Source organism: Odocoileus virginianus, chromosome 20 (genome assembly GCF_023699985.2).
Source record: "Odocoileus virginianus isolate 20LAN1187 ecotype Illinois chromosome 20, Ovbor_1.2, whole genome shotgun sequence".
Classification (NCBI taxonomy): domain Eukaryota; kingdom Metazoa; phylum Chordata; class Mammalia; order Artiodactyla; family Cervidae; genus Odocoileus; species Odocoileus virginianus.
Window position 1 is genome coordinate 46,938,900 of NC_069693.1, and position 140,595 is coordinate 47,079,494.

At 48.9% G+C, this 140,595-nt stretch overlaps 4 protein-coding genes across 7 annotated transcripts; 3 read left to right on the top strand and 1 right to left on the bottom strand.

Moving 5' to 3' along the window:
• Positions 1-2,984: 2,984 nt before the first annotated feature.
• On the top strand, positions 2,985-49,284 carry ZCCHC14 (zinc finger CCHC-type containing 14). Its single transcript, XM_020890173.2, has 13 exons — positions 2,985-3,601; positions 20,326-20,449; positions 27,332-27,405; positions 36,771-36,842; positions 39,169-39,278; positions 39,981-40,075; positions 40,157-40,211; positions 41,200-41,479; positions 42,976-43,067; positions 43,519-43,646; positions 44,472-44,612; positions 44,702-46,165; positions 47,185-49,284. The coding sequence occupies exons 1-13, from the start codon at positions 3,050-3,052 to the stop codon at positions 47,238-47,240; spliced, it is 3,243 nt and encodes a 1,080-aa protein (XP_020745832.2). The 5' UTR covers positions 2,985-3,049; the 3' UTR covers positions 47,241-49,284.
• Positions 49,285-52,354: 3,070 nt separating this feature from the next.
• Positions 52,355-67,072, bottom strand: MAP1LC3B (microtubule associated protein 1 light chain 3 beta). Its single transcript, XM_070451424.1, has 4 exons — positions 66,906-67,072; positions 57,186-57,241; positions 54,732-54,838; positions 52,355-54,145 (listed from the first exon to the last, which is right to left on the bottom strand). The coding sequence occupies exons 1-4, from the start codon at positions 66,943-66,945 to the stop codon at positions 53,971-53,973; spliced, it is 378 nt and encodes a 125-aa protein (XP_070307525.1). The 5' UTR covers positions 66,946-67,072; the 3' UTR covers positions 52,355-53,970.
• Positions 67,073-77,248: 10,176 nt separating this feature from the next.
• FBXO31 (F-box protein 31) lies at positions 77,249-111,640 on the top strand. Of its 3 annotated transcripts, none has more exons than XM_070451426.1 (10): positions 77,249-77,642; positions 88,121-88,192; positions 91,134-91,220; positions 98,251-98,327; positions 100,860-101,027; positions 101,601-101,675; positions 106,030-106,139; positions 106,917-107,031; positions 107,905-108,266; positions 109,534-111,640. In XM_070451426.1, the coding sequence occupies exons 1-10, from the start codon at positions 77,294-77,296 to the stop codon at positions 109,754-109,756; spliced, it is 1,638 nt and encodes a 545-aa protein (XP_070307527.1). In that variant the 5' UTR covers positions 77,249-77,293; the 3' UTR covers positions 109,757-111,640. The 3 variants fall into 3 exon arrangements, with proteins under 3 accessions (XP_070307527.1, XP_070307526.1, XP_070307528.1); XM_070451425.1 differs by having other exon boundaries at positions 77,250-77,642; positions 106,878-107,031; XM_070451427.1 differs by lacking the exon at positions 91,134-91,220 and having other exon boundaries at positions 77,251-77,642; positions 106,878-107,031.
• A 3,712-nt stretch (positions 111,641-115,352) lies between these two features.
• Positions 115,353-131,523, top strand: C20H16orf95 (chromosome 20 C16orf95 homolog). Of its 2 annotated transcripts, none has more exons than XM_020890167.2 (9): positions 115,353-115,487; positions 115,661-115,787; positions 117,540-117,597; positions 120,180-120,234; positions 120,960-121,100; positions 125,026-125,172; positions 126,018-126,054; positions 129,022-129,232; positions 131,277-131,523. In XM_020890167.2, exons 1-9 carry the CDS (start codon positions 115,368-115,370, stop codon positions 131,293-131,295), a joined length of 915 nt encoding a protein of 304 aa, XP_020745826.2. In that variant the 5' UTR covers positions 115,353-115,367; the 3' UTR covers positions 131,296-131,523. The 2 variants fall into 2 exon arrangements, with proteins under 2 accessions (XP_020745826.2, XP_020745825.2); XM_020890166.2 differs by having other exon boundaries at positions 129,025-129,232.
• The last annotated feature ends 9,072 nt before the right edge of the window (positions 131,524-140,595 follow it).

Below are 140,595 nucleotides of genomic sequence, written 5' to 3' on the forward strand. Positions count from 1 at the left end.
GGGGTGGGGGGTGGGGGCTGGATTCCATTCTCCTTAGAAGCCCCAAACCCTTAATGAGGTCTGGTCTTGCAGGGAAGAGATTTAACTTGAGCTAGACTGAAGCTGACAAGGAAATAATACTGTAGGAGTCTCCTGGGGCTGCGGTGACAAGCAACCACAAACCTGGTGGCTTAACACAACAGAAACGTGTTCTCTTATGTTCTTGAGGCCAGAAGTTCAAAGTCAAGGTGTGGGCAGGGCTGTGTTCCCGCTGAAGGCTTCAGGGGAGAATCCTTCCTGCCTATTCCAGCTCCTGGTGACTCCAGGTGACCCTTGGCTCCAATCTGCCTCTGTCTTCATAGGGCCTTTTTCTTACCCAGTCTCTGTTGTTGTTGTTGGTTTTTTCCCCCCTGTCTCTTATAAGGCCGCTGTCCTTCAGGGCTGACTCTAGTCCCCAATCTCATCTTGATTCTTAACTGAATTATATCTACAAAGACCCTTTTTCCAAATAAAGCCACATTATGAGCTTCTGGGTGAACAGGACCTTTGGGGGGGGGACACGCTTCATCTTAGTGCATACTTTGAGTAGCAAACAGCACAGGCTGAAGTGACAAGAAGGTGGCTGGGAGCTGGGAGCCCTCGATCTAGTTGCTTGTGGCTCAGTTGCCCCAGTTGCCAAGGAGCTCCACTAGCATCTCCAGCCTCCATGTCAGCTGGGAGGTGGGGTTCCTGATTCCTTTTACAGATGAAGAAACTGAGGCTCAGAGGGATCAAATGAATGGCCAAGGTCACATGGCCAGCTAGAGCTGGGCCTGGAATCCAGATTGACTGGCACCAGAGCTTAAGGGTTTCACAGTCAGGTCTGGCTGGATTTGAGGAAGCCCTCAGCACCCATTAGGTCCCAAGATCTTTCCACTCCAAGGAACTTAATTTGTCAACAGAAAGCAAACGTGAACTGTTTTGGTTTTCATGTTCCTTCACTTCCTCATATTGTAGATTTGGGAATGTGGCTACTTCCCTGGAATCACTTGATAAAGTGCAGTTGGGGAGAACAAGGATTAACTCAATTACTCATAGGAGTCAGTCTGTACTGGGGAAGGAAGTGGGCACCCAGCTGGGCCCAGCCTTGCCCCTGCTGCCTGTGAGGATGTGATACACTTGGGAAGCTGTGCTGACCTTCACCTGGATGCCTGCTCCTTCCCAAGAACAGTAGGCAGTTCCAGGAAAAGTTGCCCAAAGAGTGGAGGGGGTGGAAGACTGGGAAGCAACTGTGTCCCCCAACCCCTCACCCCTCAACTATGGCTCTGCAATGTCTGAGCAACTTTGAAGTCCCCAGGCTGGAGAACGTCTTGTTAGGAGGTTTCTAGTATCTTGGACCATGTCCTGAAGAAATGCATTCATTTATTCAATCAATCTCTATTGCCTAGTACCCGGCACCAGACTGTTGGCTCCACAGGCGCGGAGGCAGGCTTGGCTCGCAAGCCCCCCCACCCGCCCCCCACCCCGGAGAGCTGCTGAACGAATGCAAAAGCGGGCCAGATGGAGGGATCGACAGGAAGGGCCGGGAAGAATGACTTTCTTGCTCCCATGGCCTAGGTTTCCTTATTGGAGATGGCAGACCGCTGCCTGCAGTTATGGCTGGGCCACCACCTTCTCCCCCGCCTGTCCCCAACCCGCACTCCGGGCCAGTGGAAATGCTTTCTGACCCTGGCCGGTGTGCTTACATCCTCTGGGCTCTCGGAGCTGAGGAAGTGACTCGTGAAAGGAGGCCGGCCTAACGGCTCCATTTGGGCGAGGTTTTCTCCAAAGCTTGTTCCCGTCACATCCCAGGGCAGGCCGGCAGCCTGAGGGATGCGGGCGCAGGGCCTTTGGGAGCTCACGACCTTCTCATGGGCCCCCGGAGGCGGCCTGTGGTCACCCTCACTTTCGGGGGAAGCACCCGGGGCTCAGAGAGGCCAAGCCACTCGCCCAAGGTCACGAAGCTTCGCAGAAGCAGAGCAGGAATGGCGATGCGGGGGGGCGGGGGGGGTCCTCCGTAGGCCCTCTCCCAGCGGCTTTTCGAAGACACCCGCTACCTCCCTATTGTGACGCTCAGGAATAAAACAGGAAGGCCGGACGCCCGGCTTTCACCTAAGACAATGCTCCACGCAAATCTGCGCGAACAAAAGCAACCATAAATCCGCCTCTGGTTTTCGGCCCACCCGGCCCTCGCCGGCCAATTGACTCCACAGGCCTCCGCGGGGCGGGCCAGGGAGGTTTCACTGTGATCGACAGCCCCGGGGAGGCGTGGCCTCGGCAAGGGCGAATAGGATTGGGGATCCGGAACAATCGCAGGCCGAGAAGGCGCAGCACGGACCAATCAGAGAGAGGGGCGGGCTCGGCCGCCCGGCTTTCGTGAGAGGCCCCCTCCCCGCCCACTTGCGCCTAGTCTCGGCGCCCGTCAGCTGCGAACGCGGCGCTCGGCCCGGATTCGTCCGCGGCGCTGGAAGCACAGGCGCGAGGCCGTGGCGAGTGCCGGCACAGATCCCTCCGCCGCCCGCTCCCGAGCCCTCTCTCAGCGCCGCTCCCGAGCTGCCGCGGCCTCTGTCCCGGGTAACGGCTGTCGGCCCAGCGCGGCGGCATGGCCCGGGCGGCTCCGTCGGGGGGCGGCCCGCAGTGACAGACCCTGCGGCGCGGGGGGAGATGGGGGCGGCCGCCTCCCGGGCGACGACGACGACGACGACGACGAGGAGCAGCCGCCGCCGCCGCCGCGCACCGGCCGCCGCCGGGGACGGGCGCGGGCCAGGAGCCCGCCCGTGAGCGGGGGGCCCGAGGCCGATCGCCGCCCCCGGCCGCCCCGGCCACCCCGGGCCCCCCCGGCGCCCCGCGCGCGCCCGCCCGCCGGCCCCTGGCGGGGGTCTCGCCCGCGCCGCGCGCCCCCGGCCCCAGCGCAGCCCGCGACTCCCGGCCGCCTTCGCCCTCGCCCGGCCCCGGCCGCACCCGCGCCCGCGCCCGCGCCCGCCCGCGCCCCCGGCCCCGGCCCCGGGCGGCGGCCCCCGGCCCCGCGTGGCGGCGCGGCGCGGGCGGCAGCATGGTGGAGAAGCGCTGCCCGCTGCAGAGGGACGGCGTGTACCGCTGGTTCTCGGAGCTGCCGTCGCCGCAGCGCGTGGAGTTCCTGTGCGGCCTGCTGGACCTGTGCATCCCGCTGGAGCTGCGCTTCCTCGGCTCTTGCCTGGAGGACCTGGCCCGCAAGGACTACCACTCGCTGCGCGACTCGGAGATCAAGGCCAACAACCCGGCCGACTTGGGCAGCCTCACCAACCTGACGGACGAGGTGGTGCGCAGCAAGCTGCTGGTGTCGCTGGCGCTGCTGGGCTCGGAGCAGCGCGAGGCGGCTGGCGTGTTGTACCGCACGCTCACGCACATTGACTCCATCATCCACAACTACGGGCTTCAGCTCAACGAGGGCCGCACGGGCGATGAGTTTCTGCTGCTCTTCACCATGGCCTCCAACCACCCGGCCTTCAGCTTCCACCAGAAGCAGGTGCTGCGCCAGGAGCTCACGCAGATCCAGAGCAGCCTGAGCGGCGGCGGCGGCCCCGGGAGCAAGAGCGCGCTGCCCACCTGCCCGGCCTGCCACAAGGTGCGTACCCGCGGCCCAGGCCCCCACCCCAAACCCCCACCGGAACCCCAGACCTCAAGCCTTCCTCCCCAAGCTGCCACATTAACCGCAAACCCCTACCTGCGCCTGCAGCTTCAGCCCTAACCGTGTCCTCACCGATCCCCCACCCCAACCTCCCACTCGCACCCCAGACGTCCGCTCCGCACTTCACTCGTGTCCCACGCCTCTCCACCCGGCACCTCCAACCCTACCCTCTCCTCAACTTGCCATCCCCACCTCGCACTCCGAACCCGCACCCCAGGACCCCCACCCCACCCCCCCGGCCCCGCATGCCCTTTGGGGGCCCGGGGGAGGGGGCTCCGGGATTGGGAAGAGCGCTCTGAGCTGAGTTTGCGCCGGCCAGGCCTTCGGTCCATGTCTTCCGCTGGAAGCGTGATAAGGCCTTTGTCCCCTTAATCAGGCTCTTGGAAGACAGATAACCGCTACACATTGTGTCCTCTTGGTTCCTCCAAATCTGGTGTTTATTATCAGAAAAGGAAGCCGCTAGTGAGGTGGGAGTTGGAGATTAGAAGGTGCTGGAAGGGTAGAAGACGTTCGCGGGGTGCCGTGCGGGGCCCGAGGCCTAGGTGCCGGTATCCCCGGAGCGGCGGGGCCCGAGTCGCCCCGAGGTTAGGGTCGGCACGGGCCGCAGGCCGCCGTGGGCACGTGTCCGTGTGTGCGTGTACGTGAGTACACACGTGAGTGTGTGCATGTATGCGTGTGTATGGAGTGCATATGTGTATTTCTGAATGTGTTCCTATGTCTGTGTTTATATTGCTTGTAAGAATCAGGCTACCATAACAGAAGGAAAAACAGGTTTGGAGCCTTGAACACCCGTGAAACAATTGCTTCTCGGTGACCCGCCTTCCTTTGTAGGAACGGATCCCAGACTGATGGGGAGCCGGCTAGGACTAGTTAAAAGATCTGGTGTCTTCAAATTAAACAGGAAGGGCAGAGTGGTCCTTCACTTAGAAATGTGAACTTTTGTCTAAATGTTTCAAAACTATGTAAACACAAAGTGTTTGGAGCTCAAACTTATTTTTAGCAGCCCCCTGGGACCCTATGCTAAGATTGTGCTCCAAGCAAAAGGATTTATCTGTGACCATGTGTGGTGTGTGTTTTTGTATTGAAACTGACTTTATTTTGGAAGTGGAAGATTGCAGTCACACCAGTAGTCCTAAGTGCTTTTTGATCAAGGCTGTGTCCTAAACTAAAACTTTGATTCTCTGGTTTGCTAGTGGTGGCTTTTAAGCTGTCTTTCACTGGTGAATTGTGGCTTTTAATGACTTCCTTTGAGACGTGGTTGTGGTACCTACATTGGTTTTTAATCTGTCATATCTCTTTTGAGATAGGTACCACCTCTGAGACTGTAGTCTCCTTTTTAAAGTGTGTGCTCAAATCCCACCCTAAAAATGTTCTTGCAGTTACAACAAAGGGAGCGCAGGGTCCTGTGAAATGTGGTTGTCCCCAGGGAGCTCAGTAGGCTTTGGGGTGCTGCTGCTCATGGGGGTTCAGTCCCCAGTGGCCAGTTTCACCAGTCAGTCCTCTGCTCCTGTTCCTCAGCACTGCCGATGTCCGTGGCTGTTACACCATTCGTAGTCAGCTCTTGAAGGGGATTCTTTAGTGTGTACAGATGCATTGCCTTATAAAAGCAGAAGATGGTGATGATTTTAATGGGGCAGTGAGCTAAAGCTAGAAAAAAATATCTTTGATAAGAGAGACTTTTTGTAAAACCAGAACTACCTCTTGGATGAGTTTCGGGGGCTGATTCCCCTCCGCAATCCCTCCTTCCTCCCTCCTCTGCCTTTCTGGCATGGGTTCAGAATTGACCAGCTGTGTGACCTTGACCAGACTCCCCTTTTCCTGGTGTTTTGGAGTGGATGGCCTTGTGGGCTTGTTTGGGGATTCCATGAGGTCCCCTGTGAAGTGTCTAGTAGATATGCTGTGAGCTTCCTTTGCTGCCTTGTCATCTTTGACTTTCTTTAGAGGAGCACTGAATTTTATTTATTTATTTTTAATGTTTTTGGCTGCAACACAGGGCTTGCAGGATCTTATTTTCCTGGCCAGGGATTGAACCCAGACCCCTGGCCATGAGAATGCCCAGTCCTAACTACTGGACTGCCAGGGAATTCTCTAGGAGCACTAGCTTAAGTAAGGTATGTTGTTAGGGAGTGAAATATTTATGTTTCAGAGTGTTGGTGTTTTCTAAGTTGAGTTTTGAATATGTAGTTACTTGGAGTTGGCATTTTTCTTGTTCATCTGTGGGAAATTGGAGAGATCTGGCTGACCCTTAATAATGAGGTTATAGTGAGTAACTTTGGGGGCTCTTGCTTCCATGTTTCAGAAACAGTCATGGTGTCTAGTTTTATCTGGACAAACTAAGCTCACTCACATTCATTTAACTTTCTGTTCCTTTGCTGATGTCAAGTGTATGCCTGACACTGATGCAAAACTTACGTGAAATCTACCATGTAGACCTTTGCCTTCTTGGTTAAGTCTGACATTTAGGGCAGTCCTGAAAGAGCAGCCTGGTTAAATCTCTGTTTGCATTTCTTTTTTAAGATGTTGTGTTTTGTTTTGAGCTCTCTGAGTTTAGAGACTTTGTTTCTTTTGGAGATAAAGATGTTGGTGGTTTTTTAAATTCTTTATCCTGTTTAAAGAGAGACTTCTAGTAATTAAATTTTCTGATACAGTGGTTATTTCCAGCTGCTTCTCCAAAGTCTCACTGTGTTATTTTAAAATTCTTTTTTCTCTTGTATGGCAAAAAACACTACAATATTGTAAAGTAATTAGCCTCCAACTAATAAAAATAAATGAAAAAAAAATAAAATTCTTCCTTCTCCAGGGACTTGTAGAAGAAGTTTAAAAGTGTGAAGAATGTAAACCAGACATTTTAACTTTCAGAAAGGAAGGTGTTCATAGCAGAAAACCTGGAGGGAGAGTAGGGTGGCTTTATGGTGCTCCATAGCTGATGGCACTATGGATGTGTAGTGCAAACTGGTGATGGAGGCTGGTTTCCACTTGACCCTACCTCTGTCTCTCATTTTATTTAATTATAAAGTCATTGTTTGGGAAAGCGTTTACAGTTATCCTTTGCTGTCTTTTCTCTGTATAAGTGATAAGGTGCTGTGGTGTATGCTTATTTTTTTAAATAACAGCTTCATTGAGATTTAATTCCTGTATTATGAAATTCACCCCTTGAAGGTATGTCATGCAGTGTTTTGTCGTATATTCATAGAGTTGTGTAACCATCACTGCTGTCTGATTCCAGAACATTTTCTTCACCCGTAAAAGAAACCTGTGCCAATTTGTGTCGCTTCCCATCCCCCCTCCCCTGGTCCTGAGAACGGCACTACATTGTGTCTGTGGGCTTGCCTGTTGTGGACACTTCGTGTCAGCGGGACTATGGTGTGTGGTCTCTGGCTGACTGCCTTCCCTCAGTGCACTGTTCTCAAGGTTCACTCATGTTGTGTTAGCACTTCTTTTAGGTTGAGTGCTGTCCATTATGTGGATGGATATACCCTGTTTTGTTTATCCATCAGTTGGTGGATAGGTGGATTGTTTCTGATGCTTGTTTCTAGACTTTTTTTCCTTCGTGGCTAGTAGACTCTTGTCTTAATCCCTTACGCCTAAAACTCACCTGGTCATCTTTGGAGTGTTGCCAACATCTGGCTGTACTGAGGGACCTGACCCTCAAGACCGGAGTCCACCTGGCGGATGGCTATGTAGCGTTCAGCGCAGTGCCCTGCAGGTCTGACTCTGGGCTCCCAGAGGGGCTGCGTTGAAAGTGGCAGAGGCCACTCTGCTCTTGGGGCTGATGGTCAGCTCCAGGGGCACACTGTGAGCCCCTCCTGCGCTTGTGTCTGGAATCCTTGGGTCAGGAGCCTCACGGACCTATTAGAAGAGGGTGTAGAAACTGTTTTTAATTTTTATTTACTTATTTTTTTTAGAAACTGTTTTTAAAGTGTTCAGTGCAGGAGTGTGGCGGGTGGTGATGGTCTTCTGGCCGTGTGCCCTGGTCCAGCTCTGGAGCCCTCTGCTGTGGGATGAGCATCAGAGAGGATCGGGGTCCACACAGGTGCGGTGAACACACCTGCTAACAATCCCTCACCCAAGGCGAGCAAGAGCTTACTTTGTGTCATTGATTTTCCAAAAGTTTTTGGAAGTCATTGCAGTTCCAAAAGGGAGATACCAGGTAGTTTGTCATGTGAGCTAGAAGTAGCTTCCTCTGGTTTCTCCTTTAACCCTAAACCCTGGCCTGTTGGAGCTGGAAGTCGTCTGAAACCACTAGGAGGGACTTTGCTTGGAGCCGCTGCGCTTCCTGCTCAGGTTAAAGGAAGCACTGTGTCTAGGAGGCCACTGCGGCTCCTCAGTCACGCTTGTTCCGGGCAGCCCACGTCCAAGGCCACCCGTCAAGGCCACTCCCAGCAAGTCTAACTTCCTTCAGTGCGCTGCAGGAGAGGGTGTCCTGAGATAGATTGATTGGATTTTTTTTTTTTTTTTGGCCAGCTTTTGTAGGTCCTAAAGACTGTCCTCTTTTTATAGTGAAGTACATGGTATAGGAATTGAGACATCCTGGGGTGCAGTTTTAACTGCTTTCTTGCTGCTGGTGTATTCATTGCAGATGAAAACCCCTCACCTCTTCTGTAGCTGCCGTCCTGCTGCTTTCCTGCTGTACAATGGCTCAGACTATGACACTTGAATTACTGTCCTTTGCCCTCAGGTTAAATTCAGGCCACTTGCTTTGATATGAGCTAGTTTACATGTGCGTTGTTCAACTCAACAAACGTTTGTTTCCTATTCCACATGTGTTCTGGGGTGTAGTTGTGGAAGCTGGAAGTTTCCTATCCTGTTAGGACGTGATGAGCAATGGGGTGGCATCACTGAAGCAAGTTAGGACGTAAGTGTAGATAAACATCAACGTTAGCCTTGTTTCTGCAGTTTTTGAAGTTCATTATTTTTATTTAGGCTTTATTTTACCCATTTTCTCCTCAGTCCTATAGACTTTATTTCCCTTCTTTTGGATTGAGGACGTTTTGGATGAATGTATTTTCCTAACAAATTCATGTGTGCATTTTACAGCTTCAGAGGAAGTGAGAAGGGACCTGTGCTGGTCCAGCTTCTGTTTGTTGGTGGAATTAGTGACTGTAAAAGAAAATTTTTGTTACATCTAGGAAAAGCAGTTTCTACTTAAGTATCCTTTTTCCCTACCTTCAATGGATTAAATTTTAGAAGAGATCCCTTGAGTATCCTTTTTTTTTTTTTGAGAAACCCCCACTCAGAATACTATTTCTCTCTAGTTTAAGTAAGAGCTGTTGCTGCAGGTTCACTATTACTGATAGTCCACAGATTATTGAGGGGTTTCTGATTTTTTACTTTTACCCTTGACATATACATGGTTTAGAAATTAGTTTCCACAAGAGAGTTTCATCCAGTCTCCATAGCTGTTTTGTATGTGCCTCACTCTGTGTAGCAGCCTCTCTGTTTTACAGCTGCCCTGTAAGACCCAAACATTATAGAAACACTTCTATCAAAGGCAAAAGCAGTTATTGAGAAGTAATAAAATATTTGATTAGTTCTGAAGCAGCTTGTTTTGTTCTGGGTCAGAAGGCCTGAAGTCATTTCGAGTGAAGAGAAGACAGAGGCAGGACAGGCCCTCTTTCCAGTAATTGCTGCCCTGACGGCTCTTGCTGGTGCCGAGTGTTGTGTGTGGGAGGCAAGGCTGGCATCGGGACCCGCAGACTTGCCTGTGAGGGGTCAGGGCTTGGGGTGGATGTTGTGCAGGTTTGTAGAAAAATCACCAGCCCTCAAAATGTCTTCCCTGTCCCCATCCTGTCCTTAATTGCTCCTTTCAGGGGCAGAGCTTTCCTTTCTGTCCCAGGAAGCCCCTCTGCCTCCATCCTGGTCACATCTTTCTGTTTCTTCAGGGACACTCTTGGGTCACGTGCTGCACTTTGCCACTTCCTGTCCTCGCCACCTCCCCACACCAACCTTTGACCTCCGCTGTTTTCCCACTTGCCGCATCAGCACTTTGCTGGAGGCAGCAGAACCCTTCCTTGCCCGTGAACCCTCGGCCATCCACTGTGGTCTTGTTCTTCCGTGGCCAGGTCTTGCTTTCCAGGGGGAGCCCATTTTTAACAGTCTGGTGTGAAGTCTTCCAAGGTTCTAATGCCTATCTAAATATATACTTAGGTATTCTTTGAAAACATTGTGTATACATAATTCAGTACAAATGGATCTCCCATCTACGCCATTCTTCATGAGTGTGACTGAGTGCGCGTGCACACACACACACGGTGATACAGGACACAGCAGCCTCCTTGGAATCAGTACTGCTGCTCTGGGCCTGACTGTCAGCTATTCCTCAGTCTCCTGGAACCTGCCTTCTGCCTCCAGCCTCTTCAACGAAAACAGTTTTAATTAAAGGGTACCAGTAATCTTTTAAATTAAAAATATTTTAATAATGAGAGGTAAAAATAAATTGAAAAGCTACAAAAGAATAGTCAGTGAACTTCTTGATCCCTTGTGAACTTGATCCCTTGTCCCCCATGCACTCGGGGAAGGATACACAGGACATTTCAAGCTTCCGTTCCCTTACCTGGGTGTAGATACTTTTTATTTCACATTTTAAAAACAGGTTTATTTTTACCCAGGAACCCATGCAGTTCTGTTCCCCTCTTTGTTTCTTGTAGAACCTTCCAGAAAAACTATTAATAGATAGATGACTGGTGCCTTACCGCATGCACAGGTCAGTCCGTCGCTTGTGCCTCTTGGCGTCTTTCTTGATGAGCATCGTTCGCCTGCAGAGCTGCTGCCCTGTGTCTCTGTTGATGGGCTCTGTTCCCATCTCACTACTACAGACCACGCCGTCACTTCCCTATCGTGTGCGCACCACCTGCATGTGGCAGACAGCATGTGTAGCCTTTTATGTGTTGTAAGCGTGTCTGAGGAGGAGAAGCCTGGACGTGGGGTTGGCTGTGGGTCACATGGCCTGTGCTCCTGTGATTACTGGGATGTTGCCGAGTTTGTTTGTGGTATCCCCACAGAATGTGAGGAGGTGAGGAATACTGCTCAGTGTGGGGGCACATGTTCAGGTGATCCATTTTATTTATTTTTGTTGAGCTCTCTATATCCTTTACCCCCTCTCTGTTGGGTTATTGATCTTGTCTTTATTCTTTTTAAGGCACTCTGTAAGTTTCAAGGAAATTGTCCTTTTGTCTCTAGTGAAAGTTTCAGGAATTTATTTTCCAGGTTTGGGTTTTTTTCCAGAAGACTCTGCCATACAGTTTGGGCTTTTCTTTTTAATGTTGTCTTGGTCAGTCTCTCCTGGCTTCAGGGTGTTGTGTCGTAATTAGAAATGCAGTGTACACTGTGCATTGTACACATTACATGTGCATAGATTGTGCTCATATAAACGTAATGCATTGTACACAACAACCACTCCCTGTGGTGTGCTTATATAGAACTTGTGTGGTTTCTCATTTTGCATTTAACCAATCCATCTGGAATTTATTTGGTCTAAGGTACAAAGCTAGTTTTATATTTTCCAGATGATAGCCTAGCTGTCCCGGTGCCATTTGTTGAAAAACGCACCCTCCCTCTCAGATTTGAAATGTGGCGTATTTCCGGGTATGTTTCAGTTTTCTTCTGGACTATCTGTTGGGTCTCACTGATGTCTCTGTCCTGATGACCTGTGATTTGCCAGATTCACCCCTTATCTTTCTCATCTCTCATTTGTTCTGTGGGCTCTCTGCACTGTGAAATTCTTTGGGGGATGGTGTTTTGTTTTGTTTTTTAAACAACTGTGGCTGCTGAGACACCCAGTTAAAGGGTCTGGGCGGAGCTTGGTTGGACCAGCCTGGGAGCCCTGCCCCCCCCCTTATTTTCTGGCAACCCCCCCCCCCAACTTCCTCCACTTGTATGAGCATTCGTTTCTGTTTCTCCTGCTTTCCTGCCCTTTTGATGATGGTATTTCTCAGACTTCTCTCCTCCTCTCTGGTTACTTGATAATTCATGACATTTCAGCTGTGGTCTGCCCTCTCTCTTACACCCTCAACTCTAACCAGCTGCGACTGAGCTGTGGCCGGATGTTCCAGGGAGCTCGGGGTGTCCAGAGGCAAGGTCCTGTCTTTGTCTCTGACCGCTGAGCCCCTGTCCTGACCTGCCGGCCAGATCCCACGCCGTTGGCAAGTCTGCCTGCTTTCTCATCTCCACAGTCATTGATCTCCACTGACACTGCCGCGGCGGCTGAGTTGTGTTCTTCCTTTCTGTCTGTCTGTCCCTTGCTCCCCGCCTCTCCCTGACACACTTGGCATGATGGTTACATATGCGGGATGCTTCTTTGTAAGTGGATTTGGATGATTTATGAGGGAGTCAGGGCACAGATCGCAGTAGTCTTCTGGGAACAAGCACAGCCCTAGCCACGGACAGCTCCACTTCATCCCGAGTCAGGAAGCAAGCGAGTCACGGCCTCCTGTTAGAACTAACTGCTGTCCTTAAGTCCGCAAGAGACAACTAGGGCTTCTCTCCCTTGTTTTGTGATTAAATTTAAAACAGAAACTTTGGTGCCTTATCTCTTTTTAGAAATAACAGTGACATGTTCGGGTGCTGCCCTTAAGCGGGCTCTGGTCTAGGATCCCCAACCTGGGTCTAGTGTGCGATGGTGCCCCGCCGCCTCCCCGGTCCACTCTTAGCTGCTGACCACAGCCCCCAGGTGTCGCAGCAGTGGTCCTGGGAAGATGCCCGTAGGGCTGGTCTCCGGCCTGAGTTCCTAGCGTGGTGCACTGTGCCCCAGCGTGGCCATCTGCCCTTGGCCTTGCTGTGTGTCTTCAGCTCTGTCTGTACTCAGTTTCTCGTGTTCATGTGCCCCTTTTCCCCCGAGCCCCTCCCAGATGCTCTTCTCTCAGAGGGGGCACCTGGCCCCACTTCTTAGCTCACACAATCTGTAAAGCCTTCTTTGGCTCTTTCTGTCCTAGCCCTTACCACAATGGGTTGTAATAGGTTTCTTCACATGTTCATTCCCAAACTTTGGTTATTGCAGGCAGAGACTGTGTCATCGTCTGTCAGTCCCAGAGGCTGGCGGTCCCTGCCTCCTGGCAGGGGGGCTGTGTCCTGAGCAGTGGAGGGACATGCCGGGTGTTTTCGAAAGGCCACCCAAGTGAAGACATTGTCTTCCTCAGTGCTTTTCTTTCCTGTGGGCCTATTAGTAACATCCAACGGCTGTTTCTCTTATGTACTATATAGCTGCAGAGTCTAGCGGATTTTAACTTCTGTATCCTGCTTTTTTATTTTTCAAAGGCTGGCATGCGAAAGCTTCTGTTGGGAAAAACTCTCTGAATTTGATGGTTTGGCTTTGTATACGCCATGACAAAACCGAGTTTATGGACAGGTATGCTGAGAGCTGGGAGCAGAGTGTATTCTTCCAGTACTCTGATGGGCTTGTCACCTGTAGGACTATGCACGTGGGTCACGTTGTCGGCTTGTCACCTGTAGGACTATGCACGTGGGTCACGTTGTCTCAGAGAGGAGTCTGTAGCTCTGAAAGTAAGACTGTTTGATTGTATTCCTTTAATATTTGAAAAGTTGTAAATTGTGGTAAGCCTAGATATTTTAGTGTGCTGCAGAATGGCAGTAAACCAAACGACTGTTACCATCCCAGTTGTTAGTTTATATTTGTTATACTTTAAACATTGACATTGAATTCATTATGAGAAAGGAGCATTGTAGCATCACTTCTGATTATTTAGGACTTTTACATAAGAACCTCAATAGAATTCCTAGAAAGAAATTGTATCCTCAGTTTTCTTACTGATTCACAGTGAATCTAATTAAAACATGTATTATGTAGGAACTACTTCTAGAAATATTATAGTCTAGACTAGAAAAAAGAATAACTGAAAAGGAAAGAATTAATTTGTGGGGAAGAAAAACAGCCCCTCCTCCCATCACATTTGGGCATTTTAATAAAAATTAAAAGCTTGGGAATAATGGTAACAACCTATACCTGTAACAGTTAATTAAGTGAATGGGATACTTTGATGTGGGTTGTTGGGGCCATGTGGGAAAATGTGTGGTAAAAATAACCTACAGTGGATGCCCCGTCTGTGTCTTGGGTGGTGACCCCACTGGACACAGCGCTCTCTGGGCCCCTGCTTCCCCGGGGAGGACCGCACTTCTCCTGTCACCAGCTTCCTGGCCTCTGCTGCGGCGTGCTGACTGTGCAGGTGGGAATTTTCTGAAAAGTCTTGTTTGTGTGGGTCTTTTCCTTGACTAGTTACGAAGCTCAGGAGCCATGTGCTGTTAACACTCGTATTAGGGAGGCTGGGTTACCAATTGCAGTGATTTTTTTCCTTTCAGAATAGGCGTCTGCTCCCAGGGCTCCTACCGACACACACCCCCGGGGCCTGCTTCACTGGTGCTTCTGAGCCTTTGATATACCCTCACGTCCTCTTTTCCAGCTGGGATCCGGCTCACCCCCAGTGTCTTTGGTTGCCTGTTCTGCCCGTCACAGATGCCCCAGTGTTCTGAGCTGTGTCGTGGCTCGCGCCCCGGGGCATTGTGGAGCACCCCCGGGAATGCGCGCTGCTCTGTGAGGTTCGTGTCAGGTGCTGGAATGATACATCAAGGGCCAAGTTGGGCGTTAGAGCCCACTTCACTTATTATGACTAAACACTGAGCCAGGTTCTCAGAGAATACCCCAATACTGATGCATCCTTCTGGCCAGGATGTGCACCATACCAGTGTTGTGCGTACTGTGCCCTTCTTGTCGAAAGTGCTGAGGGTGAAAATGGTCTGCAGCGGATACCCTGTCTGTGTCTTTGGCTGTGACATTCTGGAAAGAAACTATTGGAATGGACCTTGCATGCCGGGAACGGACCTTGCAGGCTGAGGGGAGCAGCTTCCACCAGGACACCGGTCATGTGACTTAGGTTTTTCCTGAAGGGAGAGGGCTGTCTTCCTGAATGTATTTTACATTTCAAACAGAGTCGATTTCAGAGTTTATAGAGATGGGGGTTTGTTCCCACCTGGCTGTGCCTTTTGAACTTGTGCATTTAATAACTTTTCTCTGTGACCCCGTGTATCACTGTGCTCCTCACCACTAACATTGTGCCTTTCTCTCCAAAACACTTGTTTTGAATACTCCCCAGCCCCACCTTAAATTTCCTGCCTATTACCTGCTCAGTTCCAGGAGAATACACCTGAGCTGTTCGGTCGTTTAAAATAAAGCTCTGAGTGAGAGCTGGTAGTGCGCTGTTCAGACGAAGCCTTGCCTGCTCTGCACCTCAGCCTTGTCGCCAGCCTGGACTGCGGTGGCTTCCTCTGAGCTGACAGGCCCCGGGTGCTCCCCCACTGCCCTCCCCTCCCGCCGGACTCTGGTGTAATCACTGGCTGTGGGGTGGCCTGAGCTGAAGTTCTGGGCTTCCTGGGGCACACAGTGAGGCTGGGCGCGCCGTGGGACTGTGCCTCCCAGGCTGCCCGTGAAGAACCTGGCTCTAGATGTGCTTTGCTAGAACTCATCTAGTTATGTACTTGGTACCTCGTGCTGAGATTTTTGAGCAGTAATCATTTTTTTCTCCCATCTTTTCTCTCTTTTTAATGAGCAGAGCTCTAGGGTAAGGAATATTAAAAGGAATGTTTTTATGTGGAAAACGGTTTTTGGTTAGCTCTGGCTTTCACTTGTCCTAAGTCAGCAAATAGCTTTCACTATTAAACTATCTATTTTCTTGTTCTGGTTTCTTCAAGACACGTAATCACTGCTTTAGTAAAATGCTTACAAATCACTTTTTGTTCTGATTTTATGTGTTTTTCCCCATTGACTTACAAGTATCAACATTCAGCACGTTGTTCTTCCCACTATAGAGGCGGCACTTGGAGAACAAGTTGGAAATCAGGGACTCTGTTGGTAGATGGTGGAGTTGAGGGTCCATTGTGGCTCCTGGAAGCCCCTCCCACAGGTGTTTGCTTGACTGGCTCCTCTCCCACCAGGCTTCAGCTCCACCGGTCTGCCCCCAGTGGCGGGGTTTCCTGTCCGGGCTTCTCAGCACCTCTGACAGCTCCGTGACAGCGCTGGCCGGCCAGGAAGACAGGGCAGCTGCCGAGATGAGCAGCTGCCGTTTTTTAGAAGTTGCTTTTGTTTGACCTTTTCATGTTGTTTACATCTTGTAGGAAGGTGCTCTCATTTACACTTGGTATCTTTACCTTTATTCCGAATCCTAATAATAAAGCTGAGCTCTGAAGAATTGATGCTTTTGAACTGTGGTGTTGGAGAAGACTGTTGAGAGTCCCTTGGACTGCAGGGAGATCCAGCCAGTCCATCCTAAAGGAGATCAGTCCTGGGTGTTCATTGGAAGGACTGATGCTGAAGCTGAAACTCCAATACTTTGGTCACCTCATGCAAAGAGTTGACTCATTGGAAAAGACCCTGATGCTGGGAGGGATTGGGGGCAGGGGGAGAAGGGGACGACAGAGAATGAGATGGCTGACTGGCATCACTGACTCAATGGACATGAGTTTGAGTAAACTCCGGGAGTTGGTGATGGACAGGGAGGCCTGGCGTGCTGTGCTTCATGGGGTCGCAAAGAGTCGGACACGACTGAGCGACTGAACTGAACTGAATAGTGATTATTCCTTTCTAAAAAATTAGAAAACAAAAAAATACATGTTAATCACTCAGATAAAAATACTATTAAAATTATGGCATATTTTCTTTTTCCAATGCCTATAATTTATGTGTCTATAGAATTTATATGTTACAGATTCACATACCTAAATGTCAGTGTTCCCCATGCCTTTCATTTTCTGAAGTTTTTTAAAGGCTGCATAATATTTAATCATATGGATGTACATTTACATATTTAAGTATTAATTTTGCTGGATATTTGTTTCTTTTTTTCTCTTTTTGGCCACACTGCATGGCTTGTGGCCATTCCCTGATCAGAGATCAAACCCGTGCCCTCAGTGGTGAAAGCTCAGAGTCCCAACCACTAGACCACCAGGGATTTGCTTGTTTTTCTTCTTTTGAAACTTAGATGATCCTTGTTGCTGGATCATCATCATCAAACCCTTGTATCACTGATTATCTTCTTAGGACAGATTCCTCCCAGAGCATGAGTGGGCCCAGGGGTCTAGAGGCAGTGAAATTTGTTAGACACACAGCTGGAGCAGTTTGTGCTTGCTGGCTGAGGACGAGCTTGCTCCCCTGTGACATCACGAGCACTGACTCTGGGGGCATTTGTTAGCCTGTGGTCCAGATAATCAGGTCACCATCCACGCTGTTGCAGGGTGGCGTTTGCTCGTCACAGGAGAGTTGCCTGTGGGTGGAGTGTCTATTTAGAGGAGATGGCAGCCCCCAGGTTCCCAGGATGGGGATGCGGAATCCGGGCGGCTGCCTGGTCTGCGTCCCTGGTGAGGTTAGCTTTGCGTGCTCCGCTCAGGGTGCAGTTGACCAGCTGCCCGGGGAGCTTCTCTGCAGGACCCTGTGAGTGTGCGTCCCCTCCAGGTGTCCCCGCTGCGCCGTGTGTCAGCACGTGAACCTGTGTAATTGCCTTCCCGGCTGGCCTGCACGTGCCCTGGTTGTCGCAGCAACTGCCATTTCACTGAGTCCTGACTGTCTTTCCAGCACGCTGCTTCAAATGCTTTCCATTTAATTCTCACAAAAACCCTGTGAGGTGGGTGCAGTGGAGGAAGCTGAACGTGTGCCGGACGAGGTCTTGGCCTTGGTGGCTCGGTCGGCAGGGCCACAGCTGCAGAGCCCGAGCTGTGTATGAGACGGGGTCGAGGGGGCCCTGGCCGAGGGCACAGCCCGGACAGAGGCCTCCAGTTTATCCTGACCATCTTCCTGCCCCAGAGGCCCAGTGGACGGAGCGGAGGGCCGTGGGAGATGTCAGGAGCCAGACCCTGTGGGTCGTAGGAGGGGCGGCTGTGAAGATGGAAAAGGAGCTGACTGGCCCAGAGGGCGTCAGTTGGTGGGCACTGGCAGGAAGCGGGACTGTGAGCCTAATGGAAAACATCCGTCAGGGCTGCGCTGGGCTGGCGGCTGGAGCGCGTCTTCCCAGAGCCTCCCGGCAGCAGCAGAAGCGACCCCGGCACTGAGCAGAGCTCCGTTCCGAGTCTATCAGGCTGCTGACGGCTCTGCTTGTGAGCGTGAGTCAGACAGCGCTCGGCTGAGCTGCGTGGGTCACATGGGGCAAATTAGCTTCACCAAAAATAACCCCAAAAACAGCATTTCTGGGAAGCACAAGTGAAGACAGCTTTCAATGTAAACAAAGGACCAGAGAGAAGATAGAGGCTGGGTTGAAAGAAGTGAACGTTTGGAAAACTAGGAAGAAATGCTTCAGAAGTGCCAAGGAAAACAACTGGTTTTTTTTTTTTTTTTTCTTGTTTCAGTTTTAGTTTTCTTTCCTGTATTTATGTAGGATGCAGTGCATCCATCCTGCTGGGTAACTCCAGGGTTCCACGTGCAGTCAGGGCTGAGAACCAGAGTCATTTCCATGCCCCCACCCCCCCCGCCCCAGGCTTGACTGGCTGAGTTCTCCACCCCAGCGTTCACCAGAGATGCTGAGGACACTGCGGTCCATTTTTGCAGCCCCCTCCCCAAAGACTGTGAGTCTGGAGGATGGCGTCCTGAGGACTCAGGCCAGTTGGGCTGTTGGAGGCTGGGCAGGGGTATGTGTGTCTGCTCCATGCGGAGAGGTTCATCATGGGCCAGCAGGGCCTGCACTTCTGTTAGCGGTTGCTGAGACCCTCCGTCTCCCTCTCCTTAGGACCAGGACTTAGAATTACCCGCCAGGGCAATTCTTGTCAGCCTTGTTCCCTAAAGTTGTTCCCTAAAGTCGTATTTACTGTTTGATATTTAAAATCTTGCTCTTTGAGTAACTTTGTTGTGGCTCAGTCGCTAAGTTGTGTCTGACTCTTTGTGCTGGACTGCAGCACGCCAGACTCCACTATCCCCTGGAGTTTGCTCAAATTCATATACTTTGTGTTGTACCTGTCCCTGCTTGTATCTTATTTAATAAAGGAGAAGTTCATTTCTGGAATATTCTGATCATTGGATGATAAAAGAAAACTTTGCTCTACCTAAAGGAAATAATGCAAATTAAACTACAAATATAAGTAATTGGAAAATGTAACTGTCTTACAGCGTTTCGGTAAATGTTATCAAATGAATGGACTTTAGAGGAGTGCTGGAGGGGGAGGGTTTTCTTCCTTGAGTTCTGTAAACTTGCAGATTAGCCAGACCTGCGGAGTTACTGAGCTTGTGTGGGTCCTCGCATGTGGGGAGGGGACCCCTGCACAGCTGGGGCCTTCCTGGGTCAGAGGCTGGCCCCTGGGAGCAGGCGGGGTCGTGCCTGCCGTGGCCTCCCTGAGCTCTGTCTGTGGGGGGCTGGGTGTCCTGTCTTCCGAGATGGCTGGTGCGATCTGCCCACCTCCACCTGCCCCAGGCCCTCCACCTCTGCCGGGTGCCCTGGCCAGGCCTGCAAACAGCAGGGTTTGTGCCACTGCGCGCGCTCCCCCCCCCCCCCCCCACCGCCCCGCTAGCCAGGTAACAAGGTGAACCGAGGACAGTGGCGGCCTGAGAGCTTCCTGTATGCATCTCTCGTCCCCTCCGGGTCAGGTTTGGGACCAGAAGTCATGCCCCTTTTTCCCAAACCTTCTCTTTGGCTGTGTGTGAGGCACCGTGTTTCTCCATCTTTTAAAACTTGCTGCTTTTGGTAAACTTGAAAATCGTAACTTTTCTGTACTGTCCTTTTAAATTGTGAGTAGGAAGACATTAAAGCATTGGTCATTTTCATTCCTCTAAATCCTAAAAGTAATAAATACACTTAGCTATAAAAATTTTCAAATACTGGTCGTCATTGGGGGAAAAGTAAAGGTGCTGCCCTCCCCCACCAGCTCCCAAGGACCCCTGTCCCCTCCTCTCTCCCCCTGAGGTCCCTGTAGAGTCCGAGGTAGCCTTCGGGGGTCCTGGCTGTCTGTAAACCTAAGACAAGGGAGCGGAGACGGGGCAGCCCTCCTGGCTCCTGTCGGGAACTTGGTGTAGGCTGAACCCGCACAGCCAGCATAGAGCGGGGGGCTGTGGGCGTCGGTCCTTTTTTCCCGGGTCTCTATCAGTAGCTGTTCAAGGTGTTTTCAGTGTTTCACTGTTACAGTGAGCATGTCCGCCTTCCCCCTGCTGACACACATCGTTCTCACATGTGAGTACTTTGTATGACAACTATCCAGAGATGGGATTGTAATGTATTTCTAGAATATTCTTTTTAAAAATGCACCCCCAAATAGATCCAGGTCTATCCTGTTCTCTCCTGTTTTTGTTAGAGCATTTTATTACTTTTCAAGATTTATAGGACAGTGTTAAGTCCTGCTTTGTAATTAATAAGAAACTGTGATTTGAAGAACTAAAGAATCAGGTTTTGGCTCAGATAGGATTTGTGATGGCTTAGTTAACAGTTTACCCGGCGAGTGAACCGCTGGCACAAGACATTAGCCCGCATGTTTGCTCAGACTGGGATGGCTTTACGTTTCAGTGGTGAGTGGTGGACTGCTCACAGTTTTGTCTTCCACCAGAAGTGCTCACGCTAATGATGACTGTTTTACAGAAAAATTGGAAGTTACAATAAACATAAGTGACTTTCAAATAAAAATGAAAATCCTTGCACGTGAACTAAATTTTGGAAGAAAATAAATTGATTCTGACTTTGTCCCCGCAGGTCACACCCAGGACGGAGCCCCCCGTCAGCAGCGTGGGCAACAGCCTGGAGAACGCCCTGCACACATCCACACATTCCACTGAGGGGTCGCTGCCCAAGAGGCCTGGAGGGAAACTGTCCAGAGGTGGGCCACGGGGCCGCAGGGAGGATGGGTTGTGGGGAGGAGCTGAGGGTCATGATATTTGGCTGGATGCTTCCAGATGGTTTGAAAACGCTAGTCTTAGATGTATTGTTTTTTCTGAATTCCGCAAGTTATACACGGATGTGTCTCGACTGTAGAAATCTCACGTCTGGATGTTTATTAAGAGGAAATCAGTGAACGTTATCATGCGCCGCCCCGCCAGGGCTCCTGAATTGAGAACAGTGCTCTGTGCAGTGACGCACTGTTGTCTCCACACTGACGTGGTTGCCACCAGCCCCACGCGGGGCCCCCAGGACTGAGGGCCTGAACTTGTAGTCTTATTTCATCGAGTTGCAGTTGCGCTGGCTCAGCGTGGACAAAGCAGCTCTCCCTCCCACAGTGGGAGGCTGGTCTCCCTGGTTCTCGGCCGTCTGGCTTTGTGCGGCCACAGTGGACAGCGTCAGGCTGGTGGCCCCCTGGTGGCCTTGGGGGGCTCACAGGGACAGGATGGGGCACAGCCCGCAGGGCCCCTGGCTGCTCTCACTTCCCAGTTTGGAGCTGGGTGAGGATGCCAGCGGTGCTGAGTCCTCACACCTGTGGCTGTGGGCCTGGATGGCTGCCCTCCTCATGGCCCTGGGAGCAGCAATCAGCTCGTTTACTGGGTTCTGCTGGAGGCTCAGTCGTCCTGAAGGCAACAGGGCCTCTGTTTCTGGGTGGGTAGTTGTCACTCACTGAGCAGAGGGTCTTCCTTCGGCATGTTGTTATGGGGGAGGTGCCTCCCGGTGGGCATTGCTTCCTTGGTCCCCAGCCTGTCCAAGTGGAGCCTGTATCCTTGTACCCTCGCAGTCCTAAGGGGAACGGCCACTTCTTCACCATCATGCTTTTCTCCTGTCAGCACAATTATCAAGACCCCTCGTTCCTGTGTTTTAATGTAATTGCTGGTTGAATAGCAGTGTCTGTCTCTTGCCGGGGTGCCTGGTGCAGGAAGGCAGGACTGTGGTAGGACCGGACCTGACTGCTGTCATGACCCTTAGAAGATGCAGTAAGCCAGACCTTGCTGATTATCCGCAGTGGTCTCCATTCAGTGGTCACAGGTAACCATATTTCCTCTACCGTGAAACTGACCCAGCAGGTCAGTCATTGGTTTATTGTTCATGCTTTCCCCAGTACCCTGTTACTGCTCTTCGGAAAGCCTGAAGCCACTCCCAGCGTTACTAGTTTTCTTATTGTTTTTTTCTGTACCCCACTTCAGTTTTGGATTGTCTGTGCTTTTTAAAAGTCGTCAGAGACACAGTTCACCTTATAAAGAGGTCAAACTTCTGTGTTTCTTCAGATTATAGCTCAGGGGACATCAGTAAGGACAGTCTGAAACCCTGACTAGTCTTAGAAGGTGGTCCTAGCTTGTTACATACATAACCCACCCGATCTTCCTAAGACCCTGTGGGACTCAGGTATAAATACCTGGTTCATTATAACCACAGTCCCCATTTCAGACAGGAGAACTGAGTTGTGGTTAAGCAGCGTTCCTAAGATAACGCTGGGATTCCAACCCTGAGATCCCAACACTTTGTTAAACAGAAGAGACTAGAAAAGGAAAGCCATGCACGCATTAGGCAGAAGCCTTACCTTTTTCTCTGTACTGTTGACAGAAGGTTTTCAGACTTCCTCGGGAAGCCACCTGGCAGTTCACGGGAGCCTGCCAGGTGATGCCGCAGCCCCACGGAGCAAGCTGGTGCTTGTTCTGTTCGGGGATTAAATAATGGTGCCCAAGGTCATGCAGCTGGGGTGTCACAATTCACACAGATGGAGACTGCAGAGCCCCTGGTCTCCCCCTGCCCTGATGCATGGGTCCTGGGCCAGCCGCCTGCCTGGCCTCCTGTTCCCCGTCTCCGCCACCACTTTAACTTCCTCCCAACACAGGTGCTGTCACCCCTGGGCCTTGACTGCGTGTGGCTCTGCTCAGCAGACCCTTCCCTTCCCTTTTAAAGTCTTGGCCCACAGTATTGCTGTGGCCTGAGTCATTCTTCCACCACTCAACGGCCACTGCGGGGCCTCATGCATACGAAGGCTGAACAAACGCTTGCCTTAACACACATAACAAACGTACATAAGTGAATTCATCAGGTCCCTAAGTTCAAGTACAGTATCGCTAACCATCCAAATGGAATATGCATTCATTTCCTAATTTTCTACTTCAGATGTATCTTTTATCAGCTTTATGTTTTCTGGATCATGTTCAACTTTTGTTTATATCTTTCTGGAGAACTAACAAATCAAAATCAAATTAATGCAAGGGAGCTAGATGATAAAAAAAATCAAAGAAAAGTAAATTTATAGAGTTCTTAAATTCATATAACATGACCTAAAAAGATGTAGAAAAGAGGATCAGTTTAATCAGCATAGTAGTTCAAATTTTAACAATAGTTAAAAGAAAGTGTTTAAAAAAATTATTCCCATTAACACAGATGACTGAATGCTAAATGAAAGTGAGAAAGTAAATTGATATTTAGGAACATTATTCAGCTGAGACTTTTAAGAATACAGCTTTTAAATTCTTAGATGAAAATTAGGTTTCAGTAATAAAATTGTAAAGCTGGAGGCATCTTAAATATTATTCTAGTTCCATTTCTTTAAGTATGAGGACACTGAGTTCTGTTGTAGGGAGCTTGAGAGAAGGTGTTGTGCTAGAAAATGATCATTTTTCATCTTTTCCCTCATTAATAAAACCCTTTTTACTGTGCTTTCTTTTAGCTTTGGGTTTGGCATAAAATTGGTTTCTTGTTATTGACTGTACCAAATTAAGCTATTTAATAAAGATACACTGAAATCAAGTAAAACATATAATTAGCAGAAAACTGACGACAACTCGGCTTTTTCCAGAAGTCTTTAGGGTAGAAAGGGAAGTATTTCAGAGGAGAGCCTCCTTCTTGGGACATATTAAAGTCATTATCTTGGGCTGTCCTGTTCTCTCCTGCGACGTGGCCCTCAGCTCCTGGGGATTGTGTGACAGCACTTGGCAGCAAAAGGTGGCTGTAGGCCGTGGAGGTTTTAGCAGGCACTCCCAAGCTGGAGTTGGGAGCGTGTTCCTGGACCTGGCGGTGTGGCTGCTGGAGGGGGTCATTGACCCCGCCGGACCCCGCTTGGGCCTTCCAGGGCGCCTGCCTGCACTCTTACCACGGTGCATTTTATGGTCTTATCCATGCAGCTCGGCCTCCCTCCTTTCTTAGTGACAGTAGTGCTCTGGTTTTTTAATTAGGCATGGATCCAATTATAAAAATGGGAGTTCAGTGCAATTACACATCTTATTGAAGGCTATGTGCTCTGACTTGTAAGATTTGAGGAGAACTGCTGGTGTACAACTTGAATAAGAAAAGAAGAAAATTTGAACCCAGGAAATGTTGAAAGGAAACAGCACACTATCATATACTGTTTCTCCACGTGGGAGCAGGCTGGTGGCCACAAGCTGGAGTCCCACTGCGTGCCCTGCCCAAACCCCTTCACAGTCTGGGCCCCGGGGAGGTGCGTTCGTCCTGGGTGCTCTTCCTGCCCAGTCCTGGGGGTCTAGGGGGTCTTCCCAGTTGGCACTAATGCTGTCTTGGGCTGTGTTCTCTTCCTCAGATGATGGTTAGGTATCCAGCCACTCAAACTGACACAAGCTTTTTGCTTACACGTTTCAGAAAGGAGTGGGGCTTCGTGTGTGACATGACCCAGTCTGCAGGCTCACAAGGGTGGCAGGAGGGAAGGAGGGCCTTGTCTACCAGTGGGCTTTCAGTGGGCCATCAGCAAACATGCGTGCACACAGGTAAACACTCTAAAACCATGAAACCACACTGCAGGGATGTGGCAGGAAAACTACCCATAACTCCACCACCAGGCACAGTTAAGTTAACCCTGTAACTTTTGATCATTTATTTTCAGTCTCTCTTTAACATTTTAAACAACTATAATCATGTTATACATGCAATTTATAATATTTCAGGTAACAGGATAAGCACTTGTTCATGTTTTTATTGTTATAAACGTGGTCTTTAATAGTTCTGGAGTTGAGAGTGTCTTACACATCTTTGAAGCCCAGCTGAACACACCCAGCCCGGCTCTCGTGCTGGCCGCCGTTGCTGCCCTCACCTGCTGCAAAGCATCCCCCTGCCCCAACCCTCTGCCCCCAGCGGGCCATCCTCCCGCCCTCAGAGCCCTGTGCGGCCACAGGTGTTGCTTCCAGGGCAGGCGGTACCAAGAGAAGACAGCAGGTCTTGTCCGTGTGTTTGGTCCAGAGGCATCCTGGCGGAACCGGGGCTGGTGATGCAGACACAGAACGCTGTCCGGTGGGCTGGGGGCTCCAGAGAGGTCTCGCTAACATTTCAGACCTCTGGTCCGAAATGCCTCTTTGATTTGAAAACAGCTGAGTAACATTCATCTGCTTTTCACATTTTCCTGTCTAGATATGAGTCACTTCCCGCCTTCAGTCCAGTTAGGGTTTTTTCTTTCTGCTTTTTCTCGTAAATCCTAATATTCAGCCCTGGAACTTGTAGGTACACGTTGGTGTCCTGTGGCCCAGGAAAACGCCAAATAGGCTTTTCTGGGTTCGTTGACTTTGTATATTCTATTGTCTAAAGAAGTGAAGGGTCTGGATTAGAATGAGATCATTGTGCGTAAGTTTTTAAAAACAGTGATTGGGAGAGTGTAAGAGCTGTTTATTTGCTGACAGTCTGCCTGGGGAAGTCAGACAGGAATAGCGGGCAGTTTCACTGAGCGAGGTCGGGCAGTGCACAGCTGCTAAACGTAGCGTTTTGTTTTGCCAGAAAGGAAGCAAACGTTCTTGTTTTTTTTTAAAGAGTAATTCCTTCCTGTGAGATGCTATTTTAAGCTTAAAATACTCTAAACCAAATGGGTTCTAGTGTCTCCCACGATCTGTATCAACCCTGATACAACTTGATAAATTTATAGAGGCTCAAAAATTCAGGCAGTGGTTTGTGAAGGCAAGGACTCTGGTCAGTGCCGGCCGCCTTGTGCCCAGCCCCGGAGTACGGCCCAGCACACAGTAGGCGCTTCATAAGACAAGTTGGTAAATGAACAAGTTGTTGGTTTAGGGCAGGGGTTGACATGTTGTTTTCTGCGAAGCTCCAGGTGGTTTGTGTTTCTGGATTGGGGAGGAGGTGTGTGGAGTCTGGCACCACTGCTGGGCTGTGCTGTCGGCAGGTGGTGAGCACCTTTGGCGGTGCATCAGCCCACAGTGTGGCTCTGCACCCTGGAGGCGGTCACACCAACGGGCCGAGGGCTGCCTGCAGCCCACCCGCCCCTGACTTTATAATGCTGCCCAGTAGAACTCCCTGTGATGACCAGGGTTCTGGGTCTGCTCAGCGTGGCAGCTACTGGCCATGCGTGACTGCCGAGTGCTTAAAATGTGGTTAATTCAACTGAGGAATGAGATTTTTAACTTTATTCAATTGTAATTAATACCAATGTAAGTGGTCCCATGGGGTCAGTGGCTGCAGTAGTGGGAAGTACAGGGTTAGAACCTTCCCGAAGCCTGGTGCCCAGAGTTGCTCATATTATGGGAGGAGAGAGTTCTGTGGCCAGAAAAAAAGGGGGGGGGGAATGTGGTTAATAAAAGTAGATTTATTTGTCACAGGACTTCTCAGAGTCTTTAATATAATCACGTTCATGGGCAGTCTACGAAAAAGAGTTTCTTAGATCTTTCCCCCCAAACTTTTGACCACGAAACCTTCTGGGGGTTGGCCCTGAACATCTTACAGAGTGGTGTTTGCTGGAGAAGACTCAGGATGTGTGGCCAACCAGGAGATTGGGCGTCTGCAGAAAGTGTGACGTGATAGTTTTGTGGGTTACACTGAATGTGTCAGGTTAGACAGGTGTTGAGGATCTGCAGATATGCCCATAGTACACAGCCAAGCGACCTCCAGGAACATGGGTGAAAAATTAGGAAGGTGTGTATGCTGTTCATGCAGGAAACCCTCTGTCATTCGCTGGGGTCTTTCCGGAAGAGGTGGATTGTCTGACCTGCCTGGTGCACCTGTTGCACCTGCCAGAAGTTCATAAGCTTAAAGAAGCAAGCAGTTAAATGAGTATTTGAGATGCATTCTTTGTTTGAATCAGCAACAGGACGTACATACCTGAGTGTGATTTGTGGGTTTGGAAACTAGATCATGTTTATTAAGTGCTGTTTTATTTTCAAAAATATTTGTGCTTGAATATTTGCATTTTACAAACTTAATTTGCATCTTAAAACTTAAGTGCTTACAAGCTAATTGTATCATTTTCTTAGGAGAGAAAAAAAAGCACCCGTGCGAGGGAACGGGGAGGCCTGAGGAGGTGATCGCTTTGGGGCTGTCTGACAGGACTGTCTTCTCCGGTCCTGCCCACCCGTGCAGCCGTGGCCCCTGCTCTGTAGGACCGGTGCTAGGGGTCCGGGAGCCTGCTCCACAGGCGCGGTCCTCGCACCTACAGCCTGGCCCGACGAAGGCTCTGGGCAGCTGCGTCTCTAAACAACCAGAGTGGGAGACGTTGCGCTTTAGTTTTTTAGGGATAACAGAGCATAACTAACCTTCAGTTACAGTTATCATCTGTTGCCCTCTAGCAGGCAAAGAAACGTATGTTCTTTTCAAGCACCGATCCCTTTTTATTGATGTGTTTTTATATTTTCCCGGTATTTTCTGTCTCACGAGCAACTTTGCCCTCATTCTGAGCTCGGCCTCCAGCCTCCCTCGTTCCTGACGAGCTCTCTGTGGAGGAGACGGCGTGGGGCGCTGGGAACTTTCCTGTGAAAGCCGCTAACATACCGATCAATGCAAACTAATCATGTGTACTTCAAGCTTTTATTTCATTTTTATAATTCTGTTTGTTGTTTTTTTGTTTTGTTTACTTTTACAGTGAATGTTGAAAAGATAGACCTGAAGGGATTATCACACAAAAAAAATGAAAGAAATGTTGAATGTTCCTTTGAGGTAAGATACTAAGTTTTTTTCCCCTTTTCTCCTCTAAGGGATAGGAACGGAATATTTACTACGAAGCAGTACTTTTATTTATCTAAATAAAAGACAGGTCTTTTTGCAAAGCTCGGTACCAATGCTATGGGAGATAGAAGTGGGGCGGCTGGGCCCCAGGATGAGCTTGTTGGGGCTGCTTGCTCTCCGTTGACGGGGAGGGTCTGGGCTCGGGCGCAGCCTGGAACTCACAGCCCAGTTGTGTCCCTGTTAGCTGTGTGACCACAGACAGTGCTGAACCTGTCTGTGTCCCGGCACCTCCGTTCAGTGAGAGGCTGGAGTCTGGGGGAGTCAGTGCCTGCAGAGATGAGCCGTGATCCTCTGTACCTCCTGTATTTCAGAACCTCCTTGGTGGGCTTGGGGGGAATGTGCTCTGGAGACATACTTGGCTCCTGGTAGTTAGTTGGTCACCTGATCTGGCTACAGTGGAGAATTGTGAAAATTGAGGCATACTGTTTATCAGGCCCTTGGAACCCCACTCATAGCCAGTCTGCTCAAACTGGGTTTAGATTCAGCCCCCATCCTCAGCCTCTCTATAAAGCAGTGAGCTTGGGCAGGGTGGACCCTTGGCCTCTCCCCAGATGAGCGGCTTGTGACCAGGATTGGGGCAGCAGGCTGGCAGACAGGGACATCCCGAGTCTTCTGGAGGCCCAGCAGACAATTCCAGAAGGCTCCTTGGAGGCCTGTCTCAGCTCTGAGCTTACTGTCTCGTGTGGTTATTGTTGAGTTTTGGACGTTTCTACCCAGATGCGTGAGCTGAATGAAGTGTTTTAGTGTTTAAAAAAAACCTTTGGTTATCTGGAAGGTTACTTCTCCTGATGAGATAACTGATAAGCACACTCTTGTGTTTAGGACAGTGATAACCCTTCACCAGCCAACAGTTCAGCTAGTTTTTTTGGGGGTGGGCGGGGGGTGGGGGTTACTAACCTGATGTGCCTTCGGGGATTTACAGCCTGTTTGTCGGATTGTGATTTGAGGTACTAAGGAAAGATGAAATGAGCATTTAAAAGCACACAGCGCTCTCATTTATGAGGCGTGCTGCTCCTTTGTGCAGCCTCAGCCAAGTGTGCTCTGTGCAGTGAGATGCCCTCCTGCTTGTGACTCAGCTAAGTGGCCGCCTGTGGGGTGTGAGTGTGTAACATGCATGAGCTTTGCTTTGGGCATCCCATCACGCTAGAAAGGTAAGGCGCCTTACGGTTGCCTAGCTTCCAGGCTTTAACCAGTCTAGCTGGCTTTGGTCAGAGCTACAGTTCTGTAAAGAGGAAGGACCATGGACCCTGTTGAGAACATCTCTGCTCATACCTGTAAACTTCTAAATTCTTTGTCATATCAGACAACCATCTGCAAAAGTAAGTCCCAGGAGCATTTTTCTGTTCTAGAAATCAACAAGATGATGCTAAAATTTGCATGGAGAGAATTCCCTGGTAGTCCAGTGGTTAGGACTTGGTACTTTCAACGCCATGGCCCGCGCTCAGTCCCTGGTTGAGGAGCTAAGATACTGCATGCTGTGTGGTTCAGCCTATATAAATAAGTGAATGAATAATAAATAGCATGTATATGGAAAAAACTACAGAGCAGTCAAAACACTTTTGGAACGAGCAAATTGGAAGCCTCACTACCTGATCTCGGCACTTGTGTTGAAGTGCAGGGGCCCTGACGCTGAGGTGCTGCTCAGAAGTATAGGGGCCACCCCTGGGCCAGAGCTGTTCTCACATGTACATGGTCATTTGATTGTTTGGAAGACTTTGGGAGAATATCATTGGCATTTTTAAAGATGAAACATTTTAAAAATTTTCTAAGCGACTTTCTTTTTCACACCTCTGATGAGACAGGTATCACATACCATAAAATTCATCCATTTTAAGTGTTCAGTGTTGAGACCTCCCTGGTCATCCAGTGGCTAAGACATCTGCGCTCCCAGTACAGGGGGCCGAGTTCGATCCCTGGTCAGGGAACTAGATCCCCCATGGCACAACTAAGGCCCAGTGCAGCCAGATAAATTTTCTAAAAAAATTTTAAAGTTCAGTGTTTTTACAATTTATTCAGAATTCAGTAACCATGGCCACAATTTAATTTTAGTATTTCTATTACCCCAAGAAGCCACACACCTGTTGGCAGTCATTGCCCTCTTCTCCTCCCCAAGTCCCAGGCAGTACTGATCCCATTTCTGTCTCTGGGTTTGCCTGTGCTGCGTGTTTCTCATGAGTGCAGTCCGTACAATATGTGAGCTCTTGTGACTGGCTTCTTTTGTGCAAATCACGTTTCTGTGGCTCATCTGCATTGTGTGTGTACCGGTACTTCCCTTTTGGTGGCTGAGTGAGTCTCACTGTGTGGATGCACACGCTCTGTTTGCTCACTCAGCAACTGGCTGGTACACTTCTGGGTTGTTCCCACTTTTTGCCTCTTACAGGTAATGCTACTGTGAATATTTGTGTACAGGTTTCCATGTGGACAAATGCTTTCATTTTTCTCGGATATATGCCTAGGACTGAAATTACCGGGCCTTTTGACTTACAGATGTTTTCTTCCGCTGTGTGGGAATTTATTTCATGTTCGTGATGCTGTCCTTTGACACACACAAGTTTTGACTTTTGATGAAGTACCATTTACCTACTTTTTCTTTGGTTACTCGTGCTTTTTGTGTTTAAGAAATCTTTGCCTAAGCCAAGGTAATAAGGAGTCATTCTTGAGTTTTCTGATAAGAGTTTGATTGTTGTGGAATTCCCTGGCAGGCCAGTGGTTAAGTCTCCACGTTCCCAAAGCAGGGGGCATGGGTTTGATCCCTGGTTGGGGAGCTAAGGTGCTGCATGCTGCTCGACGTGGCCAAAAAAAACAAAAACTGGAACTGTGACCCTCAGAAGGACAAAGGCTGCTCGGGCACCATCAATCAGGCTTAAGTTCCCTCCTTGCCCCAAGTGCTCCATATGTGTTCTGGGACCAGCAGCGTTCTGATGAGGCCAGAGCAGCTCAGGCTCCCACTGCTTGTGGCTCCGCTCGGGGTGGCCCTGGGCTGGGTTTGGGGTCAGCGGTGGTGACTGCTCTGTCCTGTGGGCCAGACCTCCTCCGCTTTGGGCTAAGGCCCTGGATGCCACACCACTCTGGTCAATGATTATTGACAAAGGTATAAAGGCAGTTCAGTGAAGAAAGGTTGGTCTTTTCAACAAATGGTTCTGGAGCAGACAACCATATGCAAAGAAAAAAGAATCTTGATCAAACCTTACCTCTTGTATAGAAGTTAACTCAAAACTAATTTTGGACCTAAACATAAAGCATAAAATAGAACTTCTAGAACAAAGCACAGAAAAAAGATCTGTGACTTAAACAGGCAAGTATTTCTTAGGTAGGATACCAAAACATGATCCATATTAGACAAAATGAACAAGTTAGGTTTCATCAGATTTAAAACTTGCTCTTTCAAAGGCTCTGTGGAGAAAATTCAAAGACAAGCCACAGAGTTAGGAGAAACATATTTGTAAATTACGTGTCTGTTAGAGGATTTGTATTCAAACTATAAAAAGAACTCTCAAGAACTCAATGATGAGAAAATAACCCAATTAAAATGCACAGACATTTTACCAAGAAAGATGTGTGGATGGCAGAGAGCACACGTGAACAGATGTGCTGCGTCATTAGCCGTTAGGAAGAGACCAGTTAAAACCACTATGAGCTAGTGGTGCCTGCTCATCAGAATGGCTGAGATCCACAGGACTGATCACACCAACTCCTGGCAGGTATGTGGAAGGACTACCCTGGGAGCATAAAACTGTGAAACTACTTGGGGAGACTGGCAGTTTTTTTAAAAAGTTAAACATACTCCTAAAATATGACTCATCAGCCCCACTTCTAGGTCAGTACCCAAAGGAAATGAAAGTATGTGTTCATACAAAGGTCCGTCCATGAATGTCTGTAACAGCTTTATTCGTAAGGCCCCAAATACCCATCGCTGGGAGACTGGGCATACACTGTGTACTGTGACCACACAGTGGGCCGTTGGGCATGGAGGAGTGGGTTCCTAATGCAGTATGGACAGAGAGAGCTCCATAATTACGTGTGTGAGAGAAGCCAGGGGAAAAAAGTATGCTCCGTACAGGTTTATTTAGATACATTTAGAAAATGCTAAATAATCTGCAGTGACAGAAAGCAGGTCTGTAGCTTCCTGGGGAGGGGTGATGGCTATGTCCATTATATTGACCAGAAGGATGGTTTCATGGGTGGATATGTACATCCAAACTGATCAGAGTGTACATTTTATTTTATTTTATTTTATTTTTTTTCCATTTTATTTTTTTATTTTTATTTTTTTTTTCATTTATTTTTATTAGTTGGAGGCTAATTACTTTATAGTATTGTAGTGGGTTTTGCCATACATTGACATGAATCAGCCATGGAGTTACATGTGTTCCCCATCCCGATTCCCCCTCCCACCTCCCTCTCCACCTGATCCCTCTGGGTCTTCCCAGTGCACCAGGTCTGAGCACTTGTCTCATGCATCCAGCCTGGGCTGGTGATCTGTTTCACCCTAGATAATATACATGTTTCGATGCTGTTCTCTTGAAACATCCCACCCTCGCCTTCCCCCACAGAGTCCAAAAGTCTGTTCTATACATCTGTGTCTCTTTTTCTGTTTTGCATATAGGGTTATTGTTACCATCTTTCTAAATTCCATATATATGTGTTAGTATACTGTAATGGTCTTTATCTTTCTGGCTTACTTCACTCTGTATAATGGGCTCCAGTTTCATCCATCTCATTAGAACTGATTCAAATGAATTTCTTTTTAATGGCTGAGTAATATTCCATGGTGAGAGTGTACATTTTAAATACGTGCATTTCCGTGTCAGTTACACTTCAATAAAACACTTTTAAAAATTACCTGAGGATTAATTTTTGTCCACAAAGCCCTAAATAATTAGGATAAATTGTCCTTTAAATAGGTTGTCTTTTGAACTTGGAAATGAATATCTATTGTACCACGGCCAGAACAGTAAAAACCTTTATTAGGAGTGTCTGCCATACCACAGTTAGGTGTGCCCTCTGTTGCTTACAGTGTAGGAAGATTCAGGAAGCAGTTTTTTCTGGAAGCTTTCACTTATTAAGGGAAAAGTCAGCGACACTGCCCGTGCTCCCCTCCCCCTGCCCCGTTTTCTCAGCCTTGTTTATCTCTAGTTTTAATTTTTATGTGTCATTGTTTTCCCCGGATACAAATGAAAGGTTACTCTTTTATAGGAAGACGTAAGTAACAAATAGACTACAAGTAGGAGTTTGAGTTTCCTGTTCTTTTTTTTTTTCCATGGAGTTGGTTTTGTTTTTGCTGAAGTTGTAATTGCTAGTTACTAGTTACTGTGGAAATCAAATCCAGGAAGCAGATGACAGAATCTTTTAAAATACAAAATGATTTTGTACCCATGTAGAAATGTCCACATTTTACCAGCTTCCCCAAACTCACTGTCGAATAACTAAAACTTCTTTAAAAGTATATTTTTCTTTGCTTATTACGCATGAAGGACAGGGTGGGAAAAAACCCCAGAAGATGACCCAAACACTTGAAATGCCTAGCGGACGGGAGAGTTGTATTGACTTAAGAGGCACTGTGGCGCAGTACCAATAAAAACCCCACTCTTCTCATGCCCATCTCTGTTGGGAGCCCTGTTGTTGCTGTCCAGTCGCTCAGCTGTGTCTGACTCTCTGCAACCCCATGGACTGTAGCCCACCAGGCTCCTCTGTCCATGGGGTTTCCCAGGCAAGAATACTGGAGTGGGTTGACAGTACATTTATTTTAGTGCTGCGCCTTTTCTTTAAAAGTTTACTTTTCCATCTTGAAACAGTCTTCACTGCCTTGAATGCTTCCTCACTGGTAGCTGAGGGTCAGTCTTGACAACTGTTTCTTGCTTAGTTTTTGCTCCCATCGGCTCCATCTGTGCAGAGACTCCAGTGAACGTGCTCGCGTCACCAGGGGACACACTTTACACCTTGGTGCTTGTATGACAGCCTGACCGTGTGAAGGTTGTGGTACCCGGGCCGTGTGGTGGATACCTAGTGCTTTTCCTTTCCCAGTGCTCTGTTCTACTTGGGGTTAATTGTCTCTCTTTGTTGTTGCTTGGGAACAAATACTTGGAAAATCGCTTTGCCCCCTAAGTTTTCCTTGGTTGTGTTCAAATGCGTCCGACATTCCGTTGGTTCCCCTCTGGAGTGTGGCTCTCCCTTTTCCCACCTGGACTCAGGCTGGCACCGTCTCATTGAGGGCCCCCGTGCCTTCATCTTGGGGTCCCCTCTTCCCTTCCAGCTCTGGTTCCCTGCTCTTGGCTCACAGATCACCTCTTGTGCAGGTCACTTCTGCTTCTTGTAGCTTCTTAGAGAAGGTCCTGGGGAGGCAGAGGTCCCGACCTTCACGTTTGGCAGTGTCTTTATCCATCTGCCCTGACACGTGACTGGGAATACAACTCTAGGCCAGCTGTCATTTTTCCTTAGGAGCTTGGAAGCACTTCTTATTTCCTGTCTTGCAGTATTGCTATTGAGAAGCATGGCTCTGTTCTACAGTTTCTAGTCTAGAAGTTTTAGCACCTTTTCTTGGTTCCAGTCACTCCCACATTTCTCAGAGCCAGACTTGGGTGTAGGTTTCCATCCAGTGTGCTGGGATGCATTAGCCCTTTTTACTTAAGCCTGTTAACTTGGGGACCTTTTCTTGAATCATTCTTTTGATTTCCTCTGCCCCATTTTTCTCAGTTTTATTTTGGAACTCCTGCTGTCGGCATATTGGACCTTAAGACTGGCCCTCTCTTTTATTTCTTTTTTCCTCTATTTTCTTTCCCTTTGACTTTTTTGATTTACTTTGTGGAAGAGTCCTTCATCTTCTGTATCTTGAATTGAATTTTTCACCTCTGCTGCCCTGTTTTAAACTTTGAAGAACTCTTGTTCCCCAACAGTTCTTTTTTCATAGCATCCTGTTCTTGGCGATGCTTTCTCCTTGTAGTTCACAGCAAATATTGTTGATAGTTTTAGCATTAAAAAACAGTTCTGAAAGCATGTGGTCCATGCTGCTTCCAGGCTGCCTTGTCCTTTGTGACTGTTCTGCCTGTCCTTGTGTTTGGCTTCAGAGCTCCTCAGAGGCCTGATGGCAGGTCTAGTGGTGCTGGGCACATGAGGGCTGCTCATATGAGGGCTGTGACCTGAGTAGCAGGGCCTCTTCCTGAGCTGCTGCCCCTGCACCAGTGGGTGCTGAGAGCGAGACAGTGAGTCAGAGGAGTCAGACTCTGAGCGTGAAGAAATACTTACGTATTCTGTGCATACCATGCTTTTTTGTGTATGTTTCAGATACATTGAAATCCATCCCTGTAGGTCTCAGTGGCTCTCTGAGTGAGTACAGGTGATAGGAAACGACTGTGCCAGCATTTGATTGGCAGTGTTTTTTCTTGCTGGTACAGGAACCGTGGGTTAGCTTATGACTGATGCTATCCTGGACTTGCTGGATCACGTGTCTCTAGCTTGTAGCAAGATGCCAGGCTGCTCTCCTGGTCCATACCCCTCTGGGGGCTGGCTGGCCTCTCTCTGGCTCAGGGCTGGGTCAGGTCAGCCTGCAATTCCTGCAGAGGTGTGTTGCTGAAGTCAGCTGGTTTCCAGTCCTTGCTTTCTATCTGCCCTGGGTGGAAACATCAACTCCTTTTGGAAGTCAAAGAAGAACATATCAGGAGCAGGCAACCTAGAATAGTTGTGCCTCTAAATGTAAAATTGTCAGGGAAGCAGATTGTCTGTTTTAATGTAAAATGGTATGTTTGTGCTGTGCTCACCATTTGGGTGTTGGACTTGGTGCTTTAAGTTGAGTTAGGGTGTGTTTGTGCCACGTGACATGCAGCATATTTTACTTTGAAAACCGCAGTGTCAACAGTGCTTTGGGTCATACATCTAAAGCTAGAAAGTTCTCACCTTTAATCGTGTCTGTTACTGGTGTTTTACGTGGGTAGCAGCTCACTACCCCCAATCTTGTTTTTAGTGTTGTTAAAAGATTTAATTATTTCAAACAGAAAAAAATGGTGTTGGTATTTTCATTTTAGTGTAGGTAGATTTTGGATGGCGCACAGCACATTCATTAAAAAATGCTAGTGCTTGCTGTGATGAATTCTAGGAGGCATCGATAATTCAGAGATAAAGGAGAAAAGTTCCTTGTCTTGATTGATTTGTATTTTGTTGGGGCTTGAAAAACACCTTAATAATTGTTCTGTGCTACAACAGCTCCAGAGTAGAAAGGGACTTGTGTGAATTTCAGCAGGGAGGAGAGGTGCCAGGCTTGAGTTCAGGCCTGGGAGACTGTCAGCAAACATGCAGGAGGCCGGCGGGTAGTGGGAGCTTGAGAGTTGCTTGGTTATCTCCAAGCCCTGGTTTCTCTACGTCAGTGTGCATGTAATGCCTCCCTTTGGGTGACAGAAGACTCTCAGTCATTTTATTTCCTGACTTGAAATTCTCCAGTGCTTCTGAACTTTAGGGTGAATGTCATGGTTTCATGGTTTAACCTTTCTTGTTCTGGGCCCTGCTTCCCTCCGGTCCCACCTTCTTCCCTCTGTCCTGTCTCTCTCCTTCTGAGTTCAGCTCACGCCTTTCTCAGCACAGGAGAGCCTCTGACAGGCATGTGTGCTGACATACGTGGAAAATACCGCAGACAGTGCTGGGAAGCCAGCCCGCTGCCCCCAGGAGCTCATAGTCCATTCAGGAGGATGGATATTTGTGGTTGTGAACTAAAACTGCCCGCTGTCACAGGTACATGGAGGAAAAGCATACACATCAGGCTTTGTAGAGCTTCCGGAAAGGCCTCTCTGGTGTTTTCTGCCGAGTTCTTCCCCCGCCCCCTGCAGTGGGAGCTGTTCCTGCTCTCCTGGTCCTGACTGCCCTGGCCTGTGTCAGACTCCTGAGAGCTGCCAGCACCGCCACAGCCCTGAACGTGAGCACTCACTGTTGGACGGGCTTACCTCGCGTCTCGTCTTGACTCCATGTAGACTGACCTGAGCAGGGGGTTCCCCCATGAGGGCCTGTGCACACAAGCAGTCAGGGTCATCAGGGACTTTATGATGCTTTAAGGGGCAACCTTAGACTCCACACATGAGTGACTTAGTGATGTTTGAATAGTTGCGCAAAACAGGAAGTTAAGCTTTAATGGACTGGAGTTCCGTGAACATCTTTTCTATAACATGCAAAGGGGTATATAAATGCACGAGGTTTTTATATATATAAAAGTCTCGTCCCACTGCTGCCATGTCCTGGCTATGACTCCCTGGAAGGTTGTGCTGTGAATTGAGTATGTGGTGTCTGTTTTTAAGGTTTGTTTGTTTGTTTTTAAGGTCTTGTGGTCTGATTCTTCAATCACATCAGTAACCAAATCTTCCTCTGAAGTGACTGAATTTATTTCAAAGGTAAGGTGATTTAAGGGTTCTTATAAAAATTACAGGGTCCCATTCATCATGGTCAAAAGGCAGCCTGACGTCCGTGGATGCTACCTTGAGCCAGGGCAGTGAGTGCAGGGTGGGCATTCCCACTCTGGCGGGGTGTGTGGTCCACACTCTTTCCCATTGTTGAGAACTAGTTGGGGCAGAAAGATGTGAGTCTGCGGGTGCCAAGGGCTGTTTGGCTGGTGGAGGTTTGTTGCTTTCCAGCCACGGCTGAGGGAGGGGCTCACATGGGCGGCAGTGGGCAGACTTCACCTGCTTCCACCTTTATGTGTTTACATATTGAATCTTCCTGTTTGTTTTTATTTTTTCAAATATTCAAAAAAATTGAAAGGCAGATGTTGTACATCCTGCTTGTTTTCAAATTGATTCAACAAAAACCTTTTCAACAACAAGCTGCACTGGTAAATACTTCTTTACCCCCATACACACATATGCGTCCACACACGCCTGCATGTTTAAAGTCGCCCGGCCTAGCCTGTGCCAGGCGGTGAACCACCGTCTTAGCCATAATCGAGCATCTGAGGTGGCCACCTTCGTCGAGTGGAGCCAGCACGGCTGCGGTGCCTCCAAAGTGCAGCTGGCAGTTTGATTATATGATGAGGGAAAACATCCCATTGGAGAAGATCGAGCTGAAAAGCTTGGACAGAAGTTGCTCGATCACATCTCTGGTTTTGGCCTGCCCTGCCCTGAAGAGTGCCATAGGCCTTCTTTCTAGGGCTGTGGGTCCTACCTCAGGCTCTCCCATCCCTCTGCAGCATGTAGACCACTGAGTTTCCTCTCCTCTGGGCCTCCCCACTCGTTCTGTAGTAAGGTGCTTCTCTGGACTCTGCTCATGCTGGCAGACCCTGCTGCTCTTGTCTGGCTATCTGCAGCAGCTGACACTCGCCTGGCTTCGGGTCCTCTGCCCTTCTGGGCCTCTGCCTCACTGTTGTGTCCATCGCCTCCTTCAGTATTTCTTCTCCACTCTCTCCTCCTGGGCCTTGAGTTACGTGCACTTGGCCCTGTCTTCGGGTTGAGGGATGTTTCTCCTCAGCTCTGTCCAGGTTGCTGAGGAGCTGAATTCTTCATCTCAGGTACCATAATTTTAGGGGTTTTTGTTCATTTTCAAGTCATCTAATAGCTCTGATATCTGGGTTATTTCTGAGTCTGGTTCTGATGAGTATCTTGACAATCGATTCCCACCTCTTTTTTATCTTATAATTTTTGATTGAATGTTAGACATCATGTCTAGAACTAGCCGGGAAATGGAATCCATCAAACCATTAGTGCGGCTTCAGGTTAGTCTTGTCAGGAGCAGAGCTGGGTTTGGGTTCCCCCGGCGAGACCTGCTGGTCCCTGGAGCCTTGAGAGGAGTGTGGCGTGGTCTTGCCTCACCTGTGGGACAGAGGGTGTCTGTCTGCCCCACTGATTCCACTCCCAGGGAGGGTGCTGTTACTTGTTGCTGGTGATAGATTTGTGGTGGGCATGGGGGCTCCCCGTCCTGGTGCAGCCCGAGCTCCAGGCACAGGGTTGGGGCCGTTTCTCAGCGTCACTGCCCTTCCCTCCCCAGCAGCTGACCTGGTCCAGTCTGTGCTTGTGCAGGCCCTTCCTTGGGGCTGGAGGGGTTTTGTTTTTACCTTCCCTGAGAAATGACCAGTGTCAGGAGGACTTCCTCTTCTTCCTCTTCTCCCAGAGGCAGGAAGGTGTTCTGCCTCATCCCCAGAAACTTGGGGGTTGTGCTTGAGCTCTGGGAGCAGGCTCCATCTCATCCCTCTCCCAGTGGCCTGTGGACTTTCTGCTTTGGATGGGGAAGCAGGCTCCAGGGGGAAGTATGGGGCTTCCCGCCTGGCCCTCAGGATAGCTGTTGCACCCTGTGCCACCTGCAGAGGCTCCCTGCGTCCTGCCGCCCACAGAAGAGAGCTCAGAAGTGAGGGCACAGTCTCCCTGCCCCGTGCCTGGGCTCCTGGCCGGCTGCTGCCTGACCCACATTCAGCCTGTGGGGCGTGTTTATCTCTGCCCATTTCCTCCGCCCGCTTGTATGGCAGCGTGTTCTGCCGCGGCTGGACGGCTCATGTGCACTGTCTCCTCAGAGGGCAGGTCCCTCTTGGAGTTGGGTTGATGTGGTGGCTTTGCCGCCCAGCTCCCTGTGTTGGGGTGGGCTGTGGCTTCCTACGTCCCAGTGGATGCAGAAGCCCAGACTCAACCAGCAGACGCCACCTCCTTGACCTGCCCAGGTGTTTCTCACACGGAGGAGTCCTGGTTCTGTAAAGTGGATTGTGCAATACTTCTTGGGCCTTTTTGTCTCTTTCAGTTGTCTCAGCTGTATCCTGAAGAAAATTTGGAGAAATTCATTCCTTGCTTAGCTGGCCCAGATTCCTTTTATGTAGAGCGAAACCACATGGATCTGGAAGCGGACCTGAGGTAATGCTCCTCTCCCGCCCACCCCCCAAGGCCATGGAGAGCAGCCCCCTGCAGCAGCACTGTGTGACTGGTGGACCGACAGCCCTCTGTGGTGTGGGTGGGGCTGGGCCTCCTGGTCACGGAGGGACTGCTCAGGTGACACATGGTGTGGATGCTTCCAGTCTCCTTTTCAGTTACAGAGAATTTGAAGGATCTTAACAACCTGGGCATGCTTTTGAGGATATACAAGTGAAGGAATTCCAAAGTATATGCCACCATGTGCTGTAATTTTGACAGTCTTACGAAATAAAATCTGGTTATTTTTTCTGTCCTGTAGTAGAAGGGATGAAAGGAAGACCTAATAAAACGTCTCCTGGGCCCAGTGTCTCTGGACCCTGAGGGTCCTGCACGCTGTCCTGTACATGCTTGCGGAGGGAGCCCTGTTGCCAGGACCCGGGGACTGGGCCCACCATCGGAGTGGGCCCTGAGAGACTCTGTTCATACAGTGTAGTACCATGTAAATGAGGAAAGGGGCTCCGGGAAACACACGAATCCTGCCAAGAACTAAACTGAATAAAACAGGAAGATTAGAGGTTAAGACACTTCTGTTTACTTTTTCTATGATACAAATGTCTCTTAATTGAAAATTAAAATCTCTCTCCCAGTTACTTTTTGGTAATAATACATTTTTATGCTGATAAAATGACTCTGTTTCTTTTTTAGGTATTTGGCTTCATTACCTTCTCATGTGTTAAAAAATGACCATGTTAAGAAATTTTTCAGCACTTCTTCTCCCACCCAACAGCTTCAAAGTCCAAGTGAGTTTGTAAAATGTAATTCAGTAAAAGTAGAAATATTTTTATGGTCTGTGAATGAATTATTTTCATTTTAACTTGCAGGTCCTGGCAATCCTTCCCTTTCTAAAGTCGGTACCATGATGGGCGTGTCTGGAAGGTGAGACTTCTACCATGCAACCAGCACATTTCCAGTCAGCCTTGCTACAGAGCTTGCTTCTCACTGTGTGTCAGTAGTTGTCTCTGGAGTTGAGGCATTCTTGATCTTAGTCTTAATTAGTAATATTGGATAAGAATTGGATAGAGATAATCCACTTTTTGATTTCCTAAAAAATAGGAAAAAAGGGGTTCTCTGAGCCACTGGAATTAGAATTCCCAAAGACCCTTATTGCAAATGCCAGTTTCTGGGCCCTGAACATTCTAGGAAACTAGAATTTCTGAGAATCTTCATTTTTACAAGCTCTCAGGGAGTGATTGAGCCCATGAAGGGCCAGAGTTGCTGCTCTAGGGGTTCTGCCAGCTGGGCCCTGACAGTGGTTGTGGTGGTGCCCAGGTGACAAGTGGACTGTCACCTGTGTGGACTGACAGCCTTCATTAAAATGGGCTAACCTTACATGTGGTGGGTGTGTGTGCACGCACACGCGCACACACGTGGTCCTACAGATGCTAGTCAGGCAAGGAGGTCTTTGATGTCCCGCCTTTCTTGTTCACCCCCACACCTGGAGTATGTGAGCACATGATAAATCTGTGGGTCTGCAGTTTAGTGTGGAAGGGGCTGGGACAGAGAGAGATGCTTTAGCTCCTTCCAGCTTTCTAGAATTTACTTTAAAAAAAAATGTTTGGAGTCGATTTTAGTATAGGATTGTCAGTATCATCCTATGATAGAAACAACAGAAAGAAACTAGGTAGCTCAACCAGAAGTCTGGCGGTGACACACACGTGTGTACATGTGCTCAGGCACTGTGTCTAGACAGGTGCACGCATACGTCCATGTCCACACACGGTCACCCGGGGCAGTGGTGTAGTGACAGAGGCAGCAACTTGAACGCTGGTGGTGGAATCGGCCGCAGACTCAGTCCAGACTGAGGAGCCTGGTCTTGAGTAGAGGCCGTGACTGTTTGAAAACCACCTGTCTGCTGTCCTTGCAGGCCTGTGTGCGGAGTGGCCGGCATCCCGTCCTCTCAGGGCAGCGCCCAGCACCACGTGCAGCACTCGGCCACTGCGGCCGCCTTGCCCCACTGCTCGCACTCGGGGGGCGCAGGCTCGGCTCTGGCCTACCGGACCCCGATGGACAGCTCGCCCACCATCCTGATGCCGTCCAGCCTGCAGGCCCCACAGACCCAGGAGCAAAACGGGATTTTAGACTGGCTTCGGAAACTGCGTTTGCACAAGTATTACCCTGTCTTTAAACAGCTCACGATGGAGAAGGTATGTTGGTTACTGGCAGGCAGATAGAACACGCTTGTTGTCTCCGGTAATCTTTCTTTCTTCGGACCTTGTTCCCAGAGGAACCGAGCTGAGTTTTGGCAGTGTGTGTGTCGTGGAGGTCATGCCACTTGGTCCTTAATACTGCCAGATGCATGCCCCCCAGCTCCCGGGAGCTCACTGGAAGGGGCCATGGATTTGAATTTGAAGCTGCCTGCAGCTGGAAACAAAAACTGGAACGTAAATTGCTTGTGAACAAACAGCTTTTTAAAGGTAGTTTGGGGTCTTCCCAAGTAGATACTTGCTGTGTGTGATGTGAAGGATGTTGTGCCCCCAGCCACCCTGCAGTGGGTGGAAGTAGTAGAGTCTGGTGCTCGCGTCCCCTTTCTTAGACGCCCCTCAGTGCAGGCCTTTTTAAAGGATCCCACATACTTTGACCCAGGTAAACGCTGGCTGATGACCTGGCTTCCTTAAGGGCATATAGCTAAAGGAATAGATGAATTTTGTATTTTTCAAGCAGTCCTACATAGAAATTATTTTTATAATAGAATTTTGACAAGAACCTTTTTTTTTTTTTTTTTTTTTTTTAACCATTGTTAGATTCTGAAATTTCAAGTTTCAATGTCTCTGATAAATTAGACCTATAGGGGATGTTTGAGCTCTGAGCGCCCCCTGCTGGATAAAGTGCTGTGGTAGCTTTGATCTCTGTAAACATTTCCTTCGTCCAAGAATCTGCAATTGAAGAACTAGAAATCAAGCCTTTACTGCTAATAAGAAACACATTTTAAGTGTATTTTCAGGACTCTCAGTTTAGGATTCATAAGTCTTAAAAAACAACAGATTTTACTATCCTTTTCCATGATCAGTTTAAAAAGTTGTAGTGTTACGTATGTAGTTGAAAAGGCTAAAATCACAGATGATATTACGGACCGTCACAAGAACCAAGTAGGATATTTTTCTTAGTGTAAGGGCAGTGGGTTAGGTTTCCATTCAGTTTGAATGGCATCTGCTTTTCTGGATCACTTGCTACTCAACAGAGTTGCTGGTGTCCCATGATTCTAAGAAACAAGAGCTGCTAAAGAGGACGATGCTCCTGTCTGTGGGAGTGGGGTCCCAGGAGCAGGAGACACTTCCGTGAACTGCATCCCAGTAGCAGTTGAGACTGCAGGACACTGTCCTTGTCACCTGCCCGCACAGCACTGCCTTCCAGGGGCCCCACCTTCACCCCTCTGTGGTTCAGACACCTGTGCTGAAGGCTCGGGAAACACAGCCTGTGACCCTCAGATGCAAAATGAATGTCTTGTATTTTGGACTCTGGACACCAAGTCACTTAGCAAGTAAATGTTGTAATGTTTTCCTGTCTTTTATTGTCTGGTTAAGTTTTATGGGTTTACGTATCCGAGGGGTCAAATATGTTTATTAAGTTAAACTCCAAGTTCTTTGTTTGCAGAATCCTAGTTATTTCTCAGTAACTTTGTAATTTGTTTCTTCTGTGGAAGTTTCTGAGCCTTACGGAAGAAGATCTAAATAAATTTGAATCCCTCACCATGGGAGCAAAGAAAAAACTGAAGACTCAACTGGAGCTGGAGAAGTGAGTGTGAGATTGTTTATGAAATGTGTTCATTTTAGTTTCTAACATGAGGAACAGATACTAGGACTTGTTACTGCTGGTGGCTTATCAAACCTTAATTAATACTCTTAAAACTCTACAAATGTGGCTTTGGTTTGCTAGCAACGACCCTTTAGAGTGAACCTGACAAGTCAGTTTATCTTCTACCCTGGGGATTATTTTGATGGAAATCACCCTTCTGTGGAATATCTGTACTTAAGTAGCATCTGTGAAGCATTGGAGAAGGAAATGGCAACCCGCTCCAGTATTCTTGCCTAGAAAACCCCATGGACGGAGAAGCCTTGTAGGCTACAGTCCATGGGCTTGCAGAGTTGGACACGACTGAGTGACTTCACGACCTCTCACGTGAAGCACTGAGAGTTTGTTCAGCAGAACTAACACTCGGCTATTGGTGTGCTTTCCTGTCACACAGGGAGAAGTCAGAGAAACGGTGCCTGAACCCCTCGGCCCCTGCCCCGGTCAGCAGCAGCGGGGTGGCCCGTGTGCCCCCCACCAGCCACGTGGGGCCCGTACAGACAGTGCGAGGCAGCCATGCTGCAGGTGGGTGGCCGGGTGTGCCCCAACCCGGGGCCCTTCTGGGGAGGATCAGACCTTAGATCACACCGCTTTTCCATTTCCATCTCCTAGTACTTAGAGAGTTACTTTTCATCATTTTAGCTCTTGTAGTTTCTGCAGTAGACAAATAGAAGGAACCTTAGGTTCACAGCTAGAGACAGGTGACTCGCCTGAAGTTGATTGGGCAAAAGGTTTAGACCCAGAAACTGCTCTGGTCAGAGGGAAAGAACAGGAAGTGTGAAAATAGATGCCAGTCTCTCCCCTTCACATGGGTGCAGAGAGGTGGCCCTAGGCTGCTGCCCTGCAGGTCCTTGATGCCAGACCACCAGCCTTCTCCCCTTCCCCCTGCCTTCCTCTCCTCAGGGGGCGGTGGAGGACCACAGTAACAGCCCTTCTGCTGTTTTCCTTATGCACTAGAAACATCAAGAGTGACAGGAACCAGGAAGAAAAAACTGCCAGTGCATTTTTTTGGTACTTGTTTGACCGAAAAGGTCTTGTGTCCCTGGGCCTCAGCACACAGAGGTCTCTGTTGGTGGAGGGCTGCTCTTGGAGCACCTGTGGTTGGTGCTTCTCCTGGTCTGGCATGTGCTTGGGGAGCCGAGGCCACGGCCACGTGTGCATCTGCTGAGCATGGGAGCCTCAACCCTGTGTGCGTAGGGACAGGGTAGGACCTGTCTCCTTGGGGCTGATGTAAAGACAAGTGCGACAGGCATGCCTGCGAGCGGGAGAGGCGGGCACAGTCAGCGCTGTGTCCTGTGGCTTGAGGACCTCAGTGCCACCTTTGGACTGTCACCTGTGCCTTCTCCACAGCGCTGCGGGTGGAGGTGGAGCAGTCCCCTCACCAGACGGCCCGGGAAGGCAGCTCCTCCGAGTGCTCCAGCTCCTCGCCCAGCCCGATGGGCGTGCAGGCCCGGGAAGAGAGCTCAGACAGCGCGGAAGAGAATGACAGACGTAAGGATGCCCTTCCTTCCTACGTGGCTCGTGAGGCACTGCCCCCGCCCGGCCCAAGCAGGCTGTGCTGACGCTGTTTCCACCTCTAGGTGTGGAGATCCACTTGGAGGGCCCTGACAAGGAGAAGCCTGTGATGCTGCTGAACCACTTCACGTCAAGTTCCGCCCGGCCCACAGCGCAGGTCCTCCCCGTGCAGAACGAGGCGGGCTCCACCCCGTCGGGCCACCACTCGCTTCCCCCACAGATGATGACGGCGGCCTCGCACATCGCACCCATCCGGATGCTGAACTCCGTGCACAAGGCGGAAAGGGGGGGCGCGGACATGAAGCTCCTCTCGTCCTCTGTGCACTCACTGCTGTCCCTCGAGGAGCGCAGTAAAGTCTCTGGACCAAGAAGCAGCATCAAAGTAGACAAGAGCTTTGGCAATGCCATGATGGACGCGCTCCCCTCGTCCACCCCCCATCAGCCCATGCAGGTCCTCTCCGGACTCGCCGAGAGCAGCTCCGTGTCGCCCACCGTCTCCTTTGGTCCCCGCACCAAAGTCGTCCACGCGTCCGCGCTGGACAGGGTGATGAAGCCGGCGCAGCAGCCGGCCCTGGTGGTGGAAGCCAGCACCGCTGCCACGGGGACGTCCAGCACTGTCTTCCACGTGGCTCGGCCGCCCATCAAACTCCTGGTGTCTTCATCTGTCCCTGCGGATTCCGCCATCTCTGGGCAAACCTCCTGTTCTAACAACGTGCAAATAAGTGTGCCCCCTGCAATAATAAACCCCCGGACTGCTCTGTACACAGCCAACACCAAAGCTGCCTTCTCTGCGATGAGCAGTGTGCCCGTGGGCCCCCTGCAGGGCAGCTTCTGTGCGAACAGCAACACTGCCGCCTCCAGTAGCCACCCTTCCCCGTCTTTCACAAACATGGCCACTGTGCCCAGCTGTCCGGCCCCCAGCTCCAGCCCCGCGCTCTCCTCGGTCCCCGAAAGCAGCTTCTACAGCAGCAGTGGCGGCGGCGGCGGCAGCTCCCCTGGGAACCTCCCTGCCTCAGCCCAGAACCACCACCACCACCACCACCATCAGCAGCAGCCGGTGCCCCAGCAGCCGGCGCCCGCCCCACCGCCCGGCTGTGTCGTGTGCACATCGTGCGGCTGCAGCGGGAGCTGTGGCTCGAGCGGCCTGACCGTCAGCTACGCCAGCTACTTCCAGCACCCGTTCTCGGGGCCCTCAGTCTTCCCCTTCCCGTTCCTGCCCTTCAGCCCCGTGTGCGGCAGCGGCTACGTGGGTGCCCAGCAGTATGGCGGCGGCGCCTTCCCAGTCGTGCACTCGCCCTACGGCGGTGGTGTGGGCCCAGAGCCCGTGCTGGGCGGCCAGTCCGCCTTCACCGTCCCGCCTGTGCAGAACTTCATGGGGGCGGCGGGCGTCTACCAGGCCCAGGGCTTGGTGGGCAGTAGCAATGGTTCCAGTCACAAAAAGAGCGGGAACCTCTCGTGTTACAACTGTGGGGCCACCGGTCACCGCGCTCAGGACTGCAAGCAGCCGTCCATGGACTTCAATCGGCAAGGTAAAGGCTCTCGAGGTGGAGAGATCCAGACAGGAGTGTCCTTTTTATGAAAATAATAATCAACTTCCTTTTTTCTAAAGCAAGCAAGAAGTGATTTTCAAGTGCTCTCTGAAAAGGCACCAAACTCTTGATGGGCTATGCAGCCCCCTGAGGGCAGCTTTGGTTCTGAGACTGTCTTTATGATTTCCGCCTGCTCCTCACTCCAGTGTGGCTTGCTGGCCGTGGCCCGATGGCTCCGCGGTCTGTTCTTTTGTGCCACGTGACTGGGGAGCAAGCGTGGGTGATTCAGAGCCACCCCAGTGTTAACTGAGAACCGAGGGCGTGGCGTGTGAGCGCAGGCGCTGCCGATGGGACTCTGTCCCCGCTTGTGTCCCCGGTCCAGAGTGGCGTGGCCGTGGCCGCCGTGTGGCTCCGTGGTGTCCTCGCTCCCTGTGCTGTATCTTCTTCCTCCCCCCTTTCCTACTTCCACTCGCTATTTTTTTGTCTCCTTTAGTCAGGTGTGTGTCTGCTGTCGTTACCACACCAGGTTTGTTCTTGCTGTTTTTCTGGGCATGGGGAAAGCTGGACAGTCAGCCACTTGCTTTCTGGAGACTTTTGAGGGGAGCTGCACAGACAGCCTGGAGTCGGGTCTGGTGGCAGGTGGGGTGCCTGTGGGCTGTGGCCACCCCCGTTGACAGATGGTGCTGCATCTCCTGAGGCAGCGAGCCCAGAGCCCACTGTGGGGTCGGGCCTCCCTGGCCCTGCCCCAGGGAAGGGGCCAGTTCTTGCTGTCTGAGCTCCCAAAGTTTGAGGGAAAGGACTGGGAACCCGGTAGTCTCTGCACCCTTTGTCTGATTTGATAAACTTTACAAAAGAGTTTGGGGGTGCAGCAGGGGAATTGGGAGTGGTTAGAAGAGGTGGTTTAGATTTCCAGCACCCAAATCTTGACCAGTGACTCCGGAAATAACTTTGGACAGATCATGGCAGTAATTCTATGGTGATTCAAATTTGATCTCTTTTTTTTTTTCCCCCTTCTCTAGGTACTTTTAGGTTGAAATATGCCCCTCCAGCAGAAAGTCTGGACTCCACAGATTGATATTTTTCTCTGGCAACAGAACACTATTAAGCCATGGAGACCTAAGGAAAATTAAATACAAAACTGAGAAGTCTAGTTGCTGTTGAGCTTAATATTTTTAATCCAAAGGTGCTTTACTTTACTAGACTGGATAGAAAACCTAGCGTAGGAACGCATCAAACTCAGTTTTATTGCCAAAATCCTAGACGGGAGCTTGATGTCAGGACTGGCCTAGTGGGTATCTCCACTATGGGTGAAAACTGGCCACCTCCACCCTTGGTCGCAATGCAGAGACCTGCCGTCTCCTGAAGAGCATTGCCATAATTGGTCCTTCTAGGCTCACACGTAATTCCAGGGCAGCTACGTGAGGTTGGAATCGAGAACTGAAGGTCGGAGTTCTCCAAGTGGAGTTCTACCAGTCGGACTCTTGACACCCCTGGTGAGGGAAAATGTCGCCTTTGTTTTGTTCTGTTTGTTCTGTTTTGTTCTTACAGTGGTTAGGCACTAATCTCTGGGCTTTTTAAGGATTGCACTACAGAAGAATGTAAACTGATGTCAATCTCTGCAGTTCTGGGAGACAGACTCCCTGAGACCAGTCAGTGCAAGACACTCAGAGAATCCGTCTTTATTGAGTCGGCACCAGCAGGCTACATGACTTAGTACACAACAGAGATTTTAGTATTCCTTCCCTCCTTAAAAGCACTTGTAGCAGTTTCAGGTTTTTATTTTTATTTCTTCCTGCAAATACATTTAAACTACATTATTAAATAGAAATAGTTACTTGCAACAACTTAATTTCTAAAAGGGTCCAAGTCCCAGAGAATCCCTAGCTGTCAAAGCTTTGAGGACACCTTCCTTCCCAGCCCTTCAGAGCTTTGAGTCCTGTCGTCTTCCCTGTGAAGGAACCCTGGCAGACGCGATAGCAGCATGGCCTCGTGAGCGGCATTGACGGGAGGCTGCGTATCCTTAGCCAAGTTTGCAAGTTATTTTATCTCCCATGGACTTCCCAAGGACCCCAAGGCTCACTGCTAACGGATTCACACTTGAGACAGACCTTTCAACAATAATACAGTCCTACAATTTCTGAGCAAACGACTGAAATTTTCTCCTGTCAACTTCTTTTGTATTAGGCTCTGTATCAATAGTTAATTCCATTAAAAAATTACTGGAAAACTACGATAGAAAGTGGTTAAGACTCTGAAAGAGACTACACCGACAGGACAGAGCTACAAGATCTGCAGAAGTCTAGTTTTGTCAAGGTGGGAAATAAAGTCCACCACGCAGCTCTCAATTTTACCCCACTGCAATGAGAGCTTTTGTTGTGAAAGTTAGGGACTTAAAGCTTCATGGCTAAAGGGAATTTTGTGCTTCAATAATACTGTTTTAAATGCTACAGCCTTCATTGTTAAAATACCAATTGGTAAGGCCTTGCCCAGGGATTTTCCAGTTGAATATTTAAAAGAGAAGAAAATAGTAATACTCAGACCATTCTTAAAATGGGACAATCAGCCTCATGCAAAATTGGTGTAAATCAAAAGAGTACCCTAGAATTTGAGGCATTGTGTTGTAAGGCTTCAAATTTTTGAGATCAGTTTCCTGACTTCTTGGAAACTAAAGCAGAAAGTTGTTACTTTTTTTAATGAAAGGCTTTTAGAGTTTTTTAGAGTTTTATTTTAGTAGAGTTTTATTTCTATGCAATGCAGAATTGACAGACCTCTGTATTCTCTCTCTTCTTGGCACACAGTATTACCTACAGTTTTGAAGTAATGATGATGCTTACAACAGCTTTTTGGGGGAATGTTACATTGATCTCTTAAATTATAAACACTACAAAATGTCAAAATTGTGAGAACTGACACAACTTTGCCTTAAAGAGTACTAGACTGGAACTTGTCATATTATGTTTAAGGAAGACTTGGAGTGTTCATTGATGTTTACGATTTTAATATTTCTGAAGGCCGTTACAGTGGCCTGGATATGTGCTGAAAGCCAAACTTTTAAAATTTTTTGGTTTTTTTTTAAACAAAGAACTATTTTAAATAAATCCTATTTCAACACAGTGAAACTGTTGAAAACCGTCTCATAACAAAAGAGAAAAATCATATTTAGGGTTTTTTTTTGTTTTAGTCGTCAGTATTGGGGAATTAAAGTGTCTGTTGTTACCCTTATAACTGTTTTGATAAATATTAGAGGTTAGCGTTAAATACAACAAAAAATCAGAACAAACTTCAATTTGAAGTATGACATTCAAATTGAGAGAAATAGGTTCAGACATTGTGGGGCTGTGTTCCAGTCATCAGAAGTCTCAGAGAAACTTCTAGCTGTCTTTGAAAATGCGTGTGTGGCCACTCAGAGTTGCTAACGGTAAAATGTAGACACGGGACACACAGGCACAGAGCACTCAGCTGCCGACCCTGAGACCTCTTCTCGAGCGAGCGAGTCCCATACTTGAACTTAGGAATATCTGCGAGCAGTATTCTCTCTGATCAAACTTCTCTCCAGAAGCAACCACAGTCAGTGAGCCTAAAGAGCATTTGGCATTTCCTCATCAGCTAGAAACAGATCAGACTGACCCTTTCAACTAGTCACTGAAGTTGTGGGCTCAGTTTCCAAACGCTGTGGCCCCAGGTAGGTGTGGCCCCAGCCACTTTGCTCTGTGTAGTCTGTCATATTTTAAAGTTTCTATCCCCAAGAATGGGGAAAGTGGAATGTACAGATTGAAGTAGATACAACGTTGGGATAAAACACTAATCTTTTTTTTTGTTTTGTTTTTTAAAACAGAACACTCGATTTTCTACCTTATTTTCTAATTTTTATTTTATGATATTGAAAATTGGAAAGTGTATAAATGTTAAAACCTTCTAATTGCTAAAGGGCACTGAGAAAATGGGAGCTAGCACTTAGAATAATAAAGACAAAACTATTTTCTTGAAAGCAGGTATGTGATTGGATGTTTTAAAAAACCAGCATCATTTATAATCTCCAAAAAATTACACGAGTTCCGCTTGTTAATATAGTAGTCAGTAGGTTCAGTATTTTAATTTACCAATTTAGAATTCTAGGTCCTTTATCGCAAGAAGGCCCACATAGTTTATACTGCACGCTTTATGGAGGTGCAGAGCGGGTAGTAACTTTGCCTAACGTTACACGGCTGTAACGCGTTCCCGTCTGAGCACAGGCTGACCTAGGCTTGCATCTGTCCACTCACTCCAGTGTTGCTAGTGAGCACTTTTCTGAGCGGGAACTGGGTTGCACCCTCCTCGCTCCTTGTCACTCTTCCTGCTTCCGTGATGGCTTACTAGATGCCTTGCTAGTTTCACACACTGATAACTGATGGTGTTACGTGTCCAAGAGTCTTAAAGGTTGTAAGGGAAACCGTGACCCTGCTCAGATCAACCACCCATCCAGTGGATGGGCCTGTGGATCCTAAGCAAGGTGGCCGTCCTTTCCAAAGTGCAGATGACTCCCAAAGAATGAGGCAGGTGACATTTACATCCATGGGTTCTGAAGAGGCTCAATTACTGAAAAGTCCCGAGGTTCTGAATCAAAGTGAGTATCTTTAATCAACACTCGCAAACTACGTACTGTGCTGGTTGAGGCCAAAGGTCAATGTTACTACACTGTTATTGGAGGGAGGGGAGCGCCGGCCAGTCCATCCCGGTGCTGTAAGGAGCCCCTCATGCGTTAAGTTCTTAGATGCACAAAGACAGGCTTTGGTACTGAAACTGAAGACCTCGTGTACTCAAGAATCTTCACAGCTTCTATTGGACATATTTCTTTTTAGGAATGAAGGAAAATTCTCCCATTTTTGAGCCATTCTTTTATGTCAATTCTACAAAATTGCATGTAACTTTATAAATATTTTTAAAAGATATAGTTTTGTAAATATTTAATATTCTGCTAATTTGATTTTGAATTGTAAATGTCAAGTATTCTGTTTTTGGGGTTTTTATGTTTTATTATACTTTGTTAAAAAGGAAAAATTGTACATTTTTAGAATGTTTTTATGAGTAAATTTAATGTACTGAAAATAAAAATTAAAAAAAAAAAGGTTCTTTTTATTAGGTCTTTGTCTCATAGAATACGAGGCACATATCCTTTCCAGTTGCGATTCTTGATTTCCAAGCTAGGGAGTCTCTTCTTTCTGCCGCTCAGTGTTAAAAAAGGGATACCTGGTCTTAAATCCACTTTCTGTCTAGTTTCCTGGGTTTTTAAAAAATGTTCTATGAATAGAAATGTGAATTGATTTGGGATTGGTTTTAAGGTGTTCCAACTCCCAGTTCCATAATCAAGGTCAGCATTACTAGATCAACTGTCCTTTGGACGTTTCCAAACTCATGGTGAGTGTGCCCTGGCATCTGTGGCCATGTCCTCTCTGGACTCGGGATGGTGGCAGGCTAACAAGCATGTGTTTGCCCTGGTCCGTGGTGCTACCCTGAGCAGTGCAGGCCACAGAGGGAGAATTCAGGGACTTTCTCCCTAGCAGGAAATCTCCAGTTTGGCTTGGTCTTCTCAGACTTGTGGATACCTGGGGAAAAACACGTGCATATGCATGGTTCCAGGACTGGTCAGGGCTCCTGTCAGGTAAGTAGCATCAGGAGACACAGCTGGCCACTCCTGGGACCTGCTAGGTTGCAGCCCCTCAGATAGGGAAGGCATTCCTCTGGTCACGCTCGGGGCCTCTGAGGATGGAGATCACGTACACACCTGCTGTTTAGTATATACAGCTCCCAACCGGGCCACGTCAGGTACCACATACCACCACGTGATACCTTCCAGACCACACCCCACACACAGTCAATACTTTGTGTGTTGTACTTTAGTTCATTTAGATCAGGTTTTCAAGTGCTTATTCCCACAAAACACCTACCCCCGACCCATCCCCCGCCCTGCCCCCACACTTTTGGCACATCTGTAATTTTAAGAGAATTGAGTTTTTTGAAGGCAGGACACTTTGACCAACGTGAGCAAGGTGGAGCAAGGTCTCTTGTTCCTAAGGCAGAGACCTTCAGAGGTGGGTGTCCCTACACCCACAGTGAGGCCAGCCTCAACACTCCTCACTGGGAAGGGTATTATCCACTTGGCTTTGGATAGTACAGACTGCAAGTCTCAAATACTAAGCCATTAACTTGAACTTTGATGAGTTTTTAGTTGTGCCTTTATTCACCTTAGTTCATTAAAAATGTTTTAAAGATCCCATAAATAGAGTGACCACCCATTAATGTGGGATGTAAGTTAAGTCAGCCCTCTCAGCACGGTATTTTTGTCTTTAAAAAGCAGAGTTTCTTATAGGAATCTTATTGATCACACAGTAGTTACAAGAATGTCAGATATAATGATGTATACAATCTAAACAAGACAGGCTAATTAAGAATGTACATAATGTAAAAATATACATATTAAAAGTTACATGTGGACAGGTGCATGCAGCAGGAAGAGTAGATTGGGGCTGAGTGCCCGTATGCAGTAATATTGCTTTTTCTTCCTCAATTACAGTAAATAACTGCCACTAACAGATACAGGTTTTCCACACACATCTAGATACACAAGGATGAATGGTGACCTGCTACGTGTACAGTCTCAAGTGGGTCTGTGATCATTCTGTGGTAACTCTCAAAAAATGGTACATAGTGAACCCCATGCAGGTAGTAGGAAGCACTCGTTATTTATTCTAGTTGGACTTCAAAAATGTTTAATGTTTGACAATATCTACGAAGAACGTTTCCTTTTGCTATTTTCAAAATTGACATGCACACGGAGTGGGAGTACTTTGATGACTGCCTGACCTAACAGTGATAACTGAAATACTCTTAAAAATGTTTTAATAACATTTTAGTCACACACAACATAAAACATGGATCATCTACAGCTACAAGCCAAAAGGCAGAAGTGTATCTGAATTTTAATGCTTTTAGTTTCAGTATCCTGCAGTTTTCTACCTTTGTCCCAAAGAATGAAACCCATGTAACTGCTTGTTTATTTACCAAAGCAGGCACCATTTTGAGCTCTTAAGAAATATTCAAAACAAAAAATGTCATTCTCTTTCTCTAGGCCTTCTGAAAAACTTGACCAAAATTATAAATTATTAAAGGTTCCTGTTGAGCAGTGGTGTTCTGTGTTACTTTCTAGAGAACAAACCAAATGAGAACTCTGGAATGAGAGTGCTAACTTGAAACACACTTATTAGCAAGTGGTGACCCTGGACAGCAGCACGGTTTCCTTATTTCCTATACACCCCTATTCACCCTGCTTTTTGCCCACTATTATGGCAAATGCATTGGGGGTGGGTGGCTATACCTGACAACATACACTTAAAGATTCTCTCAAGGAGATTCCTCCAGTTGACGGCAAACCCTTCTATAAAAAGCTGGCAGCTTCTGTGAACCGAGAGAAGACAATGTCTCTCTGAATGCTCAAAACTGCAAGTTTTCTTTTGGGGGAAAAAAAACATTAACTTGAAGGTCTATTTTATTGGCAACTTATAATGCAAAGTATTTTATTTTTAAACATTAAATTTAAAAACAAGATAGCCTAGGTTAAATAAAGTTTCCCAAAGCTGAATGTGCTCATTTGGAGCTCAGTTTTTCTGCTTGAAGTACAAAAAAAAACTTCCTAAAACTCCTAGGCAGGAAACTACTATTTTGATGATCGGTGATTAGATGAACTGATCAACCTCAGTTGGTAACATCCCTTTTTTATTCCTTGGTAAGGGTTTAAAAAATTCTGTAACAGACGCATTTTTCTTTTAGTCTTACACAGATAATTTCATTCCAAAAGTCTCCTGAGAGGCGTATACCATATACAGGAATCCATCTTCATCCTTCTCGCTTTCATACACTTCACAAATCGGAGTGGACACACTCACCATGCTATGTCCATTCACTAACAGGAAGAAGGCTTGATTAGCATTGAGCTGTAAGCGCCTTCTGTTGAAAGAAAACATGTGAAGAAATAGATACATCAATACACAGGGAGAATGTACAAAATATCACCCACATTGGATCAGTATAAAAGTAAAGATTTTGCTAATGTTGCTTCTGGCAAAATGAAATATGACTTAACTGATGATTACAAAGCACAAAATGTTTTCTATGACTATACGCATGATAAGTATTAACGATAATCCTTGATAGATCATTCTTACTACATTCCTTAGGCCAGTTTTAAACTAGTATGCTGGACTTTCCTGGTGGTGCAGTGGATAAGAATCTGTTAATGCAGGGGACACAGGTTCAATCCTTGGTCCGGGAAGATTCCACATGCTTTGTGGTAGCAACTAATTAAGCCCATGCACCAAACTACTGAGCCCTTGTGGTATCTACATAGATGTCAGGATGAAAGAATCAGAAGGGACTTGAGATTCAGCAGGTTAAGAAACCTAAGAACTCAGAAATGAAACACCTTATAGTTTTAAGTTGCATAGATTTTTATCAGAACTAGATGGCAGATTTATCTGTAAGCCTGTTAAAGAATGAGAAGTTAGCCAAAGAAGTTTAAAAGATGATTAAATACCTTATTATCTTGATGAGCTCACTCATGTTGACATGATCAGGAACCAAGAACTTTGTTTTATCCAGGACAGGAAGCTGTTTCTCACCTTTGTATCGTTCTATTATTACCTAGAAAAGAAGCCACAAAAGTAGTTTTTAACATAGCCATTAACAGTGAAAAACAGTAAAACTACTTCCTTTGTTGTAACTGGCACATGCCAAAACGGTTTACCACAGCACACGTGTTCCTTACGAAATCAGGGGCACGAGACAACATGGCGGCCTTCAGAAGGGCGAGGCAGCCACCTGGGGGCAGAGTCTGCTCTGACTGCTGTCATTTGGGACCATGAAAATACACTACCTGGTCAGAAAAAGACCCCAAGCCTTAAAAGAACAGAGATGCTGAGTACCAGCTTTAATCTCAATCTACACCAATTCCACTACATGTGACATGACGAGAGTTTTAATAAAACTTTAAGATCTTAACTATGGTAATAGACTCAAATGCTAAGTAAATATCTGACAAGTAGAGACCACGATTAGCTGATCTGGAGACAATATTTTATTTATTATTTTTTTTGCAGACTTCTCAGAGATTCTATCATTTTATAAGATATCTTTGCTTTTTTAAAAAATGAGTTTTAAAAGAATCTTGAACTATGCAATGATCAAAAATAGTTCCACATTATGACTTAAATTCATTAGCTTCTTGCCATACTTCCTTCCTATAAAGGAAAAAAAATTGTGTTAGTGGTAAGCCACATTATATAAGCTATGACTGCAGACTAGTAACTGCCCTTGAGCCTTAGTATTACCTAGTTACTGAGTACCATGGATATCCTTCCCCATACAGAGCAATTCTTTAGCCTGCTGTTATAACAACAAGAAGTTGTAAGGCAGGAATGGGAAATCTTGAGAGTTTAAATGCTTATATATATGCTGTTCCATTGTATGGGACCTACATGAGGTTCTGTAAGGCAAGCCAAGCTGTCGTCCCCTTCCCTGGCAAGATCAATAGCTTGAAAGTGAAAGCGAAATCTCTCAGTCATGTCTGACTCTTTGGAACCCCATGGACTATAGCCTACCAGGCTCCTCCGTCCATGGGATTTTCCAGGCAAGGATACTGGAGTGGGTTGCCATTTCCTTCTCCAGGAGATCTTCCCAACCCAGGGACTGAACCCAGGTCTCCCACATTGTAGGCAGATGCTTTACTGTCAGCCACCAGGGAAGTTCAAGACATGATATCTGCAAGTATGAATATGACTTCTGCAAAAAACCTGAAACTACTAGCAAAAAGATGACTGAAAATGTATGCAAACATTCATATTTCAAAAGGAGGTTATGGAATACTGGTGGACTGTTGGGCTGCTTATTTTGATTCCAATGACCAACAAGTACCTGCTAGCAGACAGACACAGCAGGTACTCAAAAGTGAAGAAAAACCTTAAAATTAGCGAAATTACCCAGAAACCTCATGCCCAGGTCGTATGTAGGCCTAAGCGTGAAGACAGACTGAAATTTCCAACCAGTCTAAGAAACACAGCAAACATACCTTTAAGTACAGAATCCTAGAGTCCTGACCCTGCTGAGCAGACCCTTCCTACTGTCTCTTCTGTCTACTTCACAACCCTAATCCCAGATCTTCCCTTCTTCTCTTCCCTCACTTTGGTATGAAATGATCAATCAGAAAGTCAACCATAGAAGCTTCTGCAGAAGTTAGCAGTGGGTGCAATCTTTAAGAGGTGACAATCATGTCCCCAGAATTACGCAAATTTTCCCAGCCACATAGAATAGGATTCTCTTCCCATTTTACAGATGAAGATACAGCAGCTCCTCTCAGAATTTTAGTAATTAGCCCAACATCACTTAGTAACCCTGAACCTAGGGCCACAATTCAGTCTCTGTCTGAAGCCAAAAGCTCCTTGACCATTTCTCTATAGACCTAGTGTCACAACAGAAACCTATTTAAGGTCCACCACCAAAGGACCCAGGGCACAGCACATGTAGGCCCTTATTCTACAGGAGCAGCATCTTTCCCCCTACCTTCTGCAAAGAAACCGAACATAAGTCTTCTTTCTCTGGGGCCAAGTCGGGCAGCCTGGACTGTACATTCACAGTTACATCTTGAGAGCTACTGATTCTCCCACAGTTGTAGTCTCTGCTTCCTTCAGAAGAGGGTGGACTCCACTCTTCTTCGATAAACAGATCTAGCCCCCTTATCAATTCTCTACCAAGTAAAATTTACATGGCTTGTGAAATGTGCAACATTAAGGCAGCAGACTCAGACTTGGGAGGAAACAGTGATCAGATCACATTGCAGATGAAGACGCCTCCATTCCAGGTCACTAAACAAACACACTGGTTGCATGGTTGTAGATTCCTGCAGAAGCCCATCAGGCAGTCACATGGAGAAACACTACTGAAGCAGTGCTCTCTTCTGTGTACATTAACAACAACTGAAACAGAGATGACCTACCGGGATTTTGGTAGGATGCTGCTCTCGGATAAGTCGGACATCTTCTACTCTTTGTTCTGCAAAGAAAGGAAGAAACACTGGCATTATTAAGGGCCAAAAATCCAACTTATTTTCTGCACTGGTAGACTTCCATCTGACTCCACCTATCCTTAGCTTTGGCAGAGCAAAGCAGTAAAAACGTCTTCCCTAGAACTGAGAGAAACCAAACACTAACATCTCATACCTCACAAAGGTTAATATGCAAGATTAACATACAGAGATTGGTTGCATTTCTCCTTATTAACAATGAAATATCAGAAAGGTAATGTAAAAAACATATATATATATGCATATCTTTTAAAGTTGCATCAAAAAGAAAATGAAACTTGGGAATAAACCTGACCAAAGAGGTGAATCACTTAAACACTGACAGCTATAAAACATTAATAAAATTAATGTTCATTCAAAGAAATAGAAATATATCCCATGCTCTTGGAGTGGAAGAATACTGTTAAAGTGGCCAAACTACACAAAGCAATCTACAGATTTAATGTAATCCCTATCAAATTACCCTTGCACAGAACTAGACCAAATAATCCTAAAATCTATATAGAACCATAGGAGACCCAGAATTGCCAGTGCAATCCTGAAGAAAAAGAACAAAGCAAGAGGAATAACCTTCCAGACTTCAGACAATACTACATACCTATGGTAATCAAAACTGTGTTAGTCGCACAGAAACAGACATATGGATCAGTGGAACAGAACAGAGCGCCCAGAAATAAATCCACACACCTATAGTCAATTAATGTTTGACAAAAAAGGAAAGAATATACAATGGAAAAGTGTCTCTTCAGCAAGTTGTACTAGAAAATTTGGACAGCTACATGTGTATCAGTGAAGTTAGAACACACGCTTACTATTCTCAAAAATAAACTCAAAATGGTTTAAAGACCTAAATATAAGAGAGGACACCATAAAACTTCTAGAAGACAGTATAGGTAAAACATTCCCTGACATAAATCTTAACAGTGTTTTCTTAGTCTCAAGGCAATAGAAATAAAAGCAAAAATAAACAAACAGGACCTAATCAAACTTACAAGCTTTTGCAGAGCAAAGGAAACATTTAAAGGAACAAAAAGATAACCTACAGAGGGGGAGAAGAATATTTGCAAATGATGCAGCTGACAAGAGCTTAGTTTCCAAAACATATAAACAGTTAACACATCTCAACAACAAAACAAACAATCCAATTAAAAAATAAGCAGAACACCTAAGTAGACATTTCTACAAAGACATCCAACAGGCACATAAAAAGATGCTCAACATAACTAATAACTGATTACAATATATCAAAACTACAATGAGTTGTTTATCATATACACCGATCAGAATGGCCATCATTAAAAAGCCTACAAATAAATGCTGGAGATGGTGTGGAGAAAAGGGAACCCTGCTACTGTTGGTAGGAATGTAAGCTGGTGAAGCCACTATGGAGAACAATAATGAGTGCCTCAAAAAACAAAAAACAGAACTACCATATGACCCTGCAATCCCACTCCTGGGCATATATGGATCTAAAGAAAACTAATTTGAAAAGATATATGCACCCCAATGTTCACAGCAACACTATTCATGACAGACCAGATATAAAAGCAACCTCAGTGTCTATCAACAGAGGAATGGATAAAGATGTGGTACATACATACAATGGAGTATTATTCAGCCAAAAAGAAGAATGAAATAATGCCATCTACAGCTACATGGATAGACCTAGAGATTATCATACTAAGCAAAGTAAGAAAGGACAAATATATGATATCACTAATATGTGGAACCTAAAATATGACACAAATGAACTTATCTATGAAACAGAAATAGACTCAAATACATATAGAATGGACTTGTGGTTGCCAAAGAAGAGGGAGAAGGGGAGGGTTAGATTGGGAGTTTGGTATCAGCAGATGCAAACTATTATATACAGAATGCATAAATAAGGTCCTATTTTATAATTCAGTTCAGTTCAGTTGCTCAGTCGTGTCTGACTCTTTGCGACCCCATGAATCGCAGCACACCAGGCCTCCCTATCCATCACAAACTCCCGTAGTTTACTCAGAAACTCAGGCCCATCGAGTCAGTGATGCCATCCAGCCATCTCATCCTCTGCCGTCCCCTTCTCCTCCTGCCCCCAATCCCTCCCAGCATCAGGGTCTTTTCCAATGAGTCAACTCCCCGCATGAGGTGGCCAAAGTACTGGAGTTTCAGCTTCAGTGTCAGTCCTTCCAGTGAACACTCAGGACTTATCTCCTTTAGGATGGACTGACTGGATCTACTTGCAGTCCAAGGGACTCTCAAGAGTCTTCTCCAACACCACAGTTCAAAAGAATCAATTCTTCAGCGCTCAGCTTTCTTCACAGTCCAACTCCCACATCCATACACGACCACTGGAAAAACCATAGCCTTGACTAGATGGACCTTTGTTGGCAAAGTAATGTCTCTACTTTTTAATATGCTATCTAGGTTGGTCATAACTTTCCTTCCAAGGAGTAAGCGTCTTTTAATTTCATGGCTGCAATCACCATCTGCAGTGATTTTGGAGCCCCCCAAAATAAAGTCTGACACTGTTTCCACTGTCTCCCCATCTATTTTCCCCCATGAGGTGATGGGACCAGATGCCATGATCTTAGTTTTCTGAATGTTCAGCTTTAAGCCAACTTTTTCACTCCCCTCTTTCACTTTCATCAAGAGGCTGTTTAGTTCCTCTTTACTTTCTGCCATAAGGGTGGTGTCATCTGCGTATCTGAGGTTATTGATATTTCTCCTGGCAATCTTGATTCCAGCTTGTGCTTCTTCCAGCCCAGCGTTATTTTATAATAAGGGAACTATATTCAATATCCTATAGTAAGTCAATGAAAAATTAAAAAAAGGTTCGATGAGATCATTGGTACACCCCTTGCAAATATCTGCACATAGATGGTTAATAAATGCTCCCTGTTATTCAATATGAAATAATGTCATTTGCAACAACATGGATGGACCTAGAGATTATCATATTGAGTAAGTCAGAGAAAAACAAATATCATATGATATCACTTACATGTACAATCTAAAATGTGATACAAATGAACTTATTAATAAGGGTTTGGAGAGCTTCTGGGTGGCAGGAGAGTGCAATTACCAAGCCCCAAGGAGACAGAAGCTCCTGTGTTCAGCACTCTTCCTTACTCCATGCATCTCTTCCCTCAGCTGTTCCCTGGCAGGCTTTCATAGCCGTCATATTTAGTGAGTTAAGTCGCTCAGTTGTGTCCGACTCTTTACGACCCTGGGGACTGTAGCCCACCAGGCTGCTCCGTCCATGGGATTCTCCAGGCAAGAATACTGGAGTGGGTTGCCATTTCCTTCCCCGCCGTCATATTAGGTTGGTGCAAAAGTAATTGCGGTTTTGCACTGTTAAACATCACCATTTGATATTGGAATACATTCTGAAATAAATGTGGTTATGCTATACATCATTTTAATGTGCGTTTCTCACTTTATTTTTTTTTTGCTAACATTACCTGCTGTTTATATCTATTTTAGACTACAGAAATGATGTACAAAAAGCAAATCTGAGCAACTTATGAGTTCAAAATGGGTCATAAAACATCAGAGACAACTTGCAGCATCAACACCACATTTGGCCCAACTGCTAACAAATGTACAGTGCTTTGGTGGTTCAAAGAAGTTCTGCAAAGGAGACGAAAGCCTTGAAGATGAGGATTGTAGTGGCCAGGCATCAGAAGTTGACAATGACCAATTGAGAGGATCATTGAAGTTGCAAGAGAAGTTGCCAAAGAACTCAACGTCGACCATTCTACGGTCCTTCAGCATTTGAAGCAAAGTGTAAAGGTGAAAAGCTCAATAAGTGGGTGCCTCATGTTGTTGTTTAGTCGCTAAGTCATGTCTGACTCTTTCTGACCCCATGGACTTTAGCATACCAGGCTTTCCTGTCCTTCCCTTCTGCAGGAGTTTGCTCAAACTCATGTCCATTGAGTCAGTGATGCCATCCAACCATCTCATCCTGTCATTCCCTTCTCCTGCTGCCCTCATAATCCTTCCCAGCATCAGGGTCTTTTCCAATGAGTCAGCTCTTTGCATCATGGCCAAAGTATTGAAGCTTCAGTATCAGTCCTTCCAGTGAATAATATTCAGGATTGATTTTCTTTAGGATTGACTGGTTTGATCTCCTTGCTGTCCAAGGGACTCTCAAGAGTCTTCTCCAGCACCACAGTTCAAAAGCATCAATTCTTCCGTGCTCAGCCTTTTTTTATGGTCCAACTCTCACATCCACACATGACTACTGGAAAACCATAGCTTTGACTATATGGACCTTTACCAGCAAAGTGATATCTGCTTTTTAATATGCTGTCTAGGTTGATCACAGATTTTTCTTCCAAGGAGCAAGTGTCTTTTAATTTCATGGCTGCAGTGAGCACCAACAATGATTTTGGAGTCCAGGAAAAGAAAATCTGTCACTGTTTCCACTTTTCCCCCATCTATCTGCCATGAAGTGATGGAACTGGATGCTATGATCTTAGTTTTTTGAATGCTGAGTTAGCGGACTGAAAATAAAAGAAAAAAATCATCATTCTGAAGTGTTGTCTTCTCTTATTCTATGCAAAAACAAAGAAGCATTTCTCGATTGCATTGTGACGTGTGACAAAAAGTGGATTTTATATGACAACCAGTGACTGACTACCAGCTCAGTGGTTGGACCAAGAAGAAGTTCCAAGTGTAAGTGTTAGTCGCTCAGTCGTGCCCGACTCTTTGCGACCCCATGGACTGCAGCCCACCAGGTTCCTCTGTCCATGAGATTTTCCAGGCAAGGATACTGGAGTGGGTTGCCATTTCCTTCTCCAGGGGGAAGAAGCTCCAAAGCACTTCCCAAAACCAAACTTGTACCCCAAAAAGGTCATAGTCACTTTGATGGCCTGCTGCCCGTCTGATCCACTAGTGTTCTGAATCCCAGTGAAATCATTACATCTGAAAAGTATGCTCAGCAAATTGATGAAATGCACTGGAAACTGCAATGCCTGCTGCAGGTATTGGTCAACAGAATGGGCCCAATTCTCTATGACAACACCCGACCGCAAGTTGCACAACCCACACTTCAAAAGTTGAACAAATTGGGCTATGAAGTTTTGCCTCATCCGCCATATTCACCTGACCTCTCGCCAACCAACTACCACTTCTTCAAGCATCTTGACAACTTTTTGGAGGGAAAACATTTCCACAACCAGCAGGAGGCAGAAAATGCTTTCCAAGAGTTCCCAGAATCCTGAAGCATGGATTTTTATGCTACAGGAATAAACTTATTTCTCGTTGGCAAAAATGCATTGATTGTAATGCCTCCTATTTTGATTAGTAAGGATGTGTTTAAGCCAAGCTATAATGATTTAAAATTCAGGGTCCAAACCTGCAATTACTTTTGTACCAACCTAATGATAATCTGATAATCTAGTAATTAAAAGTACTGTGAGCCACTCTAGTAACTTAGTCAAACACAAAGTGGTCTTGGAAAACTGATTTATATAACTAATCAGAGCACTTGCAATTAGCCTTTGGTGGGGGGAGGGGTCAGGCAGGATGCAGCCCTTAACTTGTTGGATCTAAGGCTATCACCAGATAGTGTCAGAACTGAGTTAAACATAGGACAATGAGCTGAACTGCTTGATGTGTGTGGAAAAATACTTATGTCTGGTGTCAGAAGTGAGTCACAAAAAAAAAATAAAAAGTGAGCCACAGTGTTCAGGACAGCACTGTCAAGTAGAAGAGACACAAAGGGGCAGTTTTTCTTTACATCATCCTTTGAACTCCTATTTATGGGGTGTCACTGATACTGTATCACTTCTCTCAGCTCTGTCCTTTTATCTGTCCTATCACAGAAAAGATGCTGAACCACCTATACTCCACTACCAGCCCTCTTCATAACAAAAATCTCCATCTTGTCAGAGCAGATTTCACAAGCAAAGGGAAACCATAATTTATTTAAATCACTGCAGCCAATATATAATAAGTTTAACATACCCTGAAATATTTCACATTTAAAAGCTTATCCAAATAAATTTAAGGTAAAAGGAATCACATGGCATCACCAACTCGGACTTGAGTTTGAACAATCTTCGAGAGTTGGTGATGGACAGGGAAGCCTGGTGTGCTACAGTTCATGGGTTTGCAAAGAGTCAGACACGACTGAACTGAACTAAAAAGGAATCACTCAGGCTTAAGGATGAGAGATTTTTTATATAAGGAGACAAGGTTTACTATGGTTAAGTGGAGAAGAGAAAAGCAAAATAGGCTCTAAATGCGGGGCTTCAAACTATGTCAAAAGCTTTATTTTGATTCATCCCCAAAATATGGTCCAGAAAGGAAGGCAAAAATGATCATTTTCATTAAAGGTGGGACAACTGAGGAAGACAAGTGACTTCCTTAAGATGACAAGAGTAGTACCAAAGTCCTAGAGGAATATCTTTAGCGTCCCAGCCAGCTGCAATGAAAATCCAGTGGTTAAGCCTGGAGTAACTAAATATAAAGATGGTATATGCTGAAGCCTCTTTGAGTAGAAGGCTGTTTTCAGAGGCCAGCAGTATATTTAACAAAAGCATTATTACCAACACCACTGTTCAACGGCATAAAAGTCTTTCACTCAGTTACTTTCTTAGTGCTGTTATGATCTGTTTATCATTTGCCTTTCTCAACAGATTGCCCCTGGCTGCAGTCACTTCTGTATTCCCCCAGGGCTCAGGCTTGTACAAAGATGAAACAGAAGCATAATAAATATTTCCCTCAATATGCCTATAAATAAACCATGTAAAACGCCACCCATCAAGGAGTGACATAGCTTAAGCTCAGGGAGTGTTATCTAGGTGTTGGTATAAACCTCACTCTTCAGTCTACCTGTTAGAGTAATTGGAGTTATTTATTCTAGACTACCACATCAACTTCTGAGACAACGAAGACCCATTTGATTATTGATGGTGAAGATTAAGATCTAGGTTTAACATTGAATCTCAGCAGATTATGTCTAGGAGACAGATCTGTTATTAAACTAGGGAAACCCTAGAAGAAAATGGAGTGAAATTATGACATTTGAGAATACTGAATCCAAAAATATTTGCTCAAGTATAAATTTAAAGTTCACAAAATTGTTCAAAATATTTTTAAGAACACACCACTGCCTCTTGACTCAGTGCTAGCCCACTTCATGTCCTGGCTACCTCCTGGAGGATGGGAAGAATTCTTACCAGAAGGGTTGAAGGGCAAGTCCAGACTTTGCCACTAGGTGGACCATGATCTCCACCTCTCAGGGCCCCACCCAGTTTCCTTGGCTACAAATGGAAGTGGTTGTTTTGGGTGAGCTCTAAGATTCTGTCAACCCTGGTAGACTATATCATATCAGAGCTATACTCAATTTTTAATTAACCCAAACTCACTCACTTGGGAAGAGTACTTATTGCTCAAGCTACCTGGAGCTGGTCTTAGGTTCCACAAAAATGGTATCTCCAAAGAACAGATTTTGCCTCATTTACTGTGCTACAAAAAGATTATCAGTGCAGATTATCATGATCAATAGCAAGGAAAGGCAGTAGCCATTAAATGATATATTCTCCTGCAAAATGACTATTAAGCCCTTTTTTAAAAAAATGAGGAGAGGGTAATACTAATTCTTATAACAAGGAGAAAATTTACCTTTTTTATTGATGTTAGCTGAACCTACCGTAGTTGTCATTGCACAAGATATGTAAACCAAGTCATCACACTGAATATCTTAAATTTACACAATAATGAATGTTATTTCTCAGTAAAAGTACAAAAAAAAAAAAAAAAGAATCAAGAGTCAGGAAACAAGGGAGAAAAAAAAGGAGTGGTAGTAAATAAAGGTGAACACAGAGGAAAGCCTACAAATATGCAACATACACAAATGGAGAAAAACTAAGGCATTCCTGCTAGTTTGCCCTCAGGGCCACAGGCACCAGGTGAATTCCTTCTAATTCATTATTTTATTGTCATTTATTTTTACTTTTTCTTATTATTCCTCACTTTTCCTACTCTTACTACCTACTCTTCTTCAGGGATTTTTCTTTCTTTCTTTTTTTTTTATGATAGGAAATAAGTTTCTATGTATGCAGCACTAAGTGCTTTTAAATTATTTGTAAAGACAGTGAGAAATAATTAAGAGTCTGATCCCAAAGAATTTCATAATTATATGGATTAGAGAGAATGAGATTGAGGACCATAGCATTAATCCAAGAAGAGAAATCACAAGGGCAGTGTCAGAGATCTGAAGAAGATATATATATATTTCCCATTTATTTTTATTAGTTGGAGGCTAATTACTTTACATTCAGGGATTTTTCTAGAAAACCTAAAAGTACTCTAAGCAAAAGGAAGGTTAACTATAGTATTGGGTCCTGAGAAAATGGGCATCTTTCCCATACAAACGTCCCCAGTTAACTTTTAATGCCAGTAAGGAGAGTAGCCAGGTACAATGGCCAATCTGCTCCAAATACTGCTCCCAGGGCTGCACAAAAACTAATATCCGCGAATATCTTAGTTCACAAAGGTCACTATATACAAAATTTCTTTAAAAAAAGAAAAGAAAAAAGACACCTCTAAGTCTTGCAAACCAGCCAACTGCTTCAAGAGGCTGAAAAAGATATGCTCTTCAGATCAACATGAATTTAATTTTTTGGAGTTTCTCAGGCACAGGAAATAATTACCGATAATGAGATCTACAAAACCATATCCAGGTTCAAATGAATGCTCGCCTCTTTTCCAGACTCCGGGAAATTAGACCAAAGTAGAGAGCGTAAGATACTGATCAAGATCCTAAAGAAGATTAGGACAGGAAGGAACGCTGGTCCCGCCCTACTCCACCTGACCTGAGATAAACAAACAAGCCCTACACAAGGATCTACAAGGAGGCCACGCTGTTATTGCAGCACTGTCTTGCTTTAAAAGGAGCACCAATCACCTCCTTCCCATCGGTTTTGTGCAGGAGTTATGTATTGTGATGGTGTTACTTTCGGTTTCCACCAAACACTAGCATGCTAAGCAGGGACTCCAGCCCGAACTGGGAGAGAACGGATTTGCCGCCGGTGTCAAAGAATGCTGTCGCTAGCCAGTGAGAAGAGCCACCCACCCTCGCGCTTGTACCACAAATAGGACCAAGACGTCGCAGCCATGCAGCGCTGCAGGGGAAGGGGCGGGCGTGAGGACCCCTCTCCGTGGAGGTCCTGACATCTGAAAGGACCATGTGTGATCTAGACTTGCACCCGCGGTGCCACCACCTCTGAGAACCCGGCCCGGCCGCGGGCCAGACTCCCCCACAAGGACAGCACGCTCGCGCCCGTCTCGTCGGAGGGCCCGAAGAACCCGGGGCTGGGCGCTGACGGCCCCGAGCTCACAGCCCGACGGCCGCCCGGGCCGAAAGGTGATTCAGCAGCTCCCAGCCAGCGCGCCCTCGGCCCCTCGGGCCCCCGGGCCCAGAGGCCCTTGGCCCGACAGGCTCCCTGCCTCGACTCCCTCGCCGGCCCGGCCCCGGCCTTCCCGCAGCCCCCACCTCAGCTCGCCTCGGCCCCTCAACCCCGTAGCCCTCCGCCCACCCGCCCTCTCCGGAGCCAGTCAGCCCGGCTCGGCCCCGCTGCCTCGGCCCCTGAGCCCCCGCCGGCCCTCAGACAGCGTCCGGCCCGCGGCACCCACCGAAGGTTCGGCGCTGTTTGAAGGTTTTCTCGGACGGCATAGCGCTGCAGGCTGGGTGGGGGCGAGGAGTTGGAGGGTCCAGGCGGCGGCGGAGACGGCAACAGCTCCGACGGTGGCGACAGCGACTTCTCTTGTGTCTCCTCAGCCCGCAGCCTCGTCAGGTGACCTGCGCGGCGTCCTGGGAGGCGGGGCCAGGGGCGGGCCGCAGTGGCCGCCATGGCGGGCGTGGCGGAAGCGGGCCGCGCGCAGCGGCCGGGGCGGGCTCGAAGCGCGTGGGTGGTGAGGAGCGCGCCGCGCGCATGCGCAACGGGCCAGGCCAGGGCTCGCGGGAGCGAATGGGCGCGCGGCGACCGGCCACGGGCCGGGGGAGCGCGAGCCCGGAACTTGGCCGTCCCCCGCGGGCATGTGCCCGTCGGACGCGCGCGGTGCTGTTTCCCTGGCTGAGCTGCAGGGGCGCGGCCTCGCTGATGTTCCCCGTGCCAGTTACGGTGTCCAGCGATGTTTCCACAGGAAAATAAAGGCCTGTTGTGCCCCTGCCTCCTGAGAGCTCACAGCTGGAAGCTGCTGGTTCTTTTCCGTCGGCGGGTTTTTGTGTCTTTGTTTCTGTTGGCATTCCACGTCAAGAACATCTCAGTTTTCTTTTCTAAGGAAACTGTCAACTGGTAACTTCCAGCACACATTGTCCCAACTGGGAAAAGAGCCAAAACTGCGTTATTTCAGGTTATGGTCAGTCGAGTCTGGCTTTGGAGAAAGTCCGTGCCCTGGGCTTGACATGCGGCCTTAGGTGACTTCTGGAGTGGAAGGGGCCCTGGGCATCACCTGCGCTGGCAGGACGCCGGCCTGTCCACACCTGGCAGAGTTCACTACCTTTCACTGATCTCCGCTCTTCTCTCAAATAGCGAGCCTTACCCATATTCAGTCCTCACAGTCTTTCAGTGACTAACTAGCGCAACTACCTTGAATACCTAACCATTTTTCTCAGTCTCAGACTCATTTGTACTATATTTTAGAACTCCAGGTGTTTTCTGAGGAGCAGATGAAAGTGACCTGGTAGAATATAGATCTCTATGAAGCGTTTAGTGAGCAAGTCAGTTATTGCCCAGTTCAAACATCTAATAAACAGGTATGTGAATGAACAGTACTTGATTCTTTGACTGTTTTTGCTTTTTAATATTTTTAAATACCTTTTTAATATCTTGGACTTCTCCCCTTTTTTGAGTTTGGAAAAAGCCTTTCTTATAATGTCTGTTGGATAAAGTAATTGGATTGTACTAATGAACATTTATTATACAAACTTACAGAACCTACTAAAACATAGCTCTCAAAAAGGTTCCAGTGTAGCTGGAATTTCTTCCTTTACAGAGAAGCCAAGTCTGTTGTATAATTACCCCCCACTGCCAGAACAACGATGTTAGTTGTGGCTCTGTACTGTGTCACTGTTCACAAAAGAACACTGTATTGTGCATACGTCACTTTCCCAGGTTCCCCCCGCCCCTTTCTGTCAGAATTCTTTACCTTGAAAAATCTCTGATAAGGTACAGTTAATAAAGAGGACTTACGGACTTCCTTGGTGGTCCAGTGGCTAAGACTCCATGCTCCCAATACAGGAGGCCTGGGTTCTATTCCTGGCTGGGGAGCAAGATCACACATGCTGCAACTAAGGGTTCAAATGTTGCAAGATCATGACTCAAAGATCCTGCCCGCTACAACTAAGAACTGGCATAGCCAAATAAAATTAGCAAATAAATTAAAAAAAACAAGACTATATAGAATCCCATTAAAAAATAAAGAGGACTTAAACATTCTATCTGGTTTCCAAAGGAAGGTTTTAAGTTCCATGTGCATTCTTAGTATTTTTGTATTTATTCTGCAAAGATTGGGATGGGGGGCATTCAGTAAGAGTACCCACCTTCTGCCGAACACAAAATGATCGGTTTTGAAGTCTCCATGAGAGTGTGGACAGTGTATTGCTTTCTTTTCTGGGTTTTTATGATATTGAGTATTGACTGGTGAGTACTTTTTTGGCTTAATTGCTACCTTGTAAGAAATGGACTTTTTGTTCCCTTGCTGGACAACTGCTCCCAGTGCAAGAAGAGTGAAAAAAAAATCGATATTAGGCATATGGAACTGGGGGGAGGGTAAGAAGGGTTTCATATTTTCTAGTCCCTTAGGCATCCATAAAGCTTTACCAAATTACCTCAAGCCTTGGGTTCACTGCCCCAGGGATTACCACAAGGGCTATTACAGTGATGGGACAGGATTACTCTATGATTTTTCAAGTACTGAAGTCCATATTAACAGTGATTGGTATGGTCTTATCTTAAATTCCTACTTGAATTTAAAAGCACACAACCCCATAGGTATCTCAGAAAATCATTTAAAGCAGTTGGTGTGTAAAGTTATCTCATGAGCCTGAAAGAAAAGCATATTGAAATAAATTATATTTAAAGTTGACTAATTTGTTATATGCAAACAAATATCAACTAAAAAGTACTGTAACTTCACATAAATTTTGAAAACAAATGTGCTTGAAGGTGAAAAATTTCCTGTGCCCTCAGATTGCAGTTCAATAGGACATTCAGTGTAGTAAATGATATTCTGAGTGGTCAGTTAATATCACTCATGAATTATTTTAAGTTAGTTAATATAAGCATAGCAAGATTTATTTTTAAACAAATAGCAAATATGACTCATCTTTTAAATAATCTACATAATATACAGAAGAACAAATCTGTCATGTGAATTTATTCAGTGCTTTCTCCAGAAACCTCATGGTACTTTTAAACTATCACATAATCATTCTAGAAAGCCAAGCAGGGTCAGTTTTAAATAGCTCTCACCCTATTCCTTTTTTCTTAACATGAAATGACCATAGTCGTGGGGGATATAAGGTATCTGCTAAAATATGATGTCCCAGCATTAGTGAAGTAATGATGTAAATCATGCTACCGCTATTTCTGCGAATCTGTAAATAAGGCATAAAACGTTAACCTGCAGTACAGAACACGTTAGGGTTATTTTGCCACACTCAGTATGGAGGGCAAGTCACACTGAGCTTTAAGTTCAGCTCTTCAGGCCTGCCTGTCCTGTCCCGCCTCTTCTCTTTCTGATTGGGAGAGATATTCCACCCTCCTTGTTGTCTGGGCTACTATTGGCTGTTGGTCCAATCAGTCTTGTGTCATCCCTGCTCTTTAGCACAAGTAAACAAACAAGTATTGCTCAAGAGCAGTGTCCTGGCTATTCTCAGAAAGGATTCAGCCAGGAGGGTGTTGCAGATGACGCTCCATAGCTTGCAGTCTTTCGGAATGTCTTCACCAGGTCCAGGAGGGATTGTCCAGAGCAAAAGAGGCATGGCCGAGGAGAACTTCCTCTCCCATGATGCCCTGGCTCTCCTGTACAACTTCTGAAATCAGCACCCTGGTGACTGCAGGAAAGCGATCTCAAATCACTCCTACAACCTAATACTATCTCTTAAGTGAGCATGTAACAGTTCATGGAACCGCCTGGCCTTTCACAGGCCTTTTTCTTTGTTATGGTCGTTTGTTCCTTTAATTGTAAACAAATTCTGAAGGACTGCTCTTTTTCCAGCTTTTGCCCATAAATGCTGCTGTTGAGACTCTTATTTTACACACCAAATCTCTTGTTTAGCCTTTGACTATTTTCTCTTCTCTCCATTCACCTTGATTTATTTCTTCTGAGCAGATGCCATTTTCAAATCTGGATTCTGAGAACCAGCACGAGGAAGTTAACACGGCTTTCTTAAGTCCAAGAACTACTATTTTCCATGACTTTTGAAGCAATCAGTTGAAAAATGCCTTGCCCTGTACACTACTAATTTCCTTAGATAACAGTTCTCACTAACGAAGAGTTCTCTCTTGTAGTCCCACGAGGGACTGTATTGGGAGCATGTAGTCATTTGATAAAACAAATGATCTCTTGGTGCAATTGCTGTGGAAAATGGTATGGAAGTTTCTCAAAAGATTAAAAACAGAACTGCCATCAGTTCAGTTGCTCAGTCGTGTCTGACTCTTTGCCACTCCATGGACTGAAGCATGCCAGGCTCCCCTGCTCATCACCAACTCCTAGAGCCTGCTCAAACTCATATCCATCAAGTTGGTAATGCCATCCAACCATCTCATCCTCTGTCATCCCCTTTTCTTCCTAACTTCAATCTTTCCCAGCATCAGGGGCTTTTCCAATGAATCAGTTCTTCGAATCAAGTGGCCAAACTATTGGAGCTTCAGCTTCAGCTTCAGCATCAGTCCTTCCAATGAATATTCAGAACTACCATATGACCCAGAAATTCCTCTCCTGGATATATATCTGAAAAAAACCCACTAATTAAAAAAGATATCAATACACATACCCCAATGTTTATATCAGCATTATTTACCATTGCTGAGATATAAAAGCAACTTAAGTGTCAACAACATTCATCAACAGATGAATGGGTAAAAATGTGATGTACATACACACATACAGTCAGCCATAAAAATGAACAAAATTTTTGCCATTTGCGGCAACATGGATGGACTTGGAGGACATTATGCTTAGTGGAATAAGCCAGAGAGAGAAAGACAAATACTGTATGACATCACTAATATGTGGAATCCAAAAAAATACAAACAAAATACAAAAAAAAGAAGCAGACTTTACAAACACAGAGAACAAACACTAGTGGTTATCAGTGGAGAAAGTGAGGGAGGGGCACAAGAAGGGTGGGGAGTGGGAGGCACAAACTTATATGTGGAATCTAAAAAATACAAGTGAGGCAGCTACTCACCTGAGTCTGCCTGCTCTCCCACCATGAGCATACTTTCACGTAATAAATCCTCACTTTGCTTTCTTGGAAAAAAAATAAAACTACAACAAACTAGTGAATATAACAAAAAGAAGAAGACTCACAGATACAGAGAACGAACTAGTGGTTACCATGGAAGGTGGCAACACAGGAGTGGGAGAGAGAGGCACAAACTTTTGGGTGTGAGATAGGCTCAAAGGTGTACTGTACAACACAAGGAATATAGCCAATACTTTGTAATAACTGTAAGAAAAAGTAACCTTTAAAATTGTATACAATTTTTTTTAATTTCCATTAAAAAAGATCTCTTCTATCTAATCTTCCCTCACTTTAGCATGAATGTATCCTCTTTGGCCTTTTTTGTAAAGGATCCGGTTCTTCTACATAACGGGCTGTAAAAGCTTCAAGGACACAAAACTTTCAGGGTTCAATGTGTAATTGTTTTCTGCTATAAGTCTTCCCCTCTGGTTCTTCTCCTCCATCATGGATTACCACAGTTCTCATGGTCATCCATTTCTTTCTGTTCTAATGGTCAGCACGAATTCAAACCTTTAACATCTTTGTGCGTTATTGTACACAGTCTTTCATTGTTCCTGCTGTCAAAAACGTAGATTTAGGTATATCTTTTAACTGAATTATACATAATTCAAATCATGAACATAGTTTAACCATTCTTTGAAAGATGGAAACTTAACCAAATTATTTTGTACATTTTAATATACCCTAAAACTCTTCTAGAATATTTTATTAATAGGACCTAGTAGTGAGTAGACAGGTTAAAAAAAAACATTGAAATATACAGCAGCAAAGTGCATGCTTTATAATCTGTGGATCCACGCAGAACATAGCATGTAGGTTAGTCAGGCATTCTGTAAATACTTATCACATGAGTTGACGCATTTCTGTTTGCTGAGAGACTTCCTAGCTTGGATGGGGATGGTGATGATCCACAAGGCTTCCTTACATCTGTTTGGTTCACATTCCTCCCTTTGTAGCCATCTAGCCAGTTGTTTGTTCTTCTTCACTCAATCAGCATTTAGTCAGTACACATTTGCCTATTACATGATGTACACTAGCATGTCTGTCATGTAACAGAGGATATAGCTAGTGAGGATACAGAGGATACAGCTAGCTACCAAAGGAAGCAAATGTTTGTAATAAAACAAACGATGGTGCAGTAATAAAGGGACATTCCGGGAAGGGGTACCATTTGAGAACAAGGTGGAAGGGGTGAATGCGTACTGGCACAGACTGGGAAGAGGGTTTTCCTGGCAGAGGAGACAGCTTGAACAAGGGCAGGGATGTGACAAGGCATGGTGCGTTCCCACTAAGGAACTGGGTGGCTCCCACTGAGAGATGTTTGGAGATAGGAGATGCTGCCAGACCTGGAGGTTAGGCCTGGATTGTGAAGTACTCTGTGTGATGTGACCATTAGATACTAATATTAAATAGGTGAGTGAAGCATGACTCTTGTTTCTATGTTACCATTTGCAGGAAGAGAGTTCTGGTAACAGGCTGGAGGACAGTTCTAAAAAACACCCAGATACAGGGAAGGCAGTCACAAGTTGTTTTTCAATTGCCCTGAGCTGAGATGGTCAAGGTTTGAAGTCCAGCATTGTTACTTTTGTCAAAAGATGCACTTCCCTGTTTATGGGATTCTGTGGACTGAGGTAGGCAGCCGTCTTTTCCGCTTGGAGACCTCCTTAGGGAAGTAGTGAAGAGCCAGGACCTTGTGGAGGCTGGGCCCAGGGAACTGGTAGGGTCATTATTTTTTAATCTGAGTAGAAACAGCAACACTGACCAGAAACACTGGGGTGGTCTGTCGATTCTTAGCTTCCATATGGGCTCTGGGCAGTTGCTCCAGCACTTCAGGACCAGTGGTCGGTCTGGACCAGAAAGGAGTTGGGCCCACCCAGGCAGAAGTCTGCTCCCATAATCTCATAATAGCATCCTCCTCTCTGGAAATGACGGTTTCTTGTTATTAGTGCTGCTTAAGGGGAAGCCACTGTCACAGGAAGGCTTCGTGTCTTTCACCCCTGCCCCAGGCCCCAGCTGGCTTCCCTTCTAGAACCCACATTACCCTCGAGCACAGTAAACAAGGTAATTAGGGCACAGCAAGATCATATAGATCTGATAGACAGAGTGCCTGAAGAACTATGGACAGAGGTTCATGACATTGTACAGGAGGCAGTGATCAAGAAAAAGAAATGTAAAAAGGCAAAATGGTTGTCTGAGGAGGCCTTACAAATAGCTGTGAATAGAAGAGAAGCGAAAAGCAAAGGAGAAAAGGAAAGATATACCCATTTGAACGCAGAGTTTCAAAGAATATCAAGGAGAGATAAGCAAGCCTTCCTCAGTGATCAATGCAAAGAAATAGAGGAAAACAACAGAGTGGAAAAGACTAGAGATCTCTTCAAGAAAATTAGAGATACCAAGGGAACTTGTCATGCAAAGATGGGCACAATAAAGGACAGAAATGGTATGGACCTAACAGAAGCAGAAGATATTAAGAAGAAGTGACAAGAACACACAGAGGAACTATACAAAAAAGACCTTCACAATCCAGATAACCATGATGGTGTGATCATTCACCTAGAGCCAGACATCCTGGGATGCGAAGTCAAGTGGGCCTTAGGAAGCATCACTGCAAACAAAGCTAGTGGAGGTGATGGAATTCCAGGTGAGCTATTTAAAATCCTAAAAGATTATGCTGTGAAAGTGCTGCACTCAATATGCCAGCAAATTTGGAAAACTCAGCAGTGGCCACAGGACTGGAAAAGGTCAGTTTTCATTCCAATCCCAAAGAAAGGCATGCCAAAGAATGCTCAAACTACCACACAATTGCATTCATCTCACACGTTAGCAAAGTAATTCTCAAAATTCTCCAGGCCAGGCTTCAGCAGTATGTGAACTGTGAACTTTCAGATGTTCAAGCTGGATTTAAAAAAGGCAGAGGAACCACAGATCAAATTGCCAACATCCATTGGATCATCAAAAAAGCAAGAGAGTTCCAGAAAAACAGCTATTTCTGCTTTATTGACTATGCCAAAGCCTTTGACTGTGTGGATCACAATAAACTGTGGGAAATTCTTCAAGAGATGTGAATACCAGACCACCTGACCTGCCTCTTGAAAAATCTGTATGCAGGTCAGGAAGCAACACTTAGAACTGGACATGGAACAGACTGGTTCCAAATAGAAAAAGGAGTACGTCAAGGCTGTATATTGTCACACTGCTTATTTAACTTATATGCAGAGTACATCATGAGAAACGCTGGGCTGGAAGAAGCACAAGCTGGAATCAAGATTGCTGGGAGAAATATCAATAACCTCAGATGTGCAGATGACACCACACTTATGGAAGAAAGTGAAGAAGAACTAAAGAGCCTCTTGATGGAAGTGAAAGAGGAGAGTGAAAAAGTTGGCTTAAAACTCAACATTCAGAAAACCAAGATCATGGCATCCAGTCCCATCACTTCATGGCAAGTAGATGGGGAAACAGTGGAAACAGTGACAGACCTCATTTTGGGGGCTCCAAAATCACTGCAGATGGTGACTGCAGCTATGAAATTAAAAGACACTTGCTCTTTGGAAGAAAGGCTATGACCAACCTAGACAGCATATTAAAAAGCAGAGACATTACTTTGCCAACAAAGGTCCATCTAGTCAAAGCTATGGTTTTTACAATAGTCATGTATGGATATGAGAGTTGGACTATAAAGAAAGCTAAGCGCTGTAGAATTGATGCTTTTGATCTGTGGTGTCAGAAAAGACTCTTTAGAGTCCCTTGGATTGCAAGGATATCCAACCAGTCCATCCCAAAGAAAATCAATCCTGAATATTCATTGGAAGGACTGATGCTGAAGATGAAATTCCAATTCTTCGGCTACCTGATGTGAAGAACTGACTCATTGGAAAAGACCCTAATGCTGGGAAAGATCGAAGGCGGGAGGAGAAAGGGGTGACAGGATGAGATGGCTGGATGGCATCACCGACTGGATGGACGTGAGTTTGAGTAAACTCCAGGATTTGGTGATGGACAGGGAGGCCTGGTGTGCTGCATTCCATGTGGTAGCAAAGGGTTGGACACAACTGAGCAACTGAAGATCATATAGACTACACATCTAGTGTGATTTCCCCTTTTCATTGCAATCAGGGTAGAAATAAGTGAATGTCAGTTTTTAGATAAAAGAAAGCCAATTTAGGGTCCGACTTGGCTTAAGTAGTTCCAGGTGCCATAAGTTTGTGCTGTTCCCCTAATCACATCTTATATGACCCTTCTGGGTGGGGGTGTCCTTGTGCGCATCCTGGATTGTTCTCTGAGGGGGGTTCCTTGAGGTGTACACTAGGGGTCTTTTGAACCTTTTGGTGGGGTTCTTGGGGTCCTCTGGGGAGTTCTTCCAGGCCTTCCTGGGAGGTTCTCAGAAGAGTGTCCTCTGGGCTACTCTGGGGGGTTCTTCATGGAAGGGTGCTTGGGGGGTTTTAGAGGTCCTGGGGGTTCTAGGAGGGCTCCTTCCGGCCTTCCTGGAGGGTCTGGGGCTGGTATCCTCTGAGCCTTCATGGGGGTTGTAGGAGGACTGTCTTCCAGGCCTTTATGGGGGATTCTCCAGAGGGTCTTCAGGGTCTTTCTGGAGAGTTCTTGGAATTCCCAGGGGTCTCTTTGGGGGCCCTCCTAGGACGATCCTGGGGAGGTGTCCTCTGGGCTTCCCTGGATGATTCTTTGGGGATCCTCAGGGGGTTCTTTGGGGGGCTCTTTGAGGCCTTCCCGGAGGGTCCTCGAGAGAAGGTGTCCTCCGATTTCCCTGGGGGTCCTCAGCCTTCCCAGGGGGTTCTTTGGGGATCCTTGGGGGGAGCTCTGGAGGGGGCCTTCGGGTCTTCTTGAGGCATTTTCCGGGGGCGGGGGAGGTCCCTCGTAGGGTCTTCAGGCTGACCTCTGGGAGAGCTCATCAGTCCCCTACTCAGGACGTGGTGGGTTAGGCCCTCACAACCGGCAGCACGCCATCTACTGCCTACCCGCCGTGTGCACTCAGTTGGGAAGGGGCGGCCGTCGCGCGTTTGTCGGTGACTTTCCTTTCCCGTGCTCTGTCCGGGCACGCGACGGGAGGCCCGCAGTCCTCAGGTAAGCGGAGGCCGGGGCCGCCTGGGACCGGTGGGGCTGCGAGGAGAGGGGCCTAATGAACCCCGAAGGGCGGTCGAGGCAGGGGACTTTCCGGCTACGCCATCCGAAGACTTTTAGGGTCCTTCCTGGTGGGTGGGGCCAAGCTCCAGATGGGGATGTCGGCAATGCACTAGAGGCGTGGCTTGGCTGTCGGGTGGGGCGGGGCCTCGAATCCCAGGGGCGTGCCTTGGTCCCCTGGGGGCGGGGCTTGGCTCTCTGACGGGGCGTGGCGAGGCAGGGCTCTCCCAGGGGCGGTGCTCGGCTCCCCCGGGGGGCGGGACTCCGCGCTCCTGGGGGCGGGGATAAGGCTCCCTGGAGGGGCTGGGCGTGGCGTGCCGGGGCCGGGCTCTACGGCGGGGCGGGCGGGGCTCGGCTCTCGGGCGGCGCGTGCGCACGGGCGGCGGCGGCGCGGCGGCCGTCAGTCGCCGGCATGGCGGTGTGCGCTCGCCTCTGCGGCGTGGGCCCGTCGCGGGGATGCCGGCGCCGCCAGCAGCGCCGGGGCCCGGCCGAGGCTGCGGCGGCCGACAGCGAACCGGACACGGACCCCGAGGAGGAGCGCATCGAGGCGGGGGCGGCGGCGCTGTCCGGGGCCGGGGGCGGCCGGAGCGCGGGCCCCTCGTCGCCCCCGCGATGCTCGCTTCTGGAACTGCCGCCCGAGCTGCTGGTGGAGATCTTCGCGTCGCTGCCCGGCACCGACCTGCCCAGCCTGGCCCAGGTCTGCACCAAGTTCCGACGCATCCTGCACACTGACACCATCTGGAGGCGGCGCTGCCGGGAGGGTGAGTGCGCCGGGGCGGGGCCTGAGCCCCAGGGGACCTGGCTGGGAGGGGCTGGGGTGGGGTCCCCACGGGCTGAGGAAGGGCAGCTGCCACCGAACAGGGATCCAGAGGGCAAGGTCTCAGCCACCGGGGGCTGCTGTGACCCCGGGGGCCACTGCCACAGATCTGGGGGATGGGTTCTGGACGCGGCGGAGTTCATAGGGTGCTCAGAGAGGGATGAGGGGGTCCCTCAGCTACGGGGGCCAGGACCGAGGGCAGTGACGCGAGCTGGGGCTGGGTTTAGGCCGGGGAGCTAGCTGACGTCCGTGACACCCTTCTCGGTTCCCAGTCCTTGGGGCGGAGCTGACGAGATCGATGAGGGTGAACTTGAATAGTTAGAGGAGCCCCAGGGTTTGGACGGTCTCGAAGGCGAGTACCTGGTCTGTGAAGCGGTGGGTTGTGAGGCAGACATTGCTGGAGCGTATGCCCCGCTCAGGGATGCTGATGTCCGAAGTGAGGGTGGTGAATAGTTTTGTAACAAATTCCCTGAAAACAGCTTTACTTAACCCGGAGTTCAAGGGTCTGTATTCATTTGAACGTTGACAGATCTCTGCTGTTCATTAAACTCTAAAGTTTCACTAAAAAGGATAGGTAAGAAGAAAAATCAAACAATGAAGGACAACAAAGGGAAGAAAGTAAAAAATCGTCAGAGGTCCCTGCTATCAAAGATAAACCACTCTTAAAATTTTGGAAACTGTCTCTCCGTACGCACATATGGAGTCATGGACACATTTCTCCGTTAACGGGACCACCGTATCATTTATGATCTCATAGAGGGTTCAGTATAAAAAAGCTTCATAGTGTTCCACTGCCTGTGTATACCACAGGCTAGTCCTTTACTGTTAAGACTTTTAAGCTTGCAGTTTTTCCTTGTGCCATCGAGACTGCCTTTGCATTTTATAGGAATTCGTGGGACTTATGTGTACCTTTTAGAACTTCTGAGACTATCTTCTTGGGGTGTAGCTTTCTAAAGTGGGGTTGTGGGCAGCAGGGAGGCTGTGCATGTTGATAACACCTTACGTACTCATTGCCCAGCTGTTGGTATTTACATCCCCAGGAAGACTTCACGAGAAGGCTTATTTCCCCGAATCCTCTCCAGAGGGGGGTCAGTCAGTTCATCATCTTTATACCGTAAAGCTTAGTGGTCAACCCTCAGGATTGGTCGTCAGTGGCTAGGCTCTGTTTGTCTGCTCTGAGTTCCTGGACATGCTGCTTCCCTGACCCAAGTGTTATTGGGAAGTGCTGCCCCCGTAGGGTGACTTTGAGGGTTAAATGAGATGATACAGATGAAGCCCTCACACCCTAACTGGTGATGATGCTTCATGGCTATTTTAATTTCACCTCTTTCAGAGGCAAAGAGAGTTCCACCTTTTCATTTGCTTTGTTTTGCATTTTGTACCCTTGTGAGTCCCAGATTTGTCACAGATGTTGCTTTGAGCATTGCAGTTTCTCCATCAGTCAGCCAAACCTGTGTGGTGGTCTCTAAGGGGTTGTCTCTGGGGAAACTGTAAGATATGTAGGAACAGAGGGTAACAAGACTTCCGTGTGACCAGAAAGCTCAGAGATGTGCCACAGAGTAAAATTAACCAGAGGTACAGCTCAGGACAGGTTCTTACAACTTCCAGTGGAAATGTGAAAAGTCCTCCTGAAGATGTAGAAGGACGTAGGGGCAGGTGGAGGATGACCCTTTATCCCTTCCTTTCCTGCTTTTGCGCCTCTCAGCGCAGCTCTCTGGGGACAGCAGACACCGTGACAGCTGAGTCAAGGCCGCCTCTTCACCAAGGTGGCCTGGCAGCCGGGAGAATTTTCACTTTGAGAAATTAAAAAAATGAAAGACAACACATGGTAAAGCAGACACCTTCTTAGTCATCCCCAGTAAATAACAGTTAAGTCTTCTATCATATTTGCTTTTGATTTTTATCCTTTTTTTTTAAAAAAAAAGAAAGCCTTCTAGCCAGCTCTCAAATCCCTCCAGGTCAGCCCTGTCTTTCCCACTCCCAAGAAGCAGCCATGCTTGTGGGTTGAGTTTTCTTGTGTATATATATACCTGTAACACCCCCCAACATTGTCTTATAGCCCTTTAGTTTTTCAGAAATATATCAACCATGAGTATTATGTATCTGCCAACTTGTGTTTTTAAATTCTGTCCATGTTAATACATTTAAATCTGGTTCCATCTTCTTGAGCACTGTGTGGTGGTTCATAATTTGGAGAGGCAATGTGTGGTCCTTTGCTCATTTTTGTTTTTCTCATTGCACACAGGGTGATAGTGAACAATCTCATATGTTTCCGTGGATGCAGTTAAATTTGATAATTTCTCTGAGGAATATATCCAGAATTGGTGTCGCTGGAGTAGTGGGCTATGAGTTTTGTAGTTTTGCTAGAAACTGGCCAGTTATCTTGTGGAGGGTTGGTGGGGGTGATTTTTCACTCCAGATATTAACAGGTGTGTTTTCCTCTTTGCACACCTGTCACGAGCCGTGCACAGGCAAGACACTGAAGGTAACAGGAGTGCTCTGTGCTCATCACAGAGCTGCCTTTGTGGTCTGGGTTCATTATCTTGTTTAATCCAGTGTCCCCTAAATTCTTTCTGGTTTGAACCATTTGTTTTTAAAAATCTGTGCCAATCTGGGTGAGAAACAGCATCTCATTTAATTTGCAGATGGCTGATAACTCATGAAGATGCACATTAAAAAAAATAGAATTATTGGCACTTTTTGGTTTCTCTTATTCGTGTATCCTTAATCTTTGCCCTTTTCCCCCATTGTTATTTTTATTATTATTATTGATTTGCAGGTTTTATTTAATTTAATATGGGTCGATTTCTATTTAATATATACAAAACATTTTCTGATAGTCAATAGTCCTTTACTTTCAAACTTCACTTACAGTCACTTTTGCAAAAGTTACAGCATTAATCAAAGTTATGCACTGGTAGCTTTCAGTTTAAGTAATCATTTTCATCCCGAGGTTATGGAGGTTGTCAACAGCCAGGTCTTCAGTTTCACTTGTTTGTTCTGGTAACTTCAACTTCCAGTTCATCTGGGTCCAACATTGGATGGTTGGCAGTCCTATGTGGCATTCATAGGCATCCCATAGGGTTAGTCTAATCACGACTGGAATATGTATAAGAACAGTCGTGTATGAGACAAGTCTCATTTCTCTGAGCACCTAAACGTCTTCCATCCTGAACTAGACACTTGGTTGTGGTGGGAGATAAGGTCAAAGTCATGTACACAGAGGCAAAAATCGAAGCGGTCCCAGCCTTGGTGAGCAGGAGGTAGGTGGTCGCAGCCTACCGGAGTTCCTGGCTCTGAAGCCTCAGGTCCAACCCTGACACTTGTTAGTGTCCTGGGAGGACGAGTGAGGCGTTAGTGAGTGTACACATTTACTGCTGAGAGTATGCACCTTTGCTTTCTGTGTTTTGATAATCAGTTTTCCCAGAGGAGAAGACAAGCCATAGAAAGGGGCGTGGGGAAGAGGGTGCTGCACACCTGTGTTTTGTTTTTAAAATTTTTTTTAATTAAAAAAAATTTTTTTTCTTACCCATGTGTTTTGTTGCTTCTAAGAGTTTTGGGCTGTGGGCAAGACATGCAAGTCAGAGGCTCTTTTTATTTTTTTTAGTTCTACCACTTTATTGCTACCAACCCATCTCCCTCCACCGTCATGCACACATGCTCAGTCATGTAACCCCATGGACTGCAGGCCACCAGGCTCCTCTGTCCATGGACTTTTCCAGGCAAGAATACTGGAGTGGGTTGCCATTTCCTTCTCCAAGGGGCTCTTTTTAAAATGAGAGGATGACTCGGGGGCAGGTGGAGGGTGGTGGGGGAGGGACCCTAGAAACTTAAAGTGAGGTGGCTGTTTACAGCACTAGTGCGAGTCTCACAGTTTTCAGTGTCCTGGCACTAGTAAATCAACAATAATAAATCAGTAGTTTTTATAGAATTTGGTTTTCTGAGCCCCCTGCCTAATGGAGCTGTTGGATTAAATAGTTTCTTTGGGCAGGTGAAAGAAAGTTGCTACTCAGAAGCCAAATATGTGCTTTTGTTTTGGGGGCAAGTACACCAAATAAGTGATATTTCCCCTCATGGGAAAGCAGAGCAGCTCCGGCCTGCAAGGCGGTGCAGGGTTGGGAGTGAGCTGTGTTTCACCTCTCCCCATTTCTAACCCCTGCCCCCCCTCCCCCCCCCAGCCATGTTTTGATGCATCACTCCTTTGGCTCCAGGCCTCCTGCAGTTACTTGCTTGTGGGGCTATAAATAAGCCATCATTTCTCAGAGCATAGGGCAGAAGCCAAGTCCATTCTTTGCCTTTGACCCTGATGAGGCTTTTCTTGGTTAATACTTTACCATTTAGTTAGTGAATTTTGAAAAGCTGGCCATTTTTAACATGGTTCATCCCTGCAGCACTTCGTGAGGTCTACCTGAGGCTAATGCGTCTAGAAAATTCAGACTGTGATTCCAACTCAGAACGTTCAAATAATAGCAAAAGATATATTTAGAAACAAAGGAAATGCTCACTCATAAAAACATAAGAGACATAAAGTCAGGTTTCAAGTTTATAGTATATAATTTGCCCATTTCTTCTCTTGATGGTAAGTGCCTCAGTGACCCCTGGAATAATATTTGTATAATATTTTGATCAGTTGTAAGTCTAAGGTGGGCTGAAATTCCATCATAATTAGAAATATACTTTCCCCATAATGTTTGAGCTGTATGACAGAAATGGGAAAATCAAAAGTAATATTTAATTTTGTTTTTGCATACAGAAGAAAACACTATTTCTGTTCTGTTTGGTATGCTGACATGAAATGTGAAAAATGTGGCTTTTGATAAATATGGCTGAGCTTGGAAGGATCATCCAGGGAGGAGGTGAAGTGGGCAGGTTGTTGGCTTTGGGAATATTTTATGGTTCTTGTTAAGCAATGCCTGTTGAGCCTGCTTGTTTTGGGGGTGTGGGGCAGGTGGTGGTGTATAAACAGACAGTCCAGGTAGTGGGAGTATCCCTGTCCCAACCAGGAGAAGAGGAAGCCAGGTTGCCTCCGGACACACAGCAGGGTCTCAAAACTGGAGGGAAGCCCTTGTCCTGTCCCTTTGCTCAGTGACAGGGCTACAGGCTCTTTATTTTTGGGAGTTGAATCATGTATGCTGCTCCACAGAGAAACCTAATCCTTCCAGTTAGCAGAGTAGGGGGGTACAGGAGATGCTTCCTCTTAGTGGACATCGCTAGCCTCAGAACAGCAAGCCAGAAAGCACGTCTAGCCCCCAGGAAATGCTGAGCCAAGATCCCCCCTTGGCCATGTTTAACTGGACAAACACGGGTGCCTTGCCAGGAAGAACTGCTGGGCTGTATTCACTGTTTCGCTGTGTTTACAAAGTGGTTACGTAATGCAGTTGAGGATCTTGGTTTGTCTTTCTGGCTGGAAGGAGTGTGTCTTTGGGACTGTGGAGGAACCACTGTCCTCTGATAAGCCTAGGACTGGTCCAGGAGGTGGCCTGGGTTCTCCCTCATGAGTCAGCATCCTTTGCCAGTGGGGCCCTCGCTGTCTGCCTCGTGGTGATGGGCAGGGGAGGAACCCGGAGTAGCCAGCAGGCCTGCTTGCTGAATATTAGTGGGGTGTCAGGGAGTGTCTGAAATCTGAGAGGAGGTCTGGGGAGACATGATGGCAGAGTCAGACTCCTGCTTACCCCCTGGTCTCAGGTCTCAACCCCCTGAGACCCAGCAGGGGTGTGTGTACCAGGAAGAAGTGTCTTAAGAATGACAGATGGGCCTCAGTGGGAGTGGGGCTCCCTTGGCCAGTGGGAGTGGGGCTCCCTTGGCCAGTGGGTGCCTGTCATGGAGCTGGACAGAGTTAGCATCTTCTGGCTGGAGGGGTAAGGCTCCTGTTGGCACTGAGGCTGTTCATCTTTGCAGAGGTGGAGCTGGTTGGGAAGAAGTCGCATTGACTGTGTAGGTGGCATCAGCTGTCCTGGGGAACTGTTTGCTTAGCAGCCTGAATATTCTAAGTGTTTAATAGGAAATGCCCATGGGCCATGTCTAGGTTTGCTTTTTACATTCGTCCATCCTGAGATGAGCTGGCTGCAAAGTGCTTTTCCAGATCTGCTACATTATTATTATTTTTTTCTTTAAAAAGGCATTTCCTGCAGTTACAGTAACAGCTAAGGAAAGCAGCAAGCTGGGGGACACACAGGAGTTTGGAACCAGTGCACTGCTGTTGGAGGGGTATCCTCGGAGCAGGAGGCCTGAGAACCAGTTGCCTGAAACCCCCCCACCCCGAGCCTGGTGGAACCCCCCCCCCCCACCAGCTCCCACCCCTGCCTCTGCCTCCTTTTTTAGCCTCAGAAATTCCAACCATACTTTATTAAGGGTTATAATTATCCCATAATCTAGTACAAACAAAAACGAGCTACATTTCCAATCATTACTGCCTGTTGGTTTTATTTGGGGAGCTGAGTTTACAGCAGGTGGGAGAGGACCCAGCCTCGCATTCCCCCAGCCCCCTTCCTCCCACTGCTGCCTTCCAGGGGCCACGGCTGGGCCCCCCCAGCTTTTCTTCTGCCTTTGCCTTGCCTGGCAGTGCAGTGGCCTCTGCACTGGACCCCCACCTGTGCCTCCAGGTCTGTCTCTGCCGGCTCCACCCACAGGTCGCCCCATCTGGGCGCTTGGCTGCCTGAGCCTGTCAGTGCTCCTGCGTCGCCCTGGACCCCTGTCTCTGGAGGAACAGAATGCCCCCCGTTCCCACTCTCATCCCGTGTACCCCTCACTTGCATCAGAGTCGGTCCTGGCACTGTGGCCGTCCAGCATGGCAAAGCCCTCCTGAGTGGCCTTTATTGCAGCATGGGGCTGAGTGCCCTGTAACCACAGACTCCAGGACTGGTGCAACCTGTGGAAGGATGTCGTTAACTTTGTCACCTTTGGTTCTGACACAGAGCGCCTGCACATCCCAGCCACGGCAGGCACAGGTGCTGGCTCCATTCACCTCTGTCTTTTCTTCCAGGGTCTTGGGAAGTAGCATGTGACCCTTGGGTCCTCCTGTAGGGGCAAGAGAGTGGAAAAGAGAGAAGGAGAAAACTCTCACCCGTCCCTGCCCGTGGAGATAGAAAAGACCTCCTGCACAGTAAAAAACACGTCTGTGGGTGGGGGCTTGGGTAAGACCTGGACAGGGAGGACCTCACTGGACGGGAAGGGAGTGAGGAGGGCCAGGAGCCCCTGGTGGTCGGGTCACGGGAGGATGCAGCTTCAGTGTTGACTCAGCCCAGATTCCTGGCCTGTTTTTCCCTTTTGGCGACACGCGTTGAATAGCTTTTTGGAAATTTCCTGATTGGAATATTTTGAAGTGGCAATTTGATTTTTTTTTAAATTGTGGTAACATATACACAAAGTGAAATGTACCACTTTGACCTTTTTGAAGTGGGTAGTTCAGTGGCATTAATACATTCACATGCTTGTGCAGCCATCACCACCATAGCCAGAACTTTTCCATCTTCCCCAGCGGATGCTCCGTCCCCACGACACAGTAGCACCCCGTTTCCCCTCCCCCAGCGCCTGGCACCCTCCATTTCTACCTTCTGTCTCTATGAATCTGGCCCCTCTGGGGACTTTGTATCAGTGGGACCATACAATACTGCCCTTTTGTGATGGGCTCATCTCACTCAGCACAGCGTCCTCAAGGTTCAGCCAGGCTGTGTCGGGTGTCTGCCTCTCTTCCTTTTTAAGGCTGAGTAATATCCCACTATGAGGATGGACCTGTTTTGCTTATCTGTTATCCATCAATGGACACTGGGGTTGCCCCCACTTCTTGGCTATTGTGAACAGTGCTGCTATAAGCAAGGGTGAACACACATCTCTGAGTCTACTTTAATCTCTTTTGAGAATGCACTCAGAAATAGGGTAATAGCTGGATTCTATGTTTAAATTTCCTCAAGTCTAGCTCAGCCATCCATTTTTCTCCCCCTTTCCCAACCTTTTTTTTTTTTTTTTTTTTAAGACTGTGTTGCTGGTTTTAGAGCAGACACTTTCAAAAAAGACTTTCACAAGCTGCCTGATGTACTAGTTTAGCAAGGAAAGTTTTTGAATTGCTGGCAATTAGAAAGCAGCTGTGGGCAGCATGGTTTGGTGTGCTAACTGTAACCATCTTGGGCAGAAGGGTGAGTTTTTCTGGGAGGGAGGCTCCGTGGTTGTGTAGGTGCACTGGTCTTAACGCTACTTTATGGCATTTCCCCAGTGACTTACGGAAAGGTTTATAGAACTATCAGGGGATGTGGAATTGTTCCTAGCCATTGTTTAAAAATAAAAGTCTTTCCCATCATGTGGAAAATACCAAACATTTCTTGCAGGAACATTTGGGTCAGAATGACCCAATTTGTTCTGCTTTGGTGAATGTATCATCTTTGGGGAGCATTGAGGAAAGCCCACTGAGCACTGCCGTAGTTATTAGCACTGTGTCATACCTTTGCTTTCCTTCCCATTGTCAGTGGCTTTTTTTGTGGTTGGTTTGTCCGCTCGTGCAGGTTTGTCTCCTGGGTGCTATTAACAGCGCCTTTTCTTGACACATTGTGCAGAGAGATTCACAGTGTTTCAGTCATCCAGAGTTCGAGCGGTTGTTGGTAGGCAGCGCGTTGTTTCCCTCAGGTTGGGCGATTGCTGGACTCAGACGGGAAAATGACAGACCAGGTCACCTGCCTTCAGCAACTCGGCACTGGGAGGTGTGCGTGGGGCGGCACCGATGCCTCAAGGAGATACAGGCTGCTGGAGCACGTGGGGGTGCATCTCTGGTCTGTGCCCTGCATCTGACCAGCAGTGTCTGCGTGTATCACAAAAGTGCAACGGGAATTTGCTGTATGGCTAAGGAACTCAAACAGGGGCTCTGTATCAACCTAGAGGAGTGAGATGGGGAGGGAGATGGGAGGGAAGTTCTAAAGGGAGGGGGTATATGTATACCTATGACTGATTCAGGCTGAGGTTTGACAGAAAGCAACACAATTCTGTAAAGCAATTATCCTTCAGTAAAAAAAATTAAAAAAAAAAGAATAAATGAGAGAATAAATTAAAAAAAAAAGAGTGCACAGTTCAGAGGAGAAGTCTCCCCATCCCCTGCCCCCTAGTGGGCTCCCAAACCATCATGTCCATCGTGTCTGCGAGGCAATAAGAGGCAGGTCTTGTTGACCACGTGCACTGGTTGCTGCTGGAAGCCAGGGGAGGAGCTGTCCTTTCAGAACCACACAGCATACAGACCGAGGTGCCGGTCTTGTGTGGTGACAGTTTTGGAGCACACTGTCATTGGTGCAAGGGAAGGACACTGTTTATGGGGAGCACCCAAGGTGGTGACAGCCCCGTGGTTGTCAGGTGGCCGCCTGGCCGTGGTGGGAACTCATGAAGGCCGTCCAGTGTGGGGCGACCCACTCCAGCTCGACCGCCGGCCAGGGCGGGAGTGGCCCTTCCATCTGGTCCCCCACGTGGTCTGAGAGGGTTTGGGGCCTCTCGGTTGCTGGTGACTCATGTGACATGCAGGTGTCACCCCTGCCCCAGGTCACACACAACATGTTTCACTATCAAGTTGCTCACAAGTTCTTGCGACTTGCATGACTCTCTGGAGTGGAGTCCACATTCTTCTTGGCAGGAGGGTAGCACGTGTGCTTTTGTGTGATCACGAGCCAGGCCATGGGCTGTTCGTCAGCAGCGGAGGCAGAGAAACAGGCCCGGTCTCAGGGAGGTTGCCAGGTGGTGACCGCCTTGCCCCAAGTGGCTGCTTCACTGTCTGCAGCTTGAGCTTGGCTGGGACACTGTCGAAATCCTCGCAGCCATAGAAGCATTGGGTTGACGTCAGATGTTCCACTGAAAAGACCAGGCCTTGGCAGCGGGAGGGGCTGTGGTGTGACGAGGTGGACAGCCCTTTGCTGGCCTTCTGGAAGGACTGCTGAGTCACCAACCTCTCTGAGCCTGGGGCCCCTGTTTGAGGTGGGGTAGAGTGCTGTCATGGAGGTAGTATCAGGGTTTTGCTTCAAGGCTACCCTGGGCAGCCCCAGCTGTGTCTTCACTTCAGAGTCAGTGGCTGCACCTGGGTCTGGGGGCCTTTGTGGAACCAGGACACCAGTGATGGTCTCATTTCCATGGGAACACACAGCATTCACCGTGTTCATGAGCTGGTTGTCTGGTTGTGGGTTTGAGCGATTAGGTTTCCAGAGCTTATCAGAACAGACAATGCAGATTGCCGTTTCATTCAGAGTGATGTTGTCTAAAAATAGAACAGTGGCTTCACCGTTGAGTGAGGTGTTGACTGAGTGTGGAGAAGGTCTGTAAAACCTCCACAGTGGGAGAAGGGTCAGGCTTGGAGGACACGGCCAAGGCTGAGGCATGCCCACCCCATCCCCTCCCCTAGTCTTTCTATTGCTGCTGCTTTTCTTGACTGTAATTCCCAGCAAACGTTTCTTGTTACAGAGTACGGCGTTTGTGAAAACTTGCGGAAGCTGGAGATCACGGGCGTGTCTTGTCGAGACGTCTATGCCAAGCGTAAGTTACTCTGTTGTCGTCTCCCACTGACTGGTTCCAGAGGCTGACCCTCACTGAGCAGCACCCACGTAAAGTAAAAGCCCACGGGCCAGTTCTCAGAGGCCCCCTTAAAGTCAGAGGTGACACTGTGGAGCCAGCACAGGCATGACAGCACTGGGGCTCTCTTCTCCCCGTTTCTGGCCAAAGCATGACCCTGATTTTGCAGCACAAGTGCATCAGGTGTCATTTATCTGGAGACATGGTCGCCCTGAAAACAGCTCTGGGGGGCTCAGAGGTACCCCCTTCTGGGTCTTGGCCCGCAGCCTGGTTGGGGACGTGGCAGCAGGAGTGACCATGACGTGTGACAGCAGCTGGGCCCCTCCTCCCTGCCCTAGCCCCTGTCCTTCCTCGGCTCGTTTCCTGCAGGAGTGGTGAGCCCCCAGTCCCCGCCCCCATTTCTTGTCTCCACCACTTTGCCTTCCAGAGTTGCCAGCAATGCTCCCTGATGCCCAGAGCCCCTGCCCCAAGCATCTCTTCTCTGGCCCTCCCTCAGGTGTGAGGCTGTTGGCACTGATGCCACCCAGGGTCCCACGGGGTAGCCCGCCTCTCCCTACCTGGGCTGGGGTGGGATGCACTGTTAACCCTTGGGGCTGGGTTGTAAAGGACAGTGTAAGAAAGACCTTTGGCCTAAGGGAGACCTGCTGAGTTCTCTGGAAAGGACCTTAAGTGTTCATCTTTAAAGCACCTTGGTAGAGTTTGGTTTTCACTGTCTTTTGCACTTTGTACCAGTTGTGCAGAGAACATGCAGACCAGGTGGTGCTTCTCCCTGAGCTGCTTCCCTAGGGAGCCAGGGCTGGGCTCCTGTGTGGGGACACCTGTGATTCAGTACGGGGGGCTTCCTGGGGAGCCGGGGCGGGCTGCTGTGTGGGAACACCTGTGATTCAGTACGGGGGGCTTCCTGGGAGGCCAGCCCTCCTCACGTGGCCCACACCCGCTGCACAAGCAGAGTGGGCCACGGTTGGCCCCTGAATCCACGCTGACTTCCTCATCCCCTCAGACTTCTCTCTACCTCAGTCCCATGACCACTTGGGGGGGTGTTAGATTGGCAGGTGTCCCTGGGTTAGAGTTGCTCACGAGTTGGGAAATCTCCTGTCAGAGTCTCTGGGTCTCCATGGATCTTCCCCTGAGGAGCCCAGGCACCCTGGACACAGGCTGTTCTTGGTGTTGATGCTCAACTGTACCTTCAAGGCGGCCACGTCCCCCCCACGCCCCCGCTCCCACCGGAGCCCTGCATGTCCCGGCCCTACTTCTGCTGCCTCCCAGCACCCCCCCTGGGCTGCATCCTTGCCCACCATAGCCACCATCCCTGCCCCCCCCCGCCCACCCCCACACCTGTCCTTGGTCCTGGACCCAGTGATGGTCTGCACAGGCTTTCCCGCTCCTCCTTCCCTGTACACGTTCGCACTTTGGCTTTCTCTCTGACCTCTGCTCCATGTCCCACTCCCCAAGAAGACGTGTCTCCAGGGCAAGTGGATCTGGGGGCCCTAGTGGTCACTCCTGGGAAAATGGAGTTCCTTCCAGTCCTCTGGTCTTAGGGACGAGAACAGTGCTCCTTTGAATCCTGCAAAGCCCAGAGTTCCAGGGGTGGAGAGCTGGTTGTGTACCCTCTCCTCCTGCCCTCTGTCCTGGGGGTGTCGCCAGGGCCCCGCTCCGCTCTCGGCTCCAGTGTTGCTCCCCAGAGTCAGAGTCTTTAAGTCCGGAGAGTCCAGGAGGCCACCCTCGCTGTGGACATTGGTATCTGTCTGAACCACACTGGCCATAGCAGCCTCTGTGAGCACAGAAACGAGAGGCTTCCTGGATTTGGGAAATGGTCAGCTGTTTCCTTGAGGGTCTAATACGACAAGTTCTTATCATCTGGCCACTTGAGTTTGTTAGGCCATTTGATGATATCATGACAAAGTGACTTGAGTTCCCTGTAAGAGCTGTAAGCCCTGAAATAGTCCTGGAGGGAGGCTCACATCCGCCTGGTGTTGGGGCTGAAGCTCCCGGGGGAGAGCACGCATGAGAAATTAAGGCCCCCGCAGAGCTCATCTCAGCTGTGGGCAAAGGGGCTGGGGCAGCTGTCCTGTGGAAGGGATGTCTGGGCACAGTGGATGGGCAGGTGAGGAGGAGAGGGGCGGTCCAGCAAGAGGGGACAGGGCCACAGCGAGGTCACAGGCAAAGCAGGACATCTGGAGAGGTTGTAACTGCTGGCTCGCAAACCCTCGAAAGTGGTTGCCAAATGCAGAGGACAGTTTGCATTGTCTGTTATCCAAACACTTTCCCAGAGTGTCTGATCTGCCCCCGCCAGCGTGAGCTTCAGCTTCCATCCTCACAGCCCCAGAACCGTGTTTCTTTGAGTTTGCCTTGAGGACCTTGTCCTTAGCTTCCGGAAGAGGTGATGGAAGAAAGTCACCCCTCTCTTGCTTAGATAGTGGGCCCAGCTACCTTGATTCAGGAGCGAGGGGTCTGACTGAGTTCGGGGGCTGGCAAGTACTGTCCTTCAGCACAACCAGCACGCTCAAACACAGCAGGTGAAGGACATGCCAGGTATGCACCGGGCAAGCCTGGGATCCTAGCTGGGACACAGGGCTCCCTACACAGTCACCCCAATATCTGTGAGTATGACCTCTGCCCTCCCTGCTCAGCGAGCCTGGTTATCGTGGTGGGTGACGGAGAGAGAGCGTGGGGTTGGGGGAGTCCCGAGTGGGCCTGTCGTGGAGAGTCCCCAGCATGGATCACTGACTGGCAGCAATGCCTGTCATCACGATTCCTCCTGGCCAGGCCTGCCACCATGGCGAGTGCCCCCGCAGGTTCCGGGGGTCGAGGACGTAAGGGAAGTGTGTGACATGGGTGAGCGTGTGGTGAGTCCAGTCGAGGAGGCGGAAGCCCCCTCAGCCCCTTGCCTGCTGTGTCTGTTCAGGTATAAACCCGCGCGTGAAGTCGGGACGTTTCATGAGAATTCTGCCCGATTACGAGCACATGGAGTACAGAGACGTGTACACCTGCCGTACGTACCCCCACCCCCAGCCCCACCCCGGCTTCCGCTTCTGTGGCGAGCACGGCCGAGATGCTGCCGGTAGGGCCTGTCACTCAGGCTCTGGTCCTGGCAGCGGGCTGACCTCCTTGGCTTTTGCTGGTTTTCACCTCCTGAGTGGCGTCCCTGGGGCAGCTATACAAATGGGCTGGGTTTCCGTAGCCGCTTTGGGTTTGGGGTTGTAGCAAGCACGAGCGTGTGTTGCTGTGTATTTTAACATTTATTGCTTCTTGAAACAGTAGGAGCCTTAAAACCTACCTCTTCAGAGATGAAGTGTGAGTGTTCACATCCAGGCTTTGTAGTCATCACGTGTTAACAGTAGATGTCAATGTAAAAAGTTTACACACACATATACACACGCAACAAAAGTACCTAGAAATGGTGGGTATTTTCTCCTTTGACGGGCACCACTTGAGCTCCAGACATCTTCCTAAGCCGTGTTCCACGGGGACGAATGCTGTCTCTGTATTGGGCTGAGCCAGGACGCACCGGAAGCTGTTTTCATGTTTTCAAGAAGCACAGGGAGTCCCCTCCTGCTCTTTTCCCCATGCCCCCGGGCATCCAGGGCCCAGCATCATCTGCGTTGAGCAGACCCGCTCCTGAGTCTTAGAAAAGCATAGTTTCCAACAAAATCTGCTTAGAACAGAGAGAGTAGAGTCATCAGTGGAATTTCTCCGAAACCCCACCAGACTCCATGTGCTGGTCAGTCCTGTTTTACTCAGGGGTCATCCCAGAGTCTAGGCAGGGCTGCCCGGGTGTGGGCAGCGTGCTCTGGGGCGCTGTGTGGGCACTGTGCACTAATAAAGCCGCCTCATGTGTCACCCAGGCCCAGGGGACTGGTGCGGGAGTGGTCACCACAAGCCCAGGCTGGGCTGGCCAGCTGAAGACGTGAGTTCTTTTCCTTTTCTGGCCCTCTTGGGAGTGGGCTCTCTGGAGCACTCTGTCCTGGGCTGTGCTGTCCACCCCCCGCCCAGCAGTCAGTGAGCCAGGCGCCGTCTGCAGCCCCATGGGACAGACAGTGATGCTCCGGGTTTTGATGAGAACAGTGGATCGATGGCGCTGGCTGTGCTGAGGGGAACCAGGTGTCGTGGGCTTCTAGACACAAACAGACGAGCACTTAGAGGTTATCGTGTCATGGGGCTGTCACAGGCTTCTTCCAGGGCTTAGGCTGTCAGGCTGATGTGGAATTCTGACGCGCCTCTAGGGGTGACCAGGACCAGGAAGTGCCTCAAGTGGTTTTGAGGGGTGTCCTTTTCTGTGCCCAGAGGGTGGAAAGAAGCTTCCTGCAGTGATGAGTATGTGTCCTGAGTCCCGATGGTTCACCCTGCTTCTGGGAGACCACATCTCGAGTGTCTGGACCAGAGCCGCATGTGCGCTGTCCCCATTGTTTCTAGCTGACGCTACGTTTAGGACCTGGTTTATCAGGGGACTGCTGGTGCCTCAAGCTGTTAGTGTAGTTATAAAAGCGCAGCAGAAGGCCTGGAAGATCTAGAGCAGTGACAGTAACCAGTTGTCAGCATTGGTTGCCTTTCTCAGATAACTGGTCTGTTATTTTAGATGGTCTGCTAGACTATCGGGAAAATTAGCATGCGTGAAAAAAAGAAAAATCAATTTCAACTGAAGTTGAGCTTCTGTACGCCCAGGTGTTGTTCCAGGTTCTGGTGTCCTAAGGTGTCCTAACTGTGGGCTTCTTGACGTCCGTGCTCTGATGCTCTCCCGAGCTCCAGAGGCGTCTGCTGTGATGACTGGCTTATGAGGAGCGAGGCCCTGGACTCTGCCTTGTCCACTTGGGCTCTGCCTGGAGCTGTGGGGCCTCAGGTCCCCAGGTCTCCGGAAGTCTTCTGCGCCGCATTCCCCTGGACCTGAGAGACTCTCTGCAGCCTTGTGTCCCAGATCATCTCCTCTTGGGGTGTGTGTGTGTGTGTGTGTGTGTGTGTGTGTGTGTGTAGCTAACTGACAGTCTTGACAATCCATGTCTGTAAGATGTTGGGATTGTACTGGGGGTGTGTGTGTTGCCTTTACGATGGTTCTAGCACATGTCTGTGTGTGTGAATCGATGGTGCACTTTGAACTTAAAAATAACCTCGTGCACCTATAGGGCTCTGGGTTTTGAGGCTCAGACCCAGCATTCCGGCAGTGCTCCAGGTTGCTCAAGTAGACATGAGGTGTTTGGTGGAACATCAGCCCCACGGGTGAGGAGATGGCCAGGCCATTTTTAATCCTCAGGTATAGATGACACGGGGTGGAGTCGTTGGAGGGGAAGGCCTCTCCAAAGACCAGTCTGCCAAGCGGAGCTGAGAACACATTGCAGAATGGCTATGGAGAAAGGCAGGAGACCATCAGTAAGGATAAAGCAGAAGGGTGTTCCTGGAAGGGGCTGTGGGCACCAGCGGGATGTGTGTCTGAGAGAGGAGAGTATGTGTCTGTGGGATGTTTCTCCTGACTTCGTTCTGTGTATCGATTTTGTATCCTGCCACATTATGTAATTCATTTATTCAGTCTAAGTTTTTGGTGGTGTCTTTAGGGTATAGTGGGCTTCCCTGGTGGCTCAGAGGTTAAAGCGTCTGCCTGCAATGTGGGAGACCTGGGTTCGATCCCTGGGTCGGGAAGATCCCCTGGAGAAGGAAATGGCAACCCACTCCAGTATTCTTGCCTGGAGAATCCCATGGACGGAGGAGCCTGGTAGGCTACAGTCCATGGGGTCGCAAAGAGTCAGACACGACTGAGCGACTTCACTTTTGCATGTCATCTGCAAAATGGTGACAGTTGTATTTCTTCCTTTTCAACGTGAACACCTTCTATTTCTTTTTCTTGCCTGATTGCTCTGGCTTGGGCTTCCAACCCTACGCTGAATGAACATGGGGAGAGTGGGCATCCTTGTCTTTTTCCAAAAGCTTTTTGCTTTTCGTGTTTAATGTGCTGCTGGCTGTGGGTTTGTCACACATGGCCTCTATTGTGTTGAAGTATGTTCTCTCCATATCCTTTTTATCATAAATGGATGTTGCATTTTGTCAAAGACCTTTTCTGCGTGTATGGAGAGGCTCACGTGGTTGTTAGCCTTCATTTTGTGAATGTGGTGTGTCGCATTGCTTGATTAGCGGATGTTGTGTCATCCTTGCATCCCTGGATAAAACCCCCTTCATCATGGTGTGTGGTCCTTTTTGGTTTGCTGATACTTTGTTGAGGATATTTGCATCTGTGTCCAGCAGGAATATTGGCCTTTAATTTTTTTTCTTGTGGTGTCCTTGTCTGGTTTTAGTATCAGGGTCATGCCAGCCTCACAGAGTGAGTTTGGAAGTGTTTTTTCCTTTGATTTTATTCCAGCTACCAAGAGTTTCTAGCAGTTGACAGGCGATACCATCAGTTGCATGTAGGGTTTTCCTTTGGGCCTGAAACCTCAGTTCTGCACGACAGATGTAGTGATTCAAGAATGATGTTACGGCCTTGCTGGGTGGTGGGCTGGCTGCCCTGAGTGTGGTGGGCAGTGGCAGCTGCTGGCAGGACAGCAGGGAAGAGACTGCTCAGTCTCAGCTCATGTCGGGGAGAGTTGGGTCTTTTAGGCTGGGTGTTGTCGAGTGTGTTGGTGTTTCCCACTTGGCTTATTAAGTGGCCCTTCCCCTTGGCAGATGAGAGTTGGCTGGCCCTGACTAGGACAGAGTGTTTTTCTGTTAGCTCCTGGGCTGAGAGGTCCCTTAGCCATCTTGGACCATTGTTTCTGTTGTGGTAGTGGTAGTAGGGTGACCTGAGAGCTTGGGCTGGTTTTCTGAACACAACAGTGCTGACCTTGGGGATTGGTGGTTGGCAGGGTCTCTGAGCTGCTGCTCCTTCTGGAATGCCCAAGTCCTGCTTTGTGGGGCTGAGACCAGGACCATTTTCATTGTTCTCACTGAGTTAGTGTGGTTCTCTGGTTTCTGGTTCCTTCGCCTGTGAACTGGAAGGCCTGTCTTCCCTGGATTCCTAGGAGTTGGGCCCTTTGAGCACACGTGCTTCTGGTGGGAAAGCCCTGGAAGGGTCTGATCCCGTCCACTCGCTGGCTCAGGTCCCAAGCCCGCTGTCTGCTCGTGAGCCGGTGTCACGTGTGTCCCATTCAGCATGTGTGTGTGTGTGTTAGTCGCTCAGTCATGTCCGACTCTTTGTGACCCCATGGACTGTAGCTCGCCAGGTTCACCTGTCTATGGATTTCTCCAGGCAAGAATACTGGAGTGGATTGCCATTTCCTTCTCCAGCCCCGTTCAGTAAGTGGGACTGAATCCTGTTTACTCGCCTGTCTTGAGTGGTCAATGCGTGTTTGGAGACAGTGGAAGGAGGGCTTGTTGAGCTGGGGATCCTTCTCCAGGCTGGGGAGCCCTGGGGTGTGTTGAGCGCCTGGGCCAGGAGGTGCTGGAGACTCTGTCCTAAACCCGAGGGCCCCTCCTCTGCCTGAGGCAGAGTGCGGGCTTGGGTCAAAGGCGAGCCCGAGGGCAGGCGCTTGAGCTTGTCCGTGCTTGTTCCATCCTGTGGCCTTGGCGCCTTAGAGCCAGCCTCCCAGCAGGCTGGGCACAGAAAGCCCCCACGCACTCGGCGCTGCCTCCCCCTCCTCACCCTGGAGTTTCGTGTGACTCAAGTAGACGCTTCAGTCCGAGGGCCGCCGGGCTGTGTTGAGTCTTTCAGGTCGCTTCTGCTGGACTAACCCTGAGACTTTCTGAAGAATGTGTTGTAAAACACAGGTATCACGTTATCTTAGGGAATCGTGTGCCTCTGGGCCAGCGCGCTTCCAGCCCACTTGACGCGGGTGGTCTCTGACGTTCCCTCCAGTTGTCCTGGGGGCCCAGGCTGGGTGGGCCAGCCTCGTGTTGGCAGCAGCCAGGGGCAACCCTTGTGTGCTCACCTGCATAGAGCTTGCAGTCCAGAGACAGCTGCTGCTCTCGGCACGCATGGGAGGCTGGACCTTTTTTCAGAGAGATGCTGGTTTTAAAGCAGAAGAAGGAACTCCCCTTTGGAAATTGCCGAGTCGGTGGCAGATTCTTTGAACAGACTTTCCAGGGGCTTCGGGATCAGGTTGATTGATCTTGGAAAGATGGGAGACTGGAGACAAGAGAAGGCCATGCTGTCTGGGCCCGTTTGATTTTTTCTGCGCAGTTCTATGGCAGCATTTTAAAAACATAACAGAAAAGTAGAGGGAGTTGTGCAGTGAGCACCCACTTACCTGACTCTGTAGCTCTCTGCCCCACTTCACCCCCACACACCTGTCCATCCATCCATTGTATAATGTTCTGTGTCTCTAGGTAAGTGGCAGACGTTAGTCTGTTTTACCCCTAAACACCTGCATGTGCACTGCACCGTCTGGAGCTCAGTATTTGCTTGTGACTCTGACCCTGCTTATTATTGCTTGTTTAACAAACAGAAAACCTATCAGGGCACAGTCGTGAGATAGCCAGTGACTTTAATGTGTGTCTTGTAAGCCAACTCAGAAGACGCATGTCCTGAAACTGCAACCTTGGGGAGGCTGGTGGAACCTTCCCAACAGTCGTCTGCCCGCCCTGCAGGCTCGGGCTGGTGCTGGACCCGCTTTCCCCATCCCTGTACCCCAGACCAAGTGGTGGCCGCGGAGCTGCTGTCTGGGCTCGGGTCCCTCCGGGCTCTGCTGCCTGGCCTTCCTCCCTGAAGTTGTGATGATGCAGCTCCTGCACTCGGAGACCATCCACGGCTCCCCCTGGGTGTTAGCTAAGGTTCTCAGACACAGAACCAGTTCCTTCATATAGAAAGAGAGCAGTGTAAGAAATTGGATTGCACAACTATGGAGACCCTGATCAATCCCAGGATCTCCAGCCTGGAGACCCAGAGGAGCCAATGGTGTAGTTCCAGTTTGAAGTCCGGCAGGAAGAGCCCATGTTTCGGTTCAAATCCGAAGCTTGGAAAAGACCAATGTCCCAGCTCAACACAGTCAGCCAGGAGAAAATTCCCCTGTGTTTGTGGGAGGGTTAGCCTTTTTGTCCACTTCAGGAAGAGCCCACGATTAGAGTTTGAAGTTAGAAAAGACTTATCTCCCAGCTTGCAGCTAGGCAGGAGGAGCTCCTCAATACTCGTGGGAGCACCAGCCTTCTGCTTGGTCCTTCAACTGATTGGATGTGGCCTACCACACGAGGGAGGGCAATCTGCTTTTTCTGTCAGATGGCAGATTGAAATGTCACCGTCATCCAGGAACACACAGGAATAATGTTTGACCAAGAATGTCTGCCCGCCTCCTGCCCCCATGGCCACATCCAGTTGACACATGAATTCTAGCACCACACACTGGCTATGGTGAGACCCCAGACCCTGCAGCTGGCAAGCAGGGCCCTGCATGAGCTGGTTCACTTCTTTGTGCACTTTGCTCATCTTTTCACTTTTTCACTTTTCACTGTTCACTCCACAAATACCTGTGCAAAGGAAGTGGAAGTGAAGGACTTTTCCCAGGGCATCTGCTGCACTGGCCATGGCCATGGGCATGCAGTGGGATCTCAGGTTGGCCTCAGGTGCCCTTTTCTCTCATTGTCCCCAGTAAATATACATGCACTGCTTTTGAAATAAGGCAGGAATGTGGTGTTTTTTTTTTTTAAAGAAAGATGACCTGATTTAAATCTTACTCTACAGCCCCATTACATTTTGGATTCCACCCCTGGTAAAGAGTCCCATGCTTACTCCCATTGTGGAGACTGATGGGAGGCTCATCACCTCGCCAGGGTGACCACTGCATGTCTTTCAAGGCAACAGCTCCTCATCACTGGAGCTGATCTGCAGAGGCTGGGTCTCAAAATGACCCCATTATCATGCTTTCTAAAGACATTTTTACTCTTAGAATGATTTAGGAACTTGTAAGATTTACTTGAAGCCACATTTGTTTGCGCGGCTCTCTTGCGAGCCTTCATGAGTGACCTCTTCACAAGCCCCACGCCCTGCCAACGCCCTTCCCTCTGATTACTGACTCTGCAGTGGAGGCCGGCTGACTCTACATTGAAGCCCTGTCCTCTCTCTGTCCCTGTAGTGCTTCACCGATACAGACACATCCTGGGCTTGTGGCAGCCGGATATCGGGCCGTACGGAGGACTGCTGAACGTGGTGGTAAGTCTGAAGAGCCTCAGGCCTGGATTCTTATCGATGGGACTTTGTCCACCTGCCCGAGGGGCAGGCCAGAGCAGTTTCCGCCTGACAAATAGTCACAAAGACTCAACGGGCCAGGTGTTATTTTCTAATGAGCAAAGATTGTTCTAAGTAGTTCTTGGCCCCCCGCCACATCCAGGGACATCATGATGCCAAATGCCTTACCTGGTCCCTGCCTCTTGGACGCCAAAAGCCATTGATTGTCACAGGCCCCGGACACTCCCGTCTTGGGTCGTGCACTGGCCCTTTGCCCTAAATTAGGGTCTGAAAGGACAGGAGGCAGCATGGTGCCCTCAGAGGCTGGCCCTGGATGGAAGGCCCATGCTGGCTCCACTCCAGGGACCGCACAGCACAGGCGTGGGGTGTGGCAGGCACCTGTCCCTCCTCTGCAAGCCTGCCCCCTGCCTCCTCAAGCAGCATTTTAACTTCCCTTTATTCAGTCTTTATGGCTGGTCCCAGCAGGAATGGCTGTTAGATATAAGCTTCTTGGTGGTAGCCAGGAGAAAAGTCTTTTGGTTTTAATCTTTATATGCTCCCTGATGACTTGCCTATCTTATGTAAAAAACTAGCTGATCAGTTTTTGGGTCCGTTTGAACAAATCCAGACCTGACTTTCCTTGGCTTTAACCGGAGTAGGCATCGAGGAGGACACGGCCCTCACTGGTGTTCTTGCTGGCACAACTACAGCCTCCAGGACAGAAGCCGGGAGGGGCCTTGTACTGAGCTCCAGGCGGGCGCCCATGCCTTGGTGTCACTGTGGCCGGCGGTGCAGGGAAGACCAAGCCAGGGGTCCTTCCGGCAGCCTGGTGTCCGTTCTGCTTGCCTCTCGCTGCATGTACGCCCGGTGGCCGGAAGCCTGAGTCCAGGGCTCTGGCCGCAGCTCGGGTCACGGCTGGCGGGTCTGCCTTGCTGCAGCTCTCGGGGCCCCGGGAGCCTGGTTCATGTGGACTGCCAGGTGACTCTGGTGACTCTGGGTTTTGCTCACCAGGTGGGGTTTGGTTAGGGATAAATATTGCTTCATATTCTTTATAATGTGGTGGAAACATCTGTTGAGAAACTCGCTTCACATTTATTTAATATTAATACCGCCAGGGAAGCCTTGCTGTTAGAACGTTCTCCCGGGGACAAGCCAGACATCTCCCAGTGTGGGCACATCCATCCTCTCCTTAGTTTCAGGCCGGGAGGGGGTCATTGCTTTTCTTACCGGCAGTGAGTAACAGAGTTGTGTGTGGTTTTTTTTTAAGGGCTTCTGAAAGCAGGGGATAATCAGGGGAAAGTAGAGCCCATGACAAAGCACTGCCAGCTAACCCCCCTCTCAGACAATTATGACTGAGCTCTGTCCTCCTCTGTCACTGGGGCCAGAAGCTGGGGACTCAACCCCCAGGGAGGCAGGACTGAGCGGGGGGCCACTGTGTGGGTGGCAGAGGTGCCCCCGCCTCTGCACGAGAACGTGCGCTTGCTGAGTGTGGTGCCCGGGGACTGCCCCTCCTTTGTCCCTGTCACTGCTTTTATCATGTGGCACTCTAAACACACATGGGGCGGCAGGGTGATGCCCAGATGCCCACCTCCTGGCAGCTGCCCTGGTGCCAAGTTCACGGCCCCTTTGCCTTTTCTTTTCGGTATTTTAATGCAAACCCCAGGCCCCTGTCAGTCCATGTTTGTGCTTCAGCGTGGGTCTCTAACTCTGGCACTCACACACGTGAGGTCTGACCACAGCTCACTAGAGCGGCACTGGTCCTTGGGTCACCTGAGGCCCCGTCCACGCTCGGGGTTCCCTGCCTGTCTCAGACCCACCCTCAGCTGCTGGCTCGGCCACCTCAGGATCTAAGCCAGGCCCTCCTGCTGCTCGTTGGTTTTGGCTCCTGAGTCTCGCCTGGCAAGAGCAGGCCCCGATTCTTCTCGGGTCAGCTGCCCCGTTGGGGGTCGCTCTCTGAATCGCTCCTGCTCCTGGTGTCTTTGGCTCCCCACCGCCATCCCCCATGCCCACTTCGGAGCTGGATGCTCTCTCTAAGGCTTGCTTGGATCCAGGTCTCACCACTGTATTTTCTAGTTAAAAATTAGTTAATTTCTTCAGCTTGGTTTAGTATAGTTACCAAAACTGTGAGGTCCATAAAGTGTACCTTGTGGCGATTTGAGGCACAAGTAACATCATGGAAGGAGTCGCCCTTCCAATCAGTCAAGGTACCCATCACCTCACAGTTTGATCCCTTTGCGAGGGGTGGGGAGAACTGTGATTTCTGTTTCTCAGCATATTTCAGTGATGTGACAGTGTTACCAGCTTTAGCCACCACATTTCACGTTGGGTAAACTACTTAAACTAGTTATTTAATTAATAATTAATTAATGGCAGGAGAAGCTGTGCTCCTCCTGCTGCTCTGGGTCCCTGCAGGACTGGGATGTGGATGCGGCTGGTCCTCACTGTTGGGGGGGGTTAGGGCGGGGATACTGTGCCTCACCCACCCCCACCCTCACCCTCGTGTGGACCTGCGTGCAGGTGGACGGCTTGTTCATCATTGGCTGGATGTACCTGCCTCCCCACGACCCTCACGTGGATGACCCGATGCGGTTCAAGCCCCTGTTCCGAATCCACCTGATGGAGAGGAAGTCGGCCACGGTGGAGTGCATGTACGGCCACAGAGGGCCCCACAACGGCCACGTCCAGGTGAGGCTGGGGCTCCTCGCTGCTCCCTGGGGCCCAGTGCCAGCTGCCTACTGGGGTCTTCCCAGAAGTGCCCCCTGCCCGGGTCGGTCAGCAGGAGTGGGGATTCAGGCTTGGCCCAGTCCTTCTGGGTGCTGTCGACGCTGCTGCCCCGCCTCAGAGATTCACTGGCTGGAGCCGTCCCTGCTTCTGCCTCCACTTAGAACCATTTGTCCTTCCAAGCGAGGTTCTTTTCTCCTTCTTTGCAAGGGTGTCTGCTTGGAATAAGACATTTTACTCTTGGGTGTGGGCCTGGCAGATAGCCACTCTCGAGCGAGTGAGCAAACGGGCGTCCTCCCTGTCTCAGTAGGAGAGTGCAGCTCTAGGACGCCCCCTGGGAGCAGCAACGCCTCCCCCTGGAAGGAAACCTGCGCTCAAGGGGGTCCTGAGTACCCTTCTAGGACTGCCCATGATCTGGCGGCCTCCGGGGCCCCCAGATGATGGGGGCATGGGAACGGGAGGGGCTGATGCACCCCTGCTCTGAGGGTGCCACTGGGGCTCACTGGTGACCCTCTCTCCATCTTGTGGACACTCAAGATCGTGAAGAAGGACGAGTTCTCCACCAAGTGCAACCAGACGGACCACCACAGGATGTCTGGCGGGCGGCAGGAGGTGAGGCCGACCCTCCTGTCCCAGGGGGTGATGTGAGGGTGGACGTGTGAAGGGAGGCCGCCTCCCGGGCTCATCCTCGTAGTGTGGATGTGTGTGCCGGGCTGAGGATAAACACGCCGAGTAGAAGTGGTTCTCTGACTGCTTCTCCATCGCCCCTTTGACAAGAGGCCCAAGGGCTGTGGGGTCTCATCACAGGTGTGAGTTGCAGGGAGACCAGAGGCTTTATCGGGATGAACCCCTTACGGCCAGAGGCTGGGCTGCCTGAGGTGCTGGGGGGTCCACCCCAGAGTCCCGGGGCAGGGAGCTTGCTGTCTGGCCCACAGTCACTCTGTCCATCTCAGCTGCTTGGGGTCTCTGTGCTGGCTCCTTCTGCTCCATCTCTCCACCTCTCTTTGTCTTTCCTCCAAGTGGGGAGTTGGAGGATGAGGTTCTTCGCGTGTCAGTTGAGACGTCTCCACTTAGCTGAGTCTTGCCAACCTAGAGAGTGGCTTCAGGCTCCAGGGGAAGAGGAGTTCTGATGGCTCTGAAGATAAAGTGAAAGCCTGAGCCGCCCTGTGCTCTGATGGTTGATAAAATTCTGGGCCACAGTGGTGCTTCCTAAGGGAGTGGAGGACTCCTGGTGGCCTCAGAGGGCAGGAAGGTGAACGGGCTGTGCTTATCACTGTCTCCAGGCGGAGACCTGTCCTTTGCCCCTGCAGGCCCTACTGGCTCTCACCCCTCCCTCTGCTCAGGAAGGAAGCCCCACCCCAGCCCTTCTCTGCCCTTACCAACGCCCAAAGCCTGCTCTGCATAAACTGCATCCTGAGGCTTGCCAACACCCCGCCCCCACCTCCACCTCCCCACGCTCTGGCCCCAGACTCCAGTTCTGGGTTACCTACTAGCTTTGTGCCACTTCCAAGGCCACATCCAGACTGTGTTGGCCCCCTCAGGACTGGGGTGTTTGGCTTGCTCCTTACCTGCCCCCCCTCACGCTGCAGCCTTATCTCTGGGCCCCTGAGGGCAGTGCAGGGCCTTGTCTTCTCAGACCCCGGCCTTGCGCCTATTGTCTGACTTCCATTGCTGATGGTGCCTGCTTTCTTCCTGGATGGGATGGCGAGGCTGAGCCACAATACCCACCCCCATCTGTCCAGATCCCGCGGCCTGAGGCTTCTGGAAATCGGAGAAGGGGGGAGCTGTGAGGAGGAGCAGGGATGGGAAAGGGAGGAGGGGATGGCGGGTCCCACTCGCGGCGTGCTCGGCCATGCAGAAAGCCTGTGGCGCTGGACGCCCTCAGTTGCACACAGTTGGTTTTATTTTGCTTTCCTTTGTCTTATATACTTTCTCACCACCTTCCCAAAATGATACTTCCTGAACTGTCACCATCAGATGCAGAATGCTCAGAATCCGGAGGGAGAAGAGTGCTGACGTGGCCCCACCAGGGTGGCCTCCAAGTCTATTCTCCATCATCCCTTGTTTCCCTCGGCCTTTGTGATATCACTGTGGTCTATCTAATTTGGATAGTTTTTCTGTTTTTTCATTTTCGTTTGTTTGTTTTTTAGCTTAACTGGTATTCCAGAAACATTTCCCAGTCTCATTAGTATTCTTTACAAACTTTTTTTTTTGACTGTGCTGTGTCACATGCGGGATCTTAGTTCCCTGACCAGGGATTGAACCCTTCCCCCCTGCATTAGAAGCACAGAGTCTTAACCACCAGATGGCCAGGGATGTCTCTGCAGACTTTAGTATTTATGCAGCGTTCTGTTCATCATCTTGCTTTGGTGTAACAACAGTAGGTGTATGACTGTCCTGCAGTTGGATGTGGGGTTTGAGCTCAGCTGTTCCCCTGTCATCTTCTTGACTACATGCTCAAGTGACCTGCCCTCCGGGAGCCTCAGCCCTTGTCTGTAAAACAGGGCCCTGAGATTGCCTATGGTCATAGGTGATTTGGAGGATTGAGTGGTCAATGGCTTAGAGGCAGGCCTGGTTGGAGCCACCCAGGAGAGACGCTGGGCATTATTTTCGTGACTGCTGCCTGGACTCTGCAAAAGCAGAATTGTATAAAAGGCCCTGAAGGTACTCCAGATTGTACTTCGGATTGTTTTCATACGCTGTCAGTTTGCTGTTTACAGCCCACCGTGACGCATGGGGCCCTCTGCCCTGCTGCACTCCTGCCAGCCCTGGCGTTGGCTGTGGCAGAGATGAGATCAGTGAGCATGTGGCCTCGGGTTATTAGCTTTAATTCTGTTACCTGCTAGCTGTGTGGCTCTGGAAAGTTCTGTAGACCAGGGAAGGTGTTAGCACCCAGCTCCTAGGCCACTGTGCAGAACGAGGTGATGGTGGTGGGGTGTTGACTGTGGTGAACCAGCCCTGGATCTGTAATGGACTTCTTGTCTGATATGTTCTAGGCCCCTGTGTTTTTTTTGTGTGGATACATATCTGATGAGATAATTTCATAGTGAGCGTATCTGTTCTGAGTAATTGGGTCTGGTTGGTATTCCTAATGACTGACCTCATGTGAAGGAAATAAGATTATGACGGTTCACAAGCCAGTTTCTTGGCTCTCAGCTCAAGTCTGATTATGTGCCGTGGCAGCACTGAAATCCTTGCTCGCTATATTCCCTCGCCTCCATCTTCATCTGTTATTTCTCTATTTGATTTTTTTTTAAGGGCCTCTCCTCCATGAGCTCAGCCATGTAAGTGGGAGGTTTTGATTTTGATGAAGTCTGACCTGTCAGGTTTTTTCTAAGTTATTGTTTTACCCCCAGACTGCAAAGAGAGTGTGTTTCTCTCTGTTGTTTTCAGGAGTTTGGTTACATTTTGGTCTGTGGCCTGTCTTGAATGGTTCCTGTGTGTGGCGGGGATCGCTTCTTTGTCCCCTGTCATTGTCTGGTTTGTGCCCCATTTGTGGAAAAGAAAGACTTTTTCCCTGTTGGGTGGCTTGGATGCTGTGGTTTAAAGTCCATTCCTGAGACACACGTGGGTGTTTCTAGGTTCTCTCTATTTTTTTTTTTTTTTTTTTGGCTGTGCCACATGTCTTGCTGCATCTCAGTTCCCTGACCAGAGACTGAACCTGGTCCATGGCAGTGAAAACTCAGAGTCCTAACCCCAAGACCACCAGCGAACTCTCTCCAGGTCTGTCCTTAGCTCTGACCTCACGCTCAGCCACCACTTTGGTTACTCTCGCTTTGTAGTGAGTCAGTCACGCTAGCCTGCATCCTCTAGCCTTGTTCTTTTGCAAGGTTGCTCTGGATGTTCCAAATGGATTTCAGAATCAGCTCGGGTGTTTCTCCAGAGAGCCTGATGGGATTACGACTGGCCTGGTGTTGAGTCTGTAGGTCAATTTGAGACAGTTGTGACCTAATACTGAGTCTTCTGGTCCACAGGTGTCTCTGCCCTGTGGGCCTCTTCACCCCCTTTCAGCAGCATCTTGGGGTTTTCGGAGTAGAAGTATCACCCATGCTTTGTGTTCATTCCTAAGTCTGTGTGTTTTTTGAGGCTGTTGTAAATAGGATTTTAAAACTTTCATTTTCCAATTTTGTTCTGTTAGTATATAAAAATTCAGTTGATAATTATTTATTGACTGTGTATTTCTAACAGTTGTTTATTTCAGTCACTAAGTAATTTCTATTCTTTGCCAGGGTTTGGGCAGTAACATATTAAAGCAGTTGACAGATAGTAGCTTTTTTTTTTTTTTTTTTTTTTGGTAAACTGTCTTTGCTTCTGTTTGTAGAGTTAATTCTAGATAGTCACTGGAAACACTGTACTGAGTTAGGAACACATAACTGTGGATTAGCAATATTGAATGTACCGAATGAAACAATGAAGCACTAAATATCCTTTGCATAGCTTGATGCCATAATGAATTATGGGGCTTTGTGGATGCACTATTTATAAAAGTTTTCTTTTTACAAATACACTTACTGACCATAACTAGGAAGACACCTTTTAAAAAGGAAAGTCCACCCATACTCTCTACCCTGCCCATCCCTGTCCTATACTCACTGGGGGCTGCAGAAAGCAAACTCGGCCAGCACGGGGGTCTGATGCACCCACTCCCCCAGAAGCCCGACAACCAGTGTAGATGCCACCGTCTAGTTGGCATGGAAGCGAGGCTTGCAGCAAGTGCTGTGGCCCCAGCCTCCCCGAAGGACGCCCATGGTCCCTGTGTGTCCTTCCCACTGAAGTTGAGAATGCGAGGACCAGAGCCCCGGGTGCCTCAGCAGGGAACGGAGGCTGGAAGCTGGGAGAAAGAATGCATGCACTCCCGTTCCTCCTGCCCAGCTTCCTTCTTCATGCCGTCCATGCGCCATCACAGCAGGCAGCCTCTCCGCGCCCTCGTGTCGGGGTGGTTTTGTGACCTGTGTTCTCTTGGAAGGAATTCCGCACGTGGCTAAGGGAGGAGTGGGGCCGGACGCTGGAGGACATTTTCCATGAGCACATGCAGGAGCTCATCCTGATGAAGTTCATCTACACCAGTCAGTACGAGTGAGTGCAGCTCCTGGCTGGGGGCGGGCAGTCTCTCCCTCTCAGGTGCTGTGTGCACAGGCCCTCTCTTCTCAGTGCTGTGAACACAGTCCTTTTGGGTGCTGTGAACACAGTCCCTTTGGGTGCTGTGAACACAGTCCCTCTCTTCTGGGTGCTGTGAACACAGTCCCTCTCTTCTGGGTGCTGTGAACACAGTCACTCTGGGTGCTGTGAATGACGGCCTTCTCTTTGGGTACTGTGAACATGGACCCTCTGGGTACTGTGAGCACAGTCCTGCTCTCTCTGGGTACTATGACCAGAGGCCCTGTCCCCTGACCCACCTTGGTATCTGTTTTCTGCCTGTCTGACCACCATCACCCACCAGCTGTGTTCTCACAGGCCTGGCCTGTGTGTTAGAGCCTCATGTTCCCTTCCCCATGTCGACCTTGGCAGCCTCATATCTCCCCCTGCTGTCATGCTCTCTGCCCTTGGACCCTGTCCTGCTGCCTCTGTTTAGCGTCTTGGCAGCCTCAGGAATCCCCACCCCAGGGTGTGCCATGCACACCAGGGTGTGCACCCACCTCCAGGGGTGAGTGGAGCTCAGGAAGGAGGGGTGCCCCTGCTCCCACGGGCCTTGGCGGGGACCTAACGCTGCCCACCCTGTGTAGCGTGGCCAGCGGGCATGAGCCGCATGTTCTGCCCCCGTGCCCATGGGCTGTGCCAATCGTGCTCTCATGCTACCCCTCTTCCCCTGCACAGCAACTGCCTGACCTATCGCCGCATCTACCTCCCTCCCAGCCACCCGGATGACCTCATCAGGCCGGGCCTCTTCAAGGGCACCTACGGCAGCCACGGCCTGGAGATTGTCATGCTCAGCTTCCATGGGAAGCGTGCCAGGGGCACGAAGATCACGGTGGGTCCCAGGGGCCGCCCTGCCGGGCCCAGCACCACGTGACTGTGATCACATCATCCTGGCGTAGGGCAGCTCGGGTTGTGCCCCAGCTAGTCACAGCGGGCCTCAGACTGTGGCAGCACTTCCCCGGGGGGCTTGCCGGGAACTTGGTGTCTCGGGTCCCACCTGGACCTGCTGATTCAGGGCCCACCTTTCACACGATCCCCCGGGGATTCTGAACATTTCCAAGGCAGCCTTTCCTGCACAGTCCTCAGCTCTGGCCATACCCCAGGATTCCTGGGGAGACAGAGAAAGCCCTGATGCTGGCCCTACCCCAGAGGCTCTGACCTAATGGGGGTAGGCTGGGTGGGGGGCTCCAGGAGCTCCCCAGGTGACCCTCTGCTTTATCACTTGGGCCCCCACGGCCTGTCTGGGCCTCAGCAGCTTGGGAACACGCCGGGAGGGCCGCTGAGCTGAGTGGGGGCCCTGGACGAAGGGCCCCTTGTCGCCTGTTCCAGGCACACAATCTGGGCTGGTGTTTCCGGCTGTCCCTCCCTGACCGGGGAGGGTTCGCAGGCCTCTCGAGGCTCCATCACTTCAGCTGTCAACATAGGGTGGCTCCCACCCAAGGTCTTCAGTGTAGGGATGCTTGTGGGCCCTCCCAGGGTCACCCGTGGGTACTGTCATTCCCTGTCCTCAAAGGCCTTTCACAGGAGGCTGCCTGCTCTGGGCACTGTTTTTTTTTTAAAGGACATATCAGATATTCCGACTGGTAAGGGGTCACTGCCAAACCAGTGGTAAGGCTGAGCAAGCACGCTCAGCCGAAGGCAGGACTGGGGCTGGAGGCTCAGCACAGTCTCTGAGCCTGCTGACGGCTGCACACTGGCTTCACAGGGCGACCCCAACATCCCTGCCGGGCAGCAGACGGTAGAGATTGACCTCAGGCACCGCATCCAGCTGCCTGATGGCGAGAGCCTGCGCGACTTCAACGAGCTCTCCCGCGTTGTCCTGGAGGTGCGTGAGCAGGTGCGCCAGGAGCAGGAGCAGGAAGGCGGGCCCGAGGATGTCGAGGGCCTTGGCCAGCAGAGCCCCCAGCCCTGTGAGGAGCCTCCCGCCGAGCCGGCCCAGGCGCCTGGGGACAGAGGGGCTGCGGCCGCAGCTGAGCCACCTGCCCAGTCAGGGCAGGGGCAGCCGTTCGTGCTGCCAGTGGGCGTGAGCTCGAGGAATGAGGACTATCCCCGGACCTGCAGGATGTGGTAAGGATGGGGGCGTGGGCTTCCGGGGTCCCCTGCCAGACCAGCACAGAGGCGGCCTGACATGGGGTCGACCCCGCACGGGGCGGGGGGCATTGCACCGTGGGAAGCTCTGCCCATGTGTTCCAGGTCCCGGGTGGCCAATGCCACTCCCTGGGCCCCACGCCAAGCTCCCCAAAAGCGATTTAGGCATTGGTGCGGACTTGACAGACAAAATTCATTACATCCTCTTCATGTTAATACTGTTGTGATAAAAGAGGCTGAATATGGGTTTTCCAGAGGGAAGCATACACAATAGTGTTTCAGTGTAACTTCACCTGCTGTGAATTTTTGTAAGTCATAAAGAAGACAGATCTCATGTCCCTGGGAAACTTGACAACTTGCAGCATCTCATGGCTAGCTCAGAGCCCTCGGGCAGAGCCGGCCTGGAAGCTCTGGTCCAGCCCCGGCTATGTCACCAGAGCATCTCTACCCCAAGCTGAGTGTAGTAGGGGCTTGGCTGGGAGGGGTGCATCCGTCCCCTGGCCCTGCTGCAAAGCCTGTGCAGCACATGTGTCTGTGTGTCCAAGCTTGGTGCCCAGAAGCCATCAGAGCCGCAGGCCCTCGGGCGCAGGGCTGCTGTCCCCTCCCGCCCAGCAGAGCCTCAGTGCGGCAGGCAGAGGTGAGGTCCTGGGCATTATTCCACACAACGGGAGGGTCAGGCCAGTCCTAACTCCTCGTCATCTGTCAGAAATATTGAGTTCTTTGCAAGAGACATAAACACATTAGAGCCCATGTCTCCAAATGTGGCTGTAATGGATATTTGCAAGTTTTGCTTTTTACATGCTGATAAGTCATTGACTACATTTGAGTTGTTCATATGTGCACGTGACTATCCCGGGAACTGAGATTTCTGTTGCCTGGGTCTGTGCCATGAAGAAGTGCACTTTGGGGCAGCAATATGGGGGGGAGCTGCCTGAGACCCTCGTCCTTGCGTTGGGTGAGTTGGTAGAGAGCTGCAGTCAGTGGGGTGAGCCCAGCTGTCCGGGGCGAAGCAGCAGGCCTGCTCACGCCCTCTAAGTGAATGCCAGCCTCCCTGAGGGTGCCGAGCCCACCAGCTGACTCCGTGGATTGCCTGCTGCTGGAGGATGGTAGACGTAGCCCATGTGGGATGTTGGGGGGAGGGGGTGTTCCAGAATGTCCCGGACCATGAGGTGATGGGCCTGGGCCACTGTGCGCCTTCAAGGGCCCCACTCACCCTCTGTCCCCACGCTGTCTTATTTTTGTTCAGTTTCTACGGCACCGGCCTCATCGCCGGCCACGGCTTCACCAGCCCTGAGCGCACCCCTGGGGTCTTTGTCTTATTCGACGAGGACCGCTTCGGGTTCATCTGGCTGGAGCTGAAGTCCTTCAGCCTCTACAGCAGGGTCCAGGCCGCCTTCCGGAACGCAGACGCCCCGTCCCCGCAGGCCTTTGAGGAGATGCTCAAGAACATCCAGTCCCTCACCTCCTGACGGTCCGCCTCCCCACGGCGGGCAACTCGGGGCTGGGAGGGCAGCAGCATGCGCTCGGGGGGACTCGGCCAACACCCGACACCCCCCTGCTCGCAGGAGCCTTGGCGTGGCCGCCCAGATGCTTTCCACGGAGCGCACCGCACGCCTGCATATCCGCCAGTAGCAACAGGAGGGCTGAGCATGTCTTGAAAAAAACAACAGAACCGGAACAAACTGACCTGGAGGACGGGCCACGGGGTGTGTAGGGACTGAACTGGAGAGACTGGCCGTTTTCTAGGGAGAACACAGTCCTCCTCCAGGGAGGGTCACTCCGCATGCATGGTCTGCTGCCTCCAGCTCATGGAAGGGGTCCTGGGGGAGGCGTGCTGGCTCCACCATCCCCTCTGCAGGGAGCAAGCCGGAGGGCCACGGTGGCTTCCATGCAGCCTGGGCGGGTGGGGGCGCTGTGTGTGGAATAGGAGCTCCGGGGAGAGGGGGTATGGGGCTCGAGACCCACTTTTACACCTACTCGCTTGGATTTTGGACAAATGCACGTCACTCCAATCTCAGTTTCCAAGATCAATGAAATGGGGCCGGTGATACGGGTCACAAGGAGATGCCCACTGCAGGCTGTCCAGTAGCTCGGTGGCCCTGGTCCAGCACCGCCCGGCCCTGGTCCCTGCAGCACTGGGTGCCTGCCTGGCATCTCTCAGGTTTAGAACCGAGACCTGCACTGCAGCTGTTCCGACAGGCAGTCACTGAGCGCCCTCCCCCCTCCCCCGCCCCACCCTCACTGGTGTGAGACTGCGAGTTGCAGCTGCCAGTCTCAGAACCGGGGACAGGGCCTCTCGGAGATGACCCATGTCTGCTCCCCTGCGTGGTTTATGAGGTGCCACTCTTGAAAGGGGTGAAACATCGGGAGGGCTCATGCCATGTGTTTGACGCCCCTCTGCAGGGGAGAGGGCAGCTTTCTGGAAGTGTCAGGGGACCAGGCCCCTCCAGCGTGGAGACGCTGGGCGCTGACCCTTCTGCTGGCACTGTCCCCGTTGTCGTGTTGACCCCTGCATTTGGGAACCCCCACGAGGCCTGATCTTGCCATCCCCTGAAAAATGGAGCCCCGTGTGCCCAGGCACAGACCTGCTGGAGTTCTGCTCAGCCCTCCCTGCCACCTGGCAAGCAAGCATCACCGCACCTGCCTGCCAGGGCTGGTGGCTCCCCGGGGTGGATGGACTCTGTTGCGTCCCAGCTGCTTGTCCTTGTTGGGTTCCCCAGGGAGGGGCAGGGTGCCTTCATGTAGAGCCCAACCTGAGGTGCCCCATGAAATGTGTCCTGTGTTTCCTGGTAGAGTTCTTCCTGACCAGCTCTTTTCTCAAATAACTTCAGTCCCAGCTTCAGTCCATTTGGCTACTTGGGCCTTCCTTCCTTTGCTGCCCAGAAGCAACAAGCTCTGGGCATGGCCCTGAAATGCAAACTAGGCTTCCCAGGACCAGGACTCTGGGGTCCACCCTGGGCCATCGCCGGGCACCGTCGGCCGAGTCTCATCAGAGACACCACCGCACACCTCCCAGATCCTTCCAGCAGGACTCGCGGTCGGGTGGGGACGTGGTCCCAGTCCCTGCATCTTGCAGGACTGAGCCTCAAAGCCTGTCGCCCTCCCCCCTCTCACAGCGTGGCTGTTCTTCTCTTGTGCCAAGTGTGGCTGTCCCCAGTGGTGTAGCCACAAAGCCTTGAGGACAGTGAAAACAGGACAGCTGGGCGCTCGGCTGTTCCTCTCTAGGTTTCACCACTGTTTAAATAAAATCAAGAAAATGCGTGTTTTACCTAGAGCTAAGGGACTGTCTCTGTCTGAGGCCCCCAGCATTGTAAAGATGAGCACTTCTGATTAAAAACCAACCCCAAACTAAATGCTCTCCTGCCTTTAGTGTCTGGCCTACGCGTGGTTGCCGCTAACAGCGACTAAAATAACCCTGGGCTGCTGGCTGCGTTCATGTTGGCCTCAGTTTCGGGTGTCAGGTGGGGCCTGTGGGTGGCAGCGGCCTGGGTGTCGCCGGGCAGGGCAGCAGGAGAGAAGGGCGTGGGCTTGTCGTCCACCCCGAGGTCTCCTAGTCTCCCACTGTACTTAGTTTCCAGTTCTGGAAGCCCCAGTTCCCAGTTCTGTAGGTGAGGTGCGTGGACAGTGGCGGTTCTGTGCATAGATCCAGTACCGGCCACTCCCCCTCATGGAAGGTCAGCCGGCCCAGGAGGGGACCTTCCAACCAGTTAACTCACTGTGGGCAAGGATTCAAAAAGGCTGAGGGTGTTGTCTGAGGCTTTGGATAAAGCCGGTTCCAATGGGGATCTCTAATGACCCAGGTTAGGGACTGGCCATGCTCCTGTGGGGCTTGAACTGGGGGTGGCAGGTGGACCTCGGGCGGTCTTTGGATGTTCCCCATGGTGGGCATCACCTTCACTGCTACTTTTGCTGCTGTGAGGTTGGGTATGGGGTAGAGGAAAGCTTGGGTACCTCTCTGCATACCTGGAGAGCTCCACGCTCTGGGAGTTGATTAGAAACGTGATTGGAGATTTCAGACACAGGTCATGGGGATTCTTCATTTTGGGGCTGGAGGTGTTTGGTGTGAGGTTGTGGCAAATGACCTTATTTTTTTGGCTTTGTGATGTAGGCCTGGCACTATACCCAGATCTGTTCCTCGCCCTCCCCCTGTGCCTCCCGGGGCTCAGAGCTCCAGCATCTAATGCTGGGTGTGAACAGGTTTAGGGGCATTGTGGTGGGAGGGTTTCAGTCTCCTTCCTCTGTCGGTTCAGACTGTAGCCTCCCTTCCTAGCCTTGCCCTGGCCCCTCCTCTGGGACAGTCCAGCTCACTGTGGCTGGTGCTCCAGGCCGCTGCTGCCCGGCTCCTCCCCTTGTCCCCTCTGGCCCTGACACCAGGCCTGGTGTCCCCACTCCGTTCAGGGCACCTGTGTCCCTGGCTGATGAGGAGGGTGGGAGAGTGTACAGCTGTCTAACTAGCTACATTCCCACTGCCTGCAGAACAAGCTCAGAGGTGAAGCTGTCCTGCCTGACTTTCTCACTGACAACTTGGCGTCGTTCCCAGACAGCCAGACCCCTCCCTCAGCCAGCCGCCCTCTTGTCTGACACTTCAAGACTGCCTTCACTTTTCAGGTTGCCTGGGCTTTCTGCCACTGCCGCTGAGAGGTCTCTTTAGTGCTCGTGAGCCGAGCCGAAGCGGGTCAGAAACCTGCTCAGCCCCTTGTCATTTGGGGAATTCCCCAGCCTCATGACTGTGGTATCTCGAGTGTGAACTGGGAGCACCTGACTGTGACTTGGTAGCTGTGTTCTCCTGGATACTTTCATGTTTTAACTTATAAGAATTCTCATGTGAGTGTTCTCATGTAACCCTCACCTGCCTTGAGGGTATGATGCCCCAATTCACGGACTCCATAACTCCATCTGCAGTGTATTTTGTATGTTCTCAGAACTATTTAGACAGAGAAGAAAACCACACTCTGTCAGTTTGCCTGATAATGTGAATGGGAACCACATGGAGGCCTGTGTCATTTACAGCTCAGCGGCCGGCAGGCCAGCCTTCTGGGGCCCAGGGTCACCAGCAGTGACACCTGAGGCTGCAGCAGAAAAGTAAGCTTCTTCTGAGTCCTTTCTGCGCTTGCAGGGAGACCTGCCAGAACATGCGAAGGGATGGGAACTTTTGCTTTTTTTTTTTTTTTTAAGCCTAATTCTAATTTTGGTTGTTGTTTGAGATCATGAAGCCTGCTTGGAGAAGAAAAACATTTATCCTGTTTGATCTTGAAACCCCACCCCCCAAGTGATGAAGACAACAGTTGAGATGGAGGCTGTGATCACTCAGGCATCCCCTCGGGCTTGCCGGGTGGGGCAGGGTCAGGCCCCCAGGAAGCTCTGACTTGTGACCTGGACTTGACAACCTTGGGGTGCTGTTTCTCCATAAAGCAGTTTTTGAAATCTTGTGTGCTTTGTAATTTGTTTCTTTTGCGATATGATTCAGATGGAGCCTGGAGCTCTAAGTGACATGGACTCTGGATGTGGGCAGGGGCCAATCACAGGAGAGTGGTTGTTGGTTGACAGAGGGGACTGGGTCACCAGTGCGGGGGTGGGGCCTTCCCAAGGGGTCTGTGCTTCTTACATCCAGTCTTGATAGTTGTGATTTTCCCCGTTATGGAACAGAGTGGTGAGTGACCCTTGGGAACTCAGACAGTGGTAGGCCCCTGGATCCCTCCCTTTGGTCTGGGACCTGTACCCTCTCCCCAAGGGTAGGGCTGCAGTGGGTTCTCTTAGTCTGAAGTCTAAGTAAGTTGCCATTTCTGAGAACAGAAGGGCGGGATAGATAAGGGCAGGGATGTGCTCAGTGGCTGAGCAGACAGCTGAGGAGCTCCTTTGTGTATTATTTTCACCTGTTTACAAAAGTAATATTCTTGTGAAAAATTCAAATAGTGTAGAAAGTAAAACTACATCATGTTCCCATCCAGCTGGGCCTGGATTCCTGAGAAGGGTTGGGGCTGAGTTCCACCCTCCATCTGGGGTGTTGCTTCGTTTCCCATCCCCGAAGTCACGGTGCTAACCCTTCCCCACTGCAGGGGGTTGCTTTGGCGGGCCTGGGGGCTTTTGCTCCCTGAGACCAGGTCCCTTTATAGCCCACCCTCTAGTGGGCCCTTTGGGTCACTGCATGCTGCATGACCCCAGCCAGCACCAACGAAGATGTGCCTCAAGGGTAAAGTTTTCAGACCTTTCCCCTCACTTTGACTTGAAAATCCATAAGTGATGAAAGGCTGCCTCTCAGGCTCCTTCCCAGGAGAGGAAACTTGGGGGAAGGAGGGCTGATAGCTCAGCACTATTGTGGGAATGGTTGGGCTGTCCTTTTTTATTTCTTGGCTGTGATTTATGTAAATTTTTAGTGTAAGTTTACCAACACAGCTGTGAACAGGCACCATGGTCAGGATATAGACTGTTCCATCCTCAAAATCCCTGGTGCTGCCCCTCCTTAAACTGCTCCTCTGTTCTCCATCCCTATCATTTGGCCTTTCCTAGAATGTCCGATAAATGGAATTACTTAGTATGTAGCTCTTTTAACATGGCTTTCATTCACTATCATCTCCTTCCAAAGAGCCATTGTAGACATTTTTCCCCCTAATACCCCCCCATGAAGTTTTAATGCCACAGACATAGTTTATACATATGATAAGACATTTGTGCTTTCAAACTGTGGTGCTGGAGAAGACTCTTGTGAATCCCTTGGATAGTCAATCGTAAAGGAAATCAACTCTGAATATTCATTGGAAGGACTGAGCTAAAGCTGAAGCTCCAGTACTTTGGCCACCTGATGAGAAGAGCCAACTCACTGGGAAAGATCCTGATGCAGGGAAATATTGAAGGCAAAAGGAGAAGGGGGCGGCAGAGGATGAGATGGTTGGATGGCATCACCGACTCAATGGACTTGAGTTTGAGCAAACTCCGGGAGACAGTGAAGGACAGGGAAGCCTGGTGTGCTGCAGTCCATGGGGTCGCAGAGTCGGACAAGACTGAGCAACTGAACAACGACAAAGTGTTTGCATGGGTCTGTGTGGGCGTGGGAGCCCGGGTGGATGGCCGCCTCACCACGGAATGTCTCTCCTGTTCACAGAGTTCCACAATTCTATTGGAAGGCAAGCTCCCACGGGCTGCCATGAGTGTGGAGGAAACGGTGCGGAGGCCTCTCCTAGAGGATGCTTTGGTGATCTCAGGGCGAGTGCTAGAACGGGGTCCCTGGCACCTTGGGGGTGGGGGTGAGACAGTGACACAGGCAGTTGGGAATAAGAAGACTCTCCTGGCCTGGCCGCCTGGCCTGGCCGTGCTATTTCATAGTGCCCCAATGACAGTGAGAGAAGGGTGACAGTGGTCCTGTGTCCCCACAGCAGACTGCAGAAGCTCACAGTGAAGGAGGGAGGAGAGGCCAAGACGCTGCTGTCACAGCCGCCGGAGAGAGAAGTCTAGGTGTCACGGTTGGTGGGGTGATGATGAAGCCTGTGGGCCTACAGGAAAAGGGTAAGGTTGGGGGCAGCAGAGTTGATGGCATGCCAGTCACCAGTGGGAACCTGTCACATCATGCAGGGGCCCCATCCGGGTAAAAAAGTGAGTCCTGTATTCAGGGCTGTGATGGTGGTAGTGCCTGGTGTAATCTTGACCTGAACCACTGTGCAACTTGGGTTCAACCTCAGAAAGACCCAAAAGTCATGGGACATGAGAACTTAAAAATTACAGTTCTTGCTTAAACTTTATTTGAAAATCATGATTTCACTTAACCCACAGGATTTAGGTTTGTGAAAACTGTCACAGGTCAGTTAGGCAAGATGATCCTGAAATAACAAGCCTACCTCAAAACCAAACCACAACTTTTTGGTTCTTCTCTGGGTTACCAGCAATACATGCTTTTTTAGGAATGTTCTCAAAGATACAGATATCTGTTCTCACACGGATACGTGTGAAGGAGTGAGAAGTGGCTGTCCTCCAGCTGCTGGCCGGGCTGGCACTGTGTGTGTGTTTGTTGGTGTCTTCTGGTGGACATAAGCTCTATTATCTTGGGTGATTACCTGGGGTGGGGAATTGCTTGGTCACAGGATATTCACACGTTTAGATATTGTAAATACTGCCAGTTTGCCTATATGGTTTTAATCTGTTGTGTAAGGTGTGAGGGTTCCAGCTGCTACACCCTCTACAAACTTCGTACTGTCAGTCCTTTTAATTTTAGCCATTTTTGGTGGAAATGGTGATGAGTTGCACTTGATGTGAAATGGCATGACAGTGTCACGAGTGGTGAGGGCCAGTGCTTCTGTGGCGGCTGGGGGGCATAAACCTGTCTTCTGTGTTACCACGATATTCCAGTGGGCTCAGGAGAATAGAGATGACAAGGAATCCCAAGGGCCCTCCAAGGTTGGCAGAGATGAGAGAGCCATAAATAAAATACTAGGCTAATGGTGAGATTCCTTGATAAATTTTGTCATTAGCTATTAAGAGACCAGCGCTGACATTATTTATACAGATACACAGGTAAGGGGTGGTGTCCAAAATAATTAGCAGCTAAAAGACAGAATAAAATAAATAATTAGTAGCTAATATAATGGGGGTGCTGCCCAATCAGCATGGGTGCTAGCTAGGAGAGCCTGCAGGGTGGGAACTGGCTGGAAGCTCAGCCCTGTTCATAGGTCATGAACTTACCAGTTCAATAAAAGAGCCATGAAACCCGAGTAGTGCCTGGGAAATCCTGTTTGTCCATGGTTAGGTGGCAGCACATGGAAATGTGGCCCACCAGGGCTACCGTTGCTTATGAAGGTTTGATCAAGTATTAGTATTAATTGAGAATATTAAATTCAGCAAAAAAAGGGAGTTCTTTAGTGGTCTAGAGGTTAGGATTCCAGCCTTTCACTGCTGGGGCTGGGATTCAATCCCTGGTCAGGGAACTGAAATCTCACACGCTGAGGTGTGGCCAAAAAGAAAAAAAAAGTTAGCAAACACTCTAAAGTTTGTTTCCAAGAGATACTAAAATCAGTTGTTCTGAATTCCACGGCCTTCGAACCTTCGGTTGCTTCAGAAACACACGTTCTCAAAAATCACAATTTGAGTCCGATTCAGCCAGTGTCAGGCAAGGCGCCCAGTTAAATTTCAGCGTCAGAAAAGCAATGAAAGAATTAAAATACAAATACGTCCCAGGTCCTGCGTGGTACACGTTCCTACCGAGATGCTCCGCGGTTCTCGAATGGGCCCTGGGGCCGCGTCGCGCACCTCTTTCTCTCCTTCCAGGGAACAGATACCCCGTCTACTGTGCCCTGCAGCCCCGCAGGCCCGTCTGCAGGAAACGGTGAGTGGGTTTTCCCGGGATCTGGCAGGGAAAGGTGTGTCTTCCGAGGCCGACGCCCACCTAGGCCAGGTCCAGACCACAACCGAAAAGTCTTCACCTGCGCCTAGCCCGACCTCCGCCCCGCCCCCGGCCCGCCCGCGGCCCGCCCCCGGCCCCTCCCCGCTCCGCTGAAGCAGAGCCCAATCAAATGCCAGGTAAGTAAACATGTATAGAATGAAGCATCTTATTGGCTAATAGAGAGCCAACTGACAGCTAATAGAGTCCTGTCGCCGGAAGAGCCTGGCCTCAGAGGAGCGGGAGGGCGGAAGAGGTGGGCCTTTCGAGGTCGAGGGCGGCCCCGGGGACTGACGGGGAGGTGTGTGGGGCTGTGTGAGGAGTGGGGGGGGGGGGCCCGAAGGAGGAGTGACACGCGTGAGCCAGCCCCGACTTTCGTTACGGCTGTCATCTTGAGCTTCGTCACCGCCCTCACCATAACTTAGGAAAATCGTGGCGGGCATTTCTGGGAGCTCTCGGGTGTCCGTTCGGTCTGTCGGCGGGCACTCACCCCGAGCGCGTCATGACAGGCAGGTGCCTCCCTCAGTCCTGCACGCTGGGCCGCCGCGCCACACAAGGGACCTGGCACCCGAGTCACCTTGGGGGGCCCCACACCCCGAGTCACCTGAGGGGAATTCAGACCCTGGGTCACCTGAGGGGGCCCCGGAACCTGTGTCACCTGGGGAACACCGACCCTGAGTCAGCTGGGGCACCCCAGATCCTGAGTCACCTGAGGCGATCTGGACCTCGAGTCCACTGGGAGGCCACAGACCCTGAGTCACTTAGGGGGGCCCAGATATAAAGTCACCTGGGGGCCCTGGACCCCTCAGTGACCCTGAGTCATCTGAGGGAACCTGGACCCTGAGTCACCTGGGGAGCCCCAATAGTCTCAGGTCACCCCGTCCCATGGTAGCTTGTAAAAGGTAGGCAGGAAAGACACCACACTATATCATATAAGCAGGAAAGGCAATTCATTGACTAATTGAGGCTGTCAGGTGTAAGTCGTAAGGAGCCAATGTATACAAATGCTTAAGGACTGTGGTTAGGGACTGTTTTCTCCCATCTTTCAGCTTTGTTTTCTTCCCCTCAGGGGGCAAAAGGACCACCAAGACCTCTGGAAAAGATCTTACAACTTCAACAGAAAAGAAAATTTCCTTTCCTAGTAATTTTAACACAAAGCCCCAGAATGAGGGAAGCCTGACATACTGCACCATGAGGTTGCAGAGTCGGACACAACTGAACAACAACAAGGAGAATGAATTTCATTGGGTTGACTTGGGTTATGACATTCTGAGCCAGTCTCTGGGACTGTCTGGCTTCACGTTCTGGGCTGGAGGTTTGGCCTCCACAAAGAAAATAACAATGCTCCTATGACTGTTAGGGGGCTTGGGTGCTGTGCAGGGCAACATCCCACATTCTGTGTTGTCAAGGATCAGGTGAGGGAGTTGAGCTCTGTGACCTGAAGCTATTACTGTAAATAGGTAGCAAAATAGTGATTATTATGATGATATCACTCTTACCAGTTCCATGTTACATATACTATTAGGAAAGCTGGACGTTTTGCTTTGTTTTGGATTTATGCTCACTGGACACTCTCCGTATGGTGGCCAGCATACTAGCAATTTGTTGTGGGGAGAATGGGGAAGAGTAACAATCTGTGTAGCTCCAAATGCTTTGTCATCCCAAGAGACAAAGCACCCAGTTTTTTTTTTTTAACTGCAAAGAATTTCATTAGATGTACAGTTTTGACAGTATTTTCCTTCAGAATTCTAAGTAAGCTCAGGGTGTATGATAAAGCATGTGTTGTGGTTGGCAGCTGCACATCTTGGAAAGTTCTCACCAGGTTGGAATGTTCCTGTCTTTCCCAAAGGTCCTAGCATAGGTTTAGCTGGAGTGTGCCTGGTGGTGGTGGTTTAGTCGCTAAGTCATATCCGACTCTTGCGACCCCATGGACTGTAGCCTGCCAGGCTCCTCTGTCCATGGGATTCTCCAGGCAAGAATATTGGAGAGGGTTGCTATTTCCTTCTCCAGGGGATCTTCCTGACCCAGGCTGATTCCAGCTAAACCCTTTGGGGATGCAGGATTCCACAATAGCTCGACATATGGGAACCCTTAGACCTTAGCACGTGAGTGTGTATCTACCTGCTTCTGTTGTCACCCTCTGCCCTCTCTTAGGCTCAGAATGATGACCCCTTCCACTCTTGGGGGGCAGTTGACTAGGACTTCCCTGGTGGCTCAGAGAGTAAAGCGTCTGCCTACAATGTGGGAGACCTGAGTTCGATCCCTGAGTTGGGAAGATTCTCTGGAGAAGGAAATGGCAACCCACTCCAGTACTCTTGCCTAGAAAATCCCATAGACAGAGGAGCCTGGTAGGCCACAGTCCTTGGGGTCACAAAGAGTTGGACACGACTGAGTGACTAAACTTTCACTTTGACTTTCCACTCTTGGGGTTTAATGATATGAGCCAGGCTGGCTCAGGCTCTCACACTAGCATCACTGCCTCCAATGTACACAAAGTCCAGAACTTTCTAAGCCTTCTTCTTTTCTAGGAAAAGAAGCACATTTCCAGCCTTTGGGAAAGAAGTGTGTTGCATCGATCATTCGGTAAGGAAAGCAAACCTCAACTACTTTGCCGCAATCCTGACATGCCCTTTGGTGGGGAGTATTGCAGAAAATGTGGGTCCAGAAGCAGCATCTCATGAGAGGGTGTGTCAGCCAGTGGGGTCCATGGTTTAAGGGGCCATGCAAGCCCCCAAATCTCTATATAGGGCCACCCACTGCCTTCCCCGCCCCTCAGTTCCTCATGATACCTTGAGACAGGGATTTAGGAGGCCTGGGAGAACCAATGCTGCCCCTTAATGTATCTGTTGTGGGCAGCTCTGTCTGCTTCTGGAGAGGGTGACTTTCCTTCTCCCCCTGCCTGTGGGTGTGGGGGGATCATATGGGATAGATGTGGAAAGTTTTGCAAACAAAGTTCTGTATGCAGACTGATGTGGATAACCACAGAAAGAGCAGTCATCCACCCTAGAGTTGGTTGTATTTCTCCATTTTTAGAAAGAGAGATCCAAGACTTGCTTATGGTAATGTGGCTGTAGGTGACTGCACATCCCAGCACACTGGGTCTGCAGGCTCTGTGGTCCCCCTTCAAGTGACTCTGGAGCATCTCAGGACAGTCTGCAGTAGTTGAGGCCCCTGTCCCTGCCCTTGCCCTGGATGCCATGTCTTAACCTTGCTCCCTCCGAGTGTGGATTTACCATTCAGAGACTGCCTTGGCTTGCATCACTAATGCAGCATTGCGTTAAATTCTGTTTTGTCTGCCTCTTGCTTAGATGTGCCCTGTCCCCAGCACTTTTCATCAAGAGCCCATCTGCTGTGAGTGCTTGGCCAAATTTGGGGGACACCTGCCAGTGCCCAGGGCTAAGGCAGAACTGCCTTACTGGGTCCCTCTCTCCTTGAGACCCCAAAATCAGGTAGGTGACTTGAATCAGGGGTTCAGATTTATGGAGATATGCTTGACATGTGTAAAATGGCACACATATGAAATGTCCCATTTGATAAATCTTGACATATGCGCACACCCATGAAACCACCACCATAATTGTGATAATGTACAGTCATCTCTAGATATTCACAGGGGATTGGTTCTAGGATGCATGTAGATACCAAAATCCAGGGTGCTCAAGACCCTCATATAAAATGGTATAGTGCAGTACATGTACACAACCCTGAAAGGTTTCCTTGTACCCTTTTCAAAATTTATTTATGTTTTGCTGTGCTGGGCCTTCGTTGTTGTGCTCAGGCTTTTTCCTAGTTGAGGTGAGTGGGGGCTACTCTCTCGCTGCAGTGCACGGACTTCTCATTGCGGTGACTTCTCTTGTGGAGTATGGACTCCAGTAGTTGCGGCTTGTGACCTCTGGAGTGTGGGCTCAGTGGTTGTGGTGCACGGGCTTAGTTGCTTCCTGTCTTGTAAAATCTTCATGAACCAGGGATTGAACCCATGAACCATGCATTGGCAGGTGGATTCTTACCTACTGAACCACTGAGGAAGTCCTCCTTGTTCCCTTTTGTAATTCCACTCAACCCTCTCTCCCCACAGTCCCCAGGCAACCCTGGGTCTGTTTCTGTCACTATAGATTCATTTGCATTTCCTTGAATTTTATATAAATGGAATCATATAGCATGTAGTTTTTTTGGTCTGGTTTCTTTTGTGGTGGTGGTGGTTTAGTCGCTGAGTCGTGTCTGACTCTTTGCGGCCCCATGGACTATATATAGCCCACCAGGCTCCTCTGTCCATGGAATTTCCCAGGCAAGAATACTGGAGTGGGTTGCCATTTCCTTCTCCAGGGACTTCTTTTACTCAGCATGATTATTTTTGAGATTCTTCTATATGGTTGTGTTCATTGATAGTTCATTCCTTTTTACTGCTGAGTAGTGTGTTGTTATATGGATAGACCATTCATCCAGTGAAGGACGTGTGGATCATTTCCAGTTTTTTTCTATTTTGTCCAACAAATAAAGCTGCTGTGAACATTTGTGTATAAGTCTTTGTGTGAACATGCCTTCATTTTTCTTGGGCAAGCACCTGGGAAAGGCATTGCTACATTGTATGGGAGGTATATGTTTAACTTTCTAAGAAACTGTCAAGTGTTTTAAAAAATGGTTGTTCCATTTTATAATCTTCCCAACAATGTATAAAGTTCCAGTTCCTTCATGTCTTCATGAACACTTGGTTTTGTGAGTGATTTAAATTTTGGCCATCTTAATAGGTGTTTATCTCATTGTATGTTTTTTCAATTAAAACATTTAAAAATTTTTGGTTTCAAAGTTATCGGGATCTCAGTTCCCTGATCAGGGACTGAACCTACACTCCAGGTAGTGAAAGTGCAGAGTCCCAACCCCTGGACCACTAGGGAATTTCCTCTCACTGAGGCTTTAACTTGTGCATTTCCACAATGACTAATGATGTTGAGCATCTCTTCCTATATTTTTACCATATGCATATCTTACTTGATTTGTGTCTGTTCAAGTATTTTGCCCATTAAAAAAGTTGTGTTGCTTTTTTTTTAATTACTGAGTATTGAGAGTTCTTTATATATCTGGATACAAGTTCTTTATTAGATAATTAGTTTGCAAGTGTTTTCTCCACGTTTTTGACTTGTCTTTTAATTCTCTTGTCACTGTCTTTCAAAGAGCAGAAGTTTAAAATTTTGATGAAGTCCAATTATCAATTTAATAATTTAGTCTTTTCTGGATCTTGCTTAGGCATGCCCATCCCCAGAACAGTGGTGGATCATGGTTGCCTTTTATCAGGCTGAGGAACTTCACTTCTGTTTTTAGTTTGTTGAGAGCTTTTCAGTTTTCAGGAAGACCTTGTGTAGAGTTGGTGTTATTTTTCACTTCTAGCGTTTTTAGATGTTGGCCGTGGATCTCTGTCTTATATGACAATGCACATGGCAGAAAGTGAGTCTTTCAGAGTCTTCCAAAAGCTTACCTCCTACCCTTCTCCTCCTTTTCAGGGATAAAACATTCCCAGAAGCCCAAGCTTTTTTGTCGCCTTACCCTCCAGACCCTTTGTTGGCAAGTGGGACTGGCTGATCCCTGACCTGGCTGCTTTGCATTATAAGCAAAGTTGGTTTCTTTTAACAAGAGGAGGAATGATTGCTGTGTGGGTGCCCTGGTAGTTCTCTTGTCATGTCTTTGGGACTCTCAGCAGGCATGTTGCTCTCTTGATTCTCCACCTAACTGCCCCTCTGGCCTGAATGTTCTCTTAGCTCTGCTTCCCGAGTCCCAGTGTTTCTTCTTAGTGCACGGTGCTGTGCAGGGAGCTGCCACGGGCAGGATGGGGTCTTGTTGCTTCTGTTGCAGCACCTACCATGGAGAATGGGCTCAGCAGGTATGGGTGGATTGGGTAGCAGTGGCCAGAGTTTCCTTATCCTGGCGGGCAAAAGGGTCCTATGTGAGAGGGATCGCGTGCCATGGTGACAAGGAGCCAGGGTGCAGGGAGGTGCCCGGGTCTCCAGGCCTCATCTTGTCTCCTTTGGAGGAGGTCCAGGACTCCGTTCCTCCTTCCTGCGGCCGTGTCTGTGCTTAGCAGCACACCTTACACCCAGGCTCCAGTGCAGTCCTCCCGCGGCCTCAGGAGGTTGCAGGGGTTACTCAAAGTAGTTTTGATTATATTTTATAATGTGAGCTGTGAGCACATGGTTGGAAATTCCCACAGTGCAGCAGGGGTGTGGTACACAGAACTCTCTGTCCTGCCCCTCTTCCGGAGGTGTCCTCATTTGGCCTTCTGGAGGTTTTCTGTGCTTGTGTTGTTTGACTAGCAATGTACAGGTTACCCTAAGGCCTGACTTGATACAGCAGTCACTGTGATTGCTCATGTGGCTGAGGGACACTCTGCTGGCAGCTTGGCCTCAGGTATCCCTATCTTGGGGTCAGCAGGCTGTCCCAGGCACTATCTTGTGGCCATGGCAGAGATGTGAGAGCAGCTGGACACCTGTGAGGCCTTCAGCCTGACAGATCTGGCTATTGTCACCTCCTACTTATTCTGTTGGCCAGTCCAGTACATGATCTGACCAGAGTCAAGGGGCAGAGCCTACTCTTCTGGAAGAAACTGCAGAATTGCAGGACAAAGGGTGAGGCTGGGGGTGGTGATAAGGAATTGGGGCGAGGATCTGACCCACCATAAATCATATACAAGCAACACTGCACACATATTCTTTTTTTATTTTTTTGATGTAAATGGTAGCATGCTCTATTAACAGTGCTGCATTTCTCACTTAATATTGCATCTCTATGCTCATTGTATGTCAGGACAAACAAATCTGCATTATTCTTTCCAAAGGCCATCTATTCTGTTTGTCCCTGTGTTCATTATTTATTGTCCCTTATTAACCAGATTCAGGCTGTTTGGTCACTACAGTCAGTGCTGCACTGAGTGTTCTTGAGCAAATGCACATGTGTCTTCATGGGATACAGTCCCAGAAGTGCAACTGCTGGACCAAAGACTATCCATGTTAGACTCTGATCAGTGTGGTCAAGATGCTGGCAGAGCCCTCTCTCTCACTGAGGTCGCTGAGGCTCAGAGGGACTAAGTGTGGTACTAAGGGTGCTCCTGGAGGCCAGCAGGTTCAGGACGGAGCCAGGTCTCCTGACTGCCCCCATGTGTCCCACCACAGCACCACACCCTGCAGATGTGCAGGTGGTGGGTAATGAGGGTTCTGGCCACCCCTGGGAATATCATGATGGGGGGACCTGCTCCCTCAGCCGGCAGTCAGGGTGTACTGTGGGAGGGGTATAGCAGAGGCACTCTCCAGGGCCCTGTCCCTGAGGCTGAGGTTTTCTGGGGTGTGGCTCCACCCCCACTTTGGACCTTCTCTTCCCTTCCTCTGTTAGATCCAAAAGATGGTCCGGTCTTATATTCCCAAAACCACCAAGGCGTGCCTCTGCCCATGCCACCGCTTTGAGGGCCACCTCCCGATGCCTAGGGATCAGGCTGTGATGCCCTACTGGGTGCCCCAGGTCCTGAGGTCTTACAAGAAGGTAAGAGGGAGGCTCGTATGGCAGCAAGGCCTGAGAGTGAGGGGCGGGTTGAGGGGGACTCGGAGCCAAGGGGAAGGGTGCTGGGTTCCTTCCCCACAGTGGCCTCCATTGGTGTCTGGGGGTCTCCTCCAAGCTGTGGCCTAGGGCAGCAGAGAACAGGAGGCAAGTGGTACTCGGGGCAGGCCCAGGTCTGGTGTCCTGGTGATGGTGGTAAGGGTGGGATACACTGCGCTCTGAAGAGGGTCTGCTGCCACCTTTCCCATCATTTCTTCTGCCCCTCCTCCTCCTCCTCTCCTCTTTCCTCTTCCCTCTTCTCCTCCAACTTGCTCACCTCCCTGCCTCTTTCTTCCCATCCCACCCTCCTGCTCCTTGCCTCCCCTCTACCTCAGTTCTCTCGGCCTGTCTGAGCATCCTGCACTTGTAGCCCCAGCCTGGCAGGCATGGAGGGAGGGTTCTGGGGAGGGGCTGTAGCTCAACAGTCTGTGCTCACTCTTCGGCTGTCTGGCTACCTCCACAGCTCGGGTTCCAGGTCAGTAGCTGTGGTGGGGTATGGTTGGCCAGGTCCAGCCCAGCTCAGTTCCAGGGCCACTCCTCTCCTTGTTTTCTGAGTGTCCTGGAATTAGAGGCTTCTGCCTTCACCCACATTCCATCTGCTGGTTTTCTGTCACCAAGTAGCAGTGTCACCAGAATTAAAACCTACAGGCCTTTTAAAAAGAGACCATAACTTGCATTCTGAGCTGGTCATGGACCCCTTTCTGGGGGTCTCCAGGCTAGATCACTGGGCCCTCCTCTTGGTGGATCACTGGGGCTGACACACTTGCCCACATTCTTATCTTTTATCTTAGGTGGTGAAAAGGCAGCAGAGTTTTAAAGGCATCGCAGGTAACTCAATGTACATGTGTCTCATTGCCCCCTCTCCCCAAGTAAGGCGGGATTCTCGTGAACATCATGATGGGAGTGGGGTAGACTTCTATCATGATGGGTATGACACAAAGAAGGCCACAGTCTGGCACACACACCACTTCTCTGACACCTACCCTTACCAGGCATCACTAATCACGCCTCATCTTTTCCCAGTGAACCCAGAGAAGCCTCAGACTCTACCAGTTATCAATATTGACTCTCAGGATGAAACCAATTTGCAACCTGGGGTTAGGTGGTATCTGAAGTGTTTTCTAAGCTCTAATCTTCTATAATTCATGATATGACTTGTGTATGTATGTGTTGTATATAAATATGTATTTATTACAATGTATAAGCTTCTATGTTGACATATTTCTATATTCATGTATTCATGACATGTTGTATGTTCATGACACCACACTTATGCATATATTCATCATACAGTGTATACATATATTCATATGTTCATGACAGGCGTAGCATATCCTCACATGTTCACAGTGCTGTTCATAATCATGACAAGGTGTGTTCACATATCCTTATATGTGGCCTGATGTACGCATGTACTCATGTGCTTAGTCACGGTGCACCAGGAGATGGTGTCTCTACTTGCACCTTTACTTTCTTCATCTCTGAAATGAGCAGAGGTGCTTTTCCTCACAGATGGTTGACATGTCTGCTTTCTCTGCATTGCATGTGAGCAAGGGAGTAGATATGTTTTGTGCAGTCAGATCACACCCTCCCCTTTCTGTGCTGGGGCCAAATTGAATGGTGAGTGCCCTTGATGGACTCTGGAGGAGGAATTGGAGAAAACCGAGAGGCTGGCTGTCTGACAAGGGGTTCTTGTGATGCGCAGGTGATTTGAGTGGCCCACCCAGAGCTTCGGTGTGCGCAGATCGGGGTAGAGTGGTTGGGAAATGAGCGGCCACTACCTCTCATGCTCACCTTTTTATGTAGAAGATACTTAACTTTTCCCTGATTTTAAAAGCACAGTTAGGAGGAGCGTGAATTGTCATAGCCTTTGGCAGGAGGTTTGGAGGTATCGATCAAATTTTATAATGTGAAATATCTTTAATCCAACAAGCCTATGTCTGGGTAATATCTGTGGGCACTCCACGCATGTCTGTCTGTAGCAGTTATTTCTTTGGCAAAAAATTGGAAGCAACTTAAGCGTCTCTTGGTGGGAGGATGGACATAAATAGAGGTGCATTTGAAGTGTGGCACCAGCTACCTAGAGTTCACAGCTGTTAGGGACAATGAAATGGACCCCCCGACACATTGCAACGTAGGATAACAAGTCAGTGTAGCCTAGGCAATAGGACTCTGCTAGTGTCAATTTAAGGACTTCCCTGGTGGCTCAGCTGGTAAAGCGCCTGTCTACAATGTGGGAGACCCCAGTTCGATCCCTGGATCAGGAAGATCCCTTGGAGAAGGAAATGGCAACCCGCTCCAGTACTATTGCCTGGAAAATCCCATGGATGGAGGAGTCTGGTAGGCTATAGTCCATGGAGTCTCAAAGAGTCGGACACGACTGAGTGATTGAACTGACTGTCAATTTGAAAATGAAAGCTCTGTTCGTGTGAGGTGAAGGTTGGTTTCGTGTGTCTGAGCTGACAATCACAGGTAATCCCTGTGGGTGGGAAAGGGGCAGGTCAGCCCAGCAAAGAGAGGCTTTGGGGGTGTGTGTGTGCATGGTGAACAAAACAGATAGCAACACGTTGCCTCAAGTTTTAGGTGGAAGAGCCAGAAATCGCTTTATTAAGAAAAGTGGCATAAGAATGAGAACCCCCTGAGAAACTGCTCTTCTCACTGTATAGTCACCAGTGTAGTTTATTTTTATTGGTTGTTTTTGGCTTTGACTACTCTGCATCTTTAAGAAAGGGTAAAAACTTGGTCGTTTTATTAGTGAATCATGCATCCATTGATAACACTGTTAAAAACCAGTATTAATTTTTACTCCAGCCGTAGTTTTATAGTTCAGGTGATTTATGTTAATAATATTTCAAGCCTCAAACCCATTCAAGGACAGGAATGAGAATGTGTTCACAGATGGGAGTGAGAGTGCCAGTCTCACTGCCACTAGGAGGTTAGGGAGCCTTCTCTCCTCTGAGCTTCATACAGAGTGACCTAAAAATAAGAGATGGTTCCTTTGGCCTCAAATCCAGCTGATTTCCATTTTAGAGAGAAAATTCTGTGTTTCTGATCTTGTAAATAGAGGGCTCATGTGCTTTTCTTCTTTATGCTCTTGTGATAGAGTTTTTTTATAAAGAAAATATAGTTTATATTTATTAAGAATGTATTTTATATTGGTATGATTAGAGTGTACATTTTTAGTAGTAGTATATTAACAGCATAGTAAAAATAAATAAGAGATATAACATCAAGAGGGTCACATGTGACCAAAGCAGGTCTTGAAAAAGCTAAAGAGCGTTGAAGAGACAGAGATGTTTGAATTCCATTTGTGTTTATGGTGGTTGTTTACTGCTTATTGTGGGAAATTTCAGATACTCTTAAAAAGCCCATGTTCCCTTCCCTTGGCTACAGCCACAATCAACTGACCAACTCCTAGATGATTTGGTTTCTTCTCTGCTTCACCCACTCCATACCACCTCCAAAAAAAAAAAAAGGAAAAAATTACTGTGGAGCAGATCACCGCTAACTACCTTATCCTTTCATTCATAAATATTTCAGTAGGCAGCTTTAAAAGGTAAAGACTCAGAAAACACAGCCACAAAGACCCACAATCACCATAGAAACAAATACCATAGCCATGCTCTCTTCATCTCCACGGGTGCTGCGCGAGTACCCATGCCCCAGGACTGCGCCCTGCCTTGCTGTGACACCTGGTTTCTTTGCCCTGGTTTCCCGAGGGCTCTCTCATGGGTGCAGACTCGAGAGCACCCTGTCCCCACACCCCTTGGGGCCTGACTCACTTTCTCTGCCTAGAAGCTCCTCTGGATGTGCGCTCCGGGTACAACCGCTGGCGGATCTGTGGCGAAGGGCACCATCTCCTCAAGTGGCAGCAGCTCCAGGCTCTTCACCAGCCTGGGCCAGTGGCCTCGGGGCGGCCAGAAGCCCCCCCAGCCCCCCTCCTGCCCCTCAACCTCAGCCTCCTGACACTCCTCCATGCTCTGCTGAGGGTCATGGAGGCCATCCGGTGAGCAGGTGTGGGTGGGGCAGTGGTGGCCTTGGGCTTATCTTACATCCCGGGTTTTAGTTGAGTTGAGCGTGTGGGAGAACTTGGTTGTTGCTCAGCAGAGGGTGAGAGGTGGGCACTGCTCTGATTCCTGTTATGTTGTTACCATCGTCTGGACTGTTGCTCGTACCTGACACACACACCTTCTAGAAAATGCAAGGGAAGAACAAACCAGATACATCAAGGTTGGGGCCAATGGTATGGTGGGGGAGCATCTACCCATCTTTATTTCCTCACCTCTTTCCTGTTCTCAAGTTTCTAAATTCCCCTGCCCCCCCCCCCCCAAAGACCACTGGTTTCAGTTTCTGCAAACTTCTGTTGTGTTGGGGTGGGAAGTGGATTTTATGCCAGCCTGACCGGCCATCTCTCTGGAGTTTAAGCACACTACAGCCTTGGGGAACCTGCTGCCTCTCTCACAGTTCAGCCCCAACTATCAAGGCTCCATACTGAAAAGCCCTTTCTGCAGCCTTGATCACACCTGGCTTTGCCCAGTCCTGCATTTCTCACCTGGGACCCCACTCTGCCCCTGCCACCACCCAGGAAGCCTCCAGGGCAACCTCAGGTTCATTGCAGGGCCTCTGCTTACCTGGTTACTTGCTTTAGTCCCCTCAGTAACAGCTCTCCTCCTCTTAACGCCCCTGCCGCAGTTTACCCATGCCCCAACCACTACCCCATCTGCCTTCTTCCTGTTTCTTTCATCACACCTATATATAAATATATACAAACACACACAAATATGTAAATAGAAGACATGCAAATACATATCAATAGGTAAATGTGCACAATTAGAATTTACATATATTGACTTATTTACTTTTTGTCTCTCTCCTCCACCCAGTTGTAAGAGGAATGTTCTAGAAAATGTCCGGTATCTGAAAACAGTTTCAGATGTCTTTTGCCCAGTTTTTTAGCTGTTCAAATAGGAAACCAGCTCTGTCATTGTCACTCCATCTTGTCTGGAAGTGGAAATTCCTCTCCCTGCATCCTGCCTGGCCACTCTCCTAGTATTGGGCGCTCCATGTGGTCACATAGGACACCATGATGCACATTCGCATACAAGTGCCTATAGTGGACCTGGGTTGCAGCTTCTCCAGGGCGAGTGCCCCGAGGAAGGAGCCGGCCAGGGGTCTTTCAGCTTTGCATGATCTGAATGGGTCAGCACTGAGTGCCCCGAGGAAGGAGCCGGCCAGGGGTCTTTCAGCTTTGCATGATCTGAATGGGTCAGCACTGTGAGACTTCCTTCTTTGTTTTTCTTTTAAGTGTCATCTTTCTTTTTGTGTTTGCCAACTTGATGTCAAATTTAGTTGGACTCCCTAGTTCCCACTTTGGGAAGAGCAAAAATAGAAACTTTTCTGTAGATGGTCCATGTTAAGTATTAATAGGTGGTCCAGGTGGGCCAAAGGAAAATTGCTAATACTTTTATGGGAGGTGTTTGCTTCTGAGCCAGGATCTTAGGGCAGAGGTCAGGCACTAACCAGCTGTTAGGAGAAATACCTTACCTGCCTGGAGTATATGTGGGGTGCCTTGTGAGATCCCCCAAAGTGCACACCCAGTTTCTCTCAGAAGCTTCTGGCCCATCTGCTGGCCTGGCAGAGACTTGCTAGAACTCAGAGGCCATAGGAGACTGGATAAGCTCCAAACCTGCCCAACAGGGAACCCAGAAAGAGTAGCGATGAGTCAATCCTTGCCTTCTTGTCTGGACTTGCTATGCCTTTGTTTTTTTCCACAATTCTGCAGAGTTTGCGTTCTCCTTGGAGTCCAGAAGGGAGAGTGGGCTGAGGGGGTTGAGTGCCTCACCTCAGGTCCCACCCTGGATAGTGAGCCAGCCAGGGTGGCCCCCTGTCTTCTGCGTAGGCTCCTCAGTGACTGAGTGTGTATCCTCCTCTACCGCGGGGTTTTCTTCACCCTCCATCTCGGGGAGATTCCTCACATGGGCCCTACAAGGCCAGTGTGGTTTCATTTTGGGGGTCAATTCCTAGTAATTGCCTTTCTCTTTGCTTTCTAGCCAGCTTTTTTGGGTATGAAGTTGGAATCAACGGCAACTGTCAAGAACATCAACAAAAATGTCCATCCTCCTCAAGGTCTTAAACCAAAGCCATCAAATCAGGGAGAGTCTGTAATAGTCACTGTTCTCTCAGTCAATGCAAGTTATTTATCATCAGGTGATTTTTAGTTGTAGTGGAGTTGCCGTGAATGTGGGTGAGATTCCATTATGAATATGATCAATAAATGTTATTTGTGAAACTCTTAAAGTGATCACTTTTTAAAAAATGATTTCCTCAGATTTTCCTTTGTGAGGGTGGGACTCATTCTCCACCTCTGTGTCCCTGTGGGCAGGGAGCCACCTCTGAACTTCTCTTCCCTTTGCAAGGACAGCAGATCCTCTGGATGAGGATCCTGAAATGGCTTTAGCATCTGTTTCATGTGGGTCTCACTTTAAGTAACATAAAATTGTATGCAGTTTGTATTTTTAAAAACAGATATCGTTCACATACCATAAAATTCACCTTTTTTACAGTGATTTAATATTTTTTTTGCTCTATTTACAAGGTTGTACAGTTGCCACTACTACCTAATTCCAGACATTTTCACCCCCAAAAGAAACCCTATACCTATTAAGCACTTACTCCTTGGTCCCTTCTCTCCTCACCCCTGGAAACCACTAACCTACTTTCTCACTTTTCCGATTTTGTATAGATGGAATATGTATCCTTTGCATCTGGCTTGTTTTCATTTGGCATAATATTTGCAAGGTTCACTCACATTGTAGCATGTGTCAGTTCTTCATTCCTTGTTTTTTATGGCTGGATAATAAGCATTGCAAGGACAGACCACATCTTGTTTATCTGTTCATCAGTTGGTAGACACTGGGTTATTTATACTTTTGGGGTATTATTAATAATGCTGCTGTGAACATTTACTTATGACTTTTGGTGTCAACATGTTTCATGTCTCTTGGGTCTGTACATGGGAGTGCTGGGTCATATGGTAACGCTCTGTAATGTTTTGAGGGGCTGCCTCAGGTTTTCATGGTGGAAAACACTGCTTCATTTTATTTGTTTATTTATTATTATTATTTTTATAGCAAAGTTTAAAAAAACCTTAATTTTGGTTGCTCTGGGTCTTCAGTGCTGTGTGCGGGCTTTTCTCTAGTTCTGGTGAGCTGGGGTTATTCTTCATTGTGGTGTGCGGACTTATTGCAGTGGCTTCTCTTGTTGTGGAGCACAGGCTCTAGAGCACGCGGGCTTCAGTAGTTGAGGCACTCAGGCTCACTAGTTGTGGCTCTCAGGCCCCAGAGCCTGTGGGTTTCAGTAGTTGAGGATCACAAGCTTAGTTGCTCTGTGGCATGTAGCATCTTCCTGGACCAGGGATTGAACACATGTCCCCTGCACTGGCAGGCAAGGGAGTCCCTGTGTACCATTTTACATTTCATATTCCCACCATCAGTGTATGAACTTTCTGATTTCTCTGTGTCTGAAGAGACTTGTGTACACAGGGTGTTGCCATGAGTGCTAGTTGTGGGGTGCTCTTGCCTGTTATTTCTGCTCAGTTCAGAAATGTTTAGTGTGGGACCCACTCTGTAGACACAGGTGTATTGATGTTTCTGAGTGCTTCTGTGATGTGACCCCACCATGCAGCAGTGACAGGGCCTTCCTTCCCCGCACCTGCACCGGGCATGCCTCCTCCTCTTAATCTCTGCCAGGGTGAGAAGTAGAGCGTGCTGTTACTATGTCCTTAACTGGAGTTGCTTAATTGAGGTGTGAGCAGCTCCTCATACGTTTGCCAGCGTTTGTGCTGTCTCTGCTGCAAGTGGTCTGTCCACAGCGTTTGCCATCCCTTCTGCCATCTCACGTGGTTCCAGCTGAGGACAGCCGATGATGCCAGTTACTGTACTTAGAACAAAGCAAGACAGAAGAGCAAGGCATCTTCAACTGGAATGTCCTTGGGCTTCAGAGTGCAGTCCTGGGGGCTGAGGTCATGGTCAAAGGTGTGTGTGAAGCATGGAAAGTCAGCCAGGTGTAAAGCAAAGCACATGCTAACGTGTGTGGGCCCCTGAGTCACTAGCATTTATGAGCTGGGATGGTAAAGTATGAACCTTTATGGGCCTCCGACTGTCATCAGTTGACCCAATTGGGAACTGAGATGTGCCATTTCATAGACATAGCTTTCTTCCTCAGGAGGTCTGATTCTACAGAAACTGAAAGCAAAGAAATGGTCAGGTGGTGACGATGCTAGGAAGAAAGGCAAAGCAGAAAAAAGATGGGTGGTGATTGGGTGGGGGCCCTCTCTGAAGAGGAGACCCTGGGCGGAAGATTGAATGTGGTGACGGTGGGGACAGAGCCCCAGACTGTGGGGTGACAGGTGCGAAGGCCCTGAGGATGGATATCCGTGGAGCATGAGGAAGCTTAGGAGCCCAGTGTGACTGAGTGAAGAGTGAAGTGGACTGTGGTCAGGGATGGCGGTCTGGAGGTTAGCTCAGGCCTGGTCCCGAGGTCTTGGCATTGTTTGAGGGTCTCAGGGTTTATTCTGCCTTGGAGAAGCCCTTCGGAAGCACCTGGACTGAATGGCCCCAGGCTGGCTTCTAACTTGCTCCCTCTGGTGGCCATGCTGAGGACTGACTGAGGAGAAGCGGTCTCGCTACCTAGGAGGGTGGGAATGAGCCTGAGCTCCTGGAGACAACAGGATTCGCTGGTGGATTGGCTGGGTTGGGAGAGCAGCGGCGCAAGGAGTGGGTGTGGTGGGCACCGTCGAGGAGCCACGTAGAGGTGCTGACATTGCTGTTAGAACTAAGTCTGTGTGGAAGGGGAGGTGTGGCTGGAGGTGTAAATTTGAGTCACCAGCTGGCTTGTTTTGGAGCCCTGCGGCTGGATGCCATCACGTGGGAGTTGATGTGGGTGGGGAGGATGGAGACTGAGGCAGAAAGGGGGCCAGCTCCTGTGGGTCCTGCCACCTGCCTGCTCCAGGTCATCCAGGGCACCAGCAGACACATCTTCTCTACCACTGGGATTTCTGGGTGGCAGAGCTGAGACTACATGCCATACTGAAAGACTGTGATCTGGTCACTAAAATGATACTGAGGTGTTCCTAAATGATTGGACATGTCGCATAGCGATAAAAATGGCATCTGATGTTGTTACCCCTCTGCTCTCTCTAGCTTCCTCCCCCTCCTCCTCTCCCATTCCCTCTCCTTCCTTCTCTCCCCTTTTTTACCCATTTTTTCTCCTCCCCCTTCTGCCAGTCTTGTTTCTGGGTAATCTTTCTGCCATCAGTGGTTATGTACTAGAGGCTCTCTACAGCCTAGGAGGGCCAGCTTCAGGATCTCATGGTCTGTGTTCTCCTGGGGCAGAACTGTGGAGGACCCCCTCCCCTTCATTACCACCACTGAGGGGTTGCCATGGACAGCGGTGCCTGGTGGGCTGTAGTCAGTCCGTGGGTTTGCAAAGAATCCAACATGACTGAGCGACACACTTAATGGTAAAGGTGGTAAGTTTGTGCATTTTACCGTAATAAAAAATTAAATGGAAACAAAACTGAAGTCATCGGTATTTACCACTGGTGCAGATCATTTGCTTGTTGTGCTCACAGCTGTTCTCAACTCTGAGTGTTGTAGTCTGTGTCTCGTGCAGCCTAGGGGACCTGAGGGCTGGGATCTAAGAGCACGTTGGTGGAGTCAGCTAATCTCCAGGGCAGGGGGATCCTGTTGAATTGCTCTGCATGTTTTACGAGGTGCCTACTATGTGCTAGGGGGTCGTGCCAGCCACTCATGTGGTTCCAGCACCCAGTGTGAGGCCTCTTAATTGGCTTCAAATGTAGCTGTGGTGTTCCTGAGCCGCTTAATGACCTTGGGTAATGAGGTGTCTCAGGCTCAATATTTGTTTAATGCTTTATTCATGGGCACAAAACAGTGGTAACATTAACTTCAGGGGAACTTTAATGATGTATGTGTTTGTTGAAGTCCCCAGCTCCCGACCCTTAAGGTGCTAGATCTGTTTGGGGCCATGTGAAATGTTTTGCATCACTTACAAGAAAGAAAAAAGAGGTGCTGTTTTTCTTTGGGAAAAGATGAGGTATTTCACAGCCAAACCTTGTTCTCCTGTGGAACATTTGTCAAAGACTGCAGAAAGGAAACACATGGAAATTTCCAATACTTCTTCTAAAGGAAGGAGTTGGACTTGTCGCATCCCATCCACCCATCTCCCCATCTACTTTCCTGTCACAGGCTGAGGCTTGCTCTATTCCACCAGTCCTGGGGTCAGTGTGTGTGTCCAGCCAGCTGGATGAGGCCAATGATTTCATCTTTCCGAGCTCCCATTTCTTCACTTGCCAAGCGAGGCTGTGTTGGTGACAGGCTTGGTGACTAGCCGAAAGCCTTTCCTAGAGCAAGCAAGCCTTCAATGCATGTAGTCAAGTTGTAGCCATGACTGATAGTAATAGTAATATATTCTGAGATAGGCACTGTTTTCACCCCATTTTACATATGAAACTGAGGTAGAGTCCTCTGGTTCTGTTTCCTCTTAGAGCACAGATGTGAAATGTGCAGGAACCTGGCCGGACTGGACCCTTGGAGCTGCTCCTTGCTGCTTGAGTGGCTGTGATTTCTAGATCCCTGGGGACCCCCAAGAGTCTGGGATCCAAGGGCCTGCCTGAGAGGAGGCCAGAGGTTGTAATTTCCTACCTCTGGACACAGTGAAAAGATCAGAAACAGTAAGATCATCACTTCATTTCTTTTCCTGTTTCAATAGCTACCTTCCTTCCTACTCCCCTCCAATCATTCCAAACAAAGTTCGCTTGGGGTTTTCGAGCTTCTTCCTTGTTTCTGTCCTCCCAGGTGAGTGAGAAGCTGATTACGACTCAGGCAGGCACAAGCAACCCCTGTTTGTGCAATCCCAAATTCTTCCTTCTTAAATAAAATTTAAGACCATCTGAAAACGAGCTGCAGGGGTGACCTCTCAGCTTTGATTCTTGGTTGAGTTTCTGAAAGGCATATGAAGCTGAGCCTGCTAATGCGCTGAAATAATTACCCTCAGCTCCAGGGAGGTGTTAATGCTTGAGGTGTTCGCTTGCCAGTTGTCTTGAAGCTAGTGAGAAGCAGTGTCAGCCTCTCCCACTTACTGTCACGTCACAGCCTTACCATCTTCTCCAGGCTTGCTGTCGATCCCAGTTGATGGCAGCCACTTGACTCTGGTCCAGAGGATGACGTAGGTGCCTCCACCTGTGCTTTCAGACGGTGTCCTTGGGGACAGACCTAGACAGGTGGTGGCAGCCAGCTTCCACAATGCTCAATGGTTCCACCTCCTGGAATTCACATCCTTGTGAACCCCTGCCCCACTCATTGCACCACGGTTGGTTTGTGTGACCAGTAGACTCTGCAGAGGTGATACTGTCACTTTTAAGATTAGGTCCTGAACGATGCTGTGGCTTCCATCTTGGTGTCTCCATCTCTCGCTCTCCTACTCCCTCTACTCTTCCTCCTCCAACTCTCTTGTCTCTCTGTCTTTCTATCTGTCTCTCTGACTCTCTCCCTACCCTTCCCACTTCTCTCTTGGATCCTTTCCTTTGTGGAAGCCAGAGGCCATGTCCTGAGGAGCCCTGTGGAGAGGCTGCATGCTAAGAAACCTCCGCCTCAGTCACTTGAGTGAGCGTGGCTGCAGGTCCTCGTGCTCCTGCGAAGCCTTCATGACTGCACCATGCCATCTGCATGGTTGACTCTTCCTGCAGGAAAGTATCTTGGGTCTTGTAAGAGCTGGAGACATTTACTCATTTACCCACCTATTGAGTGGACAGCTGATCATGAATAAACACAGGAATGTAGGAATGTGAGAAGATATGTCTAGTAAATGAGCTAGAGAGACTTCTTTGCAGCAGTTACTAAGTATTACATCAGAATGTTTTGCTGTTCTGTGATGGGAAAGGGGAAGGGAAGTGAACTGATGTCTTTTGAGTGCCAATAGTAATGATACCTACTCTTCACTGTTTCCCACCTCTACCTGCTTCACATTCTTTTTACATGCATGGTATTAATTCATCCTTCCTTTAACAGGTGAGGTAACAGAGGCTTAGAGAGGTATAGTGATTTGCCCAAGGTCATATAGCCAGGCAATGTGTGAGTGTGGGTTCAACCTAGCTATGTCTCTTTGCAAAGGGGTGAATAGTGAATGGAACAGATGTGGAAGGGAGCTTGAAGGCCCTGAGGTTCTATAGACAGTGACCATGTTATCAAAAAATGAAAAATTGAGACATACAGACTGAAAAACTATTTTTTCTAAGGTGTATGAATTTATAAGAAAAAGAATCTTAAAAGACAGTCAAATAAATTGCTTATTTTGAAAAGAGGAAAGTTACATGAAGAGAAAACAAAATTATGCAGAAAGGTTTTTACCTGTCAATGTTAGTCCATACCATATCAGAATGTTGGAAATTGGGAAGACCCTGGAAAATGGGGTACTTATGGTCATCATGGTTACATGATCTGGTTATTCCAGATTAGCTCTGAGGATTGAAGCTTTGGTCACTTTATCCTCCTGGTGAAGCCGCTGGCTGGATTTTGGGTTCTGGCTATTCCTGTGCCAGTTGAACTAATTTTTAAGTAAAATTTTGATTCTTTGATAACTTCAGATTTGTCAAAACTAAGGAACATTTCTCTTAAGTAAACTGTAGATGGTATTCAGATTTCACCAGTTTTTCCATTAATATCCTGGGGTGCAATTCAGGATACCTCACTGTGTCTCTCACACTTTTTGAATTAACTTGAATTTGCTCTCAAAACCTTGGACCCTGAGCTGAAGTCCTACTAGCTAATCAGGAATCCATTCACCTGTACCTTTAAGGAATAGCAGCCCAATAACTTCTTGTGCTTTAAGCCCATTTCCTCCAGTGGCATGGTGGTCACAGTGGGTAGATATATTTCATCTCCTGGGCCAATTGTAATCTGTTGGTGGATCTGAGTAGTGTGTCAGGAATGAGGAAACCACATCTGAGTACCATGATCAACTAGCAATGTCTGTTTCCGTCATGGGAGTATAGAGGAATGATGTGTGCTGAGTATATGCCTTCAGCCCCAGAATGTTTCACATTTCAGCATTCTGCCCCCATGTCTAGGAGGGGAAGCCATATTTGAGTGCAGGGTTATGGAATGAGGTATCTCTACCGTACCAGGCACATTTAGACAAGGATAGTGGTTGTGCTGGTGGTGGTGATGATGTAAACATAGCTAGGTACCATTTACTGAGTGCTTCATAAGTCTCAGGCACTGTATCAAGTGTGCCATGTAAATATTGCATTTATTCCTTAGAACAGCCCTGTGAGCTAGGGCACGATTGTCATTCCCATTTTATAAATGACAAAATTAAGACATAGATAAGGAAGTTTTCCCAACTCCTGCAGCTTTAAGTTTCCTTTTAGAGGAGTCATTGTTCTCCAGCAAGGCAAGGGTCACCAAGCGCTGTCCATTCAGAGGTTCTCCATCTCAGGCTGCACGTCACACCCTTCTCCTTAGGTGTTGATCATCACCTGATCAAGTAATCTGTTTTGGGCTTTGGCAACTGGGGCATTCTGTGGGATTTATTCGGAGGCATTTGGGGCAAGAGCAGGACTGAGTGCAACTTCACAGAGGCGACAAATAGGGAGGGCCAAGATCTGTATGCCCAAGAGAATGTCTGCAGGGTTCAGGAATTGAGAAATGATTTCCCTAAATGGATAATGTATATCTGTGCCAGGGATGCAGATTAAAATCTGGAGTTTCAAAGGAAAAATTGTCGTTCTCCTAAAGGAAGTTCTTCATTGATTGAAGGAAAAAACAGATTTAAAAAAAAAAATCTTTTGGTAGGTAAAGTTCTCAGTAATCTGAGCCCTTGTGAGATTGTGAGACCCCATCTGCCCCAGGGCTTTCCTGGCCCCACACCCCAGCCTGACTGTTACCCCAGTTTTTATTTCTAGCCTCCTTTCCTCTGCTCACTCTCTCTGCTGGGAGCACTCTCCCTCCCTCCTCTTTTTCCTTTCAGAGTCCCTTTCTTGTGGATGCTGCTCCTCTTCCCCAGGCCTGTCTCCCTGCTGTGTCCTGGCTGGAAGCCTCTGGAAGGCAGTGTTGTATGTGATGTTCTCAGTGCTTGGCCCAGGCCTTGGGGATGAAGTGGTTCAGGAAGGTTCATACGCCAATTATTGTCTCTTAAAAAGTGAGCACATGTGTAGCCAAGAGGAATTTTCTTTCAGCTACATCTTCAGAACTGCAGGAGCGCCTTAGACAGGAATATCTGTGTCCAGAGCAATGATTAAAGCATCCTACTTTTGTCACACTCTTACTGCGCTGTGGGCTGAACATGTGTCCTCTTATCTCACTCTCACTGGTGAGATAAGTCCTCTGGGCAGGTGGTTTTTCCCCTTTTATCGAGGTTATGGAGACTGAAGTTACTTGGCCAGAGACCCACAGCTGTCAGGAATTCTTGCTGATCCTTGAACCCAGCAACTGCCCAGAGTGCAGGATCCCAACCCAGAAGGATCATTAGAGTCAAGGAAGATGGTGGGGCCAGGATGCAGGGTTTGGGGCAACCTCCTCTCCACCACCTCGCTGTGTCTCCCACTGCACACCGTGATCAGCAGCCTAGGCTACTCTGTGTGTCATCTCCCAAATACCTTCTCCCCTCTTGCTAGGGAGTTGCAGCTGCATGTTCCTTAAAATGCAATTATAAAGGCAAAATATAAAAAGTAGCTACCTAAGGCTTTGCAGAATCTTCAAAATGTATTAAAACTGTTCCACTTAATATAAATAACTATAAATGTTATAAAGAAATAACATAAATAGAATTTTTGTAAATTGTTAAATTTGGTAAATTTTGAGTTAAGTTGGTCATTGAGCAAACCGATTCTTTGGGGGAAGAGATGTGAGGCCATTTGGGCCCCATCAGGGCTGGTGCTAGCCCATGAAGTGGGCAATTGGGCTTGATTCTGTCGGGAATTTTGATGAAGTATGTAGAATGAGACTAGAAATTGCCTACTGAGGCCCAAGGGGTGAGTGTTTACCCACTGCCTCTGATCTCCTGTAGGTGGAGGGAAGTTCTACAGGTGGTATGTCTTTGGCTCTTCCATGACAGGATGAGCTTCTGGAGGTTGTAGGCAGAGAAGCTGGGCAGAAAGCAAGACATGCAGAGTGCAGCGAGGCATGCTACTGTGCACAGACTGCATCTGTGCACAAAGGGCTACTGCAGAAATTGCGGGAGCAAGATGACGGGCTGAGAGAATAGCACACAAGGCATGAAACAGCCAGCATGCCAGCCTCAAAGATACGCTGGTGCTTCCCAGACATGTCTTGGGCTTTCCTTCACCTCCTT

Bases quoted from the DNA above. Each gene is read 5' to 3' on its own strand.
- C20H16orf95 (XM_020890167.2), top strand. From the start codon at position 115,368: ATGTCTCTCCTGTTCACAGAGTTCCACAATTCTATTGGAAGGCAAGCT. The intron at 121,101-125,025 runs GTAGGTGACTTG...TTCCTCTGTTAG, and splicing joins CCTTGAGACCCCAAAATCAG to ATCCAAAAGATGGTCCGGTC. The intron at 126,055-129,021 runs GTAACTCAATGT...TTCTCTGCCTAG, and splicing joins GAGTTTTAAAGGCATCGCAG to AAGCTCCTCTGGATGTGCGC.
- ZCCHC14 (XM_020890173.2), top strand. From the start codon at position 3,050: ATGGTGGAGAAGCGCTGCCCGCTGCAGAGGGACGGCGTGTACCGCTGG. The intron at 40,212-41,199 runs GTGAGACTTCTA...CTGTCCTTGCAG, and splicing joins ATGATGGGCGTGTCTGGAAG to GCCTGTGTGCGGAGTGGCCG. The intron at 43,647-44,471 runs GTGGGTGGCCGG...CCTTCTCCACAG, and splicing joins GCGAGGCAGCCATGCTGCAG to CGCTGCGGGTGGAGGTGGAG.
- FBXO31 (XM_070451425.1), top strand. From the start codon at position 77,294: ATGGCGGTGTGCGCTCGCCTCTGCGGCGTGGGCCCGTCGCGGGGATGC. The intron at 106,140-106,877 runs GTGAGTGCAGCT...TCCCCTGCACAG, and splicing joins ATCTACACCAGTCAGTACGA to CAACTGCCTGACCTATCGCC. The intron at 107,032-107,904 runs GTGGGTCCCAGG...CTGGCTTCACAG, and splicing joins CCAGGGGCACGAAGATCACG to GGCGACCCCAACATCCCTGC.
- MAP1LC3B (XM_070451424.1), bottom strand. From the start codon at position 66,945: ATGCCGTCCGAGAAAACCTTCAAACAGCGCCGAACCTTCG. The intron at 57,242-66,905 runs GTGGGTGCCGCG...CTTTCTTTGCAG, and splicing joins CAAACAGCGCCGAACCTTCG to AACAAAGAGTAGAAGATGTC. The intron at 54,146-54,731 runs GTATTTAATCAT...TTCTTTCAACAG, and splicing joins GAGCTCATCAAGATAATAAG to AAGGCGCTTACAGCTCAATG.